We start from the raw sequence: 144,179 nt of genomic DNA on the forward strand, positions 1-144,179 counted from the left end.
GAAATTTTTTAAACCCGGATAACCCCTTTAACTTTTGCACATAACGTTTGTTGTATTGATCTTAATAGTGCAGTTTTTGAAGCCAGACCTGTTCTGATCAGGCCGCTTCATTGAACCTTATCACTTTTTGAAATTACAATTATAGATGATAGAGGATTTTTCTAAACCTTTTATAATGCTTTTATTTTAGCCTAATATTGGAAATAAAGCTAACTTTAGATTTTTTTTTGACATTCCTATATTGTTCCTACTCATTCCTGTTCCCATTGCTGGTTCTTGATGTCCAAACCAGTGGCACCTTGGGGTATGCAAAAAGATATAGAGACCAAATAATGTAATGAATGTATACGATCACAATTTTGGAGGTCAGGAAATACTTTACCGCACAAGAAATAATAAAACATATTGAATGAAAAATTTATTTAAAAATATATACAGTAATAATAAAAAAATATCTAATAATAATCAATAAAAAAATAAACTGTGACACATCATAATATTAAGTAAAATATGAATTTATTCTTTTGGCAATAACACAGAATTACATCTACGTATAACATCAGAAAACATTTAAAGGAGGTATATGTGAGTGTAGAACCTGACACCTTACTGCTGATCTACATCCATGTCACGCATAACACATAACCCGTCCTCTGTGCTTGTCTGAGCTGTCCCTCCCAATTAGTGTTACTGGAACCGTGTAAAGATGAGCAAACAGTACATTCATTAGCCTTCAATGCTATTGTCACTGTCCTATACCCTCTCCGGGCCAATCAGTCTCGTAAAAATCCCTGTAGAACATATCAGCCAAAGCTGCCGAGAGAAGAAAAATCCCTGAACATTAAATGCAACTCATGCTGATAAACAGCAGAAATTAATGACTAGACATTTAAAGAATTTACTGAGATGATTCTGCCGTGTGTATTTCATACATGACTGATTATGTTGTGCGTGATCAAATGGCTGCAATCAATACAATAATGCAAAGAGCAACATAAAGACATGCTCCCAAGCAAATTTATCTCATTCTCTTGTTGGGAACAAAAAATGGTACATAATTTAGAAGCTAGGCAGAGGTAGTATTTTCTGAACGAGGCCTAATGACGAGCTCTGGGAAGCCCGTGCGTTCATCCATCTCCCGAGTGAATTGAAGGTCACTGAGCTCTCCGATCACTATTTCCGCAGTAGTGAAGACTTCCAGATTCCCCATAGCATGACCACCGATGGTCTTCCCATCCTTGTCAGACAGAGAGATGTGGAGGTGCGCATCTTCATTTAGTGTCCCTACTAAAGACACTATTTCAAATCTCTCCTTTAAATGTATTATCTGTAAAAAAAAGGGCAACCTTATATACATGATACATATGTAGACATTGAGAAAACACACAGGAAGCCTGGACTACTAGAATTTCCTGAAGTGTGTGAGGGATACATTCAAAGGGCTTGTTTGAGATTGGGCAATGAGTAGAAAAATGGCCAAAAAGCGATGACGCAGATTTTGACTTTTTTCTCGGTTAAAGCATTCACAGTTTAGGATGATAATTTGTAAATTTTAATAGAGAATTTACTAATGGGACACAGGGATACCTAATTTCGGAATTTTCTTGTTTATTCATATGTGAATTCTAGGGAAAGGAGTTTTTTTTACTTGTTTAATATTTTCCAAAGGAATGGGGGCTGAATGCTCATATAGTGTACAGCTATACTAATGACGGGCCTAGAGACTCTGCGTAGCTTCCAGCTGACATGGCAACTGTTTGGAGCACAGCATTTAAAGGGCTTGTCCACTTTCAGCAAATAATTTATATTGTCTGTCTAATGAAGTATACAAAACTCTTCAAATATACTTCATGTTTCAATTCTAAATGGTTGTCATTCAAGAGAAAGCTTCATTGTTTACTTCCTGTGGATAAGGACCAGTCCATGATCATGTGATGTCACACAGGCGCTCTGATTACTCTCTGTGAAACTAAGGAGCGTTGCACCTGTGTGACATCACATGACCATGAACCGGTTTTTATTCACAAGAAGTAAACAATGAAGCTTCCTGTAGAATGACAGCAAGCAGAGATCTAGAAAACCACAAGGAATTGATCTATAGAAGATATATTGGAAAATTGTATATCATTTTCATTAAATTACACAAACAACATCAACTATTTGCTGAAAGTGGGCAACTCTTTTAATGGCAAGTGTAAAATGCATCAAAAACCTGCCATGCATACAGAGGGCTCAGCTCTTGTGCAGCCTCTCCGTGCATCCTTTATGACAACATGACAATTTTCTGGGTAATAAATATTCTCTATTCTCTATTGCACCCTAGGTTTTTTAGTACCAGTGAGAAGTAACACCTGTTATTTCACTAGCTGCTATTAGCTGTCCTGTCATAGCTCAAGAGGATCGAAATGATGCAACTCAGTCAGACACTGACACTGAGCATGTGTGACCATGAACACTAAACACATAAGGTGGACATTCAACACACACCAACAAGGATGGAAATGAATGAAAATTTGTGTACCGCTTAATGAAAACTCTTCATGTTAGGAGTTCCACCATCTGACAGTTCTGGCATTCAAAGAAGACCGGTGATTAAGTACAAAATGCTGAACATAATTTTATTGCCACTATTCCCATCATTCAATTTGATGGGGTTTTTTTTCCTAAATTTGTCCACCTATTCTAAAAATATGGCCCCCGGATGTTTATAGGCGATATTACCTCATACTAGCTAAGGGGGTGATAAGTTTTTATTGAGAGAAACACCCCAAGAAAAAATAATAGGTTAACACCCCCTTGGCAAATATGATATAATTCACATATAAACCTCAGAGGTCCATATACATATTTTAAAGAAATCAACACCAATTTGCTCAGGAGCAACCAATTTAGTTGTCACTTTGGACATGGTGCCCCTAAATAAATAAATGTACATTTTTGTAGGACGCCCTCATATATTCTTCCAGGGAACATGGTGGTATCTTTTTTTTTAAAATCTTCTCTGGATTATTGTTATTCCATACAACCGTCAGAGTTTAGAAGGCACATCTATGCCTAGTAATTGAGACTGTGCTAGGAGAGGTATCTCCTGTGTGACATAAGAAATATCCTACATATTTTACCATTTTAGCATTGCCAATGTGTTTAATTAAAGATTATATCAAATTAAAGATGACAAGATACCTTCAGGGGAAACGCATCTCATTCTCTGCATTACTTGAGAAAGACAGAGCGAACAGATTTCGACAACAGCTTGTAGTTTGGCACCTAAGCCTTATAATTACATAATTAGGAACAGTACACTTCTCTTGAAACACTCCACGGCCATCTTGCTATATCTATGCATGACTTAAACTGAGCCAGTACATCATTGGACCTGTCAGGTACCTCATTGGTATTCTGCGCATCTGAATTAGCCAGTCTAAGTGTTGCTTTGGTGACGCTGCCCACACAAGTAATAACAAACGGCGCTCTTAGCTTCTTCTCCTGCACAAATTTAAACAATGATGTGACTATTTCTTCTCCCGGTCCCAACCGCAGGGCGTAGACTGAGAGAGAGCTCGGTCCTTCCTAAGAGAGACGGAAAAAACAGATAATTGTTTCTGTGTTCCACAGAAGATGGGTTTAACACGGACATATCACAGCGGCTAATTAGATTTCTTTCAACGGCACAATGACATCCTGGCACAGCACTACAGGTTTTCTTATACATTTTCCGTTTTACTCCCATTTAACTATTATACTTTGGATAATATACTGCAGACTCCCTTATTTCAGAAATTCAACAGAAAATTACATATCTGAATACCCCAGCAGTTAAAGGGTGAGAGAGCCTACCTTTCGGGAGATATTTGGAACACGGCCGCCATCTTGAAAACTAACCGAAAATACTGTCTAAAATACTTTGCGCCACTCTTATTAAGGCTTTTAGACCATTTTTTGACACTTTCATGACTAGTACCAGAAAGGGGTTGGGCCTCTAAAAAGGGGACAGAGCTTTCTTAGTAAAAAAATGTAAAAATCAGTGCGCCAAAAGAAATAAGACGGAGTGCCACATTTTGGCACAGACAATAGACCGTCTAATAGATGGTGCAAAGTAGGACTCAACTGTGTTTCACTATTCTAGATTCATTAACAAAGGTTAATACATTGGACTGCATTCATCAACAAAGGTTAATAAATTGGCCCGCAATTATGAAAAGTAGTGCAGCCTGTACTAGGTGCAGTTTGCTTCACTAATGTGCAGAGTGTGACAGATTATTGAATACCGGCAAAGATCTTCATTAATCTGGCGCCTCCTGCACTGCTCAGGAAGTGTGCACCAACTTTTTTTTCGGTGCACTTTTAACATAGAGCGTGCAACACAATTCTGTTGAGTCACAGTAATAAATGTGGCGCACGGTTTAAATAAATGCGGCTCCGGAGCGCCTCTTTAGGTGCAGAATTTTGTGGAGCAGTGGACACAGAGCACACTTATTTGCATATTTCCTAGATTTATTAACAAAGTGGTAAATCTAGTGCAGCAGAAAACAAGTCTTATCAGGAACATTCGATGGGGCTCATTTACTAAGGGTTGTGATGCTGCACTTTCATGGGATTTTGCACCTTTTTTGGGGTTTGCACGGCTTGGACAGGTATTAAACAGGTGTCTGTGCTGGGATTGTGTCGCACACGATTGTTTTCTGTCGCAGATGTGCTGGCTTCCATGCGACACAAATTGGGGGGGAGGGGCGGGCTGTCGGAGGATCCGACTGATTCGGACTGAGCGCCGTATTTAATTTTCAAATGATGTCGCAAGGCATGCACCACGAAGAAGAAGGTGAACTCCGCTGGACCTGAGCGGGGATGCAATACATGCAGGATATTAGGCGCATGATTTTAGTGAATCGCGGCACAGTGCATTCTCAGCTATTTGGCGTGTTGTCCATGGTGCTGAACACAGAGCATACAGAGCATGAGAGTCATTGGGAGATATTTATCAGGACTTCTGGTGTAGGTGCCCTGAAATAATCGCAAATGCTAGCATATTGCTAACACTTGTGACTATTTTTCCCTTGCACCACACCCCCGTCGGGGGGGGGGGCATGGAGGGAAATGAGGGGGGGGGGGCGAGGCCGGCGAGAGAATAGGTGCAGTGGGGCAGTGGGCTGGTGAGGGGCGTTCCTTTACTGTGCCAATGTACTTGCTGCAGCCAGAGACTTCTAAAACCCTCTTGATATATCCTGCTGCGCTCGAGGGTCAGTGGGGCTATCATATGCCGATGCACAGCAGAAACTGCAGAAATTAATTTCTGATTAAGTTTATTTGATTTAGTTTACAGATGATGACCATGTTCTGAACAAAGCCTAAAAGATAGGCCCCTCACCCATTATTTGCTGGGGTATTTAGATATGTCATTTACCCTTTTGTTTCCAAAAGTGTGTCCTGGGACTTACCTTAGTTATACAATTTTCCAATAGACTTTCTGTATCAATTCCTCACAGTTTTCTAGATCTCTGTATGCTGTCATTGTATAGTAAGCTTCTATAGTTACTTCCACTAGATAGAAACCCGTCCATGGTCATGTGATGTTACACAGGTGCACAAGCCATTAGTATCACAGAGAGCAATCAGAGCTGTGATAATAACAGTAGGTGCACCTGCGTTACGTCACAAGACTGTGAATGGTTTTCTGTCCACTAGAAGTAACCATAGAAGCTAGAAAACATTGAGGAATTGATATAGAGAGTATACTGGAAACTATAACTTTTAAGTACACAAACAATATAAATTTTTTGCTGAAAGTGGACAACCCCTTTTAGATGTTGCCTACAATTGTCAAGTCTTAACAGATATTTAATAGAATAGCTTAAGGAAGGGGAGCTTCATCCTGCTCAGGACCCTCCTCTATAACGCAGAGGTGATAGCTGCTAACATACTCCAGTATGCTTTGGTCATCAGTGTCAGGATCTCTAACATTTCAACTGTTGGACCGAATTTTCTACATATGCTGTTTTATAGCATTTATAGCATTTTATACAATTTTGGAGATTAGGATATAAACTTTGAACTATTTTTCATGAGCTGGCTTTTGTTGGCGCTAGAATACTGGGCAACTGTTCCCAGATATATATGAAGATCAGTGAGGCTCAGACTACAAATGGTACCAGTCAGCTCAAACTTGTATGGTGGATAGTAGTATGATGAGTAGTAGTATGATGAGTAGTAGTATGATGGGTAGTGGTATGATGGGTAGTGGTATGATGGGTGGTAGCATGATGAGTAGTAGTAGCATGATGAGTAGTAGTAGCATGATGAGTAGTAGTAGCATGATGAGTAGCAGCATGATGAGTAGCAGTATGATGAGTGGTAGCATGATGAGTAGTAGCATGATGAGTAGTAGTATGATGAGTAGTAGTATGATGAGTAGTAGCATGATGAGTAGTAGCATGATGAGTAGCAGTATGATGAGTGGTAGTATAATGAGTAGAGTAGTATTATGAGTAGTAGCCTGATGAGTAGCAGTATGATGAGTAGTAGTATGATAATACCTTTTAAACAGGAGAAATGTGGTATTGCACTGTAAAAGCAGTTCACCAATATTATATGTGTAAATAGGATGTAAAGAAGCTCTGTCTGCTGGATAGACTCAGAGGATCTACCAGAATTTTCATCCAGTTTTTACAAATGACATAACTAAAGATCAAATGGTCAAGCATAGTGGCCAAATTAAAAAAAAGCTATTTATTTCTCAGCATGTAAATAAATAGTTATAAATAATAAAGACAACAATAATTCTATTTGTCACTGATACTGTTTACTTTTATAAATATAAATAATCCGTACATGAGCAGTAGCAATTTCTGTGCGCCTTTTATACATCCCGGGCTATAAGCTATTACTAATATCCAAGTTTAACATCTGGAAAAAAGCCGACCTTAGAAGCAGCAGTCTACTAATCCAACTGTAGAACACTAAAATCCATTCCGCCAGATAAAAAAAAACAAGTAAAATTATTTTTTATTTAAGAAAAAAAAAAAGAGGCTGAGCAGGCTGCATCTGCCAGATAACTATAATATCTTATAAGAAATGGCAACCAGGGGAAGGAGCTGTTTAGGATGTAATTAGATATGCGATAAGAATCAAAATAAATCTATATGAACAGTTTGAAAAAAGCTATGCAGATAAGATAAGCTTTTAGCATTAAGTTTTACTACTGTAGTGTTAACGCTGGGCTATGCTAGCAGATCCGCCAATGAGCTGCCCCCCTGGGAGACGGGGAATAAGTGTTGACTCATCTGTTCCCTACTGAGACTTTAAATTCTACCAACTTAATTTCTCTGGATGTCGCTACTTTTGTAGCCTGAAGAATCCCATTTTTTCTCTTCTGGTGCTACCCTTGGTCCTGAAAATTAAAACTTGATAGGAAAAGCTGATTCCTTAAGGAAGTATTAATAGTGTTTGAGGAAGACTTTTATGGTGACCTATTAAATGTGGGATTTTATGATAGCGACGCCATCCAAAAATGTAATATATTATACACTGTATTATTGGGTTCCATTTTTTATATGGTAGAAGTGACTTCATTATTATAATTCATTGTGGTATTAGACATGAGAGGCTGGAAGCAGCTAAAATATATGTAGATGTGGAAATAGGACTGGTCTGGATAAGGGATCTCTCAAAGCTCAGTCAGTCAGGGAATGTTTTTAATAGGTAACCAAAAATGATCCCTAATCTACATGGACTCTGATGACAGGGTTTTGCAAATGATGGTTAATGAGGTTAGGCCTACGTTTCTACCAGGGATCTGTTCCACTATGACTGCCTCCAGTCTAGAACATGAAATGTATAATGATCATTTTGTTCTCCTTAATGTACAGAGAATAATAATAATAACGAGGGGAGGGGGTAACAATAACGAGGTAAAACAAAAAAATATATATACAGTAAAATAAAACACAAACAAGTAAAATAAAACATTATGTGACACCACTGATTTTCTCATTCCTTAAGGCCAAGGCAAATCGGCCAAGGCAAGTTATCGCTTAGTCATTGGGATCCCAATTGGGTTATTTTATAGATACCTATAGGGGAGAAGAAAATTATTTGGAGAACCTTTTTGAAGGCAATTTTTGGTGAATATTTGGTTGATTATAAAACTTGAGGGTGGGCTGAAAGTTTATATTGTAGTGTGAACTTTCTTTCTAAAAATTAAACAATCTAAAAAATCACCATAAACTATTTATTTGTAAAATAAAATTAGTATAGTAGAAATAAATGCCTAATTGACTATATAGTTGAGTAGTAAAAATCATGGAAAAGTTTTTTTATACCTAGTGGCAGGAAGGCAACTGGCAAATCGTCCACAGATTTGCTGGGAATGATTTCCCACATGTAGAATAGATTGTGGTTTCTCTATAAAGATAGATAAATTATTGACCCAAGTTGCAGATTCATTATTGATGGAGCGTTAATCCATTACCTTTGGCTTTGCACTGACTTCTAAATGTAACCCGGTTAGTAGATATCCCCATGCATAGTGATTTCATTTCCATGCACCTGCCCCACAGACAGTGTCAAGTTACTTGTCTAAATCCCCAGAATGGAAATAAAATAGGGTCTATGTAACACTGTCCTTTACACCAGACTTGTTAATGCATTACTCTGTATTTCCACAAATGCTTAATATGGAGGAGAACATTTACCAAGGGATAGATATGAATATTTGAGAGACAGCTATACAGATCACTCATTCTGGCATTCACGCAAAATAAATCTCAGTGTAACCTCAGTACTGGATAAGAATATGTACATATAAAGTAGAATTTTCCATATAAATAATGCAGATTAAATAATACAACTATGATTCCCATGAATAATAGATGGTTAATGCAGTCACACAAAATGGGCAGTAAAGCAAGATTGTGCTGAAAGTGACTAATATCCAATCATACATGTGACAAAAAAAAAAGCGCCGACATCCAAGCATAAAAATTGTCAGCAGAACATTAAACAACTAATATCTGAAAAATCAGCATAGAAAGACATACGTATGGGATTTCTGTGGCTGTGAGTGCATCTATGCATTACTTGATATTAAAAAAATCTGACGTTTAGCTGGGGCTTTACAAATTACAGGTACTAAGCGTAAATCATCTCTCTTCTTCATTTACCCTGGCTGTGTGTACAAAATCAGAAAAAGACCCTCTGTATTGACTGTGTCATGTTACATATTTCATATTGCATTTAATTAAAGGAAAATATCAATATCCAGTCTTTGACAACCACTTTCAGGTATCTTTATGTTATAGGGGTTATAAATAGTTTGATGCTTAGAGGGCAACAGTGGGATCTGATTACTGGGACCCCCACTGATCATGAGAACAGATTTCCACAGATCACAAGCTGCAGGTTGAGTCTGTCCATCCACTCCATACAATACTATGGGAGCACGGGAACTGCCAAGCAGTGTCATTTATTTTCTATGAAAGAGCTGGAGAAAGTGCCAAGCGCTGTGCTCAGACCTTCCCAAAGTATTCCTCACTTGGAGAGAATGGGACCCCTGTTGAGTGGTCAGTTGGGATCTCAGAATTGGGGATAATAATAAGGTTTTACAATCCCTTCCCCATGCTTTAAACTGCAGCTCTGATGCAAAGGTGGCAGTCATACTTTACTTCTAGCTAACCTGTATGTGATGGATTAAATTAACATGGACATTGGTGGGTGCAATAGAGGCCCTTACAGTGTTTCTTGATAATAGAGATCAGTACTATAAAAATTACATTATAGTTTGGAAGTCTAACACCAACTTTGCATTGGCACTAACTTGAAGTAACACCTCTGGGAATAGTGTCAGACTAAGGGCACATTCACATGGCCGTCTGCGGGGACGTACATGCGGCCGCATGTACGTCCCCATAGACGGCAATAGCGGCACCGGGCAGATGCGGTGCCACACATGTGTGGCACCAATCCGGCCCGTACACCGCAAAAAGATAGAGCATGCTCTATCTTTTGGCGTGTGTGCGGCCGTGCGCCGCTATTCTCTATGGAGGGAGGGGGGGCCGCCTCCTCCTCCTCTCCAGCACACGGCGGGCATACCGCTGTGTGAATGTACCCTAAGGCTGCTCATACATCTGTACACTAAACTAACTTTTTAATTAAAGTTATTCCTATCTCTACCTTTGATAGTCCTTGTTTCCACCTCCCAATTTTTCTTGTCTTGGCTTCCACATGAGTGATTCCTTTTCCTGTCTAGTTTCTTTTTTGGTTTGTTTCTTCTCCTGTTTGCCTGGTGTGTAGGATGAAACTTAAAAAAAAAAGTTGCTCATCTATGCGCAAAAAAGTTGGTTGTTCTTTCAGCCAAGTTTGCCAGCTGAGACTAGACAAGGTTTTGCGCAGCGACTAAAAATGTGACTAACAAGTTCCAAAACATCTGGATAAAAAGTTAGATAAAAAGGGAGTCCTGCTTGGACTTATGCACAAGTTGAAGTGCACAAAGTTGTAAAAAAAAATGTGCAAACTTCCCATTCGTCAAAAATTTCAACCTTCTAAATCTAAGATACTCAGCAAAATATAAGATAGTCCCCCTTAACCCCTTAACGACTTGGCCTTTTTTAGTTTTTTCACTTCCATTTTTCACTCACCAACTTCAAAAATCTATAACTTTTTTATTTTTCCACATAAAGAGCTGTGTTATGGCTTATTTTCTGCGTAACAAATTGCACTTCATAGTGACGGTATTTAATATTCTATGGCGTGTACTGGGAAGCGGGAAAAAAATTCCAAATGCAGTGAAAATGGTGAAAAACCACATTTGTGACGTTTTCTTGTGGGTTTGGATTTTACAGCTTTCACTCTGCGTCCCAAATGACATGTCTACTTTATTCTTTGGGTCAGTACGATCATGTGGATACCAAATTTGTATAGGTTTTATAATGTTTTCATACATTTAAAAAAATTAAAACCTCCTGTACAAAATATTTTTTTTTTATTTTGCCATCTTCTGGGGCCAATAACTTTTTCATACTTTGGTGTACGGAGCTGTGGATAGTGTCATTTTTTTGCGAATTTTGATGGTGTTTTCATTACTATAATTTTTGGGACTGTGCGACCTTTTGATCACTTTTTATTAACTTTTTTATATTTTTCAAAATGGCAAAAAAATGCCATTTTCAACTTTGGATGCTATTTTCCGTTACGGGGTTAAACGTAGTGAAAAAACATTAACATATTTTGATAGATCGGGCATTTTCAGACGCGGCGATACCTAATGTGTTTATGATTTTTTACTGTTTATTTATTTTTATATCAGTTCTAGGGAAAGGGGGGTGATTTGAATTTTTAGGTTTTTTTATTATAATTTTTTTTTATTTTTACTTTTACTATTTTTCACACTCCCTAGGGTACTCTAACCCTAGGTAGTCTGATCGATCCTATCATATACTGCCATACTACAGTATGGCAGTATATGTGGATTTTACTCCCCATGCATTACAATGTGCAATTAGCAGCGATCCACGGCAAGATGGCGGCGCCCATGCGGCGCTATCTCTTTGAAGCCGCCGGCAGCATTGTCGGCGGCGATCGAGGTGAAAACACCCGCGATCGGTGCTAGCACCGATCGCGGGTGTTACCGGTAAGCCTTTGCTGCAATATGCAGCAAAGACTTACCGGCTATGGAGAGGGCTCGGCCCGCAAGCCCTCTCCGTGCAGCGGGACCCGGCGCGCGCCGTACTAGTACAGCGCGTCGGGAAGGGGTTAATGTCAAAGATCAATTAATTTTTATATATTGCAATCATTTTACTTATTGGCACCCATGTTATGTGACGTTCACTAACAGTGCACCATCATCACCACTGTGTCTGGTATTGCAGCTTAGCCCCATTTATTAAAGCACCAGTTAAACTGGTGATGGAAAATGGGAATCAAATTGTCCACATGGGGAGAGAAAAAGAACTGGACCGCACATCCACACATCACACAATGATCTACTGCCGCTAGGCTACATTATATAACCAACTCGAGGTTCTTAGTTACATTTTGATCAAATTGTATAAGCCCACCAACCACTTCACGGTGACATCGTTGTAGTGGCTCCCTACACTATTGTGTGTGGCGTCACATGGCATACACCGCCGCCGCAGCAATAGCGTAGCGACCCACTACAACGAGGTCGCCGTGATTAAAATGTAGCTAAGAACCTTGAGTTGGTTATATAATGTAGCCTAGCGGCAGTAGATCAATGTGTGATGTGTGGATGTGCGGTCCAGTTCTTTTTCTCTCCCCATGTTGGGAATCAAATTGTGCCTTATCTTTTTACAGGGAACCTTTAGTCATGTCCCATGAACAACACTTATCCCCTATCCACAAATAAGGCAATAATGCCTGATCAATAGGAGGTTTCATCAATCACAGGATCTAAATGGTTTTGCAGTTGGTCACTTCCACCGCTCCTCCATTCATTGTCTATGGTCTGTTGAAGATAGCTGGTGGTGCTCAGTTATGCTAGAGAACCCAAAGAAGATCAATAGAGCTACGATGGACATGGACATGCACGAATAGGAGACGCATTCAAACCCATTATCCCCATGCCACTAGCAAACGTGCTTCTCATAATACAAGTAATCTGTCCATTGTTCTGAGAACCCCAGCAGATAAGCATGCCTTGATCTTCACAGCAGTGTGCTTGGCTACTTATCAGGTCACAATGGCTATTGTTGGAGGTATGAAAATTTGTATGCCGTTTTCATAATATGCTTTTAAATAAAAATCTTCTTATGGAGTTGCTATATCCCAAAATGTGCACTGAGCTCATCCATGCTTACTTGGTGGTTGTGGCTCTAGTTTACTATTTCATTTTTCAGGGACAGCCAGGTGACTTGGTAAGCAGGGCCGGATCATAGGGGGGCGCACGGGGCGCGAGCCCCGGGGCCCCCACCACTATGCTCTTAAAGGGGCCTCCACCAAATGTGGGCGATTCGAACGGTCAAATGACCGCCCGATTCACCCACTGTGTATTTGGGTCCGGGCTTACTACCGCACTACCGGGGCATACTAACACTTAATGCTATGGCAGAGCCAGGGAACAATAAGTTCCCTGCTCTGCCATTTGACGATCCGTGTAAAATCAAGATGGCGGCGCCCTGTGTTCACGGCGGCGACGCCGTGTGTGACGTCACGGCGCCGACGCCGTGTGTGATGTCACTGCGCCGGCTGCTAGCAGGGCGCCGCCATCTTGGTACACCTCTGAAGATAACCGCGAGGGAAGAAGACGAGGACGGCGCGCATCGGGGGAACGGAGGAAGGTGATGTACAATTTTATTTATAAAATAAACTGTATATAACTGTATATAGTTATCATTGGTGGGGTATATAGTTAGTTATTATAAAAGGTGTTATGTATATAGTTATTATTGGGGGGAATATAGTTAGTTATTATAGGAGGTGTATATAGTTATTATAGGAGGAGTATATAGTTATTATAGGGTGGTGTATATAGTTATAGGAGGTGTATATAGTTATTATAGGGTGGTGTATATAGTTATAGGGGGTAGATAGTTATTATAGGAGGTGTTGTGTATATAGTTATAATAGGGGAACTGTATATTGTTAGTTATTATAGGGTGGTGTATATAGTTATTATAGGGTGGTGTATATAGTTATTATAGGGGGGTGCATATAGTTATTATAGGGTGGTGTATATAGTTATTATAGGGGGGTGCATATAGTTATTATAGGGTGGTGTATATAGGTATTATAGGGTGGTGTATATAGGTATTATAGGGTGGTGCATATAGTTATTATAGGGTGGTGCATATAGTTATTATAGGGTGGTGTATATAGGTATTATAGGGTGGTGTATATAGTTATTATAGGGGGTATATAGTTATTATAGGGAGTAAATAGTTATTATAGGAGGTGTTTTGTATATAGTTATTATAGGGGTGCATATAGTTATGGGGGTATATAGTTAGTTATTATAGGAGGTGTTGTGTATATAGTTATAATAGGGGAACTGTATATAGTTAGTTATTATAGGGTGGTGTATATAGTTATTATAGGGTGGTGTATATAGTTATTATAGGGAGTAGATAGTTATTATAGGAGGTGTGGTGTATATAGTTATAATAGGGGAACTGTATATAGTTAGTTATTATAGGGTGGTGTTTATAGTTATTATAGGGTGGTGTATATAGTTATTATAGGGTGGTGTATATAGTTATTATAGGGAGTAGATAGTTATTATAGGAGGTGTTGTGTATATAGTTATTATAGGGGTGCATATAGTTATGGGGGTATATAGTTAGTTATTATAGGAGGTGTTGTGTATATAGCTATAATAGGGGAACTGTATATAGTTAGTTATTATAGGGTGGTGTATATAGTTATTATAAGGGGTGCATATAGTTATTATAAGGGGGTGCATATAATTATTATGGGGGTATATAGTTAGTTATAGGAGGTGTTGTGTATATAGTTATAATAGGGGAACTATATATAGTTAGTTATTATAGGAGGTGTTGTGTATATAGTTATTTTAGGGGGGTGCATATAGTTATTATACGGGGTATATAGTTATTATAGGGGGTGCATATAGTTATTATGGGGTATATTGTTATATGAGGTGTTGTGTATATAGTTATAATAGGGGAACTGTATATAGTTAGTTATTATAGAGTGGTGTATATAGTTATAATAGGGGAACTGTATATAGTTAGTTATTATAGGGGGTGCATATAGTTATTATGGGGGGTATATAGTTATAATAGGGAACTGTATATAGTTAGTTATTATAGGAGGTGTTTATAGTTATTATGGGGTCTGTATATAGTTTTTATGGGGGGACTTTATATAGTTAATGCTGGGGGTGCATATAGTGATTACTAGGGGCTGTGTATAGTTATTGTTAGGGGGTTTGTATATAGTGATTGCTGGGGGAGCTGTATATAGTGATTGTTAGGGGGTTGTATATAGTGGTTGCTGAGGGAGCTGTATACAGTGATTGCCGGGAGATGTATATAGTGATTGCTGGGGAAGCTGTATATAGTGATTGCTGGGGAAGCTGTATACAGTGATTGCTGGGGAGCTGTATATAGTGATTACTGGGGGCTGTATATACTGATTGCTGGGGGAGATGTATACAGGGATTACTGGGGGCTGTATATATAGATTACTGGGAGCTGTATACAATGATTGCTGGGGTGCTTTATATAGTGATTACAGGGGGGCTGTATATAGTGGTTGCTGGGGGAGCTGTATATAGTGATTACTGGGGGAGCTGTATATAGTGGTTGCTGGGGAAGCTGTATATAGTGATTGCTGGGGAACTGTATTTAGTGATTGCTGGGGAACTGTATTTAGTGATTGCTGGGGAGCTGTATACAGTGATTGCTGGGGAGCTGTATATAGTGATTACTGGGGGAGCTGTATACAGTGATTGCTGGGGGAGCTGTATGCAGTGATTGCTGGGGGAGCTGTATATATTGATTGCTGGGGGAGCTGTATACAGTGGTTGCTGGGGGAGATGTATATAGTGATTGCTGGGGGAGCTGTATATAGTGATTACTGGAAGCTGTATACAGTGATTGCTGGGGGAGCTGTATACAGTGATTGCTGGGGGAGCTGTATATAGTGATTGCTGGGGAGCTGTATATAGTGATTACTGGGGGAGCTGTATACAGTGGTTGCTAGGGGAGATGTATATAGTGATTGCTGGGGGAGCTGTATATAGTGATTACTGGAAGCTGTATACAGTGATTGCTGGGGGAGCTGTATACAGTGATTGCTGGGGGAGCTGTATACAGTGATTGCTGGGGGAGCTGTATATAGTGATTGCTGGGGGAGCTGTATACAGTGATTGCTGGGGGAGCTGTATATAGTGATTGCTGGGGAGCTGTATATAGTGATTACTGGGGGAGCTGTATACAGTGGTTGCTAGGGGAGATGTATATAGTGATTGCTGGGGGAGCTGTATATAGTGATTACTGGAAGCTGTATACAGTGATTGCTGGGGGAGCTGTATACAGTGATTGCTGGGGGAGCTGTATATAGTGATTGCTGGGGGAGCTGTATATAGTGATTGCTGGGGGAGCTGTATATAGTGATTGCTGGGGGAGCTGTATGCAGTGATTGCTGGGGGAGCTGTATATAGTGATTGCTGGGGGAGCTGTATGCAGTGATTGCTGGGGGAGCTGTATATAGTGGTTGCTGGGGGCTGTATATAGTGATTGCTGGGGGAGCTGTATACAGTGATTGCTGGGTAAGCTGTATATAGTGATTGCTGGGGGAGCTGTATGCAGTGATTGCTGGGGGAGCTGTATATAGTGATTTCTGGGGGAGCTGTATATAGTGATTACTGGGGGAGCTGTATATAGTGGTTGCTGGGGAAGCTGTATATAGTGATTGCTGGGGGGCTGTATATAGTGATTACTGGGGGAGCTGTATACAGTGATTGCTGGGGGAGCTGTATGCAGTGATTGCTGGGGGAGCTGTATATAGTGATTGCTGGGGGAGCTGTATATAGTGATTGCTGGGGGAGCTGTATACAGTGGTTGCTAGGGGAGATGTATATAGTGATTGCTGGGGGAGCTGTATACAGTGGTTGCTAGGGGAGATGTATATAGTGATTGCTGGGGGAGCTGTATATAGTGATTACTAGAGGAGATGTATATAGTGATTACTGGGGAGCTGTATATAGTGGTTGCTGGGGAAGCTGTATATAGTGATTGCTGGGGAGCTGTATATAGTGATTGCTGGGGAGCTGTATATAGTGGTTGCTGGGGAAGCTGTATATAGTGATTGCTGGGGAGCTGTATATAGTGATTGCTGGGGAGCTGTATATAGTGATTGCTGGGGAACTGTATTTAGTGATTGCTGGGGAGCTGTATATAGTGGTTGCTGGGGAAGCTGTATATAGTGATTGCTGGGGAACTGTATTTAGTGATTGTTGGGTGGCTGTTTACAGTGATTGCTGGGGAGCTGTATATCGTGATTACTGGGGGGCTGTATATAGTGATTACTGGGAGATATATATAGTTATAGGGGGCTGTATATAGTTATTGCGGGGGGCCTTTGTATAGCGATTTCTGTTCCCTGTCTGGACTACATTTAATGGGGGGCCCCCACCAGATTTTGCGCCCAGGGGCCCCCACCAAACTTAATCCGGCCCTGTTGGTAAGTTTCGTTAGATCCCCTCTAAAAGTAAGAAAAACGCTATTTCTAGTGCCACCTGGTGGGAGCAATTATAATGTGAAGTCATTGGCCCAGATTAAGAAAAAGTAATACAAACTACCATAGTGCAGTTTGCCTAAATAATGTCCAAATACTTTATTACTGGTGCATGGTTTTCAATTTTATGGTGCAAATTGCACTGCCTTTATGGTGCACTTAGATTATACAGTGTGTGACACAATTGTGTCGAATCACAGTGGTAAATGTGTAGCAAATTATGACTAAGCACTAGCACACGACACAAAATATTCATGCTCAAACACTTTGCATGCATGCAATTAGAGAGAAAACTGGTACAAGCACATTAATATATCTGCTCCATTACAAAGTATTGCCTTTTGTTGCAGCGGTGTGTCATCAATGCACAAATGCATCTGTCACAATGCACTTTAACATGTTTTTAGTGTACACATAGACTTAAACAGGCAGATGGAGATATATCTGCTCCCCGTCGTATGATCTTACCTCTCCCTGTTTGTGTGCGTACCTATCTCCAAGGGTGCGCACCAGCTTCAGGAGATTTAAAGGGCCAGCGCACCGCTGATTGGTGTTGGTCCTCTCCCAGCATTCCCTGTTGGATCTTCGTGCTCTATGCCGTCGAGAAAGCTTACTCCTTTGCCTTGGGCCTGTGATTTGATTCCCTGTTGTAACCCCGGACCTGTTCCCGTTTACACTCCTCCACTGCCAGCCCTGACCTTCTGCTCTGCCTCTGACCCTGAACCTCGCCTTGGCTGCCATCGCGGACAAAGCGCCCCTGTGGAATTACCTGTTGGTACCACAGCAAGTCCAACCGCTTTGCAGCAGGCTCTAGTGAAGACCGGGTGCCACTTAGATTCCAGTCCCAGGTATCGGCTTGTGTCATCACCTGCGGTGGTACAGTGGGTCCACTACCCCTGGAGCCTGACACACCTGATGTCTTTTAACCGGTTAAGGACCGGGCCCTTTCCTGTTTTTTCATGTCCATTTTTCACTGCCCACCTTCAAAAATCTATAACTTTTTTATTTTTACACATAAAGAGCTGTGTGACGGCTTGTTTTCTGCGTAACAAATTGCACTTCATAATGATGGTATTAAATATTCCATGCCATGTACTCGGAAGCGGGAAAAAAATTCCAAATGCAATGAAAATGGTGAAAAAACGCATTTGCGTCATTTTCTTGTGGGCTTGGATATTACGTCTTTCACTGAGCGCCCCAAATGACATGTCTTCTTTATTCTTTGGGTCGGTACGATTAAGGGGATACCAAATTTGTATAGGTTTTATAATGTTTTCATACATTTACAAAAATTAAAACCTCCTGTACAAAAATAATTTTTTTGATTTTGCCAGCTTCTGGCGCTAATAACTTTTTTATACTTTGGTGTACGGAGCTGTGCATGGTGTCATTTTTTGCGAAATTTGATAATATTTTCAATGATATCATTTTTAGGACTGTACGACCTTTTGATCACTTTTTATAGATTTTTTTAGATTTTTCAAAATGGCAAAAAAGTGCCATTTTCGACTTTGGGCGCTATTTTCCGTTACGGGGTTAAACGCATTGAAAAACCGTTATCATATTTTGATAGATCGGGCATTTTCGGACGCGTCGATACCTGATGTGTTTATGATTTTTACTGTTTATTTATATTTATGTCAGTTCTAGGGAAAGGGGGGTGATTTGAAATTTTTTTAAGTTTTCTTATTATAATTTTTTTTTTTAACTTTTTTTTATTTTTATTTATACTATTTTTCAGACTCCCTAGGGTACTTTAACCCTAGGTTGTCTGATCGATCCTATCATATACTGCCATACTACAGTATGGCAGTATATGGGGATTTTCTTCCTCATTCATTACATCTTTGCCGGCAGCCCACGCTGTAAAAACACCCGCGATCGGTGCTAGCACCGATCGCGGATGTTACCGGTAAGCCTTTGCTGCAATATGCAGCAAAGACTTACCGGCTATGGAGAGGGCTCAGCCCGTGAGCCCTCTCCATGCAGCGCGACGCGACCGCCGCCGTGAATACACGGCGGGCGGTCGCGAACCGGTTAATAGACGTTGGGGCAGTTCCTACAGACTAGCAGAAACGGAAACCACAGTAAATCCTGGAGGGAAAATAAAAGTGGATTCTTAATGCTATATCCTATTTTTCATACTACATAACACTTGGTACACATCTACGTGTAACTCTATAATCTATACATATATAGATATATTGTCAGCACCTGTCCAGCAATCGCGCAACCACAACCAGGCTTGGCGCTAGCTGTCAGACTAGGTAGGTGATGGCAAACTGACCCTGCGACGTCCCTGCAGGCTAAGGCCCTGCCTAAAGCAGATAAACCGCCCTGGTAAGGGCAAACCCACTATCAGGAACCTAACTGATGGTCCCTGAGTGACCCTGCAAGATGACAGGGAAAACTTACTTTGTCTGGCAGCTGCTGGATGATGGAGCGGACAGGTAACCGGGATACTGGTATAGGTCAGTGTTCACACTGGTAACAGAAACCGACACTAGACAGACAGGAAGGTGGGGGTCACACTGGAGATAAACGATACTGAGGGACAAACAACAAATACAGACAAGCGAAGTCAAACAAACCGGGTCAAAACCAAGATGGCGGCAAAGGTAAAGATACGTATAGCAAATAGAATGGTCAGTAGGCAAAGCAGAAGTCAGTACACAGAATAGCCAAAAACACAATAGCAAGAGCACTAGATACACAGATAGACTGCAATACCCAGCACCAAATGAAGGGGCTGAGCAGAATATAAAGCAGTAATGGACACTGCCTCCAGCACTGACTGGCTCAGACGTCCATCACTCAAACCACAGCTGCGTGCAAAACGAGTTCAGAGGCACACCCAGCTTTCCCAGGATCAGAAATGTAGCTGTCAATCACAGGCAGATCTGGGTGTGGCTTTCCAGCAAAAAGCCTGAAACCTGATCCATTCAGTACAATTTGCGAGTCCTGACATATACACTCACCGGCCACTTTATTAGGTACACCTGTCCAACTGCTCGTTAACACTTAATTTCTAATCAGCTAATCACATGGCGGCAACTCAGTGCATTTAGGCATATAGACATGGTCAAGACAATCTCCTGCAGTTCAAACCGAGCATCAGTATGGGGAAGAAAGGTGATTTGAGTGCCTTTGAACGTGGCATAGTTGTTGGTGCCAGAAGGGCTGGTCTGAGTATTTCAGAAACTGCTGATCTACTGGGATTTTCATGCACAACCATCTCTAGGGTTTACAGAGAATGGTCCGAAAAAGAAAAAACATCCAGTGAGCGGCAGCCTGTGGGCGGAAATGCCTTGTTGATGCCAGAGGTCAGAGGAGAATGGGCAGACTTGTTCGAGCTGATAGAAAGGCAACAGTGACTCAAATCGCCACCCGTTACAACCAAGGTAAGCAAAAGAGCATCTCTGAATGCACAGTACATCGAACTTTGAGGCAGATGGGCTACAGCAGCAGAAGACCACACCGGGTGCCACTCCTTTCAGCTAAGAACAGGAAACTGAGGCTACAATTTGTACAAGCTCATCGAAATTGGACAGTAGAAGATTGGAAAAACGTTGCCTGGTCTGATGAGTCTCGATTTCTGCTGCGACATTCGGATGGTAGGGTCAGAATTTGGCGTCAACAACATGAAAGCATGGATCCATCCTGCCTTGTATCAACGGTTCAGGCTGGTGGTGGTGGTGTCATGGTGTGGGGAATATTTTCTTGGCACTCTTTGGGCCCCTTGGTACCAATTGAGCATTGTTGCAACGCCACAGCCTACCTGAGTATTGTTGCTGACCATGTCCATCCCTTTATGACCACAATGTACCCAACATCTGATGGCTACTTTCAGCAGGATAATGCGCCATGTCATAAAGCTGGAATCATCTCAGACTGGTTTCTTGAACATGACAATGAGTTCACTGTACTCAAATGGCCTCCACAGTCACCAGATCTCAATCCAATAGAGCATCTTTGGGATGTGGTGGAACGGGAGATTCGCATCATGGATGTGCAGCCGACAAATCTGCGGCAACTGTGTGATGCCATCATGTCAATATGGACCAAAATCTCTGAGGAATGCTTCCAGCACCTTGTTGAATCTATGCCATGAAGAATTGAGGCAGTTCTGAAGGCAAAAGGGGGTCCAACCCGTTACTAGCATGGTGTACCTAATAAAGTGGCCGGTGAGTGTATATTCTATATATACTTACTTTAATTTTACTTTCTTAGCTATAATGTTAATTTACATTTAAATGAAAATGTCTGCATTGATATTCCTCCTCAAACGTAGAACCTGATGAACTGTAGGCATTTGTCATTTGCTAGAAATAGTAAAAGGCAATAAACTGCCCTCATTTCCAACCTATTTAACCATTCCACGTACAAGTGCCATTAGTTTCCAAATGTTTAAACAAATAGGTTGTTGCTGTCCCCTCCATCTCTTACCCTGTCTCTCGCTGCTCCATGTCTCACCCATGCAGTTAGCAATCCATAACTAAATGAGATACACTGAATATTTTTTTAATGGGATTTGTTCTAATTGGAAGCTCAAAGTCTATATCCTTTTGTGACATTTAGTGGCATACATGTAGCCTCACGAGGGAGTCTTAATTGTTCTTGCTGACAACATGCAGGGGCAGAATGAACAGGGTTTTTTTTTTATATAACCTCTCAAGGGAGTAACCAAATAAGTCAGGATTTTGTACTAGTATTTTTAGAACACTCTAAAAACCTTATTTATTATTCATTTTGCTTTATCTATATAGAGATTTGAAAAAAATACCAAAAAAATATATACAGAAAATTATAATTGCAGTGATTGAATTTAGAGGCAAGATTTGTTGGTTTAAAGATTCGAAACCTATTTTTAGGGCGCTAAAGAAAATGTGATTCCTTTCTGCTTTGGACAAAACTTTTAAAATAGTTAATTTTTGTCATTCATTTCAGAGCTTCAGGAGGGGGGGAAAATAAAAAAAATTTGTAAAAAATTTACAAAACGAGAGGCACTCTGTGTTTTACTCCGTGGATACAGTATAGCAATTTCTAGGACACTTGTGGCAAAAACGGTTCAGACCGAATAGATTTGGACATGGATTGTTTCTTTTAAAAAATTTGACAATTAATAGTGAGCATTAAGGTTAAAATTAACATCTTAACTGTACTAGTTCCAGTGGATTTTAAGTTGACATAAAATGCAATGCAACAAAATCTATCAAAGTGTGATGTTGAATTTTTCCGGAACTGCATATTTCAAGATGTCCTTATGCACATGATAAAAGAAAAGTTGTAGATTGTGGGGGTCTACATATTAGGACCCACAAGGATCATAAGTACAGGGATCTATTGTACCCCTGTCAGAACAAGCCAGTCATCTCACCGATAATGTGGTGCCACCAACTTAAAATTTTGTAGTTCTTTATTTACATCAGTAACTACATGTGTACCCAATAGCAGTGCACTAAACACTACCAAGAGAGTGGGTACTGATGGATAATGGTGAATTAATTGCCTTAATTTTATAGATAAAAAAAAATTCTCAAAGAGTCAAATTGCCAACCAAATCTCTTAATTGGCACATGGAACATGAAAGATAATTCACAAGTTCATATTCATTGGGGGTTTGGGGAATTTATAGCATAAAGTAGCCCCATGTAGCATTATGCTTATCATATTCTCTCCCATCTACACTATTCTGCGACAGACGACCCACAGCTTCTATATAGTGCAGCAGGTATAGGCAAGAAGAGGACTGAAGCAGCTTGTGTTGAGCGGACCTGACCCACAAAGCTCAGGTTTGTTGCGGCATTTAAACAGTTAACACCCAGAATCAGTGCCAGCACCAATTTTAGGTGTTACCGATAGGAGTTTGGGTCTGGATTCAGTACCCAAACCTTAACAGATTTTTAAAATTTGAACAGGTCCGCTCATCACTAGCTAGAAGTCAGCAAGCCCAACCTAGCTAATTTTTTTAAAGTCTACCCCTTTAAACAAAACTTTTATGTTATTATATTTGTATCCATGGATTTCTGTAAAGGAAACAGATCACGTAGACAGTGAACAAAGCTGAACAAATCAATTTGGAAGTGACACGCCAAGCAATGAAAGTATTCAACTAAAACTTTTGTGCCTAGTTATGCAATCATCCTATAGAAACATATTGGAAAAGTTCTTTAGAGTTTGCGTTGTCACTCACACTGTCCTTTTGATGTGTTACATTGTTTGGAAAATTAGATATCACTTTTTCTTCTACTTAACCAGTATATTTCACTCAAATCTCGCTACCTATTATCCTCAAACACACACTGTAAAAGAAAGATATAGATATGACAGAGGGAAGTCTAATATCATCAAGTACTCAATGGCAGCAGACTTCAACCTATTTTCTTTTCAGTGTTCAGGCATCAAACTTGTGACAAGCAATTAATCTGCGAGCAGCCCTGCGACCTGCTCTGTACATCAAGGCTGCATCACATCCAAGACTTTAGACCAACGGACAATGTATGGCTCTTAGAACATGGGAGGCTGTTTATTACAACTTGTAATACACGTTCCATCTCTGTGCCATCAGTGTCTCTAATAACAATGTAAAAGTACATTAATTATATTAGTAGTATATTCGTTTCCGTATTAATAATTTCTTATATATAAAAGGAAATAAAAGTGGTGGGGGTCCATCTTGTAACTAGGGGCCACATCTACATGTAGTTATAAATCTATGGCTACTTTATTCTCAACGGCATTTAATTTCAAGCCAAGTACCTCTAGCGAAAACAAAGTCCATCCGTGTCCCCCCATAGAATCAAGAATTTCTAATTGAAACAAAGTAAGTTGTGGAACCTTTGTTGGCAATAATGACAGATTTAATGTAGGAATATCACAACATGCAAACACTATCCTTTCCCTCCAGGTGACAGGCATTTCAATGTCGTCATGTGATGGATGCTGCTTGTGATCTAAAAGAGGGTATTAAGAACTGGTGCACAAAGCCAAACTTTTAAAACCCCATCCTTATAGAGGTTGGCACATACTTAAAGTCCCAAGGGCCATTTAGTTTTTGACTAAACATTTCTCTCATGTCAATGTTTCTTCCAATGCCTTCCACAGCCCAAATGTCCCACTGAGATTAGTAGGCTTGGCAGACATTCTTTAGGCACAGGGGAAAAAAATGGTTTCCAGTGACCAGCCAAATCCTAAGAATATTTCCAGATAAAAATAACTTTTATTTCACTTTTATTAAAAACATATTCTTATTGCCATGACAAGAAAGTAAAAAAATGGACGTGTTTCGGATCTGAGCGATCGTGGGGACTACGATTAAAGATTGCTCAGATCAAAAAACTTTTCCTTATTGGGCACCCTTAGCAGAGACAGTAGTCATGCTATGCTATTACCTACAAAATCTGAACCAATTGGGTCTTCAGTGGTAAATGTTATGCTTATATTGGCCATATTATCTAGATAGCTGGTGGCCCACCATCTATGTTGCCTGATCACCATCCATATGCACTTTGGTTAAACATGCGTGTGCTCTCTACAGGAGAAAAGCAATACTTGCTGCCAGACTGTACTAAGAATTGTGTACCTCACTTGAGAACAAAAGTACTGGGCATGATGAAATCCAGTGTGTCAGTGGGTGCTATTTGACCCACATTTTGTTTTTTTTACTGAAGCTTCTCCACCAACTTATGCTTGCATGGTTTCATGTAGATGCTATTTCCTAACCATATGTTTTGAATATATATTCTACATATTGATTATAATCTTACACCTCTTGTTACACTTACAACACAAATATTGTTTTCCTTTAATTATGATGTCCGCCAATATTGTTTAAAATACTGTTTCATAGCCAGCAACAGAATATATGTTAATTTTGCTCTACTTTTCAAATTTAGTTTCAGATCGTGCTTGACAAAGGTCGATTCAGACCGAAACGGCGCCAAGGAAAATTTATGATCTGTTGTTAAAAAAAGTACCTTATTTTCATAAACCCGGTGGAGCTGTAATTATGAAATATATGATATGAAATAAATGATAATTTAAAATTCATCACAGGATGTGTGCTACGTTTCTCTCTACTATTGAACATATACTTTGTCTCCCATAAATGGAAATGTTTACTATGTTTTCATTCATGCCAGGTTACCTATAGTTCTTATTAGTGGAGCATATATTTATTACGGTACATGTTTTCCATTTACTGATAGACATCAGCATCAGGTAATACAGAATATGACTTTGGATGTGGGTCTGTGTATGGACGCAATTAACCTTTTTGTGTCCATGTGACTTATATCATGTACTGTGCTACTTTTTTAGATATTTTTTAATATTATGTGTTTTTTCCACGTATGGTATATTATTGATGAAATGAATAAAGAATAGTTTTCACCTATATGCACTTCTCTTTGCTTATCATAGTGTAATCCAATGTGTCAGATACCTCTCTTTACATTTGGCGAGATAGATGGATGGTCAGTCCTGAAAAAATGGGCAGGTTTGCCCAGCAATTATCTAATACATATGGTCACCTTAAAACAAAACACAATAGAACTATCTTAGAACCCCTTTTATGTTGCACAATGTTAGTATCCAACATTCATCATATCCTGCAGAATGTAATGGTCTCTAATAGTGACAAGCCATTAAACAGACCCTTAAAAGGAAGTTTTAATCAGAAAATGACCTATTTTAAAAAAAAATATGTTAAAGGAACACTCCAGTCAAAGCAAATTAATTGAATAATTTATGATGCAAGCCCAGAAGGGAGGAGCATGACTCATTTTCATTGTTTCCCTAGAACCTTGAGCTATTCTCTTCCCTTTAGGCCCCACACAAGGTATAAATCAATTAATCGGATGTGACTGGATTGTCTGGAGAATTTTATGATTTCTGAAAAAAAAATATCCATGTCATTATCTTAATTAAATAAAAACGTATATATATACTTCAATTTTGATTATGGCCTCTAGACTCATTCACTGACTGACCCCTGATAATTCTATTTAGGTTTTCTATGCAGCAGTCACATTTAAATCACATTTTAGACAGGATTACAATAGAAGAAATCAACTCTATAAAAACAATACCATTCTTACATCCACTAATGTCAAACAATAATGTCATTGCTTATTTGTACCATCTTTTTCACATCATGTCTGGACAGCTGTCTGTTAGAGATGACTGGACCTGAACTTAAAGTTCAGGTCCAGGATTCAGGTGCATGTGGCGCAACCCAGACATATTGCTGCATTGGTAGCCGTACAGCCAATCAGGCACAATGATTGATTGGCACCCTGGGCAGCAGTGACTAGTAGGTATGGGCTAAATGTGCCGGAATGGCTGCATGGCCATCAATCTAGCAATATGTCCGGGTCACTGAACTCCAGACCCAAACTTAAAAAGCAATGCCGCTCATCTCTACTGTCCATACACTTTAATGAGTCAGCTCCAGACTATTGCTTCTTATAGGCATGTGACTGCTGTAAAGCACATGACCAAATGCTGTTACTAGAGCTCAGGCAAGATGGCAGCCCCCATAATCATGGCAGAAAATACAAGAAAAAATGAAGTCATTTTGTTAGTTGCATTTTATGTGTGACATGTATGTTTTTTTTATAATTGAGACTTTTAGTAGATCTTTTTTGTGCCTTATTCATGATCATGTCTTCTTTCTCGTGATACATGTTTAGTTTTTCCTATCCTGGCATATGCAACTTTTGGCTTTTTTTGAGACTTTTTGTTGTAAATGTCTCAAATCCACATGGGCACAAGCCATGTGAGGGGGTATATACAGGAGTGGACACTACTGTAAATTTTGGATTTGAGGCAGTGGCCTGCATTTTTAAGCACTCTAGTCACACTCCAGGGAGATGACGACATATGAGGGTGCGGTCACACATGGCGTTTGGGGTTAGTTATTAAAAGCACAGCAGAAACGCATTTGTTTTACATTTTACCTGCATGTGTTTTACATTTTACCATGCATTTGGTTGAAAGTGTAAGCACCTGTGTGAGCAATTTCATAGCTGCTTACACCTCCAGCAATGAAGAAAAAATGCTTTCTAACCAGCCGTTTAAAAACGCATCTCAAATTTCATATCCTTAGAAGTAACCAATAAATTTCAATAAACTGAATGCAAAAATGTATAAATTAAAAAAACAGCGCAAACTCAATGGCCAGCAGTTTTTAAACATTTAAAGCAAGTGAACTAATTACAATTTACATGTTAAATAAGGTTGAAGAAAAAAAAGCCATCCTTTGAACCTGCCCTGGACCAGGTGCAGATAGAGTCGCAAAAATGGAGAAAAAAAATTATACATAAGTGAAAAGTCATACGGAACATGGTGCAGACAAAGGTGTACTTAAGAAACAACAGCAAAACTCACAGTAAAAAGTAGCAAAAAAACAAAAAGTTGCAAAAAAGAAAAACAAACAGAAATAACATACATGACCCCCAATGACCCCCTTTCAATAATTACATTTTTTTGTGATTTCTGATTTGCTCAATGGTCAATAAATCCCAGTCTATATGAGGTAAAATGATATCTAACCTAAGGAGCTTGCCTTTTCCACAAATTCCTTTAGATATAAAATGACATATATTCTATTTAAAAAAAAAATCTATGTCAATTATTATTTTTAACACAACTAATTTAATACCTCAATATTGAGTAGCAGTCCCAAATTTTATTCAAATTGAAAACTTGAAGAGGCCGAAGTAGACAAAACCACTTTGCTGCATTGTACGTGGTGAGCCTTTGTAGCTTTTCACAAACCCAGACCTGCTCTAAGAGCTCTAAATCATATTCTTCACAATTCATTGCTCCTCTCCAACTTTTCAACAAGAAGGATGATAAGCCTTCAGCCGGTGTATAAGACACAGCAGGACCCATTTGCTAACATTACATTTAGCTCTGACCATACTTGTCCATCCAGTCATCCATCTGCTTCATTGTCTGTAGGACTCCATACATGGCGCAGTTGATATCAAGGAATTAGAAATAGTAAATTCAGACTACTGAAATGTCACCCCCTGCCGGGGGGTGTGTGTGAAATAGGCAGAGAGGGAGAGTGCACGATCAATGTTATCATGGACAATTAAACCAATCCAATAGTCACAGTGTTAATCCAAATGTAGATCACACTACAAGAAATCTCATAAATTATTTATACAACTAGATATGACAAGAATATGACACATTTTATGAAATCTTTATTTGTAAAGAATCATTTTGTCAACACTTAAAGACGTTGTCCACTTTCTACAAATAATTAATATTGTTTGCACAATGAAAAGTTATACAATTTTCCAATGTACTTTCTATATCAATTCCTCAAGGTTTTCTAGATCTCTGCTTGCGGTCCTGCTATAGAAAGCTTCTATGTTTACTTCTAGAAATCTGTCCATGGTCTTGTGATGGACACGCATGTTAGTGTCACAGAGAGAAATCACAGCTGTGTGATACTAAGGCTGGATTCACACGACCGGTGCCCGCCGTACCGTAGCACGGCGGGCACACGACAGCGTGGGGGGAGAGGAGGAGGGGAGAGCGCTGCTCACCCCCGCCCCTCTCCATAGGCATATATGGTGCACGGCGCCGTATGCCCTGAAAAAATAGGACATGCCGCGCGCCCATTGCCGTTTTTGGGGGACGTATATCGGCCGTATATATGTCGGCCGTATATACGTCCCCCTTGCGGTAGTGTGAATGCAGCCTAACTGTGTGATATTCACTGAAAGTAACCATAGAAGCTTTCCATAGCAGGACAGCAAGCAGAGATATATAAAACCATGAGGAACTGATACAGAAAATATAATGGAAAATTGTATAACTTTTCCTTACGCAAACCATAAAAATTATATGATTAAATTTGACACCTCCCTTCAGGCTTCCCATAATGGTCAGCAAAACTTTATTCCAACTTATTTCCAAACTGGAAATTACCAATCTCCCAAGAACAAAAGAATCGGGTATTTCAATTCCCATATTCACCATCAGGGATGTTAATGGAGATGGGGAAACTAGATACCCCTGATACATTGATCGGCTGGCCAAACCCGGTAATTGGTGGATTTGATTTGATCAATGTGGATTTGGTGGATTTGATCACTTGCAAACACTGCAAAGTTTTCAACTCAGATCTGAAGACACAAAATCTGCAGTATAAGAGCAGCAAAGTGGAAAATAAATCTATAAATGGTCAATCTGGAACTTTTCCTGTGGTGCATATATTTAATCCTGACCATGTCTATATATGTCACATTATTCTTTGCAGATTTCACTCACTTCATTGCTTAGGGTAAAATATACAGACAATCCAAATGTATTACATTCAACTTTTTATGTTAAGACAAAAATCACAATAGATTATTTCCATTGCAATACCTATCCCATAGAACATTTTTTTAAATTTTTGTTTAGTAATTATAACAAATCCGAGTACTCGGCAATTTCCATCACCTCCATAGAGATTAATGGAGCAGAACAGTCATGTGCAGCCGTCTGCTCTGTTACTCTGACGAAACGACGGACCCCTCGTTTTCGCGATCTGTGGGATCTCATCACTGAGACCTCCACTAATTAGCAAGTTAGGCCCTATCCCGTGGATAGGGCCTAACGTTTGTTTGTGGGAAAACTCCTTTAAATGATTTTTTTATAAAATTGGAGCGTGAAAAAGAAAATAATTTGGCACTCACCAGTTAAAGTGTCAGACTTTATTTCAAACGTGCAGCATTACAATTAAGTGCCAGCAACGCACACACGACGGGCTGTTTCGAGCAAGGTAGTACTTTATCAAAGGCTCTGAGCTATTCCTATAAAAAACGGCTCTATCTAAAATTAAGAAAGTAGATTGAGACCACTAATGGAGAAGTGAATGGGGACAATGAGCATACAGTGCTACGGAATATAGTAGTGCTAACAATGTAAAGAAATGTGCACTGATTGAATCAATACACATAGATTGAGTGAACCATTTCTGAACCTTTGCTTTAAATTTCCTAGAATGCGGAGTTCGGATAAAAGCTTTCTTGTCTCGGGTTGTTTATCCTACAACTAGACGACACTTTCTTTTGAAAGAGAACATATGTAGATTTCCTTAAAACAAAGCACAACTCCATCCGTAAATCACTTTGGCAGCCAGACGCATCTAACACAGAGCACACATTAGGCCGGGAGACTTGTGCCGCTCTTGTTTACTTGTTTATTTGTGTTGGCTCGTCTGTCCAGGGTCTGTACAGGCTTCTTGGTCACGTCAATACCATGAACTTGAAACTTTTTTTTTTTTTAATCTAAGTCATCATTTGTTCAGTGGGCACCAACTTAAACATCTACTCTTATTTCACCATTGAAGTGAAAGTTCATCTAAATTCTAGAAGAAAGCATTCATATTTCTGCCTGCATGTCAAGGATTACTACTATTGAACGTGTTTTCTATTATCAGCTTGTCACTTTCTTTGCTTCATAATCTCTTTCTTTCTTGTGCTCAATGGCTTCCCATTGTGTTTTTTTCCCACTGCAAGTGTAGTCTTTTTCCCCCTTGCCATTTTTGTTATGAGACGTGCAAAGTTAAAAGGCCCAGCTCAGTCTGACCACCTGGACACAGCAATGGGGCTTTATCCCAGAACTGGCTCCCTGCCAGCGGCCAGCTGTGCCATTGTATGCATCCATCTTAGTTAATTCCATGCACTGGGATTGTACTGGTTCTGTTTACAACAACCTCCTGCCCCTCCTGTGTCCAATTCCAATTGTCCTCAACTCTCCTTGTTTAATACTGTTTTGCAAATTATTAAGCACTGGAAGTCCATTAATCACAGTTCATGTCCTGTGTAAGCCCACACAAGGTAGGGAAAGAAGGGGGAAGGGGAGGCACGTTCATATCCCTGAAAGGGCTTGGACGGTGGTCCATTCAGATCCCTAACGAGATCATTACAGCTAACTAAATACAAACCTGACCTTGTGACCCTCTGGGAAATTATGTGGGCCCACTGCAAGACATTAATATGTATCCCATCTCTTCTAGTCCCTTGATAGGATGAACACTAACCCTGCGATCAAAAGAAATCTAATCACTACTCTGATTGTAGTAAACCAAGCCTGACACAGAATTCCCTGGGACCTCAATAGCTACATCAGTGCCACCCCCACAGCATGCAACATTTGCCAGGCTCTACAGCAGCCAGTGAACTGCAAAGAGCTCCAGCCTTTCAGTTTACTTGACACAGTGTGTCTACTTTCAGGGACCACCTGGTAGGCTCATTTTAACACAGTATCAATTCAACTCTCCCACCGGCCAAATAGACAGAAATGAAAATAAACAAAAACATAAATAATTTAATTAATTAAAAAACCTGTTACAATATTAAATACAAATAATATGTTTTTCTTTTGGAAATTTATGTCAAAAATGTTTAAAAAATTACAAAACTTTCAACCCTTGATATGTGAATATTGTTACAATATTACATACAAATCACTGGATGCTTTTTTGGACATATATATAAAAAATGTTAAACAATAAAGATTCTTAAAACTTGTAACCCTCAATATGTGAATATTGTTACAATATTAAATACAGATCACTGATATTTTTGGAACTTTATATATAAAAATTAAGAAAAATGTAGAAAACTTTCAACCCTCAATATGTGAATATTGTTACAATATTACATACAAATCACTGGATGCTTTTTTGGACATATATATAAAAATTCTAAACAATAAAGATTCTAAAAACTTGCAACCCTCAATATGTGAATTTTTTTAGGATATTAAATACAAATCACTGATATTTTTGGAACGGTATATCAAAAATGAAGAAAAAGAAAAATGTAGAAAACTTTCAACACTCAATATGTGAATATTGTTACAATATTAAATACAAATTACAGATTTTTGGGGGGACATTTATATCAAAAAATGTAAAAAATAACATTTCCAAAACTTTAAACCTTAATATGTGAATATAGTCACAACATTAACTATAAAATACAGAATTTTTTGACATTTATAAAAAATGTTTTAAAAAATTCTAAACTTTTCAGTGCTTATAAGATACTGAGATGTGCTACCACTTTTTTGTTTCACAATGGAGCAGAAACTTACTTTTTAATTAAGTTAAGTATAATGAAGGCTTTAGTCATTTATTAATTTTAATTTTAATTACTATTAATTAATGATTTTTTAATAAGAATTTCTGTAGAATATTTTTTTTCTAATAGTAGTGAAAGAGTTTTTCCAGCATTCATTTTAAGTACAAATGCTATAATATGGAATTTGAACAAATTCTAAACTTGATTTTAATTTTTTAGAGACCCCAAAATTAAAATGTAAGTCAAAAGGTAAAAAAATATACTATTTACCTAACGATAAAGTTTGTTAGAAGTTTGCTGTTTTGCTGTAGGAAATTCTACATTAATATTGTATATTATATTTGCAGCCACATAATATAATAATAATAATACAATATTGAATATAAAAAAGCTCAATGATGATATTAATTTTGGCAGCTATATTTTTGACAGATGTAGACAATTCACCAATCTCCACAGAAGTACAATGTAGTTAAAGAACATTTTGTAAAGCAAATTAGAGGGATAAATTTTAATTCCGAACATGAATAGAGATTTAGAAGAGACAGATTTGCATATGCAATTGCCTATATTTTAGTCTAATAGGATTGTTCACATGCAGATCTGAGGCCTCATGAGTGAACATTTGTATGGTAAAAACTGACCAACTGCTTGAAAGGTTTGGTACCCAGGCAGATTCACTGATCTCTTGTAAGTAGAGATTAATAGAAAGTTAAGGAGCTAAAGTGCAAAAAAAGTAATATTAAGTAATAATTAACTTTTTTTTGTTTTAAATGATTGATTTTAACTCAGAAAAAATACAATGTTTCAAATCGAGTAAATTTACAACTGAGTTAAAGTAAAAAAATACATTTTGAGTTAATTTTATACTGTAAAATTGCAAATGATTTATAATTGAAAACTAGCACTAAAAGATTTATGACACAGAAGATTAATAGATTAGGATATTTTAATAATAAATAATAATAATTCCTTTATTTATATAGCGCACACAGATTTCGCAGCGCTTTGCAAAACTTGCCGGATTGGTCCCTGTCCCCAATGGGGCTCACAATCTAATCAGCTATCAGTATTTTTCTGGAGTGTGGGAGGAAACCAGAGGACCCGGAGGAAACCCACGCAAATCATTGTCCATTACTTTGTCAGAAATAACAAATCATAATTTTTGAAACAAATATTCAGATTTATCCCAAAACTGATCAGAAAATGGATTAGTTGAGAAACACTGAATAGAAGTAAATGGCTAAAGGGGTTGGATGTTTGGCTGCAAGAGAACAGGCAGGTCTTTGAAGTCAAAGTGGTGGAAGCAGGAGAAATGTGCAATTTCAAGGATTGACACTGAAAAGGAAAGTGATGGCTTCATGACTGGACAAGAGTATCTCCAAAATAGTTAATCTAGCTGTTCCCTACTTGCAGTGAGTAGTACCATTAAAACGTTAGAACAAGCATGAGCACCCCTTCGAGGTTCCATGGTGCATGTGGCAAGTAATGAACATTCTGCCTGATCCAGTCCCATAAATAATCTGTAATTGAATGAACTGGTGGAAAGATTGCCCATGTCTTCTGACACATGGATCCTACAACTATTAGCTGTTCTTCCTAATGCCACAACTTACTGTGGATGGAGAAAGAAGGAGAAGCCTTTGTTCAATACATAGACAAATATAAAAGTACATAAATGTGACTCCCATAAAGTGCTCCTGCACGCTTCTGACAAATCTTCTACCTTCTCTTAATACACTATGGAGGCTGTGTTTAAGAAGCTGGGAAATAAACTTAATCTTGGGTATATCCCCTCCCTTACATTTTTTTGTGTTGGACCTTATAAAGGGGGCAATCCGCCCCTGAAACGCGTTGTCCTGTTTACTCAACTTCACAATAAAGAAATACTTATATCCTTTCAAATTTCACTCATTGGAAGCAGTGTATCGCTAAATCCGTGTTTTTCTCAACTAGATATAGACACAATACTGGAGAATTGCTGTTGTATTCCTATGCACCTGAAGTCCAGGTGTCAGATAACCTCCAACGACATATAGATGACTTATCCTGACAATAGATCGGGACCTGAATACAAAATGCTTAAAGGGCTAGACAACCCCTTTAATTATATGCGCCTGCCTGATTCAATCCCATAGATGAGATGTTATGTAATGAACTGGTAGAAATAATGCCCATGTACACTGACCTTTCTATACAGCTAAATGTGCCTACAATTGGTGTGTGACCAGCAGAACTGAGCCATAGAGCAATGATAGGTGGTCTTGTATGACAATTTACAATTTCTTTTGTATCGTGTGGATGGCTCATTGGAAAAAAATAACTTAAGAAAAAGATGGCACTATGGGATGCCAATGGGGTCTTGTAGTTAATAAGGACTTTTGGTCCTCAGTTCTGCCATTCACATGGGTTCCAGCAGTAAGACCACCGTTGATGACATTTATTCCCTGTCCTATGAACTTAGAGGGAGCCTTTCTGCCTCCTGTTCACATATGCACTAAACATATGGCTTTACACATGAAGTGCCCTGTATCACTAGTATTTCTTTCTTAGAAAAATTTTTGGCAGGAATGCTAAGAAATCTTCCAACTTTTTTCAGGTTTATGCACCCAGCACCTCCCAAACATCTTTAAGTTAAAATGCCCTGTTCTCCCTGGGAAGATAAGTAAGAGGGTAAATCAAACTAGGTTAATAAAAAACAAATTTGCAAAGAATAATACATTTATTTGAATCAATGACAATAGTTATTTGTTCCACTTATACACACATGACATGCCTTACCTTTCCTCTGGACATGTGCAAGCATGAACGTCACAAGATGTCTATTCTATATATGTAACCATCTAGTGGCAGTGGCAGGGCCAGCTCCAAGTTTAAATATGCTTTTCGGGGGCAGAGCCTCTGTGTGCCCTTTAACTATACCCCTCAACTTTTACAGTGGAGAAAGAGAGATAGAATTTTTGTTTGCCCTAATCCCCGTCTTGTGACCCTCTCCTTACTCATCCCCTTGTATTCTCATAAAGTATAATGGCCCCTTTAGTTCCCCCATTTCCTTCTTATAATGTGCCCCCCTATATTTTCCTCACATTGTGGCCCCCTCCCACTGTGAGTCCCTCAGCTCCCCTCTATATTGTTGACCCCACACATTGGGGCACATTTACTTACTCGTCCCTGCATGTTCCCAGATCCAGATTGTCCAACAAGAATGAACTCTGCCGCGATTCACAAAGATTGTGCACCCGATTTCCAGCATGTGATGCTCCCCGCTCAGGTCCGCCGGAGTTCACCATCTTCTTCCCGATGCATGCAAGTACATGGCTTCTGACACAATTTTACTGTTAAATCCCGTGCTCTGTCCGAATCAGTCGGATTGTCCGACGGCCCTCCCCCCCATTTCTGTTGCATGAAAGCCGGCACTGATGCGCCAAAATCTGATCTACTGCGACACAATCTCCTTCTAAATCCCTGTCCAAGAGGTGCGATCCCCGAAAACTTTGGAAAACCTGATGGAAATGCGGTTACGGGACCCTTAGTAAATAAGCCCCTTGTGTTTACCCCATTTTCCCCTCACATTGTAGCCCTCTCACAGGGTGTCCCGCATCTCCCTCTGACATTCTTGCCCCTTCACAGTGTCCCCGCCAATCTTTTCCCGATATTCTTTCTCTTCATATTCTGGGACATTAACAGTGTGCCCTCCGTCCCATCCATGTGGTTCCCTCATATTGTGCTTCCAGTTCCCCCTGCTTATGTGTACCCTCTCCACCTCCTTTCCTTGCTGCTCTGTAATAAAAAAAAATATAAACATCAGTTTCTCCATTCTCCTTATTCTCTGACAGCATTCCTCTCCTCTTCTCTTTACTCTAGACGCTGAGTTTGAAGTCCTGGGACATACCTCCCCCCAGCTAAGTGGGGAGCCGAGTGGACTCCCAGCAGCTGTGACCCCAACACTTGCTAGGGAATGCAATGAGATGGCGTTGGTCTTAAGTTCTGCTGTGAACTGCAGCAACTAAAGGATTTTTTTTTTTATTTTGCAATATTATTATTGCATTTCTTCCATAGGAAAGAATCCACAGATAAGAGTGTAAACATCTTAGGCCTGGTTCACAATGTCATCTGTTCCCCTTCCTTTCTCTGTAGATATTTATGGACCTTCTGTTATCTTCCGTTAATAATAGTGGACAGAAGACAAAGGCTGCTGCGCTACTTTTCCAAATGTCTTACGGAACCCGCTGAACGCAGGTATGAACTTAGCTTTACAGGTTCAAAGACAAAGAGACAAAGAACCAGAATCAGAGCATGCTTCCGAGTAAACGAGCATAACAAATACAGTTTCATATGTAGTAACACTCAATATCCTTTTGTTATGCATTAGACATATGTTGCACTTATTTAAAGTGGAAAAGACGACTAGGAACTCTATAGAACTTTCTGCATAATAGATTTGACTAGAGTGAACTAGTCAATATGTATAATTGCTTGTCGCCTCTTATACACAAAACCTTCAGATGTGTAGAAGAGAGGACTCATCTAATGAAAAGCTGAGACATCTGTCATCATTATTTAACTTACAAGAAGAGAAACTTCCCTTCTCTTTTCTAGTGGCTTTATACAAATCAGACACCCTTATTAAGATGACAACACATTTCCTTCTACCGGCGATTAAAATTAACAATCTTTAAGACCTTCCGGTTTCCTTGGCAACCGATTAGAGTGTGACTCCTTGCCTTGGTTACCGCAACGAGCCCTTTTAAATATTCCGCAGAGTACTTATTATCTATTTGCTTGCTCTCACCTCAATCTCACCTTTCCGTTAAACACAGAATGCAACTCAATCCACTACAACTAAAGACCAGTCTGAGAGTCTGATTAAAATTATCCCTGTCTGCCCTGACCTCTTTTCTCTGCAGGTGAGAGTGTCCCCATTCACAAGCTAAATGAAGCAGAAATGATGGAGTGTTTGTTTTCCTTGACTTTCCTTCAGCCTGCCAGTAAATTTACAGCCACGAATATGAAGTGTTAATTTAATGTTCCCACTGAGCATCTCATTGCCAACAAAGACTTCAAACCTTAAGAGAGGAAAAGGTTAGTTCATGCAGAAAATGACCCTTATGGGTTGATTGTCTTCTGGCATAGACAAGCAGCAAGCAGAAAGCGGAGGGCTTTGACTTCCAGCTTAATGCATTCGATAGGGCCTAATGGAAGCCCGATACCTTACTGCCAAGAAAGGAATCACCTGTAACGCTCACTTATTTATCTTTACAGTAATCTGCACAAACACAAACAACAAACGGGGTCTCGGCTCTTCACTCCCGTGACTTATGTGACAGGAATCAAAACTTAAACCTTCCATTATCCCAAACTTAAACAAAAGGCGTCTAGTGCCCTGAAGAATACGAGAGAGAATTAATGACAGAATGAAGCATGAAATTGCTTTCTTTCACTTGGCGCTGCATCATAGTGTATAGAAGATTGGCACAGACTCAACGACTCACGTCCCGGTAATTAGTTAGAGCGGGCCGTCATGAACAGGCACAACATTTTGTTTTTATCTGAACTCCCATCATTCTATTGTGGGCTATTAACTACACATTTGAACTTGGTTGTAAATTTGGTTGTAGGTTGATTGCCAACTTTCTGCTATCATTTCAGTTTTTCCCCCCAATTTTGCTGTGGTTGGTAGTAAGGAATTTTGCAACTAATAAACTAAATAACTAAACAATTAAGTTAAAGCAACAATGTGTAGTTAGGCAACCATTGCTACAAAAACTTCTTCTTGTACAGAATATTATCACTGCAGAACAAGACAATATAGATGCCGATTTACCAGATGAGTATGATTTTGGTATTTAAAATATTTTTCTTTTCAATTATTTTTTTAATTCATTAGAAAAAAATCATTTAAAAGCAAAGATAAGAAGCTGACAGAAACTTTTTTCGTAAACTTGGACAATATTTTGCATGAGTAATTTGAAACCAAAATGAAAAGTGGATGTTAAAAAAAGGAGATATACAAATCTTTTCATTATACTTATTTGTCCTCTATGATTAATTCCCATTTTTGGCTAATAAATACTGATGAAAAACAATGACTAGAATGTATGAACTAACATGAGTTTTGTAAAGAGCTATTTTTATTTTACTGAAAATGTTGGATTTCTTTAAAAGAGATCTGTACTGGGTCAAACTAAGTTCAGTATTAATTTATGGCATTTTACCTTTATCTTTTTATGATATTGAAGGAACATCTTCTCTCTTACTTTATGCTACTGAAATTGCTATCTCATAAAAAAACTAATGATAAGATTGAAGATAATTATCTTGTATTGTATACTTCATTTAATAAATCCTCAGCATGTATTTAAATTATTTCTATATGTTTTATAATCATTTTTATAATGAAGATTAACATACTGTATTTATTATGTCAAAAATCAACTATATATTCCATAAGAAAAACTAATTTATGAAAGCAGTATAAGTTTACACAAACCTTATAACATATTCATAAAAATCTCTCTTTTTTACTTTTAATTTGACTTCTTAAAAAGAGAATTGTGTTAAGTAAAATGTAGGTTCTGATTTTTTTTTTTAATTCTTAAAAACATGTATCAAAAATATAGCATAAAATATATCTAAAAATCTCTCAAATTATACATTAAAGATCTAACATTGGCTCTGTAAACCATTACTAAAATAGGAGTCTGACACAAACAGCTAAGATCAATGGTATTCGGTATTGTTTTTTTACAAAATATATACCATTTGTACCGGCTCAAAAATCACTCTGATCCTTTTTTTTTTTCAAAAATGTTGGGAGGTCCACAAACTTAGCAACCTCAAGACTCCGGTGGATCCCAATCTAGCTAGGATTCCTTTTTTAACAGAATTATTATTAATAATAATAAAATATTAAATTATTTATATATTAAAGGTAAATTTAGCTTTTGATCAACATTTTATAGAAAAATTCCTCACAGCAGGGACAGCGTAGAGCATCAAGAAGGATCTAGATGCCTTTTTACACCTAAATAACATTGATGGTTATGTTATATAGAATTGTTTCCCATAAAAATCCCTTCCTCATCTTATCCCTTCCTTTCCTTGGTTGAACTTGATGGACAAGTGTCTTTTTTCAACCGTATAAACTATGACTAACAAGTTGATTATCTTTGTATTTTTTTTTCTAATTTATTGGTTCATTCTGGAGCTCAATGCTCAGCTCATGTCTCAGCTGTGGGTTGCGTGGTGCAGGGCTTAGACAGTCACCTACTTGGGAAGTGTCCAGGTACTGAGAAAATAGCTTGTTCACAGTTTACTCATGGCTGGTTATACTTTCTTCTGTGACTTGCAGTTTTTCTGTTTTTTGCTGGACCTGAACGTGTATCTGAGCCTTTATCTAGCCTGAGCCAGTATCCTGAACCCACAGCCTGTTCTATAACCCTGAACCTGTACCGAATCTTTTAACCTGAGCAAGGGGGCTAACCAGTGGGGGAGGAGAAGCTTTACAATAACTAATATGCCTGCTCTCATGCCACCACTCCACAACACCAGCATGTAACTGGCCTTGCCATCACTGAAACAAGACAAAGCTATCCTAGATCAATTTACATTGGACAACATGAATTTAACGATATACCTCTTTTTATGATACAGACAAGAAAACTATGCTTTGAAATATGGTTTGAGATTTTTTAATCAATGGAAAAAATAAAAATATAAACAAAAAAATATATAGTCAATTCACAGCATACACTTTTATTGTTACTTTTACCTTTTTATGATAGCACTCAAGGGATATCTGCTTTTGTACTTTAGATTTTATGGGGCTGAAAAATTGCTGCCTAATAAAAACTAATGATATGGAAGTGGATGCCTTATCTTGTGTACAGGCCCTGCAATTATTAAGTCCGAAGGATGTGTAAAATCTATATGTGTTTTATGGATTTTGGAAAGATCGATCAGAAAGGAAATTATTTTAGTATGTCCAAAAGTCAACAGTTCTATCTTTGTACTGACATAATGGGTGACATCAGACATTATTATTTCCTTTTATTAGTTACATTTTGTAACTCATCACCAATTTGATGCCCCACAGTTGACACATTAGGATGATCTTTGTGTTCCCATTGTTGCCAAAAAAAGAATTTGCTGGTATGGATTTATTAGTTAAAGCAGTTGTTCCAAGTATTTAAGTAATTCCCTATCTATAGCTTGTCACTGAGGGTCCGACTGCTGGGTCCCCCAGGATCACGAGAACAGGACCCTCAGCTCTGAAGAGAATGGGAATCCCATTCTCACTGATGTTGCTCCATTCAATTCTCTGGGATTGCTGGAAATAGCCAGGCACAAATCACACAACTCTCTCTGTCCATTCCCTTGCACAGTGAATGGAGCAGCAGGGTACATACTCATTCTACTGCTTCACCCATTAGTAAGTGTGCACAGTTTTTTATCTTCCAATAAGCTTGATAAAGAGGTTGTGTTTCTGACCTAAAAAATCATAGCTTTAAGAATTTTTGAAAACTTTTTACAATTTGCTTTTATAGTAAAACATTTTAAATGTAAAATAAAATTTAGTTGGACCAAATTGTGAGAGAATTGTCTCTATGGTCTGAAAAATTGGAAGCATGGCTACACATGGAGCGCCCCGTTTTCTCCAGGATATCCATTTTCTGTGGAGCTAAGGGTCCTTTACTCATCTTGCCAGCCAGTTACCCTAAATCCTGTGAATAGGAGATAACTAAATACTTTGGACAACCCCATTATTACTCAGTGTCATACATTAAACAGTTTATCCTGGAATATTGTTAGGTCTACAGCACCTTAATTAGTTATCCATATTTCAGAATTAAAGGCATATTAAATGAGTTGTCCAGGTGTGTTAAAAAAAATCTACAGGTGGCCTGGGGGGGTGGGGGTCTGTAAAAAAAACATGTTTTTACCTTCTTTGGTGACCTTGTCTTCCCATGCCGCCGTGACCCTGTTTGTTTACAGAGGCAGGCACTCTCTGCGATGATAGCTTCTACCTGCCTGGCATGTCCACCCATCCTCTGTCAATGTGCCTGATACACATTGAAATAAATTAATGTGAGCGGAAGTTGTCGGAATGGAGCATGCCAGTCTCTGTAAACAAACAGGGGAATGGCAGCAGAGGAAAATGGGAGCAAAGGAGAAGGCAAGTACAGTTTTTTTTTTCAGGCACCTCCAGGCCACCTGTAGATTTTTTAGCACACTTGGACAACCCTTGTAATTCCTCTATTACCTGGCTAATCGAAGTCAATCTCCACTCCTTGTCTATCTTGGTTTACAAAAGGGAATTCCCTTTACCTCAGTAAGAGATGTTCATATTAGTAGGTTTCCTAGCTATGACTTTGTTAATATGTCAAAGTATTTTTAATTTTATGCTGTACAGAGATTGACATGGAAAATTCAACATACAAGATGCAAATTTCATGCAGATGCCAAACATGGAACCATTACACGATCCATAAGGAAATGAGGACCAAAGCTAATATTTCATTACAATGTCATCAGAAAGCATACAATGGGGCTTATTTACTTACCTGGCCCATGCACGATCCGCGAGGTGCGTTGTCAGACAAGGATGAAGTCTGCTGCGATTCAACAAGATTGTGCGCCCGAGATCCTGCATGTGTCGCTTCCCCGCTGAGGTCCGCCGGAGTTCACCTTCTTCTTCCTGGTGCATGTAAGTGCATGTCTTGCGACACAATTTGATTTGTTAAATCCTGTGCGTAGTCCGAATCTGTCGGATCGTCTGATGGCCCGCCCCCCGATCCCCAAAAACTTCGGAAAACCTGACAGAAATGCGGCCACGGAACCTTAGTAAATAAGCCCCAATGTATCTGGATGTTTCTCTTTCCTTAGCACCACTTATTCCATTACCCAAGTTTAAGTAATATTTTACTATAATGTGAAGGTCATCGATGATTAGTTAAATATATAGTGAAGATAAAGTTATGATCCCAGAGCGAATTTACCTTACATTACACCAATGAAATTGCTATTTAATTCTTGTGCGACTGAAAGCATTTTTACACTTGCTAACTGACTTTCCTTTAGCAGATGATTTACCCTACAATTTACATGATAAGAAAATTGCAACCTTGACACACTAAGTAACAAAATATTATTACAATTAAATAGAGCCAAATCCATCATTGTGCCTAGACGCTGCCTCGTGATGATTAAACCTACGAATAACAAATTTAGAAAGTAATAGTTAGGGTGACTACAGTTGGAGAAATGAGGAAATTGTTCCTGCTGTCAGGGTTTTTTTTCATTTGTTGCCTGGAGAGTGTCTTCCAAATTGATATCAGTAATAAAATGTATTTAGGGAAAGTCATATGTGATAGGAGGTAGTTGAATACTATAGAAATACATGGATCCAAGACTACAGCTCTATACATCTCTGGATGGATAGATATTCCTTTTAATCCTCACATACACCTGCACACTTAGCTAAACATGTATGTGTTAAAGGGGTTGTCCAAAACTTCTTAAAAAACAAAAGGTAGCCGGGAGGGGGCTGCTAAAAAAAAAAGGGACACTCAGAGGGCGCCGAAAGGTAAGTACATCTTTATTTTTTGAAGCAGCCCCCTCAAAGCCACTTTTGTTTTTTTTTAAGAAGTCTCGGACAACCCCTTTAAGTCTATGTCTATGTCTCGCTAAATTAACACTAGTAGGTTGAGGAAACACTAACTGTGATTCACTCGTCCAGCAGTGTGAACTAAGCTCTAGTGGCAGGCTATTGTATTCATCACACACATCTCTCTGCAGTCAGACTTAGACCTGAAAGAGTTAACACTAGGTGACTGTGAGTGCCTGCACCTACCACCTAGGGCAGAGTTCCTCCTCACTATAGGTATCTGGCTCCCACTTCACCCTTTGCTGTTCAAATTAATTTGCTAGCTCTTAAACTGTTCTGCTATTGTTAGTTTCTCTTGGTTTCTGACCTCTGGATTTGTTTTATTGACTATTCCTCTGTTTTGGTGATTTGGCTCTTAAATGCTCTCTCTGTTGGTAGTCTGGACCATCTACTACCTCTTATAGTGTTTTTCCGTTTGTGTGTCTTGTTTTGTGTCTGCCTAGTGACCTAGAGAGTGAACAGCGCCCAGTTACTGACCACCGGTTAGGGTGGACCCAGTAAGTAGACAGGTGATAGTTTGGAGGGCTCCGTTTTAGAGCACACGGTCCTGTCTATTATCCCTGTGTCCAGAATTCCTATTACAGCATGAGTTCTGAATGCAAAGAGGGAAGTGAGCTGCTGCTAATACTCTAGAAAGAACTGGTCAAAATCCTAAGAACAGGTTAAAACTCAACATACCAAGTTGTTACAAAGCAGCTGCAGCAGGTCTCAGTCTCACCCTCCCCCTGCACTTCCTGTAATTTCAGCAGCAGTGAACACACAGTGAGAGGGGAGAGTGCCCCTTAACAGTGTGTAGACAGCACAGCCTGTGTAGGTACAAAACGGAGTTTTAGGGTAATTAGCATCATTTTAAAAGTTTATTTGAGAAGGAAGGCAGCCATGATCGCCAAATATAAGAAGATTATCACAGTCACAATGTCTGAATCTATTAGTAAGTGACCCTGGTTTATCATAGTTGATTTTGATGGTAGATTTTCATTAAAATTAAATTAGTTTTATTGTACTGCCAGAGTGTCATAATATTAAATAATAATTCCTTTTTTTATAAAGCACACACAGATTACGCAGCGCTTTACAGAGTTTACCAAAACAGTCCCTATCCTGAATGGGACAGGGGCTCACAATCTAATCAACCTACCAGTATGTTTAGCAATATGGGAGGAAACCCACACAAACATGGAAAGATCATACAAACTCTTTGACCTGGATGGGACTTGAACCCAGGACCCCAGCGCTGCAAGACTGTACTGCTAACCACTGAGCCACTGTGCTGCCCAGTGTGTCTGTTGAGATTGTGGATCCAGCGGTCAGACCTCCATTCTACAACCTTTTCCTAACCCTCTGGACACCAGATACGATTGAGCAATTAGCAAATCCTTTCAAGTATCATAATAATTATCTTCATTTAATGCATTAAAAGCTTTAAATATTGGATGCCGGGATAGGGAAAAAAGACGGAGGAGATAATATGTGGTAATGGGGATAGCACCCCTTACTCAGAAAAGGACATGGATGTAGTTGGCATCAAGTTCCTGTATTGGTTGGAAAATAAAATTAGAACAGCAATTCTCTTTGACTTACAATAGGACAGTGATGGTGGACCTATGTCACAGGTGGCAGATGTGGCACTTAGACTACCTCCTACAGTTCAACGCAAGTCATTTGCTGATCTCAGTGCTATTTTTACCCTTTAAACACCATATTCAGATGTACTCAAAGGGTGGCACCTTAGTGGTCAAAGATGTATGAGATACGTTCCAAATCCTAGGAGCCATGACTTTGGATCTCTTTGGAGGCACCACATACAGCCGAACCCTGAATAGAAGCTAAAATGATAGTCTAAATTTGCCCTCCTGCTTTCAACTGTATTGATGTCTTCAGGAGGCCAATATAAATGAAAGATGTGGCAGAAGACTTATTGATAAATTACTACTTATATTACACTTTGCGATAAATTGCTGGTTTTTGGTTGTAGTTTGGGCATTCAGTCACGAAAGGGTTCGCCATCACTGCAATAGGTGGTTTGGCCACAGTTGCGGCTTCTGCCAGATACACGAACATGGAGCCAACATCTTTCGGCTCCATGATCCTGTGTTTATAGGGCATTGAATAGGCAATTGGTATGGGGACCCAGTCTCGGCATGCCAATTATGTATCAAGGGTCTATCTGGAGGTCATCAATACTAAATACATTAATGATTACCAGATCTCTAGTTCTCTTTCGTTAGGAGAATGTGGGCTACTCTTAATTATTGTTTGGAGTGATATACAAATTAACCCTTTACCTATTGCTGATCACTGAATCTATTATTATTATTATTATTATTATTATACTTTATTATCCCAAACGGGAACTTAAAGTGTCACCTCCGCAGTACATCAAATTGACAAGACATCACATATATACTCACATAACAACATAATCACATAGGAACACATATACCATATAACAGAATAAAAACACCAATACAATAAATATGAATAAAATTTCACCCATATTCGATAGATAGTTACTCGAATAGATGATAAAGTAATAAAATGGTACCCATTTTCCAATGATCTCACTTTTTAAAACATCCCTATTTCTCCCCTAAGTAGGATATTCGATAGCTCGAGAGCGGCCGGTATAAATGTCTTTTTAAATCTCTCCGACCTGCAACGCAAAAGAATAAAACGAGAGCTAAAACCACTAATCTGCGCTTGCACTACACCATGCATTGGGTGGTCACTATTATTTCTAATTTTTTCCAGTTTCTTTATCATCCCACACTGTACAAGTTCCTCCCATCTATCAAATTGCAGGCCTACTATCGAGGAGGCTTTCTTAATTATTTTATCCATCTTTTGACAATCCCTACTAGAGATACAATTGCCCCAAGCCACTAGGGCAAATGCAAATGCACTGACCATAACCGTATTATAAAAACTGACCATCATAGTCCTTGGGATGTCAAATGCCCTTAGTCTGCGTAAAAAAAATAGATTACTATTTGCACGTCTGGATACCTTTTCTATGTGCTCATGCCAGCTTAATTTATTGTCAATTATTACGCCCAAATATTTATAGCTACCAACCTGCTCTACTTCTGTCCCAGCTATACTAAGAGGTTTGGGCATAACGCCCTTTTTCCTTGAGAAGTCAATAACCAATTCTTTTGTTTTATTTACGTTTAGTACGAGACCGTTTGAGCTGCACCATTCAGTAAATGTTTTCACTGATTCTCGATATTCACTGTCGTCCCCCTCTGTGATACAGCCCACCATTACCGAGTCGTCCGAGTACTTCTGAAGGAAACAGGACGAATCATTTTTCCTAAAATCCGAGGTATATAAAATAAACAAAAAAGGAGCTAGCACAGTACCCTGGGGGGCCCCCGTACTGCACACCACCTCATCAGACCATGTGTCACCCAACCTGACCCTCTGTGGTCTACAGCGCAGATAAGCCATCAACCATTTGATCATGGTTGGTTCTATCTGCATAACCTGCAGCTTAGACTCTAGCAATGCTGGGATGATCGTATTAAATGCGCTGCTAAAGTCGAAAAAAGTCAAGCGTACTTCTGTTTTGGGGGATTCAAGATGGGCACATACTCTATGTAACAGATTAATTAATGCATCATCTACTCCCAGCCCACGCCTATATGCAAATTGTAGTGGGTCTACGAAATCCTTCACTACACTGGATAAATGTCGCATAACAAGTCTTTCTAGAATTTTCATGATCACCGGGGTCAGCGCTATTGGTCTGTAATCGTTCAATGTTTTCGGTCGAGGGATTTTATTTACAGGAACTATAACCGAAGTTTTCCATAAAGTTGGCACTACTCCACATTGTAGGCTCATGTTAAATAAATATGTAAAAACCTCCCCCAGCTCCCTACAGCACATTTTCAAGACCCTATTATCTAACATATCTGGGCCTCCAGCTTTACTAGATTTTATCCGTCCTAATTCTAGTACCACATCCACAACTTTAATTGGTGACATCATCTCCCGTTTTCCTCCTTCGTGATATTCCTCTACCACATCTAGATTTACACCATCCCTTACATTAATTCCCGCCACTATGGAATTACTCATGTCATCAAACCGATTAAAGAAGTTATTTAGTACAATTTCTACTATATATATTGTTGTGTCTTTGTTTTCGCTGGTTCAACTACATTATAATCTGTATAAGGCCAGTAACTACATACCTTCCTTGCTAACAGAAACAATTATTGGTCTATAGCATTTGTTTGCCACTAGCATAATTGGATGTTATGTACCAATAACATGTTGTCCCAAAGGAAAGTCTAATAGCCAAATGTTTTCCCTGGGAATACTTGATTGACAAGACACACGCTAAATACGTAGGGCGCTTTTCCAGTCAATATGGAAATCACACCCCATCCTCTCCCTTTAATTGCTGTGCATCTTCCCTTCTCTGTGTATACTAATAATGAACACATGCCCACAACTAAATTCTGCATAATTATGTCATTAATTGGGTTGTTAGGTCATCTCACCAAGCAATGCTAAGGATACAGAGGTCTTCACCTTCAGGTCAAAGGGCACAATAGAACAAAAGTCATTAACACTTAAAGCCAGGATGTGACCTGTGACTACTGAATTTAATGTAGACGGTCACAGACATTTGTAATCACACACGCCATTATCACAGGGGATAATTACTAAATTATCTGTAACCGCTGAACTGGGACAAGGGCTAGGCTGGACAGGCAGCTGCATGGGGTCTGGGCCGTGCACTGAATTCTTCATTTGTTAGTTGACTACAAAGGAAAGATGTCAAGTCTTTGGTTATCTGCATGGTCAGCAAGCCATGGCCAGCCAAGTGAAATATGCATAAAGTAGATACTCCACAAAAGCCAAAGGGGCACCCACCAGAGGATCTGTATATTCAACTTGATTTACACAAATCATTGCCTTTGTTGTGGAGGGTGGGCAGGGTTTACCATAAAGGGGTTGTCCAGATAACTAAATAAAATAAATGCTTACAATGATTAAATATCATTAAAGAAGTAGAACTTAAATTTCTGGTTGTCCAATACTACAATTCCAACAACTACGGTCTGAAAGGAATATCTACCCAAGGGATGTTCTCAAGGGCATACAAAGTGAGTCATTTCCAATGCACAATACTTGCTGTAAAGGTGAAGTGTAATGATAAGCAGTAAAGATAGAAGAACGGGACACTAGCATGTGTGGACGCTCCAAGGGATTAAAGCGGTTGTCAGAAAATACAAAGATTTTTATATACAACTGCTTATACTTATCAACCACTTATACTCAACTCTCCCCACAATCCCGAAAGTGACGTTGAACCACTTCAGGAACATACCCCGCCTGTTTAATCGTACACAGGCCACAAGCAAAGGCCGGAGCATGTTCACGCTGTGGTTGTGTTACCTTTGGGCCATGGACTGTATGAATATTATAGCCCCTTCATGTCTGGAATTGACTTCCTACATATGGTACTGGAATCTACTATATAGACCAGCCTATATTATAATCCACTACTGTGCAGAGCGTGGTGATGGGCGAGTTATTTTTACGGATACCCCAGCCAGAAATAAAACATTTTTATGGCCAGACAACACCTTTACTTTGCAAAAAGATCCAACAGATTAGTATAAGCTCACACTGCCATCAGGATTTCATTTCATTACCTCTGTTACAAAAAGATAACGGATGGTAAATAAATGGTAATACAACTGAACATAACGGATGACAGTGTCCATTAACAGTACATACACTTTACTTTCAAGACATCAGTCTATAGCTTCTATATCTGTATATCTATCTATCCATCTCTCAAATCTATCATTCCCTTAAATAAATCTATCTGTCTATCTATCTCAATTTCAAAACATTGATCTATATCTAGCTTCTATATCTGTATATCCCTATATTTATTCATTCATCCGTCAAGTCTATTTATATGTCTATTTATCCCTCATAGAGGTCACATCTATATATATCCCTATATTTATTCATTCATCCGTCAAGTCTATTTATATGTCTATTTATCCCTCATAGAGGTCACATCTATATATATATATATATATAGATGTGATAATTTAATAATAATTCCTTTATTTATACCAACCTATCGATCTCGCTTTTCTATCTATCTACCTATTGGTCCCTCTCTATATCTCATATTTATTTATAATCTATCCATCATCTATTTTCTATCTATATATTAGCTATTTTTGTCTAATGATATCTGTCTATTTCTTCATCTAAAAAAACTTACTATCCCTCCCCATTGACTTCAATGTAAAAGAGAACTTCATGTCATCCGTTATGGTGAGTTAGACATCATCCATTAGAAATATTTTTTTTTTACGGTAAAAAAGTACTTAAAATTCATTTTTCATCCAAAAAACGGATGCCTGTCTAACAGAAGAAATAAAAATTGCATTAAAGAAAGGATTTATGCTGCACACTATAAAGATTGAGTTGCACGGGTGCTCTGAAGAGGGTCACACTGTTGTTGTTGCAAATTCGGGTTTTTATTTCGTACAAAAATCCGAAGTTGTGACGTTTCGATCAGACAATTGACCTTCATCAGACTCAGTTTGTATGGAGGTACAGGAGAAAAGGGTTTGCGTATAGCAATATGGCGCTGGGGTAATGAGAATGTATTGCTTGTGGAGTAAAGCGCTATACTCCTCAACCGGTACATACCGCCATTGCATTGACTTCAATGGGATTTATAAAGGATCTCAATTTCAGTTTCTTACCTTTTTAAGCAGAAGCTAGAAACGGAAATCTGAACAGTAAAGTGAACTGAGCCTTACTGGGAAAAAGGAATAATTTTTTACTGGAAGAGCTTGTAGAGTGGCATGTGTTATGATTTAGAAACTTGTAAACTCTCGTAAACGCATTTTCCCATCCTAAGTCATTTCCCATTAATACTCCTTTTTTTCCTGACTCCTCGTGGCCTTTCTAAAGGCTCCTTATGGGCATTTTGCCAGTTTGTCTCTCTATAGTATGTTGTAGTGGAAATGTCCAAAATATAAAGTAGGGGGTCACCATATGTTATGGAATTTCTGCACATCTCTGCAACAAGCAAAAAAACATCACTAGGTTATCAATAAAAAAATACATAAAAACTTCATAAAAATGTCAGCTCAATGTTAAATTGTGTTGATAGCTGAATCCATAAAAGCCAACATCAGTGGGATCCCCTGTGAATATAATCACGTCACTAAACACATTTTACTCTGAGACATCCTACCAGGGGGTTCATGCTCATTTTACAAGATCTATTGTGCTTTACATTTCATGTGCTTTTTTTTAATGGAAATGTGTATTTGAAGAATCAATTTATTTTAGCTAGGCATGCTGGACACACAGCGTGTAATAATTGCTCCGCTCCAAGCTGTAACTAAAATTCACAGATGTAGAGAAATCAGGATAACAGCAAAAATCTGTTAATGATCAAAAGTACTGCAACTGAAGGTTCAGTGACTCAGTCCACATGTATACTAACACTATACAAAAAAGTGATTATTCAGCTATTCACAGGAACAGAACTATTGATTCAAATAACAAAGAAAGCTATATAAATCTCTCGGGCTGGGAAAATTGATTTTCCTTCTTCCATTTTTTTGCCTTGAAGTTCCTTTAGGCATTTAATCTTTGTTCAATTCAACTTTCCAGTTCTCCCCATGAATGCAAAAATAATTATAAGTTCTTCAGAAAACCATGCAAAATAAATCATTTTGAATGCCTTAAAAACACTTCCATGTCTATAATTGATCTCCAGGTAGTGACGTGTGAAGTTTGGGATAAACATGTCAGAATATTGCGCTTAGAAATGCAGAAATGTTGATGGATTCATATCACATTCCCATAACGGAGGCAGCTGGGAAATCATGATATCATTTCATCTTGCCATCGACACACTGCAGTCGATGGCATGGAACTAGATTTTTTGCACTATTTGTAAAATTCAAATAAATTTCCACTTTCTAAATTTGTTTTCATTTTTAAGTCCTACATTTTGTGCTAATTAATATCTGACTATATCTCATCATAGGACTGAAGGAATGAGAAACATCTGTATATGTGCAGAGGGCAGCATGGAGAGAACAGGGAAAGGCTGAAGCTCTCAATGGAGGCAAAGATACAGGCACATATATATGCAGAGAGATGTCTAATGGAACAGATTTATTGAAAACAGGACAACAACTTTAAGCCCCTTACTGCCCCTTACAATTGGATAAATTTGGAAACTTAAAGCCCCAAAAACATAAAATCTTCAGATATTGGCATGTTTGATCGACCATGTATGTAATGTAAACAGGGCATCCAACTATAGATGAGGCAAGTTGACATTTTAACATCCTGATCTCTTTTTTTTCTCAGGAGATAAATTAATGGCATCCATGTGGATGAACCCTATGCTATCTGCCCACAGGGGGGCGGGGAGATGTCTTTGGCACGCCTCGAACTTCTGATATGAGAGTGATTATCATGGAGTGGGAGTGGAAACAGTACTGTCTGCACGGCTCCCTCCATCTTCTGTAAGCCAGCAGGATACAGGACGTCACAGTAAGTCCTGCTGGGAGAGGGTCATGTGGGGGTCTTGTGGTGAACACTTTATTAGGGCAAGCATAATATGGGTCAACCCTTTTCGGGTATAAACTTTCCCTAGTAAAGTTTTCCTTAAGTGACCAACCCCTTTAATGTTTTTCGTGGCTGATTTACTTTAATCAGGACTCTGTTTTTTCACTGATCCTCATAAATTATAGTCTGATAGAGTGATTCATTAAAAACATTTGACTGGGTCATGCTCTTCTTTACAAAGGAATGGGGGCATGGCTCATTAAAATAATGACTTTGGGCACTAATTCACTAAAAGTATGAAGACATTTTGTGCGTCTTACTCATGTCTGAGCTGGACAGACTCAAAGAAAAAAAATAAATAGAAATACCCACTTCCACTTCTCTTGATGTTGTTCCTGGCGCTGTCCTCTGCTAATCTTGATATGGTGGGATTACGGTTCCGATGCCGTGCATGATTAGCAGCCCGGAGTACTGGACATCTTGCCCCCATGCTTAGGGGTTTTTAATTATAAGTTTCTTTTTTAGGTGATCCCGGTGTGTCAAGACTAGCAACGGTCAGCGTTAGGATAAACAAGAGAAGAAGAATAAATAGAAAGGTATTTCTATTTATTTTTTTCTAATGGTTGATTTCCTTGAAGGAAAACATTCTGCAATACAGCATATAAAACCATATAGCATATAAAAGTTATTGATGGGTTCAAGTCACTAAAGACAAGAAAGACCAGGACGGCCACTGTCAAGACATCTATGAAATCTAATATAAGCAATATAAACAATGTCTCTGAAGCTGCTTCTCCTTCTGTGCATATTTATCAATAATTAAAACCTACCTGGATATAAGCAAAGGTGCCAGAAGCAAGTAGTAATAGACTGAGGCAAAGTATTGGATTCTGTTATGACAAAATGAAAAAAATCAAAACAATAATTAGATAGATGAAAGTAAGAGAGAAAAATAATAGCTAGATGGATAGATATTAAATTATAATAATAATTTTCCCATAGTATTCCCTTTGGTTGATAAATAGATAACATAAAGAAATCTCTACCTGTATAGCACCATCATATTCCACAGCCCTTTCCAGACAGATAGACAGATAGGTGAATGCCAGAAAGACTTGACTGACATCATTTATAGATAAATAAAAAAATAGCCAGCTGCACCAGTACAGGTAGTCCCATACTTACGAACACCCAACTTACAGACGATCCCTAGTTACGGCTACAATAAACAGCTATAACAGTTATCACAGGTGTCTGTAATGAAGCATTATTGTTAATCCTGGTTCTTATGACAACTCAACATTTTTAAAATCCAATTGTCTCAGAGACCAAAAAAAATGTTGCTGGGGTTACAATAATAAAATTTACAGTTCCAACTTACATACAAATTCAACTCAAGAGCAAACCTACAGAACCTCTATTGTACGTAACCTTGGGACTGCCTGTAATAGAATACAGGCGGGGATGGATTCAAAAAATGTCGGCACCCCAAAAACTTATCAAAAATAAGGTTTACTTTTTTTCCCATTGTGCAACATTTCATCATACACCTTTCTCAAACTCTTGATAGATAGATAGATAGATAGATAGATAGATAGATAGATAGATAGATAGATAGATAGATAGATATGAGATAGATAGATGTGAGATAGATAGATCGATAGATAGATATGAGATAGATAGATAGATAGATAGATAGATAGATGTGAGATAGATCGATAGATAGATAGATGTGAGATAGATAGATAGATAGATAGATATGAGATAGATAGATAGATAGATAAGATGAGGAAAAGGCAGCACTCCGTAAATGGTGTCAAAATAAAGTGGGTGTCTTTATTCCATTAGCGACGTTTCAGCTCCTTGCGAGCCTTTATCAAGCATGGTGAATGTGGCCAGCACACAAACATATATAGGCCAACAATACATTTCATTGGTTGATACAGATTGTGAGTAAATGACAGATAGTTAATAATTATACACGTGTCAATTCATAATATATATACAAGTGCAATAGGAAGGCTAGGAAGCTATACAAATGATAAAAATACAAAGTGAAAAGTGCAAACAATGCATGTGTATTTCATAACTAAAAACAATAGTCCACCAATCAGCTTACGGATCCTCCCACGTCTCGGCACTTTCATTCATAAAATTCGATGTGTTGATGTCTTTGTAGAGGGAACATATAATTCCAGACCACATTCGATGCTATTGACACGTACAAGGACATCTGGGATGCCACGGAAACCATGGCAACAGAGGTAAGTAGCGTATCGCCTCTCCAGGATCCAGGTGTGCCGGTGGACTTGAGTGGTAATTTCACCGCTCTGGTCTCCGTGCGCAGACTCGCAAGCTCCGTGTAGGCGCTATCCATAGGACTGTCACCCACTTCGCTCGGTGTCCTCCCGGTCCATCCGGAGAAATGGCTTAGCCAAATTAGACCTCCGCCCGTCCTGTGTCTAAGCTATCATGTGTGGTGCCAAACAGAAAGTAGTTGTTGTGTAAAACTAACTCTAAGAGTTCAAGTATGACGGGCAGTCTTGAACAATTGACTGACTTCTACACATATCTTAATACTGTAGACAGTGACATCAAATTCACCATGGTACACTCACAGAATTCTTTACAATTTCTTGATGTACTGGTTGAAAATACACCAAATGGAATTTCCACTGATGTTTTCATTAAAGCTACTGACAGAAATACCATACTTCACTTTAACAGTAATCACCCACGCCCAATGATAAACTCGCTACCATTGAGTCAATTATACAGGGTTAAACGTATATCGAGTGACCACAGTAAATTAGAGAAAAACACGAACCAGATGTTGACAAAATTCAAACAAAGGGGTTATCCACACAGAGTCCTTGTGAACAACAAACAAATTCTGGATACAAAAAATAGGGAGGAACTATTAGTACCCAAGCCTCGGTTTAATCAGCAACAGAGAATCCCATTCATCTCCACTTATTGCGACACGAGCAACAAAATCTCCAAGATAATTAAAAAACATTGGCACATACTTTCGAGTGACCCCGCAGGGGTACCTGAATTTAGTAATCCCCCTATTTTTTCTTACAGGAGGGCCAGAAACATTAGAGATCGGTTGGTCAAGACCGACATAGGCCCATCTAAAACATTTATACAGAGGGGCATCTGTGGACCGACACGCAAAGGTTGTTATCCCTGCCGATCCTGTATTAACTGCTCCTATGTCATTAAAGGCGATACCTTTACCCACAATGGGAAACAGCATAAAATTCGACATTACCTAGACTGCAATAGTGACTTTGTCATCTACTTACTCACATGTCCATGTGACCTCAAATACGTTGGAGAAACAACGTTAGATTTTAGAACTAGATTCACACAACACAGGTATACCATTCGCAAAAGAAGGAATGACCGACCAGTGAGTAGGCACTTCACCGAGGCAGGACATAAGGAAAAAGATTTGAAATTTAGAATTATCGACCACATCCCTCCCCTCAGAAGAGGAGGCAATAGGGAAGTTATTTTACGCAAAAGAGAATTGCGATGGATACAGACACTAGGGACACTACAACCCAAGGGTTTAAATATTGAATATAACCTTGGAAGCATCTTATAGGTTTGGAATATGTGTTCAAACATTGGTTAAATTCTGTACTTTGCTGCATAACCCTCCTATAAATCCTAACAATAGAGTGATGCTGGTAAGGAGATAATACTCCTGTGGCAAGTTATTACAATGTGATCTAATTTAAAAGTTCACTAAATTTCCTTGTTCTTCTCTTCTCTTTAGATCTATTAAGGATGTGTAAACCCCATCGGCCTAGGATCCGAATTCCCACAAGTCTCGTGCACAGCATGAATATACAGTTCTCACAACCTCGTTGCTGCACTACATGTATGTCCTTTTTTCACCTGTCTACCTGCATACACGTCTATTTCACAGCACCACACATGATAGCTTAGACACAGGACGGGCGGAGGTCTAATTTGGCTAAGCCATTTCTCCGGATGGACCGGGAGGACACCGAGCGAAGTGGGTGACAGTCCTATGGATAGCGCCTACACGGAGCTTGCGAGTCTGCGCACGGAGACCAGAGCGGTGAAATTACCACTCAAGTCCACCGGCACACCTGGATCCTGGAGAGGCGATACGCTACTTACCTCTGTTGCCATGGTTTCCGTGGCATCCCAGATGTCCTTGTACGTGTCAATAGCATCGAATGTGGTCTGGAATTATATGTTCCCTCTACAAAGATGGCCGCCGGCTTATACAGCCCTTGGGCGCATGCGCCAAAATGCAGATGACGGCATTACCACAGCACACAGGAGACTTCCGTGCAGCCCGGAGCAACAAGTGTAGAACACCACGAGTTTCCTGCAGTGAGCGACTAACTTCGCGCCTGAACACAGCAGGAGACATCAACACATCGAATTTTATGAATGAAAGTGCCGAATGAAAGAGGATCCGTAAGCTGATTGGTGGACTATTGTTTTTAGTTATGAAATACACATGCATTGTTTGCACTTTTCACTTTGTATTTTTATCATTTGTATAGCTTCCTAGCCTTCCTATTGCACTTGTATATATATTATGAATTGACACGTGTATAATTATTAACTATCTGTCATTTACTCACAATCTGTATCAACCAATGAAATGTATTGTTGACCTATATATGTTTGTGTGCTGGCCACATTCACCATGCTTGATAAAGGCTTGCAAGGAGCTGAAACGTCGCTAATGGAATAAAGACACCCACTTTATTTTGACACCATTTACGGAGTGCTGCCTTTTCCTCATCTTATATTTCAGTCCCTTGGCCTGGGGACTTACGGTTCGTGCACCCACCGAAGTTGCTGTGCTGCTCTGAACTTTCCCTTATCTTAGATAGATAGATAGATATGAGATAGATAGATAGATAGATGTGAGATAGATAGATCGATAGATAGATGTGAGATAGATAGATAGATAGATAGATAGATAGATAGATAGATAGATAGATAGATAGATAGATATGAGATAGATAGATAGATAGATAGATATGAGATAGATAGATAGATAGATAGATAGATAGATAGATAGATAGATAGATATGAGATAGATAGATCTTACAGTTACTTTTATAGTACTGCGTGTATTTTTCTTTTTGTAAATATATATATATATTGATAGATAACAACAGGTATATCAATATAAAACACAAAAGAACAAACTACATGAGATAAATAGTTATAAAAAAAGATGGATAGAGAGAAAATAGATCCTAATGAAATAACTCTTTATCTAAATAGTGCCATGATATTCCACAGTACTTTCTAGAGAGATAAATATGTGATTGACAGAAAGAAATTAGATGATAGATTTAGATAAATAAATCATAATTGAATATGTAGAGGGGATTTATTAGGGATTGTATGCCTGAATACAGGGGGTGGGAATTGTGACTACTCCACCCTCTTCAAAAGAGGGGCGGGGAGGCCTCGCACCTGATCACTAGATATAGCCTGTGCCAGGTTTGGGCTATAGCGCGGTTCTATACCAGGCCGGAAGTGTGCCTGACGCACAATGCACCCAGTAATGGCATCCACAACGTCGAAGCTAAGTGATACAGGCAGTGCTAGGGGACGAGTTTCGGTGATATACCAGCGTATGATACATCACACTCCTAACAGAAAGATTAGATAGATATATATGTCTAATCTATTTCTTTACATATCTTTTATCTATTACTACTATCTACTTCTATCTTTCAGATGGAAAGATATGATATAGATATATAAATAAAGCATAAATAAACATACTTTGGTAAGTGTTCTAATGTAATAAATGGAAATAAAGTACTAAAATGTGGACCATAACGGAAGAATACAGACTATCTGTAAAAAAATAAATAAATAAATAAATAATGGATGTTCATTGCTCATTTGGAAGAATATTTTCTAAAATGTGAAAATGCGAGAACAGTAAAAATTGCTACCAATACTTTAAATAAAAATTGAGCCGGGGCGGGAATGATGGATGAGATAATGCATTATGCATCTCCACTGCAATCAGCTCTAATCTCTTACACACATTGGCCAGAAATATTGGAGCAGTTGGTCACTTCAGAACTGAATATCTTACAAAGCCGCTGATAGATTTGTAACTGCAGCCCATCAAGATTATATCCAGTCACAGGGAAAAAAGCGCTCATGAATTGGTGAATAGATAAAGTCTCATTTTTAAACGTAGCCAACCTCCAGGACATTATTAGTCCACAGATTGAACCAAAATCCACGCCACAGATGTAGCAGAGCTGTGAATGTTTCTGTAGGATTGGACAGTGATATGTCTCTCAAATAAAATAATTTGATAGATTTTACTTGTAGCACTATGTACACAACACATTGCAATATCTTGGTGTGTTGTGTCAAATCACAAACTCAGCACTTGATTTAGTTTATTCATATACACAATGGGAAGGTTTGTAGCCTTGCCTTGGTCAATCAGAGAATATATAAAGCTAAAAGAAGATGATATATTCATGAGAATGTCGGCGGAATCTGTTAATCATTCAGATCATATTAAACAAAACTTTCCTTTTCCAAATTATAAGATTAATTCCACTTAGAGGAGACGGACAACAGTTAAACTCACCATGACTAAAGGGCAGGAGCAGTGTTTGCTTTAGGGTGACACACACTTTTGGCTGAGCTGTTGTCTTTTAAAAGACTATTAGTCGTGGTCCAAAGGTCATATGTGACGCTGTATACTCGGGTGATAGGCTGAATTTACGTAAAGATTCCATGCGCCATCTGCTGGAATATGTGGGATTGTTATGGAGGATGAGGAGATACATTTACCACTACTTTCTGGCTAATTCAAATAGCAATGAGTTTATTTCCATAGATCAGCAATATACTATAATAAATGCCATATGAAATATTGGCGGTGCACATGCCCACACTATGAGTCTCCACTTTTTTATGTAGTTTGAAAATGATTATTAGCGAGGATTTTTTTTTATAATTGAAAATGAGTGTTCTTTTTCTATAAAACGCACCACTTTTGTCCATTGGTTGCATCTGGTTCTGTGTTTCACTAAAATTTAATAAAATGAGTCTGGGCTGCCATACCAGATACCCCCAGGGGCAAACAAAGCAGTGTAACTGGAAATATCAAGCTCTATAGTGTCATTATTTAAAAGTATCATAACTCTATATATTGGGGACAAATTACAATCACCCAAGATTTTTTGTTTCATTGCTTTGTTTTATCATAAAACTGAGAAGACAAAGTAATAATAATAATAATATATAATAATAATAATAATAATAATATCAAGACTAGGCGCATTGGGAGGTGCATGAAGCACTGGATATACTAAGAGGTTCAAGGCTCAACAAACAAATTTCTGGTGGAGGTTATAGTAAATTCAGCGTATACTGGCGTAGGGGGAAAAGTTGCAACTCCTGTGACTTTTTCAATACTTGTAAAGATAAATATGACACTTGTAGATGTATGTAAAAATTTTAGTTAGCTAATTAGTCTTTATTCCTCAATGTTAAAACCCAAAAAAACAATCTACAACAGTCTTGTATGCCACAAAATAAGGCTCCATGATAATACAGATGACAGACTAATGGAAATCACCCTTGAAGAAATGGACAATTTCATCCATTATTCCAGCCAATTTTTGTGTTGTTCGTGTGCAGGTTGTGTTCACATATGTCTATCCAGCTGGGGTGGGTGAGAAATGCTGGAGCGAAACTGATCCTAGAATGGATTCCATAGTTTTTTTATGCCATCATTTTCTCATTTGAGAAAATTATTAATATAGTGGGGGGGAGGCTGTTGTGAACATTTTTATAATTGACTTCATTAAGAAATTCTGCTTAGTTTGTAAAGAAAGAAGCTGAAAAGTGCCCCCTAGATACAATGTTACTTCTCTGTTGTCAAGGGAGATCTGTCTACCAGTCTGAAGACAGGACTTTCTCTCATCATCATCATCTCTCTTTGTTTACACAGCACTGAGTAGTTAACCCTTTCTGCTGTCTCCCTGTTTGTTGTATACTATGAGCATTATTTTCAAACATCAAGTAAAGGGGTTAATCCTCAATACTGAGAGCTGTGTAAGCAAACACAAGGAGATTAGATGTAAGTTCAAAGACAGCTTCCACAGAGACACAATATACAGGGTGGAATGTAGATTTCACAGGAAGGAGCTTTGCAGTCTGTTAACTAAGCAGAATTTCAGAAAGATGTGTTTGCGTGGGTTTCCTCCGGGTCCTCTGGTTTCCTCCCACACTCCAAAACATACTGGTAGGTTGATTAGATTGGGAGCCCGATAGGGGACAAGGACGATCACTCTGTAAACTGTGTGCACTATATAAATAAAGGAATTATTATTATTATAAAGATGTATATGAGAAAAAGTTTCACAGCACAACACTTAAAAGGCACCTACCACCAGGTTGAAGGACTGTATGCAAATTAACCTGAGGAGCTCTATAGGTGTTAATGGACCCTGGAGCCCCTCAGGCTCATTTGCATACAGGTGCTAGATGTCCTTTAAGTCTGCATAAGAGCTTGCACTCTATGGGGAAGCTGGTTCACTACATGCTTATGCTTATGTCACATTATAAGGTCATCAATTGTGCCAGCACCAACATCAAACTGACACAACTAATACATATGAATGCATCCAAACTGATGTAAGTATAATTGGGTTTGCCAGTGTTGAGCTTATTTCAAGATTCCTGACTAGGATCCTGCTTTCAACAGCAGTTTGTTATATTCTTGCATTAATTTTTATTTTAATTAGTACTTCACATAAGAAACAATGTTACTTTTCCTTATTGCTTTTTTTTGAGCTGCTAATTACTTTGAAGTGGGTTGTAGCTGCTGTAATATTTTTTATTGAGTGTTCACATCACATACCAAAGATGAATTTACATAAATGATGAGTTTCCTGTTCTTAGTAGATCTGAGTATTCTTTCAAAACCCCAAAATAGTTATTAACTGTCATTTTTTATTGACTTTATTGTGTATTATTCTAATATTTTACATGTATCATTTGGAAGAAAAAGCATCTTCACCAGGATAGGAACACATTAAATAGTTACATGGTTTGTCACACAAAAATATACGTCCGTTCAGTCTTTCATACTGTGATGTTGATCCAAAGGAATCAAAAGAACAAAAAAAAATAAGATTTTTTTTTACATTGTTATAATCTTCAGGAATAAATTCTTCCCAACTCCAATATAAATATTGGGACACATTTATCACATGCTGGCACCAGTGTATAATGCAACCTGGCATAGAATTCAGGAGCAGGCTATGGGTGCTGACCCACTTAGGCAGCGGCCAACACCTCTCTTCATACCCTCTATGCCCATTTGGTGTGAATGTGGCATAAGGGTGCAATTCCTGGTCATATAAGGGAAATTGCACCTATTTCAGGCCAGAGAACATGGGCGCAAAAGCCAGGATAAGATGTGCCCCATTATTTTATGATATCATAATTCATCAATAATCCATGAATTCTGTCTCCTGCTTCTGATTTGCAACCAAAAGACCATATGGAACCAGACGCAAGATACTTAGCAAAGACTGAACTAAAGGGATCCTTTTTGCAAATATAGATTCCCTCCTACTACCAAAAGCCAATCATCATGTTTATCAGACCTGTATCGACTCATGTACCAGCCAGGCTGCAAGACAAAACACATATAACCTGCCACAAAGTAAATGGGCAGCCACGTAAACTTGGTCATGTCAAGACCTATTGAGCCAGAGAAAGAAGATTCACCAGTACCTTATGTAGGTTCATAGGCAAAACTGGGTTAGTTTACTAATAAGAGAGAGTTAAGTGGCAAATCTTACTTAGTTGGATTCTTTTGCGCGCTATAGGTACATTTTCCAGACTTATAAATGTCCATTAATAAATTAAAATTTCATGATGACATATAACAAAATTTAGCTATTTATAAGATTTATGCATGACAGATAGATAACATATGGATACAGGAAGCATAAAAGGATAGAACCATGTTAAATGTGAAGAAAATAATAGTATTACCTGCTCACCCTCGTGGTCAATCCGCAATCCTCCCGATGCACGGAAAGGTTCCGCGTGCAAGCCTGCCACGCACTATTCCAGCAAACATCCAAGAGAAAATCCAGCACAGATTACGGGGGATGCGTTTAAAAGTCCAGTTTCTTTATTTCCACTTTGTTAAAAGTTTACATGGCAAATATATACATCAGCGCACGGACACTGTAGCACAGACCTACGCGTTTCGTCTACTCGACTTAGTCATCGGGACTAAGTCTACCATGACTAAGTCGAGTAGACGAAACGCGTAGGTCTGTGCTACAGTGTCCGTGCGCTGATGTATATATTTGCCATGTAAACTTTTAACGATGTGGAAATAAAGAAACTGGACTTTTAAACGCATCCCTCGTAATCTGTGCTGTATTTTCTCTTGCATGTTAAATGTCGGTGCACGCAAACAGGAAAGAGGAGAAACTCCGTCATAGAGAAAAAAATAGCAGCACTCCAGGCAATTGAATTAAAAATAAGAATATCAAACATGGTGCTAATTGCACCATGGTATGATGCTGCCATCACCCGCCCCGGTGCTCGCCATATTTATCAGGAGGTTTTCTTGTCTTGTGCCAAATTTATCTTTGAATTGTGCCTGTTGGCAGATGTTGGTGCATGATTTATCAATGATTTATGCCTAGAAAGTCGGGGTAAAAAACCCCAAATACACTCCAGTCACCACCAGGTGTAGGAAATAGTTTGGTATAAAAATTTGTCCAAAAAAAGAGCAGGATCTGTCTAAAAGAAAACTACCCATAGATAAATCAAAGAGCAGACCTCCTCCACATGAAAAAAAACCAAAACCTACAGGATTGAGATACATCTGCCACAAAGACCACAGGTTTTCTTTTTTTTTTATTTATTCGTCTGGAGTGCTGCCATTTTTTTCTTTTTATCTAGATATCTAGATAGATAGATAGAAAGAAAGGTATATGGATAAATGGATGAATAGATAAAGATGTAAAAGGAAAGATAAAGCGATTGCAAATCCAACATAAATGCAATAAATGGTAGCACTCCAGATAGATAGACAGACAGATAATCAGAGATATGGATACATAGATAGATAGAAAGATAGATGCCTAAAGGAGGACCAAGTGGCACAACAAGTTGGAAAAGTTAGTATGTGGGTCATGGGGGTCATTTTTCTTTTCCTTCCGTTGGTGTTTTTGCTGCGTAATGGCTGTTTGGTGCCTATTTTGCCTTTATATGTTTGATGTTCTGCTTTTTTCTACATTTAGATAGATGGCTACATAGGGCCACATTTATCAGGACTTGTACACCTGAAATCTGGCAATTCTGTCCTTTTCTTTACATCTGACAGACAGACAGATAGATAGATATGGATATCATACCAGATAATAAAATATTATATAGAATTAACAATATTGTGTAGATGAACTACTACATACAATTTAGCGGACGTCAAATTTAATTAATACTACAAAGTCACAAGGTATCCATCCAGTTTGGGATATCTAACTCTCCGGAACTTCTATGTGGTTGGTAATGACAGAATTGTGTTAAGCCCATTAACCTGTAAACTGGAGCTATTAGCACCCGGCACTGCTCTTTCCCTCCTGCTCCATGTTACCTTTCTACTACTAATTATAGTTTAACGCATAACCAACGTCTCCAGGGATTTGTAGCACATTGTCCTGTCCCGGTTATCCATTAATAAATAGATATAGGGATAGTCCATAGAGAACCTTCTAATTACCAACCTAGAATTGCCCTGATTCTGGATTTCTTTCACCCCTCGGTTATTACCGTCCCCAGGTCTTCTGGGAATCCATTCATATAACGTTCTATAGAAAATCACATCTTGCTTTCCCTTCCTCTACCTCTGCGCAGTATTGGAGATGATTATAACACAAATCCTGTTCAGTGACGGAATCTTTACCTCCGCGTAGAAACACTCAGTAATACACAATGATGGTCTTATATACAATTAACTTCTATGTGACAAATTAAAGCTTCAGCCATAAGTAGAGCACTCCTTGTGTTCAGCAGCTCCATCAAAGTACTTATGTGCAAGCGTAAAGTATAATAACACATGCAACATACTCCTAAGTGCCTGGTCACTATGGAGTTACAAGTGCGGGGCTTTGCTTTTATTAATATATTAGGTAAAGAAGTAAAGTGTGATATACTGTACAAGTAAGTTCAAATATCATTTTTTTTCCTTGAAATGTTATAATACATATGTTAATCTTAGTACTCGACCCTTTTGCCTTCTTGCTTGTAACATTTTCGGAATGGTTTGTAAATTAACTTGCACATGACAAAATCTCTACTTGGTGTTTGAGGCAAATAAAAAATGTTCATGATAAGTATAGAAACAAAGCGAAAAAAATAGTTCAGATCCCTCTAAACTAGAAGGACATCCACAACGCAGTTGGAGTTTGGCTACTATAACCACATTTAGGGATTAACTACTGTACCAATTGTGGACGTGACCATCAACTGAGGACCTGGTCAAAATCAAGAGTAATAGATAATTTTGCTTTGGATAGTTTTGGAATTAAAATATTTAAATTAGAGAACATCCACAAATAGAATAGAATCATCCAATATTCAATTCATAGAAGCTATGTTGAATTTTTCAAAAGATTCAGTTAGGGTTCAAAATGAATGGGTCAGAACCGGTGTTGCTCCAATTTTCCTGGTAATTTCCTAGAAATTGGTATATAATCCTTCTTAGTCCACAAAAAAAAAAAATATTTTTCTTAAAATTTTTCTATAAATAACCTATATGGTTAACATTTTATGATTTTTACATTTTCCCTAGCCTACCCCTTTCCATAAAATTTGGGATGAATTACATTGTCATTTTAAAATATTCAGCAAAAGCGGACCAGAAAATATTCGGATTCAATTTAGTGCATCATAAATGTCCATACCAAATCTACAAACCAGATAATGGATTTGTTCATCTCATAAAAGTAAATTTAAAAAAAAAAATTTCATTTAAATTAGGCTGTAAAATGTATTTAAATGTATAAAATTGGTTAAAATTTATACAAAATATTAATATATTATTATTAATTATTATTAAAGTCAGAATGGGAAATGTGCTAGTCAAGGCAAGATGGGTGATATTTTATTTCACATTTCTTTGGATCAATCCTGATAAACTAAGGCTCTACTTGTATATGTACATGGAAATGAGTATTTTGTATCTAAACAAACAATTATACACATCATACAAGTTATAAACAGTACAGTACAAGAAACTCATGATCTCATGATCTTTATGATCTTATGTTATCATCACATTGAACAAAATCTTGTAAATGGTGAATTTGGAGAATTATGTAAAAGAAATTTGTGGTAAAGTTAAAAAAAAAAAAAGTCTATTTCTCATCCCCTCCCCTTATATATATAAGGGGAGGGGATGAGAAATAGACTTTTTTTTTTTTACTATATTTAGATAAAATCTTCAAAGCTTTGAATACATTGTCCATAGTAACAATATACAGACCAAATTAGTGGTAATAATAATCCACAAACTGCTTTTTTTGTATGAAATTTAGCAAACTAAGACAGAAAGGGGTTAAACTCCACATTTCTTAATAGCAGCATAAAATCTATGTTGCTGTTTTTTTCTTCTTTTTTTTTTTTACTTCCCTTTGCTCCTCTCCTGGCCTTTCCCAGCATGTGGTCATTCATTACAACATGCCATAAAATAAATATCTGTAGTTCTTTGAGGGCTGACTTCTTAGATTGAGGGTTCAACTCTTAGATCTTATAACTAGGATAAACAACAATAACATTTATAGTATACAAAATTACAGATGTGATTATATATCGATTTAATTGAGCTAATAAAGTAGTATTATATTATACAATATATAAATTATACACTTTTGCAATAGGTTCCAAAAATCTCCATTTTTTTTTTCTTCTGTTTTGCCGTTCTCTTGTGCTGCACTATTGGCCCTCCCCAGTATGTGGTCATTCATTATAGGATGCCATAAAATAAATAAATAAATGTACACTTTAGTTCTCAGATAGCGCGCAGCAATCATGGTGTTTCGCCAGTCAGTGATTTCGAAAATGGCTGTGAAGTTGTTGAAAGTGATGGATGTTCTACACGGATATCATTATGGCATAAATAATGTCCTAAAATTCCCCACATCAAACAGCTAAAGGAGCTCAGCGAGAAGACTAAGACAATGTACACGAGATAATAGGAAGCGGTTATGATTCTTCATATACACTACTGGCTACTAGATGCGCATGGACAGGACAATTTAGCTTTACACTTAGTTTTAGTGCATATTAAACACTCGCTTCTCTTTTTCGAAAGCCATAGAGAAGATTTTGTATGAAATTACAGGCCGGCAGTTATTACATTCTGTTTACGGCTGTGACTTTTTTAGATGTGACAAAGCCTCTTTTAACAGAAAGGACCGTAACGTGGCTCACAGCTCTCCTCCATTACAGCGTTTTTAGTGGAAAATGTAAAGCAATAAATATAGAAACAGAATAATGATGTTGAGAGGTTCATAGAAATGCTATTCCTATTACTGTTAGGTATAGTTTGCACAAGTTTCCTTTGCCATTGCCACATATATTCAGAGGTCATTTTCTAAATTTGAAAATTTGCAATAAACTTGAAAAACTATACAGCAATTTCAATGTCAAGTTAACATTTGCTAAATCTGTATAACATAGTTAGAGCAGAACGATAGATAGATAGATAGATAGATAGATAGATAGATAGATAGATAGATAGATAGATAGATAGATAGATAGATAGATAGATAGATATATTGAATAACAGATAGATAGATAGATAGATAGATAGATAGATAGATATATTGAATAACAGATAGATAGATGACTGATAGCAACAAGAATAAGGATTTATATCTAAACATAGATAGACTAGTAGATAAGGCAGATTAACAGCCAAAAGGTCATTGTCTGGGGTGGAATAAACTAGGAGGGGGATTTATCAGAGTTCATGCACCAGAATCCTGGTGTACAAGCTCTGAAATAGGCAAAGCCCTTGGCAAACAGTCAGAAACTGCACTGATTTCTCCTACAACACCACCTCCATGGCAAGTGGCACAGGCTTAGATTGTGCAAGTCTGGTCAGATTTATCAGGAAGCTGGAGCCTTCTGATAACTCCAGCGGGTTCTGGAGGGCAGGGATTGTATCATTTGCTAGTGTATCGTGCACCAGTGCATGATAAATCCTCCCTACCTTTCCTCACTATCTAGGAGTGCTACCTATTTTTGGAACTACATTTGCAACATCCCATTTGGGAGAGAATTTAGGATTGCACCCTCACAGGCTGCATTATTATTTGGACTGTGCTGCTGTCTAGATAGTCAGGGATACCTGGATAGATAGCTACAAATGGATACATAGAAAGTTACATGATGAATAGATAAATAGAGTGAGCTGTGGAATATGTTAGATGAGAGATAGATACATAGATTCATATATACATACATTTTAGATAGATTGATGGTTTCAGTAGGCCCCTGGGCGACAGAGCCTCAGTGGGCCCCTTTGCAGTTAATTCACGTAGCAGCATTACAAATTCAGAAACTAAAACACTCCCCTTTGTTGGGCACCAATGTACAATCTGTATCAGATTTCCAACTATGATCTATCATTTATACTGAGGACAAGACACATTATGGCCCACTAAGTAAGGTCCACATGGTTATATTTTATACAGCTCCAAATTATTACATTATACATAGCCTGATATGGTTATATTATATACAGCTCCACATGGTTATATGGATTAATTATACATAGCTGCCCTCACACACCACATTATATGCAACCCCCTCACCCTCCATGTATTAATTAAATGCAGCCCCGCTCCCCCTATTTATATACCACCCCACTAATCCCCTCCATGGATTCATTATTGTCAGTACCGCTCACCACCATGGATTAATTATACACAGCCCCCTAACCCCCTATGGATTAATTATATGCATCCCCCCTCCCCTGTGGATTAATTATATACAGCCCCACTCACCCCACCAGGGATTCATTATATGCAGCCCCACTCCCCTCCCTGGATTCATTACATACAGCCCCCCTCACCCCCTATGGATTCATTATATACAGCCCCTTCACCCTACATGGATTAATTATATGCAGCTACCCTCACCCTCCTGCATTAATTATATGCATCCCGGGTCCCCCTCACCCCCCCCTGGACTAAATGTGGTCAGTAAAAAAGAAAAAAAAAGCAGTAATACTCACCACAATCCTCGGGTCCGGCTAGGGCTCCCGCTCACCTGTCTTCATCCGAATCTTCTGTCAGCAGCCACACGTTGCGACCAGTGCATAAAAGCAGACCGGCGTCTTGTACAGCGCCAGTACTCAGGCTCTGCCAAGTTGCTGGAAACTGAGATGGCCCACCCAGCAGCTTTGGGCCCTGGCACCTGCTGGCATCGGCCCTGCATATGGGCCCATAGCAGAATAGAATCTATAAGGCTTCTGTCTGAGACTCTTAACACCGTCATTGCAGTGGCCATCAGATTTGTCAGCAATGATTTTGTTTCTATGTCCAAGCCATTTAACCCAGTACATCCAGGAATAAAAGAAACCTCAGTCATGAAGAAAATAAGGGTGCAAATTCGCAGTGTCTGTAATACTTGTATTTTTCATGAAATAACTATTCTATAACTATGACATAACTATAAGTTGACAAATGGTTGTTACCGATTAGGAGGGGGTGACCAACTAAAGCTCAGCTCACACCTGTGTTTCCATTATACTCTCCATTTTTGGAGAATGTACCTGAATCTAAGAACAGCAGGTGATAGGAAAGTCTACTTTCACCTTCTGTTCTCCATTGACTTCAATGAGAGGTTTCAATTCCATTATAATAGCAGAAAAAAAAAAGATGCAGATTTTTTCCCTATTTCATCATGGAAGGGGGAACAGTATTTGATGAACCCAGGTGTGAACTGAGCCTAACACTGTCCAATCAGTCCTGATAGTATTAGACTATAGTGGAGCACACCCCATTTAAAATTAGGTTAAACCTAATTAGTACAAATAATAGAATCAGAAGTTTTAAGATATTTTTCTTTTTTCTGCTCCATAGAACCCCTCCCATGTTTGTGTTCTCCCTTCAAGAATTTGAGAACCATCAATTATCATTACTTCTGCCCTTTCATAAGCTGTATGTAAAGTCCTAGTACCCGCGCAGATCCCCCTCCCCATATTAGTAAGTGTATTTACATGCTCCATTTCCAGTAATTTCCTCTTCTACTTGCAGGTGCATGAATAGTAACTGATTAGGGATCTATATTATCCTTTGATGAAGTGTATGATTTGAGTCATACAAGTGGAAGGCATAGCCATATGCGAGGGCAGAAAGACAGGCAGCTACAATATCATTGTCCTTGCTAGCGCCTCGCTGTCAGAACCATCAACCTCTATGTATCACTTAATATTTGCATTGTGCAGGGGAATAAGTAGCTTTAGAAATAGCAGCGGATGGATTTCATGGGGCTCATTGTTGAGGCCATGCACGTAATAGGCCGTTTAATGTGTCTACCACATGTGCCGGTCTATCTCCATAATGTGGTCTACACCGCCATCATTGGGCTGCTGCAGGGAAGTACAAGATGATAGGCTTGTGTGGTGTCAATATTGACTCGGAGACAATTAGACACAGATATACAAGGTTCCGCATTTGCGGCAGAGTCGTCATTTACCTGATGTAAACAAAAAGTGATTCGATATAATTACAGCTCGTTAACGAATGCTACAGTCAGAATCAGGAGCAAGACGATCTACAATCACTACATTCAACTATGGCAGCGGCCACTGCAAGCCACATTAAAAAAAATTAACAAATTTGGCAAGCAATTAAGATAATTAGTGGATGAAATGATGAGATGATGATTACTGTGTAATTACTGCTATAGTCGTCAATAGTGGTTGATTTTTTTTCCCCTGTACTGTATATGAATTTTAGCAAACACAGATTTCACAGCTGGTACATAATTATCATTACTTACATACAGGCTACAGGCAATAATTATATGTATGTAGATATGTAGAGATGAAGAGTAGATGGATAATTGTACAGAATATATAGATAAGTATAACATGATAGATAGATAGTATTAATAGACATAGGGCCACATTTATCACTTTTGTGCGCCTAAGTGTAGTAGTTGCGCCTAAATTCTGGCGCACTGTTTTGCCAGAATTATCACCAACTGTGATAAGGTAATTTCCTGCCTCTTATTAATCACTTTACTTTAACACAGTTTAGGCGCAAATTTGGCGCAGTTTCGGTGCAATGTTAGATTCAGGCACTTACATGTGATCCTGCTACAAGCTCCTCTCTGCTTCTCCCAGAGCCCAGAATGAAGATAACACTCACAGCAGCACCCAGGTGTGTGACACCCTGCACCCAATGATCTCCTCAGCAGGGGCTTCTTCTGGAGGGGATCCCCCAGTGCTGGTCTCCTGCTGCACCCCTCAGACACTCTTCTGCATAGTATCCCCCTCAGACACACTGGTGATACTGTGCAGAATTACATGGGGGACACTTGTCTGTAGTTTCTGCAACATTCTGCAAAGTTTTCTTCTCTCTTGCTGTGAGCTCAGGATTCTGCAGAATGTTTTGTAAATAGAAGGTGATGAACTGTAAATAGAGTCTGCAGCTCCTGTCTGCAGTGTATGTAGTGTGTCTATTATCTGTTCCAGTGTCTGGCTGAGCTTTGCTGCTAGAAATGAGCTGTTCTGCAAAGGGGCTCAGTGCTTTCTTCTCAGATAACGCCACCTTCGGGCTTGAGTGTTTTTGTGCCCGTTTTTGCGCCTAAATGAAAAAGTTGCAAGTGATGAATATCATTAGGCCACCATAGGGCCACATGCATCACTCATTTTTTTCTGTTGTTTTTGCGCCTTTTCATAAGGCCGCACCGTTTTGCGCCATTTTTGCAATTAAACGCCAAACTAGCTGCGCAGCAAAAATAACCATGTTTCCTTCATCTATCTTACCAATCCAGATGTTTTGTTGCGCCAAATGATATTCATCACTTGCGACTTTTCATTTGGGCGCAAAAACACTCCAGCCCGAAGGTGCCGTTAAGTGAGAAGTAACACTGAGCCCCTTTGCAGAGCAACTCATCCCCAGCAGCAGATCTCAGCCAAATACTAGTACAGATAATACAGACATTAGATACTCTGCAGACAGGAGCTGCAGACTCTATTTACAGTTCATCACCTTCTATTTACAAAACATTCTGCAAAATCGTCAGTTCAGAGCAAGAGAGGAGAGAACTTTGCAGAATTTTGCAGATACTATAGACAAGTCCACAAAAATAGAGAAAAATATTTTCACTATGACCGGAGCTCCAAGGATTCTTCTTCTCCCTCTTATTTTATCTTAAAACTTCGATGAACAGCACCAATCTTCAATTTCTCCTGCTGAAAGTATGTCACCATTCAGACTAGCACCATCACACTCTCATTCTCCTCTTTTAATTATATTGTAACTGGAAGAAAATATGCAGGCAGATGGTGTGGTACGTTCCAACAAGGTTAAAATTTATTCCAATTCATCATACTCACAAAAATCTATTAAAAATGCGCATATCACAAATTCACATAACGGGACGCTAGCTTTCTATCCGCCCGACCCAGGGTTTCGCCGGCAAGGCTTCTTCCGGGGCGTTGCAACACCCCGGAAGAAGGCTGCCTGGAAAGGCAACCGTTAATGTTGTTATTTGTATTGTCCAATTAGGTACCTGTAAAGCAAGCTGGAAGCTGATTGGAGGAGTGCTACCACCTGACCAGTGGAGTATAAAAACCTCTGCTGGGTGGAAGCACAAGGTCTTGGAATCCACTATTATTAAGGCTTGAGAAATATTCCCTGTATGAAACGTTGCTTTCTCTTATGTATTAAACCACCTTATTTGATGTAAATGGTGTGCTGCCTTTTCTTGAAAAAGTTATATAACTATAGTTACAGATATATAAATAGATTGATCAACTTAAGATACATAAGACAGAGATAGATAGATAGATAGATAGATAGATAGATAGATAGATAGATAGATAGATAGATAGATAGATCAATAAGCATCCAGCAGCACCAATATAGCAAAGTGGGTGCAAATCTGAGACTCAAAAAATACTCCTGGTATAAATACTCAAATAATTGCAGCACACCAACAAAACAAAGTGAAAAGTATGGTTATTCCCAGGGTGTTACGTTTCAGCTGCTATTCAGAAGCCTTTGTTAAGAAAAATAGCGGTAAATTTGAATATGAGAATATGAATTGTTGTTTATGAGGTCACTTTCCCTAAATAATAATTTTACGTAAATTGATAGATTGTATATTTTAGTCTAATTCATTGTGAATAGATACAAAAAAAATAAACCAAAAGTTAATTTTGATGTTAAGTAAGCTGAATCCCTATATTCCCTATTCCCTCCATTAATCTTTACTGAGGAGTTTTCATGGATGTCTCCATATTCTTTTTACATCTCTATACAGTGAATAGGTGATAATTGTCATTTACCAGGAAAATTTCGAATTATGGTTTCACTTGCTGACTATTCCATCCTGCAACAAATACCATATTATACATTTTTTAGCCGTTCATTTGACTCCATTCACGTGAGCCAATCACTGTGACCCATAATGAGCCAACAGTCGTTAGACATGCACAGTCATAATGGGTTCCTAGGTAGATGACCCCCCTCTGTCCATATGTCCTAACAGAGCATTTAGGAATGTGTTGTCTCATGGAGAAAACCCTTGAATTTCCCTGCTTTTAGATACACTACAGAACTCTGATCCCTTCATCTCCAGCTCATCATAGCAATACACCTTGTCTCTGTGTTCTGAGAGAGCGGCAATTTCATCCAGACTTGATACATAGTTATTTTCTGAGATGAGGCCATGTTTGTTTTGTAGAAAGGAAAAAAGGAAATACAGTGATTTTCATCTCCTGCAAGAAGAAAATTGTATAATTTTCTGAAATCTCAAATATTGTCACACCAGGATCATGTCAGGGTCACAATTTACCTGTTTCCCATTGACTTCAATGTATAGAGTGTTATAAATTACTGTCAGCACAGAGACCATCACATTGTTACTTTACAGTGAAGCGTCTCATATCTTAAGTCTGGTCAAGGGCATGCAGAATTGATCCACTTATTCCCACGATCGCTTTCTAGTACTGTGGAAATGGTCTCTTATCCATTAGGAATTTAGAAATGTTTTATAAAGTATCTTTAAAGGGAAATTCTGGTAACAATAAGTTATCTCCTATCCACACAACCTGCTGATCTATAGGGTCCTCAGGGATGACATGACATGTGCTGTCTATGGTACTAGCAGACAGTCGAGCACAATGTGGGGGTGCAATGTACCCAGTATTGGATTATAATATAGGTGTTTGGGTGGTGGCCTGGGGCCCAAGCCTCCTCGGGGGCCCATGGTTGCCCAAACCACCCACCAAATTTTATACTGAGAAATATCTTCACCCTTTAAATCCTTGTACATCTGTTCCTGCTCTCAATACACATGTACACAAGAGCCATTGTAGGAGCTTTGAAGTACCTCCAAAGGTCCTGAAACCAGAGACTGAAAGCAGGCAGATGTAATGTTACCTACATTACCCAAGAAACTTGTTCTAGTACCATGTGTAGGAAGTGAATATCGAGTTTGTAAGGGTAATAATATTCATAAAACCCAGGTCCCATTGCTGTCTTAATCTGACCCTGAAAGTACCTTAGTTCTTGTAGTCCAAATGCTGGGACCCCCACCAATAATTAAGTTATCCCTTAGGCTGTGGATAACTTGGTGTTACCAAATTACCCCTTTAAAGGAAATCTCCCATCAAAATTAAGCAAGATAAACCAGGGACACTTACTCATAGATTCAGGTACTGTGACTTTGGTAATCTTCTTATATTTGTTATTCATGGTCTCCTCCCTTCTAAAACCAACTTTTAAATTATGCTAATGAGCAAGAAGGACTGGGGAGGCATTACCAGAGCCACACCGTGCTGCAGAGTCACAGGCTGGACACAGGTGAAGGAGCACTTTCCCCCTCCCTCTGTGTGCTGCAGTGAGATTTCAGCAGGCAGAAGGAGAGGGGGAGTGCAGCAGGAGCAGGGGAAGAGGGAAGCATACTTCTGCACAGTCTAACAGCCTGTGAAGTAAGAGGGGGTAATACCCCACAGAGCCCTTCCCTTCATTAGTATTATTCTCAAACCTGATTTTAGAGGAGGCCATGGATAACAAATATAAAAAGATTACCACAGTCACAGTGTTTGGATCTATGAATGTGTCCCTGGTTTATCATACTAGATTTATATGGCAGATTTCCTTTAGTATATTTGCATAATGAAAAAATATATATTTTTATCAATTGCTTGCAAGTATTAAGATCTCTGCTTGCTGTAATTCAGGGAGAAAACTAATGGCTCTCTAATGATGGATACAAACCGTGATCCTCATGTAAAATCTATACCAGTTCCCTAACTATAATGTATGTATAGCACTGGTCTGTACTAATGGGAAGATACCTCATAGGATCCTAAGCCCTTGTCACTAGTTCATGACAGCAAGCTGAAGAAAAATTAAGCACTTAAACTATTTTTGGAAATTATATATATATATATATATATATATATATATATATATATATATATATATATATGTTCCATATTACAGGATTGATTACATGGAAACCCTTATAAGGCTATAACACTAGGCACTCATAGACTTTTGTGAGGACTTACTGTACATAGACTTTTGTGGGAACCTTCTGCACTCCTGTATGCATATAGATATGTATATAGAGCATTAATTTAAAAAAAAAATGCTGCATCAAGCTAAGCAACATTCAATGGTCCACAGAATGTCCTCTTGCAGGTTACTTTGGGTATGCTGCCCCCAAGTGGTGGCTGTTTCTAGAACAGGCAGTTCCCAAAATTAATGGAAAAACAGAAAAGCAGGGACTGAGCAAATCTTATATATACGCTCAACACCTGTCTAGGGCAGAAATTTAAAGTACCTTGATTTATAATATTATATTATTCTATGCTGACTCTTGAGCAGTTGTAATAATATTAATATACATGTTAGTGCACTATTTGTAACTATTATGTGCATACAGGGCTATATACAATACATAAAATAAAATAAATAAGTTACAGGCAGTCCCCAAGAGAGGTTCTTTAGATTTGTTCTTAAGTTGGATTTGTATGTAAGTTGGAACTGTATATTTTATAATTGTAACCCCAGCAACATTTTTTTTTGGTCTCGGAGACAATTGGATTTAAAAAATGTTGGATTGTCATAAGAACCAAGATTAACAATAAAACTTAATTACAGACACCTGTGATAACTGTTATGGCTGTTTATTGTAGCCTAAGACAAAAGTACAGTAAATTTCCAACATTCAGAGGGCCGTTTGTAACTAGGGGTCGTCTGTAAGTCAAGTGTTCTTAAGTAGGGAACCGCCTGTATCTAAAATAACAGAATATCCTTGTGATTGTAGTAAAGCTGTAATGTATGAGTTATTTTATTATAGGGGAGTACTTATATTATATTATAATACTTACATGTCCATGGTATTGATATTATTGCTCCTTTTTGCCACCTGGTGGTTGAAAATAGAATGCAACAACATGTTAAAATACTTTCTCTTCTGGTTTCTTTCATTTGTGGTTATCTTACAAGGCCAAAATATTGGAATAAAGCATTCATGAAGAATTCAGAGGGGGCATCAGAATGGTGCCACAGACTGATGGTGATTTATAAACCATAAGCGACATAGTATATAGAATTGAAATGGTTTACAGTATATAAGAGGAAGAAGACTGTGCTTAATACTTGAGGTCATTGGGTTTTAAAATGTATAGGAATGGGGCCATGGGGGTTATAGTATATTGTTGTGGGGTGCACAATGGTCATAGTATATAGAAGAGGAAGCACACATAAAATCTGGCATACAGTCCTTCAAATGGGAAGGGGGCACCATGATAAATGTGCCCCTATATCTTCTGACCTGAGGCACCTAGGGATAACAGAAACAGAGATATACATTGATAACGTTGCTTTTAAAATAGTGATTTTCCTATAACCCATATATACCATTCCCATCTGTCATTATCGCAGTAAATATCTCCAGTTCTGTGATGCTTAGAAACACGATCCTTATGTAAAATTACAGGGCGAGATTCTCTGTAACTGGGGAAGAGTGACGGTTGCGACATACATATTTCTATGATATTTTGATAAAGATTTATTCCATTTTGCTACTGTTATTTTACATTTTTTGTCATTTGTCTTCTACTTTTATAAAGAAAAAACATGTAATTAATAAAACTATCCTATCGAGTTAAAGTCTCAGATGTCATGAACAAGCCAAGTAAAAATTGTTCTGAAATGTAAAGGTGTTCCAAAGTTATCATTTCAAGAACAGCAGAACAGAGCTGCAAAAATAATTGACTTGGAGATTCTGATACCAATCACCTTTGCACATGAAAGGGTTAATTATGCAGGCTGAGTTCAGCTTTAGCTGTGAATATGGCTCTGCTTACGAGAAGGCTAAATGCTAGCTGAATATGTAACAATATAACGTGGTCAGGAGGGTCCAAAGCTAATTAGCATAAGATTATATTATAACAGCATTTTAAGCGAAGATATTATATAACGAAAATATTATAGTATCATAGTTTATACAGTTGAAAAAAAGACACTTGTCCATCAACTTCAACCGCGGAAGGTAAGGGATTGGATGAGGAAGGGATATAGGGGGAACAATTCTATATAACGTAACCATCAATGTTATTTAGGTGTAAAAAGGCATCTAGACCCTTCTTGAAGCTCTCTGCTGTCCCTGCTGTGACCAGCGCCTGAGGCAGGCTATTCCTCTGGTGATTAAACCTTGTTTTTTCCAGACGCAGACAGTGCCCCTCGTCTTTTGATTTGATTTAATCTGGACAATTTACCACCATATTTTTTGTATGGACCATTCATATATTTATATAAATTAATCCTGTCCCCTCGTAGTCATCTCTTTACCAGACTAAATAAATCTAGTTGTTTTAATCTTTCCTCATAACTGAGACCCACCATGCCCCTTATCATTTTTGTGGCTCTTCTTGAATCCTCTCCAGCTCCAGGGCATCCTTTTTATAGACCGGAGCCCAGAACTGCATGGCACATTCCAGGTGAGGCCAAACCGCACACCGTACAGTGGTAAAATTACAGATATACTTCAATGTAAAACATTGAATATTTACAGCCCAATCATGTGATGCATCGAGCCATGTCTCCGCTACACCAACAACATCTAACTGTTCCTCTAATAACAGAGCCTCAAGCTCGCCCATTTTGCCTGTGATAATTTTCCACAGTTATTTATTTGATTTGTAGTAATTCTACTGGCACATATATCCGCACTATTGTTTTGGAACTTGTGGATCTCCTTATGCACTGCCTTACTCCCACATTCAGTGCCCATTTCAACATAGGCTGCCCCCTCACTGACCTGTCTAGCCCTTTAGTTCCTCCCCCAATCCTAGTTTACTCCGCCACCCCTGCTATGATCTTCTCCCCCAGCAAAGCAGCCCCTCTTCCATTTAGAGCCCAGTGCTCTAGGAACCCAAATCCCTTGCTCTACACCAGGATCTGAGCCAAGCATTTAACTCCCTGAGCTCCCGCAGTCTGCTCTGTGTAGCGCATGGCACAGGTAGAATTCCGGAGAATACTACCTTGGAGGTCCTTTCCTTAAGCTTTGAACATAATTCTTTTAAATAATTCTTCAGGCTCCTCCACCTACCATCTATTCTGTTATTGGTTCCAACATGGACCACAACAGCTAGGTCATCCCTAGCCCCTCCCAATAATTTATCCACCCTTTCCACCACATGCCGAACCCTGGCACCAGGGAGACGGCAAATCATTCGGTTGAGGCGGTCTTGGCGACAAATTATTCTATCCGTCTTCCTGATGATAGAGTCCCCTACAGCCACTAACTGCAGGTCTACCCTTTGAGTGCAGGAGATAACTATATTTATATTCTATTGTAACAGGTAGGAACCAAGGAGAATGGCAATTAAAGTGAAAGCCTGGAGGGGGGATTGTATAACATAATGGGGGGAGGCGGTTGGACATAATGATGGAGGACAGACCATCTGCTGGAGGGAGAAAGGCCAAGGTAAATATAACTTTAGGGACCACAAAGTAAAGCATAGCTCCCAACCATTCCGGATTTGGAGGGACAGTCACTTTTGGGTGCTGTCCCACCGTCCCGGGCAGTTGGCAGAATATCAGAGGGATCATGGAGGACAGGAGGCTAAAATATGACAAGGATCATGTAGAGGAGGCAAAATATGAGAGGGATCGTGGAGGACAGGAGGCCAAAATATGAGAGGGATCATGGAGGACAGGAGGCCAAAATATGAGAAGGATCATGGAGGACAGGAGGCCAAAATATGAGAGGGATCATGGAGGAGAGGAGGCTACAATATAAAAAATAAAATAATTCTATTATACTTTTTACAAACTGTAAGCCTTGGTTAATCTGTAAACCATGCAAGAAATACTCTATTACTCTATCAGCAGCGATTTAAGGTGACAAGTGTTATATTACATGGTTCTAAATTTAGTCTAAAATTAACACAAAAGTGTGAGGAATTTTGCTTCAAGTCAATGTATGTAAGTAATTTTTCTATACATTTCATTAGGAACTACATGGAATTGAGTATTTTTGGTGAACACCAGCAGAGGGCACTAAAACTATTCTTATTCACCGGCTTCATATTTTGCTTGTGTTGCTGATGTTAACAGTTGCATAAACAATGTCCTTATTCTGCTCATATTTGAGATTCTTAACCGAAATCCCACAAGCACAATAATATGGTCAGCAGGATCTTTTGGGCTCCACTGGGGTCCATAATGTATTACATCCTTTGTCCACGTTCATTTCATTTTCTGTTACTATGATGTAAACCGTGAGGATAAGTTATGACTATTTTAAGCTTTTTGAATGTTTGGCTGGTTTCCTTATTTGTATCTCATTTTCAGTGAAATTTGAGACTATTTTGAACCAGAAAACCCCATATCCTGATTTTTTTTTCCACAAAAGGTTTCAGAAAAAACTGCAGAATCTACCTCAAAATGCTTTAAGCCATCCATCAATGAACAAAAGCTATTTTTATTGCAACATCTGAAGTGCAAAAACTGTGATTTCAGTGTCAAATTCACATAACAGGCTGCAGAAAGCCAACAGTGACAAAACACCTGCAAAAATAACATCAGAAAACCAGCAGCAACAAAAAAAAAAACAATTAGAAAACTAGCCAAAAACAAACCAAACACCTGAGTCTTCCATCTGTTGGTAAAACTTTACAATTATCAAAACATGCAACATATTTAACAGAGAGCAGTACACACTGGGGACCCTTGAAACAAGAACCTAACCTAAGAGTTGTTTTACAACACATTGATTTTCAGCAACGTTCTGAGAAAAGGACTTTTATTATCAAAAATATAAGTATGTCTAGTTATAATTGTCCTGACTGTTACAAAAGTATTGGCAGCACGGTGGCTTAGTGGTTATCACTACAGCCTTGTAGCGCTGGGGACCTGGGTTCACGTCGCAGGGTCAACATCTGCAAAGAGTTTGTATGTTCTCTCCCTGTTTGTGTGGGTTTCCTCCGGGTCCTCTGGTTCAAAACATACTGGAAGGCTGATTAGATTGTGAGCCCAATTGAGGACAGGGACTGATCTGGCAAGCTCTGAGCAGCGCTGTGTAATCTGTGTGCGCTAAATAATTAAAGGAATTATTATTATTATTACTACAGGGAGTCCCCTACTTAAGAACACCCGACTTACAGATGACCCCTAGTTACAAACGGACCTCTGGATATTGGTAATTTATTGTACTTTATAGGCTACAATAAACAGCTATAATAGTTATCAAAGGTGTCTGTAATTAAGCCTTCTTGTTAATCCTGGTTCTAATAACAACCCAACATTTTAAAAATGCAATTGTCACAGAGACCAAAAGAAATTTGTCTGGAGTCACAATTATAAAATATACAGTTCCGACTTACATACAAATTCAACATAAGAACAAACCTACAGACCCTACCCAGTAAGTAACCCGGGGACTGCCTGTATTATAATGGGAATCTTAAAACCCTGAACTCCATGACAAGGAAACAATGAAAATTTCTGGGCCACAAGAATACACTTGTGGTTTCATGTGCAATTGGACCAGTTGGTTCCTGAACGGAGATAACCTTCTATACAGGCTCGAAAGTACTATAGAAATGAAAGTTCTCACTTGCTTCTTTGCTCACTGAGCTGTGATATATTATACAGCTTTTGTACTTATTACCTCCATACACAAAGTTTTTATAACCTTTTTGGACCTTGTAGGGCACTGTTGTATTGTATATCTTATTATGATATGATGGTATTATGATATGTTTATGCAGAAGGTTTGCAGTTGAAGTTACAGTCGCCGCCTCATTATTCTCCTCAAGGTTCGTTCCAAAAATGCCTCTTTATTCCACTGGGTTCAATTACATGGGGCTCCTAAGTGTGATTTTATATTTTGACATATAGATAAATGTATTGGAATCCCCCCCCCCCCAAAAAAAAAAACTTTTCCCCCAAAGCCCCTATTTTCAAGATTAACAGAGGAAATAATCATCTCTTTGTATTCAGTTATATCACAGTTGAACAAAATTATCATTCATGATCCCATGCCTACCTCTTCTCAGTTATAAATCTCAAAATCTGTAGCAGCCCCTCCATTTACCATATACAATTAAAAATAATGGTGCCTTCATCTGATTGAAGGATTTTGGGGTTCCCCTGGTTTCAGCTCCACTGTTGCCGGCTTCTTCCAATAGCTACACCCTAGTTTTATAAAGGTTGTGATTAGAGATGAGTGAATCAAATTGGACAAATGAAAAATTTGCACAAATCAGAATCTCCTAAAATGTTGTTGTACCGGGCATGTACTGGCACTAGGAACATAAATACAATGGTAGCATCCATGGAAGCTGCTATGGGGTGTTGAGTGTGTGTATGTTGAATGTGGTATGTATATACTAGTTGTGAGTGTATATGCTGTATGCCTGTATACGGTACTGGATGTATGTGTGTATTTGATGTATGTGTGTATATGTGATCTGTATATACTGCATGGGTGTATATAGCACTGTATGTGTTTGTGTATATATGTGCATATGGTTCGTATATACTGTATGGATGTGTATGATGTATATATATAGTTGTGTATATATGAGTGTATAAATGTGTGTGAAAGTACAAATATTTATAATTTTTAAGGGGTAAGAGGGGTGCCTTTCATTAGTCTGCTATGGGGCCCTGCCTCTCCTGGTTAGACCACTGACTGGCGCTCCAGGATGGTGGCTCGGAAAAACTGGACCACCCTCCAGCAGCTTTGATTTGGTCTGGGGGAGCAGGTTCCCTCAGTCCGAATCATCACAAATCATTTTCATGAAGTTCGCTCATCTCCAGTTGCGATACTTGATACTCCATGAAGATAAAATAGCGATTTATACAACGCATAATATACTAACGCGGTATCTAGGAATTGTATCTTTATCCGCAGGTTTTAGATTAAAAAAAATACAAAAAGCAAATTAACAAAGACAAAATTGTCAGTGATTTTCCTTCCAAATTTCTAAAAAACCCTCTTCTTTGGCAGTTTGCATGGAAAGTTACAGTAGCTTCCTTGCGACTGTAATCCCCTGCATGCATATCAGATCATCTTATGATGAAGTGAGGCTTACAATCCTATGAAAAGGGGACATCAGAGGATAAAACTGTATTATACTATGCTGTATCAATTCAAATAAAGAAACAAGTTTCCAAACATGTGCTTCTGGGATATCTCTCTGTAATGTAGGTTCACAAGGTGGCTGCCAGCTAGAAAGTAGGATTTGTATTCAGCAGCCGACTTTCTTCATGGAATACATTAATAGGCTTTAATGTACTTATGTTTTTGTCTGAAGAGTATTACTTGTAGTATTAATTCTCCTCTCTTGAAGATGTGATGTACTGTTTTTCAATTCTTCACTATAACAATGAGCGAGATGTATAAATATCTTTTCCAGTACGTTTTACTTCATTTGTGTTAATTGGAAAAAGTCAGGAACTCTGTTCTTGTGGATTAATAGACTTCAACATCTGGTCCCTCTAGTCCTCTAAACCTAGTTCTTCTTGAAAGCCGGTCTCAGTAGTCCTCTACAAGACGGAAGAGGCTGCAGATGATCAAGTAGGCAAAGTATTTGCTTTTTTTGTTCATTGACAACGGTGTTCATACTAGACTATGTATTCAATACTTCAGTAAATTTAAATTTCCTGATAAATTGCCCAAGTTTTCCCCTTAACACATAGTAGGGGATTACAAAGTGATTGGTGTGGATCTAACTGCTGAGACCCCCCCAAAGATCATGAATATTGTACCCACATGATCTGAAGAATGGGGATCCTGTTCTCGCAAATAGGTGGAGCAGCATGGCGCATTCTGTGAAATGCCGGAGATAGCAGAGCACCGTTACTCCTCTTTCTTTGGCACCCACATCTATCCTTGGCACTCGCTATCAATCACTGTTTCATTAATTAGCGCACATTGCACTGGATATACTAAGAGGTTACATAAATTGTTCTATAGCATGCACTGTGAACTAGCCCATTTTGAAGTTAATGGGGCTTATTTACTAAGGGTCCCGTGGTCGCATTTTCATCGGGTTTGCCAACTTATCGGCGATCGCGCTGGGGATTGTGTCACACGTGATCAGATTTTGTCACATCGCGCCGGCTTTCATCCAATGCACTTACATACACCAGGAGGAAGAAGGTGAACTCAGACAGACCTGATCAGGGAAGCGACACAAGCAGGAAATCGGCCGCACAATCTTCTTAAATCGCGGCAGATGTGCATTCCGGCGGACATTCCAGGTCGGGGATCGCGCAGGACCAGGTAAGTAAATGTGCCCCAATGTATGGTTGTGGGGCGTCCTCAACCCTGCATGCCCAACTCTGCGCCCCTCATGCTTGGTAAGAAGGAAAAAGGCAGTACAAGCCATGATAAATGCCCCCTATGAATTTGCCCCATATGCATTTGGTCCAGCTGCCTAGAGAGGATCATAGCAACCCCTTTCTCAAGATAAGTGCGAGTCGCAGAGCAGGACCGACATTATTAGATTGTGGAGGTTTCAAAGATATACAAGATGGGAAAACCCCTTTACTATTCAGCATCATTCTCATACAGAGCGACATAGCACATCACAAAACTAAGTGCCATGTCTCGGGTCGCTGGTATACCTGTGCCTCCCTCCCATCCGCGGCCCCCATCTCCCCCCCCCCTTCCCCCGTACTGCATTACCTCTCCATGCTCCTGCTCAGGATTCGGCAGCACAGGTGCGGCAGCGCTCGAAGATTTAAAGGGCCAGCACCGCTAATTGGTGCTGGCCATTTCCAGGAATTTTATAAAAGCCGGCCACTTCCTGCATTCCCGCCGGATCTTTGAGCTTCATACCTCTGAGGAAGCTTGTTTCGTTCCCTTGTGCCTGTCTGCTGATTTCCTGTTGTGACCCCAGTTCCGATCCCGACTTTGACTCCGTGCTGCCTGCCTTGACCTCCTGCTTTGTTCCTGACATTGATCCTGTGCTGCCTGTCTCGACCTCTTGCCTGTCCCCGACCACGATTCTGCCTCACTACTTTGTACCACGCCTTGGCCACCACCGCGGGCAAAGTGGCGTGCGTGGAGCGACCTGGTGGTACCATGCCCCAGCAAGTCCATCAAAGAGAAATTTGATATACACTTAAAGAAATGGAAGTGACCAGAAATACAAATTTGAATAAAGTTACACCTCCCTGAACATGAAGACACACAAGAAAATGACCTATTTTCATAATAAGGTGTTCATGTTATGTAAAATGCTTAAAACATGTAGACCCATTTAATTTGAATAATATGTTATTCGGGTTCATGTTAAATGGAACAAAGCTTAAAAATGTGTAAAAAAAAAAAAAAAGTTAATAAAAAAATACCATGTTAGAAGAAATAAACTTGTCTATCAAACAACAAGCCCTTAAATCCACCAAATTTTTATTTTTAGTATGTGATTTTATATACCACACCGGGGCTACAGGCACAGAGCATAGAGACAGAAATCCAAGATGGCAGTCCAACCCTAAAGTCAGAAGTTACATGGTCATGTCTAGGAGAAACCGAAATTTCATACAAAAGGACTGCTAGAGACAGGTTGGAATTATATCTGTGAAATGCTGTATTCTTGTTAATAAGAGTGAATTAGAGAATGTGTTATTTTGTTATCCTGAGTACATATAAGAAACTTGTCTTCATGGGAATACCCCTTTAAGGATTTTAAGTGAACACAGAGATTTCCCGTGGATGGAGAAGTCAGTAAAGCCATTACAGTTAGCACTTTTAATAATCTTTTCCATATCAGTGACTGGAGGGGTGTGTCAAAGACATCTTTATAACCCTCTCATCCACTGTCAATCACTCACAATGATTGACAGCTTTCTCTATTAAAGCATTCACATTACATTTTGTTTTGGCAATGGTTCACTATATAGTGCAGTATGAGTGTACTGCATATTCATATATAACAATTAAAAAAAAATATATAGCTACAAAAAAAGAGACTAATTTATCCTTTATTGGGTGGATGGGGGTCTACAGGGGTCAGTCACTGTAACCAGCTGAAGATTTCATAATACAAACAGTATCCCAAATGTAACAAATACTATAAGGCAATGGCCCACATGTATCAAAAGCATGCTTGTGGAGTGTGCCGCGTGCGCCAGATTCACAGATTGTGGCGCATGTTCTTTTAGGAGTCTGGTGCTCCCTACACTGCTCCAACAGAGTGCACCACCTTTTTTTAATGCACCTTTAACATAGGACACAATTGTGTCAGACACTGCATGATAAATGTCTTGCACTGACCGACTGAGCACCGCAACGCCCCTTTCAATGCAGAATTTTGTGTATGATTAGCACGACAAAAAAGTTCAACCTTAATAGTTTAGTTCTTGTCTTGGGGCACCAAGCCTGGTGATAGGTTGTCCAGCTCTCCGAAAGTCTTTCAAAAGTAAACTGGAAGATGCAACTACTCGATAGGGATGAACACCACACATGCATGAGACTTCCAGAGAGCCGGATGAGGTCACCGGCTCTCTCGTGGAGAGGGGGGGGGGGGGCGTGGCTGTAAATGGAAAGCACGGAGGAGTGGATAATTAGGAGGTAAAGAAGCGCTGGTTACTTGCACAGCAGCGCCCAATGCTAATTAGCATATTTTAAACATTTTTATTCTCCAGGTTTCCTGCATTAAAGCCTAATGAAAACTTGCTCCTTTTTAGGGAAATAAAGCCCAAGCTGTGACTATTTACAGTTAAAATCATGACTACCCAAGTGGTAATTTTCCTATAACTAGAATATTAAGAACCTGAATAAATGGCTTTTGATGCGCCAACATCCAGACCTCAATTCCCTTCTACAAATTCAGTTATTTAAGGAAATGCAGATTTGTTGTGGATGGTTTAATTAAGGGGAGTGTAAAGCTGTGATATTGTTATTTACAAGTTCATCAACACAGGGTTTTAACAAACCATTCCATAACATTTTTTTTCATTCATTTTTAATTAGGATAGCAATTAGTGAGGGATTCTCATCAGGCTTTATTAAAATTCCAGCAACAATTCCCTGTCCATGGCAAAAAGAGGCAATGTTTTCCTTGTCCCACCCTGGAAATCGTATTTTAATATTTCCCAGAATACCCTAGTGGAGCATCAATGGCTATAAGTTAACTTAATTTAAAATTATTTATTTAATTTGTTTTTAAAAACTTAATGTTTTAAAACTTTTTTTTTTTACAGTTTGGCTTGAACAAGCAATCCTATGATCGCTTATTCAAGCTTGTATACAAACATATATACTGGGGGAGAAGGGGACTGGCTGGCTATATATTGGCAGGGGGCTGTGACCAATGCATTTCACACCCTAGGCTAATACTCAAGTCAATAGGTTTTAAAATTAGATAGCTTGGCTTATACTTGAGTATATGCGGTAATCCAATATATGCTCAGTAGATTACAGTTGCTTCCAGAGGACCACTTGCCAGACCCAGACCCCAGCCCTTTACCCCTGAGGAATTCTCCAAGAGGAGACTTATACGTGGGGAGCCCTCCACCTTCTCTCTACCTACCTCCTACCCCCTATGACCTGTTGCACGGACTGTGATGTGTCATTCCGCCATCATACTGACCTGAATCAGTCATGTATTATGGAGCCTCCATACTTACATAAGCCTTAGAGACCATTGGATAGATTGTTCTTGTTACTTATATGCATGACCTTACCTTTTACCAATATTAGTATGGTTTGAACTCCTATCTTGGATGGCTGATGTTGAGTTTGATACATATTTACATGCTCTTTCCCAGGAGGGGTAGTTGCATAAACAATTTAGTTATTGAGAAGCTTTGTTGTTGATTGGCCCTACCCGGCCAATCCAACTAGTTGGATGAAATATGTACCGCTGTTCATTTTTTAAGTGATTTTATACGTCCATGTATTTTGTGTCAGGTTAATTGAAGTGTTGTTTTTCTCTAATAAAGTTAATTTTTTTGTTTATTGCCCCATTGACACACATTCATTTCTTGTATTATATAAGGACCCCGGGCCTGTCATCGGTGGATCAGACCCCCTGGTAAACTGTGGGGGGGAGGTTCCGATCCCCATCAGAAGTACCTTCCCTCCATGACTACTACAACACGTGTCGGGAATGGGTTAAACTCTGTCAACAGATTTTACCCTAGCTTACTAAGGAAGGGTATTAAATGTCCTCTGTTGAATTTATTCTTTTATGTGAAGTCTCACCCTTTAACCAATTAAAAATCTCCTTCAAAGTCATATGAAAATGAGCAGAGAAGGGTCATATTTGCCTGAGTTGAGTCAAGTTTAGAGTTTAGACACTCCTATCTTCATTTCTAAATAGAAATGTGCATCTGGTGCTCTTCTTCTGTGGACCATACTCCAGGACACAAAACCCAGAGCAGGTCCATTTGCTGCATACTAGTTACTGGGATCACTCCTAGTACCTGGCATACTTCCATCCATCCTTTTATTGTTGTGTGAATTGTAGTAAGGGCCTGTGGGGATACCTGAGGCTATGCTAGGTTTCAGGAGTACTGTTCCGTCCATCTTTTATGTATTTCAGTTATTAATAGAATATATATTTTTACACCACATAATAAAAAACTGAAGACCCAGATGAATTCTTTTATTGTGTAGATAGGACCATTAGTCAACCCCTCATCAACCAAGCAACCATGAAAAGACTCCTATTTTGAGCAGAAATACGTAAGCTTGCAACCCACGTCAAGGGTCCTCATTCTATAGCGAGTCCCTGCACTAACTTAAGGATACTGAACAAACTAGACTAATCTAACAAACTTAGAAGACAACAGTTCAGAACTAAATAAAAGGGACTGTCCGAGACTGTAAAAGAAAACCTTGGTGGCCGGGAGGGGGCTACTAAATAAACATTTAATTACCTCCCAGTGCCCTCCCTTGTCCCTTGCTGCCATCTCTCCGGTCCGTGCCCCATGTGAACAAACAGGAGCACAGAAGCCGCACTGCGCTCAGCATCTGGGCGGCCGAGATGAGCCAACCTTGGCTGCCAGAAAGCAGAACGCATTGCGGCTTCCATGGCCCTGTATGTTTACATGGGACACAGACCGGAGAGAATTGGCAGCACAGGACGCCAAGAGGGCACCAGGAGGTAAGTAAACTTTTATTTACCACCAAGGTTTTTTTTTACAGTCTTGGACAACTACTTTAACTATTGCAATAAAGTACAGATATAAATAGATATATACAAAAGGAAAATCTTCAACAGCACAAATAGATACAAGAAAATGGTAGGTGCACGCTATTCCAGGCCAGGCGACAGGTCCTCCAAATGTAAGAAAAAGAAAAAAATAGCAGCACTGCAAGGATGTAAAGTGATCAACTGGATTTATTTAATGTAAGCAGCAAATTTTCGGGTCTAGTGTTGAGCCTTTCTCAAGCTAAGTTACAGTGGTCACACACACACATATATATATATATATATATATATATGCATTGTGCATATAGCACTAGTGAAATTAAACGTCAGGGGGACTCTATATAAGTATATATAACATTCAAACACTTGTCGCTGGACATCTGTATAAGAGTAAAGAAATCATTACATATGAGCGGAAAGATGGTGAGAAAAAAAGACTTCCATGCGGAGAAATGTCCTCCATTAAATAATTGGTTTCAGAATGTTCACGGATACTGGGACAGTCACTTCTGTGCAAGCGCCACTTTTTTGACGCACACGCGGTGTGATTTTGATGCGGATATCGAACCATAGGTGAAGTCAACATTTCCACCCTGGGTGATCTCTCCCACAAGTATACTGGGTAATTTTAACCCTTTTGTGTACACTCAGTAACACAATACTTGCACTTTGTTCTAATTATGATGCACTTTATTATTGTATATATAACAAATGGGGATGTTTATATACATATGTATTACTTATGCACTTTATTGTATATGAATTTTATGATGAAATAACAATGTATGTTCACGATCTCAGCTGCACTTGCATTGTATACCATGTTTCCTTTATATACCCTGAGTGGTTCACTTGTCAAATTGCATTGCCACTTGCCTCAATAAAGATCACCAACTTTTGAATTCTACTTGAGATGAGCGAACATACTCGTCCGAGCTTGATGCTCGTTCGAGCATTAGCGTACTCGAAACTGCTCGTTGCTCGGACGAATACTTTGCCCGCTCGAGAAAATGGCAGCTCCCGCCGTTTTGCTTTTTGGCGGCCAGAAACAGAGCCAATCACAAGCCAGGAGACTCTGCACTCCACCCAGCATGACGTGGTACCCTTACACGTCGATAGCAGTGGTTGGCTGGCCAGATCAGGTGACCCTGGGATAGACTAGCCGCTGCCCGCGCTGCTCGGATCATTCTGTGTCTGGATGCCGCTAGGGAGAGAGCTGCTGCTGGTCAGGGAAAGCATTAGGGTGTTCTATTAGAATAGTGTTAGGCAGGAGTGATTCAACAAGAACCCAACAGCCCTTCTTAGGGCTACAATAACGTTATACTTTTTTTTTTTTGTTTGCTTGTGGCTGGGCTTGCTGGCACTAGTAGTGCAGCTAGTACCATATTGTGAGGAATTTGCAGGGGGACTTGCTACCGTTGTGTTTAGCTCTTAGTGACACACATATCCACCTCAAACACCAAAGTGGGAAAATTTATTAGGGGTTTGATTTCAATTAGGCACAGTCTGCCATTTACTTTTTATTTTACGTTTATTTTTTCATAACTCAGCGTCATCTCATCAGTGTGCTTTCATACTTGGCTAGAAAATAGCCAAAGGAGAATCCAAACGGCTTACTTACGCCTACAGTAGCGTTATATATATTTGATTTCTGGTTGATCTGCTGGTGGCTGTACTTGCTGCAGTGCATCTACTAGCAAATTGTGAGCAATTTGTAGTGAGACTTGCGACCGCTGTGTTTTGCGCTTAGTGACGCACATATCCATCGCAAAGACCGAAGTGGGAAAATTTATTAGGGGTTGGATTTCAATTAGGCACAGTCTGCCATTTCCTTTTTTATTTTACGTTTATTTTTTTAATAACTCAGCGTCATCTCATCTGGCATAGCAGTGTGCTTTCATACTTGGCTAGAAAATAGCCATAGGAGAATCCAAACGGCTTACTTACGCCTACAGTAGCGTTATATATATTTGATTTCTGGTTGATCTGCTGGTGGCTGTACTTGCTGCAGTGCATCTACTAGCAAATTGTGAGCAATTTGTAGTGAGACTTGCGACCGCTGTGTTTTGCGCTTAGTGACGCACATATCCATCGCAAAGACCGAAGTGGGAAAATTTATTAGGGGTTGGATATCAATTAGGCACAGTCTGCCATTTCCTTTTTTATTTTACGTTTATTTTTTTAATAACTCAGCGTCATCTCATCTGGCATAGCAGTGTGCTTTCATACTTGGCTAGAAAATAGCCATAGGAGAATCCAAACGGCTTACTTACGCCTACAGTAGCGTAATATATATTTGATTTCTGGTTGATCTGCTGGTGGCTGTACTTGCTGCAGTGCATCTACTAGCAAATTGTGAGCAATTTGTAGTAAGACTTGCGACCGCTGTGTTTTGCGCTTAGTGACGCACATATCCATTGCAAAGACCGAAGTGGGAAAATTTATTAGGGGTTGGATTTCAATTAGGCACAGTCTGCCATTTCCTTTTTTATTTTACGTTTATTTTTTTAATAACTCAGCGTCATCTCATCTGGCATAGCAGTGTGCTTTCATACTTGGCTAGAAAATAGCCATAGGAGAATCCAAACGGCTTACTTACGCCTACAGTAGCGTTATATATATTTGATTTCTGGTTGATCTGCTGGTGGCTGTCCTTGCTGCAGTGCATCTACTAGCAAATTGTGAGCAATTTGTAGTGAGACTTGCGACCGCTGTGTTTTGCGCTTAGTGACGCACATATCCATCGCAAAGACCGAAGTGGGAAAATTTATTAGGGGTTGGATTTCAATTAGGCACAGTCTGCCATTTCCTTTTTTATTTTACGTTTATTTTTTTAATAACTCAGCGTCATCTCTTCTGGCATAGCAGTGTGCTTTCATACTTGGCTAGAAAATAGCCATAGGAGAATCCAAACGGCTTACTTACGCCTACAGTAGCGTTATATATATTTGATTTCTGGTTGATCTGCTGGTGGCTGTACTTGCTGCAGTGCATCTACTTGCAAATTGTGAGCAATTTGTAGTGAGACTTGCGACCGCTGTGTTTTGCGCTTAGTGACGCACATATCCATCGCAAAGACCGAAGTGGGAAAATTTATTAGGGGTTGGATTTCAATTAGGCACAGTCTGCCATTTCCTTTTTTATTTTACGTTTATTTTTTTAATAACTCAGCGTCATCTCATCTGGCATAGCAGTGTGCTTTCATACTTGGCTAGAAAATAGCCATAGGAGAATCCAAACGGCTTACTTACGCCTACAGTAGCGTAATATATATTTGATTTCTGGTTGATCTGCTGGTGGCTGTACTTGCTGCAGTGCATCTACTAGCAAATTGTGAGCAATTTGTAGTGAGACTTGCGACCGCTGTGTTTTGCGCTTAGTGACGCACATATCCATCGCAAAGACCGAAGTGGGAAAATTTATTAGGGGTTGGATTTCAATTAGGCACAGTCTGCCATTTCCTTTTTTATTTTACGTTTATTTTTTTAATAACTCAGCGTCATCTCTTCTGGCATAGCAGTGTGCTTTCATACTTGGCTAGAAAATAGCCATAGGAGAATCCAAACGGCTTACTTACGCCTACAGTAGCGTTATATATATTTGATTTCTGGTTGATCTGCTGGTGGCTGTCCTTGCTGCAGTGCATCTACTAGCAAATTGTGAGCAATTTGTAGTGAGACTTGCGACCGCTGTGTTTTGCGCTTAGTGACGCACATATCCATCGCAAAGACCGAAGTGGGAAAATTTATTAGGGGTTGGATTTCAATTAGGCACAGTCTGCCATTTCCTTTTTTATTTTACGTTTATTTTTTTAATAACTCAGCGTCATCTCATCTGGCATAGCAGTGTGCTTTCATACTTGGCTAGAAAATAGCCATAGCAATAGGATAGCATCGTTTGGTTTTAAAAACTAAAAAACACAAAAAAAAAACAAAAAACACAAAAAAAAGTTTAAAAAAAATTAAAGTTATAACTCTCATTTTCAAAATGTTTAACCCGAGGGCTAGGGGTAGAGGACGAGGGCGGGGACGTGGGCGTCCAACTACTGCAGGGGTCAGAGGCCGTGGTCCTGGGCGGGGTGAGACACCACCTGCTTATGAGGGAGCAGGGGAACGCCGCAGAGCTACACTCCCTAGGTTCATGTCTGAAGTTACTGGGACTCGTGGTAGAGCACTGTTGAGGCCAGAACAGTGCGAACAGGTGATGTCGTGGATTGCCGACAATGCTTCGAGCAATTTGTCCACCAGTCAGTCTTCCACGCAGTCCACCCATGTCACCGAAATCGGCACTCCTCCAGCTCCTGCACCTCAGCCTCTTCCCCCCCAGTCTGCCCCCTCCCAGGAAAAGTTGGCATTTGAACCGGCATACCCTGAGGAACTGTTTTCTGGACCCTTCCCACAGTCACAAACCACTTGTCCGGTTGCTGCTGAGCAATTTTCCGATGCCCAGGTTTTCCACCAGTCGCAGTCTGTGGGTGATGATGACCTTCTTGACGTCGTGGAAGAAGTGTGTAAAGAGGTGTCCGACGATGAGGAGACACGGTTGTCAGACAGTGGGGAAGTTGTTGTCAGGGCAGGAAGTCCGAGGGGGGAGCAGACTGAGGGATCGGAGGATGATGAGGTGACAGACCCAAGCTGGGTTGATAGGCCGGGTGAACACAGTGCTTCTGAGACGGAGGAGAGTCCTCGACCAGAACAGGTTGGAAGAGGCAGTGGTGGGGCCAGACGGAGAGGCAGGGCCAGAGCTGGTGCATCAGCGCCAAATGTGTCAACTAGTGAAGCTCCCGTGGCGAGGGCTCCTGCGGCGAGGGCTAGATTTTCAGAAGTCTGGAGGTTCTTTAAGGAAACACCGGATGACCGACGGACTGTGGTCTGCAACATTTGCCAAACCAGGATCAGCAGGGGTTCCACCACTAATAGCTTAACTACCACCAGTATGCGCAGGCATATGAATGCTAAACACCCCACTCAGTGGCAACAAGCCCGTTCACCTCCGGCCGTGCACACCACTGCTCCTTCCCCTGTGTCAGCTGATAGTCAGCCCCCTGCCCAGGACCCTGCCACAAAAACCCCATCGTCGCCTCCACGATCCTCCACAGCATCCACCAGCGTTCAGCTCTCCATACCCCAGACGCTGAAGCGGAAACGCAAATATAGTGCAACCCACCCGCACGCCCAAGCCCTTAATGTCCACATCTCCAGATTGCTTAGCCTGGAGATGCTGCCCTATAGGCTAGTAGAGACCGAGGCCTTTCGCAACCTCATGGCGGCGGCCGCCCCTCGGTATTCGGTCCCCAGCCGCCACTACTTTTCCCGATGTGCCGTCCCAGCCCTGCACCAGCACGTGTCAGACAACATCATCCGTGCCCTGACCAACGCCGTTTCTGACAAGGTCCACCTGACCACGGACACGTGGACGAGTGCTGCCGGGCAGGGCCACTATATATCGCTGACGGCACATTGGGTTAACTTGGTGGAGGCTGGGACCGAGTCTGACCCTGCGGCTGGTCATATACTGCCGACGCCGAGGATTGCGGGGCCTACCTCGGTCCAGGTGTTTCAGGCCTACTATGCCTCCTCCTCCTCCCACCCCTCCTCCACCTCCTCCTCCGAACTACCATCCGTGGGCATGGCGCCATCAGTCGGTAGCTCTAGGCACAGCAGCAGTGCCGTCGCTAAGCGACAGCAGGCGGTGCTCAAACTGCTGAGCCTAGGCGATAAAAGGCACACCGCCCAAGAACTATTACAGGGCATCACGGCGCAGACTGATCTGTGGCTGGCACCGCTGAACCTGAAGCCAGGCATGGTTGTGTGTGACAACGGCCGTAACCTGGTGGCGGCTCTGCAACTCGGCAGACTGACACATGTGCCATGCCTGGCCCATGTGTTAAATCTGATAGTTCAGCGTTTCCTCAAGACATACCCCAATCTGTCTGATTTGCTCACGAAGGTGCGCTGCATCTGTGCGCATTTCAGGAAGTCCAGCACAGATGCTGCCACTCTCAGGGCAGCGCAGCGCCGCCTCCAACTGCCCGCTCACCGACTGTTGTGCGACGTGCCCACGAGGTGGAATTCAACACTGACCATGTTATCCAGAGTTTACCAGCAGCGCCGAGCGATTGTAGACTGCCAGATGTCAACTTCCACCAGAACTGGTAGTCAGGTCAGTCAGCTTCCTCAAGTCTACAATGAGGAGTGGACGTGGATGTCTGATATCTGTCAGGTGCTGAGTAACTTTGAGGAGTCAACACAGATGGTCAGTGGCGATGCCGCCATCATCAGCCTCACCATCCCGCTGCTTGGCCTGTTGAAAAACTCTCTGATCAGCATGAAGTCGGAAGCTTTGCGCTCGTCACAAGAGACGGGGGAAGAAGATTCCCTTGTTGATAGCCAAAGCACCCTTAGGTCTGTTTCTCAGCGCATATCTGAGGAGGTGGAGGTGGAGGAGGATGAGGAGGAAGAGGAGGAGAATGTTGGCGAGACACAAGAGGGGACCATTGTTGAGTCCTTCACTGTTCAGCGTGTATGGGCAGAAGAAGAGGAGTTGGAGGAGTTGGAGGAGGAGGAAATGGACAGTCAGGCCAGTGAGGGGAGTGAATTCTTACGCGTTGGTACTCTGGCGCATATGGCAGATTTCATGCTAGGCTGCCTATCCCGTGACCCTCGCGTTCAAAGAATTTATTCCAGCACCGATTACTGGGTGTTCACTCTCCTGGACCCACGGTACAAGCAAAATCTTTCCACTCTCATCCCTGGAGAGGAAAGGAGTGTGAGAATGCATGAATACCAGCAGGCCCTGGTGCACAAGCTGAAACAGTATTTCCCTTCTGACAGCGCTAGCGGCAGAGTGCGTAGTTCTGCGGGACAAGTAGCGAGGGAGAGTAGGCGAGCAGGCAGCTTGTCCAGCACTGGCAAGGGTACGCTTTACAAGGCTTTTGCCAGCTTTATGTCACCCCAGCAAGACACTGTCACCTGTCCCCAGTCTCGGCAGAGTAGGGCTGATCTTTACAGAAAGATGGTGAGGGAGTATGTAGCTGACCATACCATCGTCCTAAATGATCACACAGCTCCCTACAACTACTGGGTTTCAAAGCTGGACATGTGGCACGAACTTGCGCTGTACGCCTTGGAGGTTCTTGCCTGCCCTGCCGCTAGCGTCTTGTCCGAGCGGGTTTTCAGTGCAGCTGGTGGCATCATCACCGATAAGCGTACACGCCTGTTGACTGACAGCGCTGACAGGCTGACGCTTATTAAGATGAATAAAGCCTGGATTTCTCATAATTTCCAATCTCCACCAGGTGAAGGAAGCTCAACCTGAATAATTTATCCACTCCTCCTCCTCCTCATTTTCCTCCTTCTCCTCCTCTTTGTACAGTAAAGCAGAGGAAACTGGCTATTTTTTGACAGGGCCCACTGGCTCTAGCTATAGTACTTTATGCATTTAATTTTTCTGGAGGGCCACCGACCCGGTCCTCTGTTTTAAACAATTTTTGGGAGTGCCACATACAGGCACTCAATCTATAAAATTTTTCTGGAGGGCCACCTACCTGCTCCTCTGGTTTGAAAACTTTTTTGAACTGCCACATACAGGCACTCAATCTATTTCATTTTTCTGGAGGGCCACCTACCTGCTCCTCTGGTTTGAAAACTTTTTTGGACTGCCACATACAGGCACTCAATCTATTCCATTTTTCTGGAGGGCCACCTACCTGCTCCTCTGGTTTGAAAAGTTTTTTGGACTGCCACATACAGGCACTCAATCTATTCCATTTTTCTGGAGGGCCACCTACCTGCTCCTCTGGTTTGCAAACTTTTTTGGACTGCCACATACAGGCACTCAATCTATTCCATTTTTCTGCAGGGCCACCTACCTGCTCCTCTGGTTTGAAAACTTTTTTGGACTGCCACATACAGGCACTCAATCTATTCCATTTTTCTGGAGGGCCACCTACCTGCTCCTCTGGTTTGAAAACTTTTTTGGACTGCCACATACAGGCACTCAATCTATTCCATTTTTCTGGAGGGCCACCTACCTGCTCCTCTGGTTTGAAAACTTTTTTGGACTGCCACATACAGGCACTCAATCTATTCCATTTTTCTGGAGGGCCACCTACCTGCTCCTCTGGTTTGAAAACTTTTTTGGACTGCCACATACAGGCACTATCCAAATTAAATTGTCTCCATAGCAGCCTCCACACGTTGTCTCCATTGCTACCTCCAAAAGTCGTCCATATAGCTGCCTCCATACATCGTCCCTTTATCAAACGAGGTGTGTCAGGCAGAAATTTGGGTTGTTTTCATGGATTCCACATCAAAGTTGTTAACTTTGTCGCCACCCAGCTGTGTTATCCACAAAATATACTGGCAAACTTTTATCATTTACCAATATTATTTCAGCGCTTCTTGCGCTTCTGTTTACATTCCCCTCAACCGCCATATCCTAAACTTATAAGAACGCTACTACACTTGATCTTATACAAAAGGTTCTTAGAAGTGCTGTTTGGGGAGTAGCATAGAGACACGGGCTTGGATTGGCGAAAGCTCGCCTGGCAGCGGAGCGCCAGCTCCATGCCAAGATCCAACTAACATAGTTTTAACTGCAGCACCTTTAATCTACTACTAGTTCACTGCCTCCATACATGGTCCCCTTATCAAACGAGCTTTGTCAGGCAGAATTTTGGGTTGTTTTCATGGCTTCCACAACAAACTTGTTAACTTTGCCGCCACCCTGCTGTGTAATCCACAAAATATACTGGCAAACTTTTATCATTTACCAATATTATTTCAGCGCTTCTTGCGCATCTGTTTCCATTCCCCTCACCCGCCATATCCTAAACTTATAAGAACGCTATTACACTTGATCTTATACAAAAGGTTCTTAGAAGTGCTGTTTGGGGAGTAGCCTAGAGACAGGGGCTTGGATTGGCGAAAGCTCGCCTGGCAGCGGAGCGCCAGCTCCATGCCAAGATCCAACTAACATAGTTTTAACTGCAGCACCTTTAATCTACTACTAGTTCACTGCCTCCATACATGGTCCCCTTATCAAACGAGCTGTGTCAGGTAGAATTTTGGGTTGTTTTCATGGCTTCCATGTTAACTTTGTCGCCACCCTGCTGTGTAATCCACAAAATATACTGGCAAACTTTTATCATGTACCGATATTATTTGAGCGCTTCTTGCTCACCTCCTTTGGTTCCTCTCTGCCACCCATTGGTTTGAAGCCTGAGTCCATTTAGGGTATGTCGCCATGCCACTCTCTAGCCTGCCGCTGCTGCCGCTGCCTCTGCATGAAGTCCCCTATAGTGTCAGGGTCAATTATTGGATGTTTTAGATGCTATCTAGCTTCATTCTGTCACTCTGTCATGGCCATGCTGTTGCCCATAATTTTGGCATAATGGTGCGATTAAGCAGCCTCAGAGGCATCCATGCATGCTGCCCCTGCTGTTTCCTGTCCATTTCCGTGGTGTTTCCATCCTTTTCTGAGGTTCCCAGGTGTTTGGCCAAGCTTCCCTGTGCAGAGCCTTGGTCCCCTTGAAAAATGCTCGAGTCTCCCATTGACTTCAATGGGGCTCGTTATTCGAGACGAGCACTCGAGCATCGGGAAAAGTTCGTCTCGAATAACGAGTACCCGAGCATTTTAGTGCTCGCTCATCTCTAAATTCTACCTTTGGAGTGCTGCTCACTTTTTCCAATTTGTATTTATGTAAGGACCAAACCAGGACCTTGGTGGGCTCTGCACCCCCCCCCCCCCCCTCCTTAGGGGTTCCATAAAGCTGTGCGGACTGGAACTCTTTTTTTTGTAGATAGATATAATATAAGTAGATAGAGCTACATGATAGCTAGATATGTGTGTACCTTTTATAGGCAGTAGGCCCAGACTCACAGCCTTATGGTGGTGCTGACATGAAGGAAGCATTTAGCAGCTGCACACTGTGCTCAGCTCTTCTGTTCCTGCTGCTTTTATGTTCCCCTCCCCTCAGCCAGATCCCCACAGGCCAGTGTAAGCTATCTCTGCTTTCCCTCTCTCACAGCAGAGCAGAACTGCTGGATGCAGGTCACACACCCCCGGTCTGCTCAGCCTTAGAGCAGGATGATCCCTGCTGTCTGCTGCTCCACCACAGGGGGCGGGGCTCTTCTCCCCCTACCATCCTGCCGGCCCAATGTGTGTGATTCGGCCCCAGAGGGGATGGGCCCACCAGGAACTTTCCTGGCAGATTGTATGGCCAGTCCGCCCCTGGACCACGGTCACGTGCTGCACTTGTGCAGAGTTTTCTAGCACGGCGCTAGCGCAGGGAGCCTACCTCAGCCCAATCTGAATAGTGTTTCCAATGAAACGCATGCAACTGCGTTTCACTGCAAAAGCAAATGCGTTCGCCCCTATTGCTCTGGTAACGCAGTGCTAGCAGTACCCTAACCTAATGGAAAATCCTACGTGTCCTCATTATTACCTATACGAAAGCCTTCACACTCTTTCCTGTACCTTCCCATTCCAGTCACATTATACCTACATTAGCAAATGCATTTATATACATTGAATATTAATTATCTCATAAAACATGTTTCATAGAGGCCTTTTTTATAAAAATCTTCACACAGTAAAACAGTCTATGTTGCCCATAGCAACCAATCACTGCTCAGCTATTATATTTCCAAAGCAGGTTACAAAATGATAGCTAAACTGTGTTTGGCTCCTAAGGGCCCTGAGTTTATGATCCTGTGTATAGGGCAGCAATGAAATTTAAAGGGGTTGAACCAACTATTCAGATTATCCCCTGTCAACAGGATAGTGTATAACAAGGTGATCAGCTGAATTCTGGGACCCATCTTGAGAAGGAGACCCCAGCAATTCACAAAAAGAGGTCCCAATCTCACTTACACATGGAGCATCAGGTTAAACATGTGTTCTGCTGCTTTATTCCATAGTATGGGAGGTCAGAAATTGCTGAACACAGCCCTAAGGTATCTCCAGCACTCCCATTTACTTGATCAGAGTGCCACAAATACATGTAAGTTTTATAACTTCATGTGATTACGCTAAAGATTTGGCAATTTACTAAGAAGCTTTTGGAGTATTTACACTTACATGGATTGCATTTTATGATCTGCAAGCTATATTATCATGCACTTTATCATGGAATGATATGTGAAGAAATTGTATGTGGAAAGCTGAGAAGTAAAATGAAAATTTTGAAAATAGGTCTCCTAGTTTTGTTTGGACATTGTTCAGTTATGCAGTATTTTTATCTTTTTTTAATCATATTGTTATTACCTCCATTTATTATCATCTTTTTGTGTGGAGAGTGCCATAAATACCAGAGCGCTATGCTCAACAGTTTCCACTGTGCGTTTATACGGTGCGCTCATGGTCCGTTCCTGGTTTGTTTTTAAACGCACAGTTTCATACCTCCCAACTTTTGTGGAGGAGAAAGAGGGACAAAATGGCGGCGCGCGAAGCGCGCTGCGGCAATTTTTTTAGCCACGGAAGCCACACCATAGCCACGCCCCCTAACCACACCCCCTGGCCACGCCACTGCTCATACCTTCAACGCATCCACTGGCACCAATGTATATTTATGTATATAATTGGGGGGCATATTCCACTCACCCCAGACAACGAGCATGTCCCCCCCCCAGACAACGAGCATGCCCTCCTAGACAACGAGCATGTCCTCCCCTAGACAACGAGCATGCCCCCCCCAGACAACGAGCATGCCCTCCTAGACAATGAGCATGTCCTCCCCTAGACAACGAGCATGCCCCCCCCAGACAACGGGTATGTCCGCCCCCAGACAACGAGCATGCCCCCCCCTAGACAACGAGCATGTCCTCCCCAAACAATGAGCATGTCCCCCCCAGACAACGGGCATGTCCGCCCCCAGACAACGAGCATGCCCCCCCCCCTAGACAACGAGCATGTCCCCCCCAGACAACAAGCATGCCCCCCCTAGACAACGAGCATGCCCCCCCTAGACAACGAGCATGTCCCCTCCTAGACAACGAGCATGCCCCCACCTAGACAACGAGCATGCCCCCCCTAGACAACGAGCATGTACCCCCACCTAGACAACGAGAATGTACCCCCACCTAGACAACGAGCATGTCCCCCCCTAGACAACGAGCATGCCCCCCCCCTAGACAACGAGCATGTCCCCCCCCTAGACAACGAGCATGTCCTCCCCTGTGGCTGCGTGCCCTTTTTTGTGTGTTTGTGTTATTTTTGTCTTCCAGGACCGTGTCTGCTGTGGACTGCTTCGGATTCGAAGGATTACGTCGATGACCGACATTTCTAACAAATAAAATGGTCAACGAGGGTGTGTCTGCGTTTTTTGTTCAATAAAATTTTCTGAAAACGGTGTGATTATTTATTTTTTTGCGACACTCTTCATAGTTCGCCGTAGTAGTGGTGCCGGCTAGGTGACGGTGCTCATTACTAAGGGTTGGCCTTAGTGTTTGCCTTAATTTTTTTGGCAAATTCACACTAACGCCCATACCATTACCCCGGTACCCACCGCCACCAGGGGTGCCGGGAAGAGCTGGGTACAAACCAGTACCTGACCGTCTATAGATGGTCAGGTAGTGGGGCGGCTGCAGGCTGTTATTGTTGCGCTGGAATAGCCCCCTAACAGTGGCCTATCCCAGCTCAGTAATGGCAGGCTGCTGCTGCTTTTTTGTATCAGGCTGATTTGAAAAATAGGGGGAGCCCCATGCCGTTTTTTCTTCAAATTTTTGACAAAAATATGCGTGAGGTTCCCCCTTTAAAGGGGGCTCCCAGGCTGTTTCCCCCATTTTTACAAAAAAATGGGGGGAAAAACGGCATGGGGTGCCCCCTATTGTTCAAATCAGCCTGATACAAAAAAGCAGCAGCAGCCTGCCATTACTGAGCTGGGATAGGCCACTGTTAGGGGGCTATTCCAGCACAACAATAACAGCCTGCAGCCGCCCCACTACCTGACCATCTATAGACGGTCAGGTACTGGTTTGTACCCGGCTCTTCCCGGCACCCCTGGTGGCGGTGGGTACCGGGGTAATGGTATGGGCGTTAGTGTGAATTTGCCAAAAAAATTAAGGCAAACACTAAGGCCAGCCCTTAGTAATGAGCACCGTCACCTAGCCGGCACCACTACTACGGCAAACTATGAAGAGTGTCGCAAAAAAATAAATAATCACACCGTTTTCAGAAAATTTTATTGGACAAAAAACGCAGACACACCCTCGTTGACCATTTTATTTGTTAGAAATGTCGGTCATCGACGTAATCCTTCGAATCCGAAGCAGTCCACAGCAGGCACGGTCCTGGAAGACAAAAATCAAAAAAACCTACACACAAAAAAGGGCACGCAGCCACAGGGGAGGACATGCTCGTTGTCTAGGGGTCAGGGGTAGACATGCTCGTTGTCTAGGGGGGGGGGGAAATGCTCGTTGTCTAGGGGGGGGACATGCTCGTTGTCTAGGAGTCGGGGGGAGACATGCTCGTTGTCTAGGGGGGGGGAATGCTCGTTGTCTGGGGGGGGGACATGCTCGTTGTCTAGGGGGGGGCATGCTCGTTGTCTTGGGGGGGACATGCTCGTTGTCTAGGGGTCAGGGGTAGACATGCTCGTTGTCTAGCAGGGGGAAATGCTCGTTGTCTAGGGGGGGGGTCCTATGGAGCGCAGTAAAGCGGAGGGGTCCTATGGAGCGCGCAGTGAAAGCCATAAAAACCACATTTGATATTTTCCTTCCCGCTTCCCAGTACAGGGCCTGGAATATTTAATACTGTCACTAGGAAGTATAATTTGTTACGCAGAAACAGGCCGCACACAGCTCTGTACGTGGAAAAATAAAAAAGTTATTGATTTTTGAAAGTGGGGAGTGAAATATGGAAACGCAAAAATCGTTCCGTCAGAGTAATGGAGCAGACGGCCGTGTATGACCATTCTGCTCCATTACTGTCATAGAGCGATGACATGGACCTTATGTGGACCCCAACACACCCCTCGTTTTCATGATCTATGGGGGTCACATCACTGAAACCCCCACACATCAGCAGGTTAAGCCCTGTCCTATGGATAGGGCCTAACTTGTATTTGTGGGAAAACCCTTTTAACCCCTTAACGCTCTGCGCCATAGCTCTACGACGCAGAGAGTATAAGGAGTGTATGAAGAGGGCTCACGGGCTGAGTCCTCTTCATACAAGGTGGGGGGTTTTGCATGTTGCAGAAAACCCCCACCGCTAATAACCGCAGTCGGTCATTGTCGCCGGCAAAGTCTTTTTTAGAATCGCTGTGCCCCCGAACGTCATCGGGGGGCGGCGATCGTTTGCCGTGGTAGCCTCGGGTCTTCTTTTGACACGAGGCTACATGGCTTCTGCAGATTCGTTACAATGAGCCAGAAGTATTGCAGTATATGGTAGGAGCGATCTGACCATCTAGGGTTAATGTACCCTAGATGGTCTAAGAAATAGTGGAAAAAAAAGAAAAAACAGGTTTCGACAGTCAAAGTCGAAAAAACTGAGCCAACAAGAACGTGACACGTGCGGTTTTTTTAAAAAAAAATTCCACATTTGGAATTTTTTGCAGCTTCGCAGTACACGGCATGTTAAAATAAATAACATTACGGGAAAGTAAAATTTGTTACGCACAAAATAAGCCCTCACACAGGTCTGTACACGGAAACATGAAAATGGATTTTTGAAGTTGGACAGCGATAAATTAGAGGAAAAACCCTGCGTCCTTTAGGGGTTAAGTATATGGTACAATAAAAGCAGAATAGAAGGGCACTGGGGGGGTTAGGGATGGGGGCAGGGGGTCTATGGAGGAAAGTGTTTAACCCTTTAGCTGCTGCCTGCAGTCACTGTAGAGTACCTGTTATCACACTGCAGCAGCTGCACACACTCGGCTCTGCTTCATCAGACGAACTTCAGTGAGGAGCAGGAGGAGGAGGTGGGGGCAGGGAGCTATTGATGTAGCAGTGCTGGAGAGCTCCTGCCTGCACGGAGGCTGATCCCCTGGGGCTGCTGTGCAGGGGCAGTGCAGAGAATATGACACTCTGCACTGCTCCATCCATCCATCCATCCATCCATCCATGTGCCTGCAAGTGGCAGCCTGAGGACAGGGAGGGCTCTGCCTCCCAGGGGAGGGGATGGGGGAGGTGCCGGCTCTGCAGCAGACAGCCCTGGAGCTGGAGAGGAGGAGGACGCTGCACCCCGCCCCCTGGCTTCTCTGTATCCTGAGCAGGACGGGGGCGGGACTCGGGGGCGGGACTCGGGGGCGGGACAAAACGGAAAAATCAGTGAAAACGCAAAAAAAAACGGGACTTTCACTTAACGGTCCGTGCAGGCGGGACAAGGGTTAAAAAACGGGACTGTCCCGCCCGAAACGGGACGGTTGGGAGGTATGCAGTTTGAATGCGTTATTCTTCTTTTTTGGAAGTGTAAGCATTTATTAAGATGTTAATACAGCTGCTTACACTTCCAGAAATGAAGAAAAACGGATTCAAACCAGCCTAAAGCATGGTAAACATGCAAAAATGCATGGATTTTCAGTGAATTTAGAAACACAAATGAACGGACTAAGAATGCACTGTGTGACTGCACCCTTACAATTAAATAAGGTAGCAGGAAGATCTCGATTGCTGTGGGTCCCTTTCACGTGATCGATACCCTATAAAAGGATATGTGTCATCACCAAAACACACGTGTTTCTCCCATTGTGCTTGCAATGTGTTATTTATTACGCAACCAGAACACAACAAATAAGCAGCAGAATACAGGGCCTGAGGTTGCATTCACATGTGGCATTTTTGGCATGTGTTTAGATGCATTAGTCAGAATGCATCATTGCTGGATATGTCATCAGCTGTGTTAACACTTGCACAGCTGCTTACATTTCCAGCAAGAAAACGCTTTCATAGAAGGAAAATGCATGGTAACATGTAAAACACATGCCCAAATTGTCATGTGTGAATGCACCTTTAGGGTGGATTCCTATGGGGCTTTTTTTTGCATGCATTTTATTGGGAACGCATTTTTGTTTTGGCCAAACCCTCTCCCATTTGCGCTTTGGATGTATTTAAAAATGTGACAAAATAGCAATATGGGAATCCACATTTGGGGTATGTTCCCGCATTCTGGTTTTCAGATGCAGTTTTTGATGTTCAAACTAGGAATATATATATATATATATATATATATATATATATATATATATATATATATATATATGTATAAGATTATTACTATAGCACACTTGTGAAATATTACAAACACATGTACCTTTGCTTCTAGCTGGTCTTCATGATGGGCGTGAGTGTGGATGATGGGGTCTTGAAGTTGTAGATATAAAAGGAGGTAGTTGTAGTTGTAGACATTCAAACATCCAGGGGTGGGAAGTTTGCATGTGAAAAACTACAAGCCTCTGTTTTGCTTTTGGCTCTGTCCTGAGCATCATTTACACTGCAAAGCTGCATACATGCTACTTCCCCTGCCCTGCTAAGGTGCTTCAGAATGGGAGGGGGATAAAGCTTCAGGCAGAGTAATGGGACAAGGGAAAGCTTCTGCACATACCCGACCAATGCAGTGGCAACAGAAGGACAGGCAGAACAACCAGAAGGGGGAGCTGTAATCTATTCAAAAGTAACAAAGCTAAGTAAAGCAGCATCATTTTTAAGAAATATAAGAGGGTGAATTGACTATTTACATGCATTAAACTTATCTAAATGCGTTTAAACATGGTGGCATAACCCCTTTAATAACCGGCCATCTCACACCTCATTGTCCAAAAGCTCAGGACAATCTAGTCATGAACATGAGAAAATACAATTAACAGTAAAAAAATATTAGACACCTATTATGATTGTGATTAAAAATGTGGGCATCATAAACTTCATTTCCCCATTGCACAGGACTATCCCGTCATGGACATGAGGAAATAAAGTGACTTGTTAAAAAGATTAATAATCATCTAAAATATGTCATTAACCTGAAAAAAAAATCCAGCCTCCTTCCACCCCTTAATAGCCGGCCATCTCACACCTCATTTTCCCATAGCTCAGGACAATCCAGTCATGAACACGAAAAAGTAAAGATAGACACTTCTTACAATGTAATTAATTAAAAAATTGATAACAATCCAGCCTCTTTCCACCTCTCAATAACCGGCATTATGCACTTTAATTCTCCATAGCACAGGACATTGCAGTCATGGACATGATGAAATAAAATGACCTGAAGAAGATTAATACACATCTAAAAGACGTCATTAATCTAAAAAAAAAAAAAAAATCCGGCCTCCTTCCACCCCTTAATAGCCGGCCATCTCACACCTTTTTCCCCAAACCTATGACAGCATTGTCATGGCCTTGAGGAAATCACCGGTATATTTTCATGTACTATAGACAGAGTAACAATCTATCTATAGTACCATAAAGATGTTACTATTATAGACATGTGCTGGCGTTAAAAAAAAAAATCCGGCCTCCTCTTCTCCCCTTCATAGCCGGCCAGCTCGCACCTATTTATTTCTCACTCACCCATAACAGCACTAGGAGCTGGGGCTCTCATGGGTGCGAGGAAATGTAGTTACCGGTGTAAAAATATAAAGAGTCTCACACATGTCTATAATAAGATTTAGCGCTTAGGTCTTACGCGCTGCCACTTACCATCCGTGGGGGATGTGCCGTCCTCATGGAGTCTTCCCATGTCTTCTAGACGCAGCAGGTCTTGATGAATACTGAAGACTTCTTGTTTGCAGCAGGAGATCCTCTCGTCAGGCTCTTCATTTGCCCTTCTCTTCTGCCAGGGGCTCAGGAGGGCAGCTCGCTCTGATGACTGTAGAGCAGTGGTGTCTCACCCAAAGGTCTTCGAGTTGACAAACGAAAAACCTTTAACCCCTTAACGCTGAAGCCACTTTTCACCTTCCTGACACGGCCCATTTTTTAAAATCTGACATGTGTCTATTTAAGTGGTTATAACTTTGGAACACTTTAACATATCCAGTTGATTTTGAGATTTTTTCGTGACACATTGTACTTCATGTTGGTCGAGAAATTTAATCAATATGTTTGGTATTGTCACGGGTGGTCCCGCGATCCCCGTCACGGATCGCGGGCTCACCCGTGCCGTCGGTCCCCCGCCAGCGCACCGCAAGCGCTACTCACGGGTCCCGGCTCCTGCCCCTCCGGCGTCGGCTCCGTCTGCAGCTTCCTCGTCCCCTTCGGCTGTGCGCGCGCGTCCCCGACAGCTAGGGCGCGCGCGCGGCAAGTTCTGTAAATTTAAAGGGCCAGCGCGCCACTAATTGGCGCTGCCCTTTTCCCTTTTATTATTTAACCCTGCCTCTTCCTGTTACCCTTGCCGGATCTTTGTGCCTTGCGCCCTAGAGAAAGCTGTATTTTGATGCCTTGTGCTGTTCTTGAGATTTCCTGTTGTGACCCCAGTTCCGTTTCTGACTACGCTCCTTTGCCGCCTGTCCTGACCTGTTGCTACGACTCTGACTACGAACCTGTGCTGCCCGTCCTGACCTCCTGCCTGACCCCGACTACGAGATTGCCTGCCGATTCTGTACCTCGACCTTGGCTGCCACTGCGGACAAGTCATGCCTGTGGAACGACCTGGTGGTACCACGCCGCAGCAAGTCCAACCCGCTTTGCGGCGGGCTCTGGTGAAAACCGGGTGCCACTTAGACTCCGGTCCCAGGTAGTGGCTTGTGCCATCGTCCGCAGTGGTTCAGAGGATCCACAACCTCTAAGCTTGACAGGTATTTATTTATGAAATAAATGGAAATTTGCCAAAAATTTTGAAAAAAACAATGTTTTCAAAATTCAAAATTTTCTACTTTTTGGAAAGTTAGTCATATCACTAAAATAACTTGATAACTAACATTTTCCATATGTCTGCTTTAACTTGGCATCATTTTTCAAACATCTTTTCCTTTTTTTTAGGATGTTAGGAGGCTTATAACTTTAGGTGCAATTTTTTTGATTTTCACGAAAATCATCAAAACCTACTTTTGGAGGGTCAGTTTAGTTAGAAGTGACTTTATAAGGCCTACATGATGGAAAACCCCCACAAATGACACCATTTTAGAAACTACACCCCTCAAAATATTCAAAACAACCTTTGGGAATTTTGTTAACCCTTTGAGCGTTTCATGAGGGTGAAAGATAAATGAAAGTGAAATTACAGAAATGTAATTTTATCTTACAATAGATTCATTGAACACTAAAATTTGCACCTTCACAATGGGTTAAAAAGGAAAATGCATTTTACCATGTTTAAGGCAATTCCTCCTGAGTATGCCAATGCCCATTTTGTCACTGTACCCTGCTGTACGGGCACAGGGGGGCACTTGGAATGGAAAGAGCGTTGTTTCGTTTTTGCAGGGCAAATATGGCTGAAAAAGTTTTTATGTGTCAGGATGCATTTGGAGAGCCATAATGGTACCAAAACAGAGGAAAGCCCCAACAAGAGACACCATTCTGGAAAGTACACCCCTTGGAGAGTTTAGCAAGGTGTAATTTGTGTATTTGCCCAAACAGGTGTTTGATTCAATTAGGCCCCAAAAGGGAAAAAAGGTGAAAATGTTCTCAAAAAAGTCACTTTTACCCCAAATTTTTGTAAGCCACAAGGGATAAAAGATGAAACAACTCCCATAAATGTGTAAAACTATTTCTCCTAAGCACAGAACTGCACCACTTTTGCATATAAAGTGTTGTATGGGTACACAGTAGGGCTCAGAAGGGAAGGAGGAGCTTTGGCCTTTTAGAAGCCAGATTTGACAATCATCCGTTACATGTGTCAGGATGCATTTGGAGAGCCCTAGTGGTACCAAAACAGAGGGGAACCCCAACAAGTGTCACCATTTTGGAAAGTGCACCCTTTGGAGAATTTAGCAAGGTGTAATATGTGTATTTTCCCCCACAGGTGTTTGCTTTAATTAGGTCCCTAAAAGGAAAAAGATGGACATTTTCCCAAAAAAGTCACTTTTACGGCTAATTTTTGTATCCCATAAGGCATTAAAGATGAAACAACCCCAAAAAATGTGTACTAGCATTTCTCCCGAGTATAAAATTGCCCCACACATGCAAATAAAATGTTGTATGGGTACGCAGTGAAGCTCAGAAGGGAAAGAGGGGCGTTGGCCTTTTAGAAGCCAAATTTGACAAACATCCTTTACATGTGTCAGGATGCATTTAGAGAGCCGTAGTGGTACCAAAACAGAGCGGAACCCCAACAAGTGACACCATTTTGGAAAGCACACCCCTTAGAGAATTTAGTAAGGTGTAATATGAGTATTTGTCCATAAAGGTGTTTGATTTAATTAGGGCTTAAATAGGACAAAGGTGAACATTTTCTTATAAAGGTCATTTTACTCCCACAAGGGATAAAAAAAATGTAATAACCCCCCAAAATGTGTAAACCTATTTCTCTTGAGTGTAGAAGTACCCCACATGTGTATATAAAATGTTGTATGGGCGCACAGTAAAAGGAAAGGGGGAGGTTTGTCTTTTAGAAGCCAAATTTGACAGAAATGTTTGACATGCATTTGGAGAGCCCTAGTGGTATAAAACAGATAAGAATCCAAAAAGTGACCCTAATTTTTGAACACACACCCCTTAGAGAATTTTGCAATGTGTAATATATGTATTTGCCCCTACAGGTGAATGATCCAATTAGGCCCTAAACATTAAAAAGGTGAAAATTTTCCTATAAATGTCACTTTACCCCTAATTTATGTAAGCCACAAGGGATAATATATTAAATAACCCCGAAAAAGGTGTAAAACTATTTCTCCCGAGTGTAGAAGTACCCCACATGTGCATATAAAATGCTTTATGGGCGCACAGTAGAGGAAAAGAGGGGTGTTTGTCTTTTAGAGGCCAAATTTGCAAGAAATCCTTCACATGTGTCAGGATACATTTGGAGAGCCGTAGTGGTACCAAAGCGGAGGAAAACCCGAAAAGTGACCCTAATTGTTGAATGTACACCCCTTGGGGAATTTAGCAAGGTGTAATATGTGGTGTAGTGTAATACACGTGGTGAAATGAGCATTTGAACATACAGGTGGTTTCCAAATACGATGTGCGATGGAGTCCAAGATGGAAATTGCAATTATTTCTGGAACGTTCAGTGCCCGTTATGTGGCGCCCCTTATGAAATAATGTGGAGGGGTATAGGGAGCAACGTGACCTACCAGTTGTTACAATTATTCATTTTACTGAATTCACAACAGGTTGGGTGTGAATTTTGAATGTGTTGCGTATAAGGAGGTAGAATAGAACAGGGGACCATCTAAACTTTTGTCACACTTAGAGTTGTCGCTGGTCTCTTAGTAGTATATAGTGTCCATCCTTAGTATATAGTGTCCATCCTTAGTATATAGTGTCCATCCTAACTCCTCTTTTGGAACAGACTCTTTATTGAGTCCTACCTTTAGAAGCAGCAGAATTTACCGTGAAAATGCTGCCCTGACAAAATACAGGAACATCTAAACCAGAGGTACTGGGGCCCCGTCCTTCTTGTCCCAATATTAGTTTCCTAATATCTTCCTCTTGAAAACGGAGAAATGATACGGCAGGACCTGCACATTGGAACAGCACGTAAGAGTTGTACACCATAATCTGTACAATGTACACGGCCAGCGCTTTTGTACCATATCTTCGTTTTAGAAGGGAAATTATCGCCAAGTGTTGCTCTTATTCACCCTAGCGATGCCCATTGTGACGAATATTGCTGCTTTTAGCTGGACCAAATCGACCAGCCAATAGCGGCAAACATGGACAGAGGGGGGCAACAAAACCCCTCTGAACCACAAGGCACAATTGGTGGCTGTCAGGAACAGCCGCCATCCTGCCCCGATCACCGTGTCTATAGACATGGTGACCGGTATTACTGACGTCATAAGTAAATTCGCTGCTATTGGCTCGTCTAAATTGATGAGCCAATAGCAGCGATAATAAACTGGGGGTGTGTGGGGGGGACGTAACCCTTCTGGTCCATGGGGCAGGATGGATGGCTGTTAGGATCAGCTGCCATCTTGCCCCGATCACTGTGTCTGAACCGTGTTGGCAAGTCACTACCCGCCGCACCGTTCTATTACTACGCGCGTTGGGAATAGGCTATACAATCTTTATTTTTTAAGCAATTTAGACAAATAAGGGCTTATTTTTTGCGAGACGCGATGCACTGTAAAAAAAACTTTATTTTAGAGGGTGTTTAGCTTATTGAAGCAATTTTATTAACTTTTTTCGTGTGGAGGAAAATAAAATCATCAATTCTTGTTTTGGATTTTTAGCATTTTTGAGGGGGGGGGGGTCGCTGTAGCATAACAATAATATATTATCTTTATTCTACGGATCACTACGATTACGGTGATACCTCATTTATATAGTTTTATTTATATTTGTCCAATTTTATTAAAGGAAAACTAGAATAGAAAAAATTTAATTTGTTTTAGTATTGCCATCTTTATAGCAGCATAACTATAGTATTTTTTGGTTGACGGAGCTGGTTGTGAGCTTATTTTTTGCGTGATAAGTTGTTCTTTTCAGTGGTATCATTTTGGCGCTTGTAACTTTTTCGGATCACTTTTTAGAACATTTTTTGTAAAGCAATTTGATAAAAAGTTTTAATTTTTGGCAAGTTTTTGGTTTTTTTTTTTACCACGTTCACCGAGCGGGTCCAATTATGATTAGGATTTATTGTACAGATTGTTATGGACGCGGCGATACCAAATAAGTGGGGTTTTTTTGTGATTTAGTGTATTTTATACTTTATTACTTGTGTAAAGGGAAATGTGGTGTTTGGGGGGACTTTCACTTTCTTTTATTATTTATTTTTATTTTTAAAAACCTTTATTTATTGTTTTAACTTTTTTTTACAGGTAATGACATCTAAGCTTGAACAAGTGATCTTCTGATCACTTGTTCAAGCTATTTTACAGGTTACACAGTGCAATACAGAAGTATTGCACTGTGTAATGTAAGACACTGAGCATGCTGCGCATGCCCAGTGTCTTACAGCCGGGTCCTGCCAGAAGGCAGGACCCGGCTTCCGGATGAAGATCTCGCAGCCCCGGGCACCGGCAGTCCCGGGGCTGCGATCGGAGCAGCGGACCCCCCGGTAAGCGCCGCGGGGGGGTCCGATTCCCTTCAAATTGCATTTAAATGCCTCTGACACGCCGCGGTCAGCGCGACCGCGACGTGTTAGGGGTTAACACCCGCGATCGGAGAAATCTCCGATCGCGGGTGTTAGAGGCAGGTGTCGGCTATAATATATAGCCGACACCCGCAGCTTCTGGCGCCGGCTCCGTTCAGGAGCCGGCGCCAGAAGCATGACGTAATAATACTGCATTTTGCGGGAACGCACCTCCCGCCATGCAGTATTATTACGTCAAATGTCGGGAAGGGGTTAAATAGGGCCTGGTCCTCACGGGACAAACGGGGCTTCCAGGCCTCTGCTGCTTCCATGGTGTCAAGGAAGAATGGTGTTAGCTGGCGACAAGGCTTAGGTGGCTAAAAGACAAAAAAAAAATGATTGTGTTATTAAAATCCTAATTTTAACCCCTTATCACCGACACTAGTTTTCAGCTCAATGACCAGACTCGATTTTTCAAATCTGACATGTCTCACGATAACTCTTTATAACTTCGGAACGCTTTAACATATCCAGGTGATTTTGAGAATGTTTTCTCGTGACACATTGTACTTCATGTTAGTTATAAAATTTAAGTGATAAGTTTTGCGATACGTTCTGAAAAAAAGTGAAAATTTGGCAAAAGTTTGTAAAAATTCTTCATTTTCCAAGTTTGAAATGTTCTGCTTTCCAGACAGGAAGTAAAACTACCCAAAAAGTTTGATAATTAACATTTATGGAATGTCTGCTTTATGTTGAGATGACATTTTATGCATCCTCTCACTTTTCTAGGATGTTATGAGGCGCAGAACTTTAGGTGCGATTTTTCTCATTTTCATGAAAATTGCCAAAACTCACATTTTGAGGGACAACTCATCTTCCAAGTGACTTTGAAAGGCCTAAATAATAGTAAAACCTCATAAATTACCCCACTATAGAAACTTCACCCCTCAACGTATGTAAAACAACTTCTATTAAGTCCATTAACCCTTTAAGTGTTTCACATGAGTTAAAACAATATGGACCTGCGATTTAGAAACTGTGGAATTTTTTTGGAAAATACATTCATTTAGGCCAAACTGACAGTTTCAGAATAAATTAAATGATGAAACGCACTGCAACGTTTGATGCCCAATTCCTCCCGAGTGTACTGATACCCCATGTGTGGTGGTAAACTGCTTAGGGGCGCACGGCCGAGCATAGGATCAAAGCAGCCCTATTCACAGCAGATTTGTATTGTCACATTGTACAACCTATAAATGTTAATTTTTTTTGGTAATGCAAACATATGAGGGCTTATTTTTTACGGGATGAGATACAATGTATTGATAATTCATTTTGGGGGTCTATAGCTTATTCATGAGATTTTATTAACTATTTCAAGGGGGACACAAACAAAATCATCAATTTTTATTTTGGATTTTTAGCATATTCCCCCCCCCCCCCGCTCCCGTAACATAAAAATAATATTTTATCTTTATTCTCTGGTTCACTAAGATTGTGGTGATACCTCATTTATATAGTTTTTCTTATCTTTGCTCAATTTTCCTGAGCAAAACCAATATTGGAGAATATTGCATTGTTTTTACTGTTGACAAATTTTTAGGGCCATAACTTCTGTATTTTTCTGTTGTCAGACCTCGTTGAGGGCTTAATTTTTGCGAAAAGAGTTGTTCTTTTCAGTCGTATCATATTAGGGAATGTAACTTTTTTTTATCACTTTTTAGAACATTTTTTGTGATGGTGTTTGATGAAAAATTGTATATTACGGGAAGTTTTTCGAGTTTTTTTTTTACGTTGTTCACCAAGCGGGTTCAAGATTGATTTAGATTTATTGTACAGATTGATACGGACGCGGTGATATTTTGTGTTTTATATACTTTATTTGCATTTTATGTGTAACTGGGGAGATTATGGGACTTTTATTTTATTTATTTATTTAATTATATAATAAAATGATTTCATCTTTTTTTTTTACTCTTTTACATTTTCTACTTTTTGGCTTGAAGCCTTTCAAGCCTTTACACTGCAATACACTTGTATTGCAGTGTATAGTGAAAGTAACTGAGCATGCTACGCATGCTACGGGTAGAGGAGCTGGAAGCCCCGGGTCACTCGTCGGAACCCGGGGCTGCGGCAGGAGGGATCAGATCCCCCGGTAAGCACACCGGGGGGGGTCTGATCCACGGGGGACACACTTGCACGCCACGGTCATGCTTGACCGCGGCGTGTAAGGGGTTAAACACCCGGGAGTGTTAGTGCCGGGTCTGGGCTGTAAGATCACAGCCCGACACCGGCACCAGCGAGACCCGGTGTCTCGAAATCTTCTTCTGACGCGCCGCCGTAGAAAGGCGTACGTGTCAGAAGAAGTACACTTAATGACCGCCGTAAAAAGCAGATAGGGTGGTCATTAAGGGGTTAAGTACAATAAAAGTAATGAGATAAGAGTAGATAATTATAAAGAAATAATAGGCCTTCATCTATAAACTTTCAGTGATTAAGAGAAAGATTTATTTAGTCCTATAGATCTCTTTCTATGTTCTATATATATTTCCCAAAGCTTCCTAATAAAACAAAACAGATCCAATTACCAAAACGCTTTATGTGCCTATGTGCTGGGAAGCATAAAAACAAATAAGATTTATACAATTTGTATAGATTTACTTACTACAGGGATGTGTGGAGGAGGCATCCTAAGGGCTTCCACCGAGACCCATTGAATACACTGGAAAAACGGGTGTTTTGTGATGTTACCATTGACTCCAAGGCGTTTGGCTGGATCTTTCAGGAGGAGCTAAAGAGAGAGATAGATGGATTATTAAGGGAGTATGTTATAACTAAAGCTCTATCAGTAATGTAGTCTTATTATGTAGCCAAAATAGCAATCACAGGACCATTCCCACACATTCATGTACACATAGACATACGCTGTGTAGGTGATGTAGCTTCAGGTAGGTGTCTGATACTGACCTGTAAAATGATGTCCCGGGCGCCGGAGTTGCTCTCATCAAAGAGAGATGGATGGTATCTAAATGAACTGGTAACCATTTCATTGATGATGACTCCCAATGAATACCAGTCAGCTCCGGCGCTATACTCCTCCTCAGCCACTACCTGCAGAAAGGAGAAGAAAAAGTTTTACATCTTTTAAGCAAAAACAATATTTGATCAATTTCATTATAATTGAACAGTCAGTAGAGTGCGGGATGTGATGTATGTTCTGTCCATTCCTCTCACCTCAGGAGCCATATATCCCGCAGTCCCAGCGTATTCGGTGGCTGTGCGGTCTCCGTGCATGTTGACAAGTGCAAGACCGAAATCTGAGATCTTTATATGGCCCGTTTCAGCCACCAAGATGTTCTCGGGCTTGAGGTCTCGGTGAATGATGCCCTTTGAATGGAGATATTGGATGCCACACACGAGCTCCGCGGCATAGAATCTGTAAGGAAGAAGATAAGAAATAAGTGCAACATCCTAATGATCATTGAAGATTTTATTCAATGTAATTCAGCCAATAACATATGTTGTAGATGTTGTATTTCAGCTACATGGTTTCTTTACCCTTTCAGAATAATAATGGTGGTTAATTGTATCGTATAGAATAAAACAAGTACAAAGTTTACAAGAACAATTACAATAATAACTAGTTGGATCATAACTTCCATCATCCTAGATCTTCTATTTCTTCATTACATATGAATTCAGATTTGTTCCCATCCTAAATCCTCACCTTGCACTGGAGATGGTAAGACGCCCCTTCGACTGCAAGAATTGGTCAAAGTCCCCGCAGCCTATGTATTCCATCCCAAGTAGTAAAAGGTCCTGTAATATAAAAGAGATTTATAGGAAGTTTGTTAAAGGTAACAAAATGATATATATTGTACAAGATGGTCAACATCTGCAAAGTGTTTGTATGTTCTCTCCGTGTTTGCATGGGTTTCCTCCGGTTTCCTCCCACACTCCAAAAACATACTGTTAGGTTGTTTAGATTGTGAGCCCCATGGGGACAGGGACCAATTTGGCAAACTCTGTGCAGCGCTGCGTAATCTGTGTGCGCTATATAAATAAAGAATTATTAAGATGGAGTTAGGAGACATGTAATGACAAGTATACCTTGGTCTGAAATGCAAAGTCTGCGTGGACAAGGAAGGGGCTTCCAGATGCCAGCTGTAAGACTCGGCGCTCCACCATCACTTCAGCCTCATCGCATTCATCCAGCAGGGCTCTTTTGCTGATGATCTTAACAGCAAATAGTCGGTGGCTCAAGGTGTTTTCTGCCAGCACGACTTTCCCGTAACTTCCCTGGCCGAGCACATGATGGAATTGTAATCTCTGCCTGATGGATTTAGAGATTTTAGTGCGTCTAGAGCCGGGAGCCCGAACACCGCTGGACCCTCCTAATGGTGAAAAAATAAGAGAGGTTGATTTAGATATTACTATATTGGTATTTCTATTTATACTTCTTTTTATCACTGGACTTATTAAGCTTTTTCTGTTGGTTTTTCTTTAACAATATGGGACTTATGATAATTAATCTATTCACTCCCCTCCAAAATATCTACTTTGGGGAAGATACTATAAAATGAAAGTAATGTTGTATAAACTTGTACAACAATTCCCAATAAAATATAATAGACCAAGAGGTGTTTTATTTCTGGCCGATAACCAAGTAGGTTCTGGGGGCCCCTTTTTTAGATAGGCAGATGCTAGCAGTGATTGGTCACAATGGCCCAGATTTATTATTAATGAGGTAAACTGCACAATGTGCAGAGTGCGCCATATTATAAAATACAGGCACACGGTCTTCAATAATCTGGCGCACCCTGTGCACCAAACATGCTTAAACAGAGTGCAACAGTTTTTTTTTAGGCTGTGAGCCTCAATTATGCTGGGACATAAATGTGGCAGCTGGTGCAAATCCGCACCGGAATGCCCCTTTAGGTGTACCATTTTGTGTTGCGCCTCTCACTAAGGTCTATGGATGTGTTTTCTAGGCATAATCTGAGTAGTGGAGTAGATAAGCTCTGACATCATCTAATATCAGTATTGGATGTAAAGAAGGGTCACTAATGTTCTCTATAAAAATGTTTTCTTCCAATGTAAAGGCTTATGCACGTAACAGTTTCCCCCCTCCCATACCCTATCATACTGACCCTTCTTAGACAGCCCATTATATGTAATGTTTGTGTTTGCATCAATATTTCTTTAATTTCATATGACATCTATTGATTGATTTTCTTCACCAAAAAAAAAACCTGACAGTTTACATTAACTAGGCTAAATTCACATTACCTTTCCTTACCTCTGCTCCTTACCTCCAAACTCCAAGGAAGGAAGCAGCACGCCAAGGTCTTTACCTCCATTTAAAAATAGAAGAATAGAGGTTTGACGTATCAGTTAAAAATCCCATTGACATAAATGTAAATTTTATGTCATCTGTTATGGTCTGTTTTACAGGTATCCGTTATCCATGTGTTTTGTTTGTTTTTCAAAAGGAGGAAAAGTACTGCAGCCAACGTCAATTTTTCTGCCTAAAAAAGCTAACGGTACTTGCTTAAATGGAACATAATGGATAACATAAAATTGGCAATAAAACCAAACAAAATTGCCATGTGTCAGTCTACTATGAGAATCTGTGGTCAGAGTGAAACCAGTTGCTCTGTTCATCTCGGGGTACAAGAGGGGTATATCATGATCCGTGGGGGTCCCATCACTGAGATCCTGTGGATAAGACCTAGCTTGTTGTCACTGGAGTACCCCTTTAAAACTATATTTAATATTATTACTTGGTATAAAAGGTTATTTACTTCCTTGGAGAACATAGAAAAAATTATGCAGGCATTATAATTCAAAAGGTAAATTTTACTTAAATCATTGAAGGGGTTTTCCCACAAAACAAGTTAGGCACTATTCACAAAATAATTGGTGGGGGTCTAAGTGATGGGACCCCCACAGATCACAAGAATGGTGCTCGGACCCCTCGTCGCTCCTCGAGATGACTAGAGCAGCCGGTCATGCATAGTCGTACTAACCCATTTATGTCTATGGAGCTGATGGAGATTGCAGAGTACCATGTCCCCCGTTCTCGTGATCTGTGGGGGTCCCATCACTGAGAACCCCATCGATCAGCAAGTTACGCCATATCCAGTGGATAGGGCCTTACATTTTTTGTGTTGTACTTCAAGTGTACTAAATGTATGTTAAAAACTATGATTTGTGATTTAGTTCCTCCAAGTTGTCAGAAATTGATTTTTTACACATATGTATATGTAGTATATGACATTTATAAGAGGCTTTTGTAACTTTGTTGCACTTCATTATGTCAGTTTATCACATGGTGTAAATATTCTGTTTCCTTATGTCACAATATTGGGGAAAAAAAAAATTTAAGGGGTATCCCCAGCAAACAAGTTAGGCACAATCCACAGGATAGGGCATCGATGGTGAGCCTTTAGAGACCAGGTGCCCAAACTACCACCAAAACCCACTCATTTATCACAAAGTGCCAAACGTGACGTATTGCTCCCAGCTCTGTCACAGCTTTCCATCGTATTAGCATCCTGAGGACACCAATACAGTAGCTTGAGAAGAATCATCGCAGGGGTTGGAAAAGAAGCTGTAGTGATAGTCAACACCTTCTTCCTCCTCTTGTATTCCCAGGCAGCTGAGGATGAGCCACCTTAACTGGATTTCCTTGATTTTGTCTGGCAAATTCTGTGCTGGGGGGGTCGCAGCCTAAGTGCCCAAAGAGAAGACTAAGAGTGCCACCTCAGGCACCCGTGCCATAGGTTCGCCATCACTGGGATAGGGCCTAAAATGCTGATCGGTGGAGACCCCCCCCCAGATCACAAGAACAGTGGTCCGATGGGGTCCTAGAGTACCTCTGTTGGACCACTCGTCGCTCTCCAAGCTGAATGGAGCAGATGTCGGCAAATGTCCCTTCCGCTCCATTCATCTCCATGGGAGCTGGCAGAGATTTCTGAAAACCGAGCTTGAATTAGTAAAATTTTTTTATGAGGCCTCCCCTGAAAATAAAACTTAGGCCCCTTCCACACTTGCGTTGCTGATCACATCAGAGTCTGATCAGGGTGCGATCAGGGTTTGGTCAGTGAAAAACTGACATTTTCCATCAGAGTTCAATCAGTTTTCAGTCAGAGTTTGTTCATTGTTCAAAAACGCATTGCACTTGCAAGTGTCTCAGAGTGCGTCTCCATAGACTTGTATGGTGCGTTTTTCACGCGGTGACTTGCGAAAGTAGAGCATGCCGAGATTTAAACATGCGTTAAAAAACACACGCGTGTGCGCGTGAAGAAAGATGCAAGTCTGAAAAAGCCCATTGATTACAATGGGTCAGAGTGCAATGCAAGTTCTGCACGTCAAAAGCACGTGCAGAAAACATGCATGAAAAACGCAAGTGTGGAAGGGGCCTTAGCAACAGTAATTGCAACAACTCCCCTACGCCATACATTAATATTAGTAGGTGAAGAATTAATGGGTTAAAATCACTGACTGTTGCATTGCAAGTACTATATGAGAAGGCTGCCTGAACAATAAGAAATTAGTGATTTTTTGTTCAACAATAAATGTGAATTCTTGTTCATGGAAAAATAAAACACCCACTGAAAAGACCATATAAGGTCATTTATGTTTCCTTCCGTTGGTGTTTGTGCACCTTTTTGCTGCGTAATTGATGGTTTGCCCATATTTGGCGCTTTTTTTTAGAATGTTATACCTTAATTTGCTGTGTGTTTTTGCGCACTATTTGTCATTACATTGCGCCTCTTTCCAGATGTCTGCGCCCGATTTATTATACTATTGTGCTTATATGGGCAGATAATTGCACAATAACACGCCAGTCCTGACCATGCTTAGGAAAGGCAATGGTATGATTTGCGCAACAAATTGCGCCTAATAAGGCACAAAAAACCCTGCATTTGACAAAGAGCCAAAATGACAAAGACAAATGAGGTGCAAAAAATAGACTCACAATAGGCGCAAAAAGAGGGCAGAGAAGGGGGAAATAAGATAAATGACCCCCCTAGTTCCTCTTTAGGAGCAAAGATTAATATAAGACACTGGGGCAGATGTATTATCGTATATATGCGCCAAAAAAGTGTTGGGATCTCATTTTTTTTTTTTAGGAGCAAAAGTGTTGCGGATCATTTATAATGCGTTTGCGCCAAAAAGAACAGATAGTACAAACTGCACTACTTTTTATAAATATTGCCCATTTTGGGGAAATATGGTATAACCCCATGTATCTACTCCCATATACAATAAACCTATGCATTTAGTGTTATATACTATAAACCCCATGTATCTACTCCTATATGCTATAGCCCTATGCATCTACTCCTATATACTATAACCTTATGCATCTACTACTATATACTGTAAACCCCATGTATCTACTCTTATATACAGGCAGTCCCCGCGTTACGTACAGCATAGGTTCTTTAGGTTTGTACTTAAGTTTAATTTGTATGTAAGTCGGATCAAGTATATTTATAATTGTAGCTCCAGACAGAATTTTAGTTGGATTTTCAAAGTTTTGTGCCCTCATGGGAACAAGGATTATCAATAAAACAGATACCAGATAATAGACATCTTACAGCTGATCAATGCAGCCTTGGACTAAAGAAAAGCATCCAGAGAGTCACAGTGGGCAGAGAGTAATAACAGTCATATGAAACAAATAGGAGTGAGGGCCCTGATCAGAAGAGCTTACAGTCTATGAGGATGAGGGGGTAACACAAGAGCTTACAGTCTATGAGGATGAGGGGGTGACACAAGAGCTTACAGCCTATGAGGATGAAGGGGTGACATAATAGGTATAGCTTTTGCATCCACTCGTATAACTAATTTGACCAGGTTCATACCTCTGCCTGCCTCCTACCTGCCCCACACCTCTAAAACCTGACAGGGATGGGTCTAAATTCATGCCCGAAAACTGGTGGCACAGAAGCCACCTATAGTCAGTATGTGGAAGATGGAAATTTAGAACAAAAAAAAAAAAATCAGTTAACCTGAGGACGAGGCTGAACATAGACCCCTGTACAAATTTGGGGTTTTTTACTATGCCTTCCCATGCAGTTATTTGGTCATGTAATAAGCCCAATCTCTGCCCATTTTAAAGGTTTTTCTGCTCCGTAAGGCCACTGTAGGTGCGATGGGGTTGAGAGTGGGACAAGTGGGAGTGTGAATGCCTTGGTCTGCAGAGTTTCTGTAATTTTTTGCCAGAAAACTGAAAGAGATTTTAGCTAAAATCTCTGCCCAGTCATACCTGGTCTTAACAGGTCCCACTTTGTGGAGATCTCTTCTGAATCTACAACAAGGTCATAGCCTCCTAGTAGATCTAGCACCTGTGTTCTTGAGGGGACTATTAAGACTGATGTGCAGAATAATCTACTGGGGGTTACAATGTTTAAAGTTAAAGAGGGATCCTAAATTCTATGTAGTGACTCATTTTATTAGAAAATAAGATATCAAACATATTTCCATTTTACATTAACCATACAAGAAATAAATGGACCAAATTTGGTCTCTGGCATTCAATTACCTGTCCCCATCTCTCCTGTTTTTCATGATAACATTTTTTACAGTTAACTATATTTGCAACACAACATCATCACCAAAAAAGGAAGCAATTTACATACACTCACAGTGAAGTAGTTATAACAAACTTCTGTTACCCCCACTATCATTTGGTTGTCCGATGCATGTACCGTACAAACACATTTTTGTAACCCAGTTTGGTAGTTAGTAGGGACACATAATGTATCATATAACATACACCTTGTGAATTCCTGTTCTCTCATCTGCAGTTGACCCCTATCTGTATAGTAGAATGGTATAACCTGGTCATCAGTTCTATATAACGCATTCATGGGCTGTACCATTGTACAATGCATATAGGGGTCAACTGCACTAATATAATAAATGTAGCAGAATATTGATTATATGTATATAAAAGATTGCTTCATTTTATGTTCTATAAACAAATATATTTAATAGTAACAAGCAGTTGCAAAACATGTTGAGTATGTGTGAACCTTTAGTACCACATCTCCCATGTGTATAAATATAGATGGATCTACCTGAGCCTCCCTGGTCTTCTTCTTTGTCTTCTTTCTTCTGGATCTTGGCTGGTGTTTTTTCTTCTACTGCAGAATCCAAGTGTCTCTTCTTGGCTTGCATCTTCTTCATAGGTTTTTCCATGGGTTGTGGAGAGGTGGACTTCACTGAGCTCGATGTAATTCTTCTCCTCTTCCTCCCTTTGCTCTTGATTGAAGTCTTCTTCTCATCAGCCGATGAGTCTAGGATATGAAGAATCCTTCCTTTCTCCACATGTGGCACATACTTCGGATCATTCAGTGGTTTGGTGGACTCTGCTGAGCTGGATGTTCTTCTCCTCTTCCTCCCGTGGCTCTTGCTAGAAGTCCTCTCATCATCCGATGAGTCCGAAATGACAATAATGTCGTCTTTCTCCATTGTAGCGCTCTGCTCTGGTCCAGCAGACAATGTCTCCTTCTCCATCGCCAGTCTCCAACAGTCAACTGCCAACTTGCCGCATGCACAGTACTGGTCATGTGCCCAGTAACTGACCAATGATATGTCAGTATATGTGCTACAGGTTCATCTATTAGAACCAATATGATGGCAGCGCAGTTTACAGTTCTGCTTGTTTCTCCGCAGATACAACCACATCTCTATGTAATGTGTTTTTAAAATACAAAAATGTATTCACTAGCCTGACAAACACTACTACACTTCGTATTACATAAGTTATACTGTATATGAATATAATGACTCTAGGTTTAAAATAAATTAAAATCATCAAATCTGATTAGAATAGTAAAATAAATTTAGTTTTTCAGCCAAGGAGCAGCCATGTGTTTTTATCAATACAGTTCTGTAAAATGCTGCCTTGAACTGCTTTTATAGAAATGACAAGTATCTATTATTATATACAGTTTTTTTTATATTCTTTCGAGTACAATTATATATTATATGAAACACTGGGTATTTGTGGACAGAAATTTTAGTTTCAGTAACCTGGGAATAAATGAATGGGATGTATCAAGTGAGGCAAAGATTCTCCTGCTGGGGAGATAATTTTACCCTTTTACAAATCACTAGTCAGACCATAAAGAAGGTCATTGTGTAGAGTTTTGGGCAGTGGTATATTCCTAAATTAGCACAGATAAATCAATAATCTACCAATGATTCTTCCATTCCCAAAGTCACCATTATCGCCAATATCTTACCCGCACTACGTCCAGTTACTATAGACACCGCTGCCAGTAGTACATGTTTTTTCCTGATTACTTGGCATAAGTGTTTAGAGACAGTGGGACACATGTATCATATTTGGCTTTGTCTGTCTGTTTTTTGGGACTTTTCTTGGCTTTTCTGCTGGTCATATGTATCTTAGCAATTGTTCCTTATTGATACATGTGGCATTTGGTCTTTAGTGAATTTGCAACTATTTAAAACAAAAGTCAAAAAGGGTTGAAAAAAGTTGCAGTTTTAAGCTAATTTCTACACCCTGCTCAGGGGCAGCCATAGATTTGCGCCAAAAATTGCTACTTTATTGCGACTTAAAAAAAAAAAAAGTAAGTGGGCCTCTTTGCAGTGAAGTCACGTGGCTGCATTAAAAATTAATTAACAGTCTCTTGTTCTCTAAAATATTCCCTAGTTTATCATCCCAAACAGCCCCCTCAATGTTATTTTATATAAAGCCTCCCTCACCCCATATGGATTCACTAGATACAGCCCCCATCACGCCTTAGTTTTCTTATGTACAGCCTTATGTGGGCCCCCCAGCAGCCCTGGGCCCGACACTTGCCCAGGTATACCCTGGTATAAACCTTTTAGGGGGCCACTGTAGTAAAGGGGGCTCTGGGCAAAAGCCTAGTTTGCCTCACCCCTAATGCTGACCTGATCCTGCTCCTGACTACGATTATGCAGTTAATGAACTTGCGAATATTGTTCAATAATAGCAGTAATTGGTATACTTTTATCACTTTACTTTAGGAACTCGATCTGTACATAAACTTCTACATACTCTAAAACTGGCAGACACCTATCTAGAGGTTGAGAGCTGTTATATGGGTGAGTATATGAGACCTTATATGGATTAAACACCACAATTCTGAATATAAGGGACCTTTGGTGGTCCTTTAAAGCTCCTAGAAGGGCTCTTAAATAGATGTGTTTTGGAAGCTGTCGCACATGTGTGAGGATTTTTGGGCTGTCGTTTGGACTCTGTATCTAACTTGATTGGTTATTTGGGAGGCCATGGGTCACATTCAATCTTTGGACTCTAGGTCCCTATCTGTATTAAAGTCATCTATTGTATAAAATAATGCTGTATGAAAGAGGCCTATGTCTGTGAACAGTATTGTTACAGGAAAACCAGAAGTTTTCATAGTAAAACTATTTTTTTTTCATTCTAGGATCCACTTCTGGTTTTGGGTTTCGAATACTGATGTAATTGTATCGTTTCCTTTTCCGAGATAAATATTTATTAATAATAATAATTCCAAAATATCAGTCTGAGTTATGAGGAATATGTTGCTCTTTGGAAAAGCCATCTCAAAAAAATATGTAAATAATTTAGCAACCTAAAAATTAGTGAGATAAAATAGTGAAGATTTACGGTTCTACCTCTAACTACAGCATGCTGTACAAATGCAGTGATCCTTGAATCCACCTGATGTATGTAGGTTAACCCCCCCCCCCTCTGTCATGTGTGATTTATTGTTAATTATAATGCGACAAACCCATTATTCCCAATACACCAAAGTTTTGATTTGGGGAATTTATCAGATGTTCATGCATTTTTATATGGTCATGTGATCTGGCATATAGGGGGGTTTGATCACTTGCCCCACTGATACCGAAGTACAGTCAGGAATGCAATGCAAATTGTCAGGGACACACATAGTAATGCAGTAGTTGTGTGAGGCATAGGTATAGGTATATTACATTGCTTATTGGGTTTTATAACAAAAATTGCTCTTCCCACATCCTGGGGGGGCTTATGCCAATGAGTAGTAGGCACCGTTTTGTTAGAAACTAGGTCATCAGTGAGTGTGACACAGTCGAATAAAGTGTCTGTGAGGTGCGGTGCGCTGGCATGTAACTTGCAAAGAGTCTGGAAGCTGACAAGTGCAAGTGAGAAATAGGAAACATATTGGAATAATTTACCTCTTTTTTAAAATAATTTCTCACATATGTTATCATCTACAGATAATCCTCAACATTCAAGTTCTCAGACATAAAGGGAGGAGTAACCAGGTAAATGTGTATCTACAATTCTTTTTACATTCCTAATTTTTTTATTCAGTTTTCAGCAATTCCAGCTAGTGTGAACATGAAGACAACAAAGTTATACAGAGAGTTATAATCAAAAGCCCTGAATTAACTGGAGTTGTATGAGGGTTGAAAAACATGGCTTCCATGGGTAGTATGTAGTTTTGCAACTATATTTCATTAAATTCTATACATCTGAGCTGCAATTCCGGCACCAACCATGTTTAGAACCATAGTGCAAAATATTTTATTAAAAGGCCATAAGCCACTGTAATAAATCTGGTGGACAGCAGCCTAACTATAATATGCGCCCGATGACTATTGAAAGTGGTTCCAGCCAAGTATTTACACATTGAGATAAACATATCTGGAACATATCTGTTATTGAAGCGATATATGTTCCATGTCCCTAGGATCAGGTGGGTGGAAGGATGACTTTCAGGACTCTTGCTGATCATCCGTTTCTGGCAGTGTCTTTTCACTGTAATTTTAACTAGCGATGATCAAACCTGTTAGAATTGATCAAACCTCTTAGCATTGGGGTTTGGTCGAACACCATCCAATAACACCTGCGGTTAGTGCTTACACAGATTGCGGGTGTTAACTATTTACATGACATCAAACCGGGCTGCAGACACTTGATTGCCCCGGGCGACTTTGCCAACAGTTTAAAGAGTTAATGCCCATGATTGGTGCCAGCAATGCATGGGGGGTTGAGTCAAACCCCGACCTTGAGCTGAACTTATAATGATGTTTGGAGTCAGGTACGAAACCGAACTTTGCGTGTTAGGTCCGCTCAACACTAGCGGCGCGTTCTCTGCGCTGGATTCGGGTCTTCCGGCGATTCACTAAGGCAGCTCCTCCAACGTCCACCAGATGTCGCTGCTGTGCTAAAGTCCATCGAGGTCCGCCGGGGTTCACAATCCATTGCTGAGTGCAGGTAAGCGCGTGTCCAGCGACACTTTTTTATTATTTTTTAATTCGGTTTCTCCGAATCTGTCGGGTTTTCGTTCGGCCACGCCCCCCGATTTCCGCCGCGTGCTTGCCGGCGACGATGCGCCACAATCCAATCGCGTGCGCCAAAACCCCTGGGCAATTCAGGGAAAATCGGCGCAAATCGGAAATATTCGGGTAACCCGCCGTAAAAACGTGATTCGAGCCCTTAGTAAATGACCCCCATTGTGTGTATTTATATTTACATTTGTGGCATGAGCTGCAGTTCTTTAACTTCCAGGATGTGTTGGACCCCCAATGATTGGATATTGGTATAGGTTATTGATAGTTTGCTAGTGCTAATGGATTACTTGTAAACACATTATAAACACAACTGTTTGAACCTAGCCTATGAGTCTTTGGCTTCGCCCCTGCTCTAGATATTTTGTATTCTATCATAAAAGGTTTTTTTTATATGTTTAGATTGATTAAGGTTTTTCTTTATATTTTGAGCAATCCTCTGGTTTCCCCTTCTTTATTTTAAGCAGTATTCTTACATTATGGGTGTGGGCTCCAGAGTTGGGATCGGCCCATTTCAAGAACAAACTCGGGAGTAAGAAGTCAAAGAGAGAACGGCAAATAAACTAGCAAGCCTTAGCTATCTTCAGAGTTTCAATAGATCCCAATGCAGGGCCACCTGCTTTCACAGCAATGTCTATATTTGACAGAAGCCAAATCCAATAGGGGGAATTTATTATTGCTGCCCTTTTAAACGCCAGTCTTAAAATTCGCCCATGACATCCCATATCTACTAAGAGGCTCTGGGGAAGGCATAATTAATCTCCCCCATAGTGTTTAGTAGACTATGTAGAAATTTGGAATGAACATCTGCTAAAAAAAATAATAAAATGGTCAAACCAAACCAAGTAACTAGCTTGTAGAAAGTTCACCTGAAACTGTTTTATTAGCATTTCAAAACAAAGGGACCTAAAGGTACCTACACACCTACAAGATCTACAGTACTGCTGCCAGGTTTAGGGAGCCTACAGAAATAGTCTTAGTGTTGTCCTGTTTTGCAATAGTATGAATGAAGCAAAGCTGGAACTAGCTACAAATACCGCACTGCAACATATAGGTTACATGCAGAGGGGAATTGATATAATTTGCCTCAGTTCACACCTACATTTCCCTGCTCAGACTCTTTTTAAAGTGTCTTTATTAAACAGTCTTTTTAATATAAATCAGCAGTGGGAACATGGCTAACATCAGGGGTACTGAGTGGAAAGAGAGGGGAAAGAGGAGGGAAGGAATGAGGCATATGGCATAGCAATGGGTAGGCACAAAACTCATGGTGTGTGGCCATGTAGATTTGCGTCCTTTGAACTAAGTCCATGGGCCTTGGACCTATAAAGTAGGGATAAAAGTGAAGGGCATAGAGGGGAAAAAAGAGCAAGGACATTTGAGGACACACACAGAAAACTTAGTGTGTAGGGAAAGTGTAGTTGAAGTCAACTCAGAAACTGTTCCAGATGCGCGCAAAGTACCGATTGAAGCAGTACCCTACTCGTGCAACTATTACCAAAGTGGAGCGACGTGTAGAAATATTTAACAAACTTCTAGACTTTTGAACTCCCTATGAAGTAAACTCTCGACCTAATCCATTTGAAGCAAAAAAAAAAAAAACTGTTCTCCAACTGTTCTGGTGGGATGGGAAAGGCTGGTAGTAGTAGTAGTCTTATGTTCTGCTATAAACAACCAACAGAAAAGAAAGAGTGAGCATGCGTTACTAAAAAAATATATATAAAGTTTATTGATATGCATTAAAAATAGAACATCGCATAATTCTGGGTAGTTACAAGGCAGAGGCCAACAAGGTGCTGGGCAGCATCAATATTCAATGGACATTAGGCATAATAGTATATAACATCATAAAGTGCACAGTGCAAAGCTCAGAATACAATCCATTTTAAGTGAAATGGTAAAAGAGGGGTGGTTAAAGCGCTAGGAGACACATCACAGATAATACCTGGAGGTTAAAACGTAGTAGGCGCATGGAGAGAGGAGGTGCTGGGCATTAAATAATGTTTCCCAGTAAGGCTACATTCACACTGCAGTATGGAGGACGTATATACGGCCAATGTACGTCCCCCATAGACGGAAATGGGCCCACGGCGCTCTACGGGAGTGGTACAGTGCAGCATACGTGCGGCACAGTAGCGCTCCGTACCCAGGGAAAAGATATGTCCTATCTTTTCACGGCATACGGTGCCGTGCGCCATATATTCCTATGGAGAGGGGCGTGGGTGAGTGTACTGTACTACGGTGCAGCGGGCAACGGCAGTGTGAATCCAGCCTAAGAGACAGCTAATGTATACTGAGTGAAGAGATGGGGGCATAGAAAGTAAAATTTAGTACAGGCTTGATAGAAAGACATGGGTCTTTTCAACTATCGTTTATCACAGTTTAGCCAAGCGGAGAACTACAGAGTAGGCTCACCCCCTTGGAAGGCTGGGTTACCCACTGATTATAATCTTAATAATCAGAGATGTCCTAACAACCCCTTCTACTGCCACATGCCAGTCATCTACTCATCGCCCTAGATCAGTGATGGCAAACCTTTTAGACACCGAGTGCCCAAACTACAACCAAAACCCATATATTTTTTGCAAAGTGCCAATGCGACAATTTAAGCAGTAACTTATTACTCCCTGCTCTTTCACTGGTTTAAATTGTATAGGCACCTGAGGACACCAATAAAGTAGAAAGAAGGAGAAGTTTGGATTATCACTGTAGCTTCCTGGTAGTGTCCTGGGCTGCCTGGGACTGCAAGAGGCCTTAAAGGGGTATTCTCATCTGGGCATTCACATTCAGTTTGATAAATCTGCCATATATAAACATTTCTTCAATTAGATGTTATTAAAAAAAATGTTCCTGTGTGAAGATAATTTCTCATAAATGTAGTAATTTTGTCCCTTAGAAACTAGAAATCTTCCTCGGATACGGCCACCTCTGCCTGAGAGATTGCACAAATAAACAAAAAGGTTTTGTATATGAAATGTCCAGGATTTACTACATATCTCACAGCCGTCCTGTGGTAATGATCGCTGAATCCAGGGGGTCCGGCAGGACTCTATAGCCAAAGTCTGGCCACCGCTGCCAGAGTGTGACGTGGTCATATCTGAGGAAGATTTCTCGTTTCTAAGGGACAGAATGACTACATTTATGAGAAATTATCTTCACACAGGAACATTTTTATTAATAACATCCAATTGAAGAAATGTTTATATATGGAAGATTAGTGAAACTGAATGTGAGTGTCCAGATGAGAATACCCCTTTAAGTCCTGTCTGGCAAACTCTACCCTGGGGTGATGGCAAGGGTGCCTATATAGAGGGTTCTGAGTGCCACCTCTGGCACCCGTGCCATAGGTTCGCCACCACTGCCCTAGATCATTACTAGCAGTGTCTTTATTGATCCACTTGTCATCCAGGAGCAAGACCACACTTGATGATCCAGCATTCAATACGCCTCTTGTTGGCCAGAGTAAAGTAAGCAGGTTCACCTTGGTTACGGTGGTAGAGGGGTTCCCATACGACAGGACCCTTGGTTTCCTATGTTGACTTCAGACATAGCACTTTTCATAACCGTTTTCTGTCATGAACAGTGCTTCGTTAAATCGTTGTAATGATCAAAAACATTTTTGTAGGATTCCAATGCATAGGTGGTAATCTACAATCACTACATTTGTTAACCCTTTGGGCTCAATTAATTTGTGCAACTATCCCTCCGGTCCCAATCTCTTGTTTTTGCTTTTACTTGCAGCCGGCCATGTGATCCTGACAACTATCACATATTAGCAGTAAGAGAGGAAACCCTTTCTAGAAAGTCACATCACATCTGGCCGATTAGATAATGGGCTTGGCCCCAAACATCCATTGGTTTCTAAGGCCAGACATCCTTCCTCTATACAGAAAGGAAATGAATGCAAACATCATTTCACAAGTAGTTTACTCTGCTCACTCTGCCTGGATTACTGAACCCTCATACAAACTGAGAGCTATGGAAAATGAACAAAAATGGGTCCAGATTAGAAAAAGATCATCAACAGCTCACCAGGAAATGCCACCTTCTGAGCTCAGCATCAGGCAGAATAATAGGATGTGACCTGATATAGCGACTTCCCTAATGAGCTTACTAGTTACACTTGACCTTTCCATTTACCATGTTAAAGCTTCTCATGTGAACTATTACATGAGATACAATTTATATAATAATCAGACATAATACATTAAAGGGATGTGCAACTCTGTGTCAGTAAAGAAAATAGGCACCTTTAACATTAGCTTTATAGTAATATGCAATTTTTATTGTTCACTTTTAAGTTACTTACAGTAAGTTAATTTTGTCTCAATCGGACTGGAAATACCTCTGCTTGAGATGGTTGCATTAGGGAGAAGCAGAGGACCACAGCCTGCTATGGGTGCTTCTGTATATTACTGCTTCATGCAATACATAGTGTACATGCTGATGTAATTGGACATAAAGATGTAAGGAATGTAACTGGAGGTCACAGAAGTCTAAGGATACATGGAAGCTAATAAAAGTGGATCCGGTCTCATTGTACAAGTTGAACAGACAATTGGATGGAAGCTGCAGTGCTATTTTTTATGAGGTGATGCAGTTGAACACTAATGGAAGCCATTGAAAGTCCATTGAATCTGTTAAACGTACACATTTCTCCTCCTTTCACACTAGTTTTCAGACCTCTGTTATTAGTTTCACTTATCCAAGAATAACAGAGGTCCAAACACAGGTGTGAATTGTACCTAAGGAGTGAGTTGTGGAGGAGAAGGGGGATGTGTTCATTATTGTCATGAAACTGCTGACAATGCAGAAGTGATGATGAAAAGAAACAAGAGACTAAGCTGTTGACCTAAAGAGTGAGCTATTGGTATTTTTGGGAAAGTGACTGTCCCAGCCTAAGGTGATGTAGAAGAAACCATTGCCAGGCACATTTTACAAGCATCAGCCATTGGTCACAAGATCTGATACTGGAATTTCTGGGATACTGTTCTCATCTTGGACTCACGAACTACCAAGCATGTCTTCTTCTCCTGAGTTAGACTAGTTTCAGGTGGTATTTCCCTAAATGAATTATGTGCAGGGACCTGTACTCCCAGGGTCATTGTCTTCCACCCCCCCTGATTATTATACAGTTTTGAAAACATAATTAGAGTATGATGCCTGGAGTCCAAAACCTTGCTCAGTACTGGGTCCTATCAGCATAAATCATGTGGACCACACCAAATTCCATGGACCAATGTGTGCCTAAAATGAGCCTCATGGTCCTCAGTTCCCTAAATACCTCTGAGTCTACCGATTACCAGTCCTGGGTAGGTCAATCTGTAAGATATACTATGTGTGTATAAAGTGCAGTTACTAATCTGAAATAGACATGTCTATAATATATAGAGCTGCAGTATATGTGAAATGTGTACAGTGCAGAGCAGTATACTGTAACATGCAGGTGCACAGCTGATGGTGTACAGTATAGAGCAGCATATACAGAGCAGTACAGAGTAACATGCAGTGCGGAGCAGTATAACATACAGGTTATTAAAGCATAAGGTAAAATGTAGAAGCAGAGTAATATATACAGTGCAGAACAATATACTGTGCAGAACTATGTGCTGTGTGGAGCAGTATATTATGCAGCGTTCTGTGGAGCAGTATATTATGAGGACATGTGTTGTGTGGAGCAGTATACTATGCAGGGCTGTGTATTGTGTGGAGCAGTATATTATGAGGACATGTGTTGTGTGGAGCAGTATACTATGCAGGGCTCTGTGTTGTGTGGAGCTGTATATTATGATGACATGTGTTGTGTGGAGCAGTATACTATGCAGGGCTGTGTATTGTGTGGAGTAGTATACAGCGTGGGGCTGTGTGTTGTGTGGAGCAGTTTACTATGCAGGGCTGTGTGTTGTGTGTAGCAGTATACTATGCAGGGCTGTGTGTTGTGTGGAGCAGTATACTATGCAGGGCTGTGTGTTGTATGGAGCAGTATATTGTGCGGGGCTGTGTGTTGTGTGGAGCAATATACTGTGCGGGGCTGTGTGTTGTGTGGAGCAGTATACTGTGTGGGGCTGTGTATTGTGTGGAGTAGTATACAGTGCGGGCCGTGTGTTGTGTGGAGCAGTATACTATGGAGGGCTGTGTGTTGTGTGGAGCAGTATACTATGCAGGGCTGTGTGTTGTGTGGAGCAGTATACTATGCAGGGCTGTGTGTTGTGTGGAGCAGTATACTATGCAGGGCTCTGTATTGTGTGGAGCAGTATACTATGCAGGGCTCTGTATTGTGTGGAGCACTATACTATGCATGGCTGTGTAGAGCAGGATACTGTGCAGGGCTGTATGTTGTGTGGAGTAGTATACTATGCAGGGCTGTGTGTTGTGTGGAGCAGCATACTATGCAAGGCTGTGTGTTGTGTGGAGCAGTATACTATGCAGGGCAATGGGTTGTGTGAAGCAGTATACTGTGCGGGGCTGTGTATTGTGTGGAGTAGTATACAGTGCAGGGCTGTGTATTGTGTGGAGCAGTATACTATGCGGGGCTGTGTATTGTGTGGAGCAGTATACTATGCAGGGCTCTGTATTGTGTGGAGCAGTATACTATGCAGGGTTGTATGTTGTGTGGAGCAGTATACTATGCAGGGCTGTGTGTTGTGTGGAGAAGTATACTGTACGAAGCTGTGTGTTGTGTGGAGCAGTATACTATGCAGGGCTGTGTGTTGTGTGGAGCACTATACTATGCAGGGCTGTGTGTTGTGTGGAGCAGTATACTGTGCGGGGCTGTGTGTTGTGTGGAGCAGTATACTGTACGAGGCTGTGTGTTGTGTGGAGCAGTATACTATGCAGGGCTGTGTGTTGTTTGGAGCAGTATACTATGCAGGGCTGTGTGTGGTGTGGAGCAGTATACTGTGCGGGGCTGTGTGTGGAGCAGTATACTGTACGAGGCTGTGTGTTGTGTGGAGCAGTATACTATGCAGGGCTGTGCAGAGCAGTATACTGTGCGGGGCTGTGTATTGTGTGGAGCAGTATACTATGCAGGGCTGTGTGTTGTGTGGAGCAGTATACTATGCAGGGCTGTGCGGAGCAGTATACTATGCGGGGCTGTGTGTTGTGTGGAGCAGTATACTATGCAGGGCTCTGTAATGTGTGGAGCAGTATACTATGCAGGGTTGTGTGTTGTGTGGAGCAGGATACTGTGCAGGGCTGTGTGTTGTGTGGAGCAGTATACTGTGCCGGGCAGTGTATTGTGTGGAGCAGTATACTATGCGGGGCTGTGTATTATGTGGAGCAGTATACTATGCAGGGCTCTGTATTGTGTGGAGCAGTATACTATGCATGGTTGTGTGTTGTGTGTAGCAGGATGCTGTGCAGGGCTGTATGTTGTGTGGAGCAGTATACTATGCAGGGCTGTGTGTTGTGTGTAGCAGTAAACTGTGCGGGGCTTTGTGTTGTGTGGAGCAGTATACTGTACGAGGTTGTGTGTTGTGTAGAGCAGTATACTATGCAGGGCCGTGTGTTGTGTGGAGCAGTATACTATGCAGGGCTGTGTGTTGTGTGGAGCAGTATACTATGCAGGGCTGTGTGTTGTGTGTAGCAGTATACTATGCAGGGCTCTGTGTTGTGTGTAGCAGTATACTGTGCGGGGCTGTGTGTTGTGTGGAGCAGTATACTGTACAAAGCTATGTGTTGTGTGGAGCAGTATACTATGCAGGGCTGTGCGGAGCAGTATACTGTGCGGGGCTGTGCGGAGCAGTATACTGTGCGGGGCTGTGTATTGTGTGGAGCAGTATACTATGCAGGGCTGTGTGTTGTGGCGAGCAGTATACTATGTAGGGCTGTGCGGAGCAGTATACTATGCGGGGCTGTGTAATGTGTGGAGCAGTATACTATGCAGGGCTCTGTATTGTGTGGAGCAGTATACTATGCAGGGTTATGTGTTGTGTGGAGCAGGATACTGTGCAGGGCTGTATGTTGTGTGGAGCAGTATACTGTGCGGGGCTGTGTATTGTGTGGAGCAGTATACTATGCAGGGCTGTGTGTTGTGTGGAGCAGTATACTGTGCGGGGCTGTGTGTTATGTGTAGCAGTATACTGTACAAGGCTGTGTGTTGTGTGGAGCAGTATAATGTGCAGGGCTGTGTGTTGTGTGGAGCAGTATACTATGCAGGGCTGTGTGTTGTGTGTAGCAGTATAATGTGCGGGGCTGTGTGTTGTGTGGAGCAGTATACTGTACGAGGCTGTGTGTTGTGTGGAGCAGTATACTATGCAGGGCTGTGTGTTGTGTGGAGCAGTATAGTGTGCGGGGCTGTGTGTTGTGTGTAGCACTATACTACGCAGGGCTGTGTGTTGTGTGGAGCAGTATACTATGCAGGGCTGTGTGTCGTGTGGAGCAGTATACTATGCAGGACTGTGTGTTGTGTGTAGCAGTGTACTGCGCGGGGCTGTGTGTTGTGTGGAGCAGTATACTGTACGAGGCTGTGTGTTGTGTGGAGCAGTATACTATGCAGGGCTGTGTGTTGTTTGGAGCAGTATACTATGCAGGGCTGTGTGTGGTGTGGAGCAGTATACTGTGCGGGGCTGTGTGTGGAGCAGTATACTGTACGAGGCTGTGTGTTGTGTGGAGCAGTATACTATGCAGGGCTGTGCGGAGCAGTATACTGTGCGGGTTGGTGTATTGTGTGGAGCAGTATACTATGCAGGGCTGTGTGTTGTGTGGAGCAGTATACTATGTAGGGCTGTGCGGAGCAGTATACTATGTAGGACTGTGCGGAGCAGTATACTATGCAGGGCTGTGTATTGTGTGGAGCAGTATACTATGCAGGGCTCTGTATTGTGTGGCTCAGTATACTATGCAGGGATATGTATTGTGTGGAGCAGGATACTGTGCAGGGCTGTATGTTGTGTGGAGCAGTATACTGCGCGGGGCTGTGTATTGTGTGGAGCAGTATACTATGCAGGGCTGTGTGTTGTGTTGAGCAGTATACTATGCAGGGCTGTGTGTGTGTGGAGCAGTATACTATGCAGGGCTGTGTGTTGTATAGCACTGGTGTACTGTATATATCTATCTCTCTGTCCCCGGCTGCAGCAGCAGAGGCCGCTTCTGGCTCCTCCCGCACACGTGACCGGTCACATGACATGACATCACCGCAGGTCCTTGAGCCTGTAGTCCTGGCTTGCGCCCTCCTCCTCTGGGCTGACGTTGTTGCTGGTCAGTTCCGTGTTTATACTCCCCAGGAAGGAAGACAGGAGAGAGGGCAGAGAGCCGGGAGCGGGCAGAGGCTGGGCACAACCACTCCCATCATCCTGCATCCAGCAGTCTGGGACATGCAGCCTCGGCAGCCGCTGCTGTAGTGTCCGCACAGAGCAGAAGCCTGAGCCATATATCCAGTGCATCACCTCATCCTCCACAGAGCCTCTGCCCCCAGCGGCATGTTCTCCCGCAAAAGTCATGGAGACCTCAAGAAATCTACACAGAAAGTTCTGGACCCAAAGAAGGACGTACCGACCCGACTGAAGCACCTGCGGGCTGTGCTGGGTGAGTGGTGATGGGCATGAGGCACAGGGCGACCCTCATACACCCGCAGCCCAGAGAGAGAGGGTCCTTATATCATTGTCACACAGCATTGTCTTCTGCTGACTGTCATGTACAGGAGGGGATGCTGTATGTATGGGGGGTGGGGGGATACTACAAGTACCAGGGGTTATACTGTATGTACAGGAGGGGATGCTGTATGTATGGGGGGTGGGAGGATACTACAAGTACCAGGTGTTATACTGTATGTACAAGAGGGGATTCTGTATGTATGGGGGGGGGGATACTGTATGTACAGGAGGGGATTCTGTATGTATGGGGGGTGGGGGGATACTACAAGTACCAGGGGTTATATTGTATGTACAGGAGGGGATGCTGTTTGTATGGGGGGGGGGGGGGGATACTACATGTACCAGGGGTTATACTGTATGTACAGGAGGGGATTCTGTATGTATGGGGGGGGGGGGGGGATACTACATGTACCAGGCGTTATACTGAATGTACGTACAGGAGGGGATGCTGTATGTATGGGGGGGGGGGGGGGTACTGTATGTACCAGGCATTATACTGTATGTACAGGAGGGAAAGCTGTATGTATGGGGGGGGGGGGAGTACTGCATGTACCAGGGGTTATACTGTATGTATGGGGGGGGGGGTTACTCTGCATGTGTGTGTGAGGGGGTGATACTGTATGTAAGGGGGGTTACACTGCATGTGTGAGGTGTGATACTGTATGTACAGGGGGTTACACTGTATGTACGAGGGGTTACAATGCATGTGTGGGGGGCTGATACTGTATGTACAAGGGGTTACACTGCATATGTTTGTGGGGGGTGATACTGTATGTACGAGGGGGGCTACACTGCATGTTTGGGGGATGATACTGTATGTACAAGGGGTTATACTGCATGTGTGGGGGGGTGATGCTGTATGTATGAGCGGTTACACTCTGTGTGGGGGGTTAAGCTGTAGATGTGTGGGGTTGTACGGTATGCATGGGGATAGGTTATGCTGTGTATATGGGGGCAATGACTATAATTAATATCAAATAGAATATAAACCTTTATTGAATCATTATTAAAGGGGTTATTGTTAAAATGGAAATCTAGTTCTGCCCATAAGACAACTTCATCATACACAGAATGTCAAAATAGTCAAATACAAACACGAAATTTATATGTGTATATATAGCAGCAATGTAACTCCCAGAACTGATGGTCAATGTATCCAAGTTTGCACATACCAAAATAAACACAGGAAATGCAATATACAGGTGAATACAGACCTGGGCAGACTCGCCCCAGGGGGCCTGTATGTACATGATGTTTTACTGTATGTGCCGGTGCTTACATTTTATGTACTAGCAGAAACGCTGTATATAGAGGCTTCTAGTTACATTGTGTGTACTAGAGGTTACATTGTAAGTACTTCTTTGTATGATTTGGTGGTTACTTTGTAAGTATAAGAGTATATACTGTATGTTATGAAGATTAAAATACATTTACTGTTAAATAATACGGTTAAAATGAAAATTCTAAAGGTTGTAGTGGATGTACAGCCAGTTACAATGTAAGTACTGGTGGTTACACACTTTGTACAGTCGGTTACATTGTAAATACTAGAGGTTTTACTGCATGTATGGGTGTAAGGACTAGAGAATACACTGTGTGTGCAGGTGGTTACAGTGTGAGGACTAGAGGCTATGGATGTACAGGCAGCTAGACTGTAAGTGGAGACGATTAGAGTGTAAGCACTATTGGTATTCAGGGGAGGTAAGTAATAGAGGTTACACTGTGTGTACAGGCTGAACAAGCTGTTACATGGTAGGTAGCAGGGGAAATACTGTTCATATAGGGAGCTACATAGCTACCTAGTAGCTTGCTTACTTACATACTTACTTACATACAAGTTGTCATGTTGTATATACTGACAGTCTATGACCAGCTGTAACTTTGTCATGGTTTTATTGTATGTACAAGTGGTTACACTGTATGTGTCATTGGTTACCTAGGATAAGGAAATGGTTACATTGGCAGGACACAAGTTCTGAGTTCTCATTGGCTGATCAGTTGTTGTGTGACATAATTAACATACTGTATTATTTATCTAATGGTATCCAATATCTATGCAGTAATTTTTCCAGGGCCGTTTTGTAAGCGGACACATAGATGACATGATTCATTGTATTTGTTTAGGCAAATGTAACATGTCAGATCATTAGATGTATAACTACTGGTAGTAGATGGCAGCTGCGGTTTACCTACCCATTATAGCAGTGATGGCTAACCTATGGCACTGGTGCAGAGGTGGCACTCGGAGCCCTTTCTGTGGGCACTCAGAGATTAATCCAGGTATCTTCCTGTAGTCCCAGACAGTATAAATCACAAATGAAATTTCTGTGTTGGCACTTTGCGATAAATAAGCGGGTCTTTGTTGTAGTTTGGGCACTCGGCCTCTAAAAGGTTCGCCATCACTGCATTATAGCATTCACTGGATTCATATTTACATATTATATAGGGGACAAGCATCCATAGGGCCGCTTGGCCGTACTCTACCATCACAACTTTAAGCAGAAAGCTCAGAATTGGAAAAGCAATTATTTTGCGATTTGTTTTGCAAATGAGTGAAACAAGCTGTGATGTCATAATGTAGATAACAGATAACGTTAATACTGATGTCTCAGTTTATGTATAATGCCCATACTGATGGCACTGGGCAGGCGCCATTCCCCAACTGATGGCACTAGAGAAGTGGCATGTGCTGCTGTGCGAGGAATAATGCAAGCAGGAAAGAGTGATATCACATGGGGGTTAGGATGTCCTACTACAAGAAAGATGGAGTAATGTCGCTAAGCAGTTGTTAAAACTCTTACAAATGTGGTTGGTCCATGAAGTGGGATCCGAATGTTGGCTACACTTATAGTGGCCTTAGAACTCTGCTTCGGGGACGGTAGTCAAAGCTCTTACACAGTTCCTTTACTTGTTGTGGTTGCACGTGACTATCGATGTTGATTTGTTTCATGGTTTCCGTTGCACAAGATAAAAAATTCTCTCTGAAATTTCTTAGGACCCTATGTAGTGACCAGAAAGTGAACTGCAGACTCCTTGCTAATCTTCTGATTCCCGCTACAAAGTTGCTGTTTCCTTCACAATGTGTAACCCATCACCTTGTATCCCAGCTCTTTGCCTGTGTGACATGGACAGAGAAATTGTCTTCCTCCATTATCTTTGAGTCTGTAATATTTCTAGTCCATGCCCTCTTCATGTCCCGCTTGGATTACTGCAACCTTCTTCTCCATGAACTCCCAGCTACCTCCTAACTCCCCTCCATCATTGCTGTCCAAGATTAATGAAGCAGTATGGCCTTCTGCTCCATTAATCTCGGAGTCTGACGAAGGTACGTGGGTCCCCATCAGACCCCTCGTCATGATCTGTGGGGGTCTCATTACTGGTATGCTGTAGATCAGGCCTAACTTCACACGACTGTGCAGGGGACATTAGTAAGGCGGTAAGCTTGTTGGCATAACTACTACTACTAACTAGATGGCAATAGGCGCACGGAGCGATAGAATGCGGCAACTTAGCGCTCCATACACGGGGAAAACATAGAACTTATCCTATCTTTCCATTCACGGTGCTCCTCTATGGAGAGCGGAGGGGTCACCACTCCTATCTGGCGCGCCCGATGTATGCCCAGCTACAGCCTTGTGGGCCTACGTCCATGTGAATGTAGCTTAACTCTGCCAGTCTCTCCACAGTCCCGTCCTCAACCTGTCCCCTCATCTCTGACTTAATCATACAATACCATCCCACGTGTAATCTCTGATCTTCACCAGACCTTATTCACTCTCTTCTCACAACCATCTCCAGGATTTCCCATACTCTAGAACTTTCTACCAAAATTTGTCAGACTGTCCCTCACCTTCCAAACCTTCAAACGTAGCCTGAAAACCCACCTGTTCAGGATCATCTACAACACGCAATAACTACGCTGTTCTTCTCTTTCACCTGGTGTCTCCATCTACCCTCTCCTATGGATTGTGAGCCCTCAGGGTCCTCCTTCCATTTTTTTTTTAGTTTAGTAAAGTTCATCTTTGTATTTCCATTAGTTTTTTCTTAATGTAATGTATGTGTACCCCTTATGTAATGGAGAGCACATTGGAATTAGCGGTGCTTTAGAAATAAATGATACTAATAAGAACCATTACAAATGGACCTATTTTTTATTAGATCAGAGTCAAGAAGCAGCTGCTTTCCGTTGTAGCATCTTTTGGGGGCCCCTTCTTGATTTACATTTGTGATGGTTTATCCATTGACACTTAAATCACCTTTAAAGAGGACCTGACAGATCTATTTGAGACCCTAAACCAATTTACGGATGTGTGGTTTAGAGTGGGCAAAAATTAAGGCAACAAACCTTTTTTTTTTTTTTCCATTTACCTAGATCAGGCACATCGGACTCAAATCTGCAGTTTCGTTGCCTCCTCTTGTGATGCGGCAAGTGAAGCCGCCATAATAACCCGGCTCCATTGCGTATGTGCTGTGCACTTGCGCAGTGAAGCCAGAGTCAACTATCCTTATTGGCTGTTCCAAGCGATCACCAAATCTATTTGTAATCTAATGTATTGAATCTATTGAGTTAAATGACCAAAGTGAAAATATCTCTAACTTACTTAAATACAACATGAAGTCTTTACTTTCCATTTATGCGATATTGGAGTTGGTACAATGGAAACCTGTGTTTGGTTCCTGGGCATCTGTTATATGCGATGGTGTTGGAGGAGCAGTGTTCATGCTCGGTTACATTTATTTCTCTAAGTCTTCTTGACTTATTTTTAACAAATGATGGCAGGTTATTCAAGGTTAATCAATAAAGTCTTGAAACGTTCCCTGCCTCTCCACATGGCCGGTTACAGAACACATCATGTTCTCAGTAATGCACAGGTCCATTGTCTGATCCTACCACGCTCATGAATAAGTAATGAGATAATGTCTGTTCAGATAAAACGTCTCCTGCACGTCTCAAGGCTTTGTGTTCCCTGGGATTGTACTTGTGTATCACCACATGTAGGTATCGCTACCATATCCTAGCTTTAAAATATTGAAAGATATTCTAGTTTCAGAAGAATGGGTCACCATATGGGTAGGTATACCTTGTCATGCCACCAATTTGCTATAAGGGTTTGTCACTCAGCCATAAATGTGCAAAAGCAGCAATATTGAAGACCAATACATTATGTTGCGACTAGTTGCATAGAGTTAACATAAAGATTAAAGGAATATGTGTCCAATAATGCCAATCTCACATTTATCTCTAGAAAAGAAGGGTACAGATACCATCACACAACTAATCTCTGATCTTCTCAAGAACCTCTGCTTTGTCCTCCTACTATCCGCTCTTCACACATCCATTTCCAGGACTTCTCCCATGCATCCCCCATACTCCCGAACTCTCTACAATAAATGTTTGACTGTCCCCCACATTCCAAACTTTCAAATAACTGAAAACCCATCAATATAGAATTGCCTACAACATGCAGTAACCGCACTGCTATGCCCTCATAGTATTATAGTATATAAGGCTGGAAAAAAACACAAGTCCAACTTTTAAGTACAAATGTTTTGGACCTTCTGTATGAGATGGGTATGCCCCTTGCTTGACCCGTTCACCTCCATAATAGTCACATAAACAGTCAGAAGTGACTGATAAAATGCACCCACTAGAGATGAGCGGAGGCAGACGTAGGGGGACTATGGACTTTGACATAGATGTGGGTCCCACCTCTTATCTGTACCTTTCCTATATGACATATTGATAAATGATCTGAATTACAAATCATTTGTTTTTGCTACTTCCACTCTCCAAACACTAGGATCATGTAAAAGCTTGCCGTTGGGTGACCATATCTGTGTAAAAGATCATAGGAAGGATTTTTGGCTTTGTGTGGAATTCTGCTGCAGAATCTCTTCATGTGATGGAAGAATATTATTTACAGACGTTGTTTCCTGTTACATCCATGTTGTAGACATTGGGATTTAGAGTGTACAAGTGTCACACCTTGTTATCTGTATTCATGAAAGGAGAAAACTGAAACCGGAGCTGGTCCTCGCCCAGCAATTGTTCCAGTCGCTCATGATGTAAGGACGTTTGTCTCCGTTGTCCTCAGTCTGGAGATTGCAGCGTCATTCTTCCTTATTGCAGCGAGAAGCTGAGATGTAGGAAGTGAGGAGCACGAGGTGTAAGAGCTGTGATAAGGAGAATCACACAGCAGCAGCCATGGGCAGGAGCTTTCAAGTTCTAGGAACGTGTATACTTGTCATCATATTCACACTGAACCATGGGCCCCATAGAGGTCTATGGCACCCGGTCACGGTAATGGTCATGGTCACAGTGTCTCACCAGACTATGACCTAGCCTGCAGCTCGGCTTCTTATGGGGAGAGGTGAGGACCGCTCACTCCCCTCCCTTCTCCAGCCGCAGTGTGCTACGTCCGCAATCCAGTCCCAGTGAGGACATGGCCTTCTGCCTAAGGCCTATATTGGTGATGACACAGAATGGATACTTTTTCCTTTAAAAGAAATCAACCAGTCAGAAAAAAGTAAAAAAAAAAAACACTGAAATTACTCACCTACGCTCTTTTTGATCCTGGCGCTGGTTGTTCGCTAATCTTGACGTGCAAGGATCGCCTAAAAAAGAGACTTATAAAAAGCAGACCGGCTCCAGGCTGCTAATTATTCACATCTGTGTGACGTCACCTCTGTGATTGGTTGCAATGGGCAACAAAGAAATGTTTTTTTTTTATATTGTACGTTAATGAATGGAGCAGTACCGCTTATGGGTCCCCACCGCTGATGCGATGGAGCTTGGAGGAGGGGGGGTCACTACTACTGTACTGGTGATTTTTGGAATGTCCCACATTCAGATCTTTATAATTTATGTTAAAGAAAGTTCAGTGATTTAAGAAATACCCCTTTTGCCTGTATTCATTTTTGATGCCCCCGCTTTAGAGATGTCACAGGTGCCTGTGTGCTGTGCCAAAAGTCACGCTAAAAGATACTGAAATATTAAAGATGGGAGTAACAGTATAAGGATCACAGTCAATTTACTACACAATTGTTTGTAATTCATCGCCTTGTGTTATATTTCACTTAAAGGGTTGGAAGTCCTATAGGAAATCCTTAGCTGCAGTGATCAAGCAGATTTCCTTCCTAATATTGCTCGAGCGGGCTGCTTGTTTTGTTTTAGCTTACTATTATTGTTGAGTATGTACTATTACATTGTTGCCAAAAATAATCTAGTTATGGCTCTGGTGAGGATTGTTTATTCTGTGCTGGGAGCAAGTTGACTGTATATGTTACAGCGAAGTGAGTATAATATTGTAGGACCAGTAAGTATCTAAGGCCTCGTGCACACAGCTGAGTCTTGTTGTCTGTCCACAGAATAAAGGATAATAAGCTCATCGGTGAGGGCTGACTATTGGGACCGTAACGAGAATGAGGCACTCCAATAGACAGTGAATGGAAGTGCTAGAGGTGCCCAAACGCTGTGCTCTGAAATTTCCATCGAACAAGTCCATGGACAGGTTATATCCACTGGAAGTAAACAATGAAACTTTCTATAGTAGGACAGCAAGCAGAGATCTAGAAAACCATGAGGAATTGATACAGAAAGTATATTATAAAATTGTATAAACTTTACGTCACTAGGCTGTTAAGACTGAATAAAGAGGGCTCTTGGGTTAAGTTCTCTTCATCTGGTCCGGGTATTTGCTTAATTTTTTCCATATACTTCAATACTGTATTATTGCAGTATATGCTAGATGTGATCAAACCCCTAGGGAGTCTAAAAATGAAAAAAAAAAAAACAAAACCTAAAATTAAAATCCCAAACTTGCAGCGCTGGGGACCTGGGTTCAAGTCCCAGGGTCAACATCTGCAAAGAGTTTGTGTGTTCTCTCCGTGTTTGTGTAGTTTTCCTCCATGTCCTCTGGTTTCCTCCAACACTCCGAAACATCCTGGTAGGTTGATTAGATTGTGAGCCTCATTGGAGACGCTGCGTTATCTGTGTGCGCTATATAAATAAAGGATTATTATTATTATTAACACGATGAGTATCTCCGCATCCCGGTCTATCAATTCGGGATCCCCTGTACGGCTCCGTGAACCCCTGTACCAGAAAATAGCACCCAAATGCCTCAATCTCCACACTGCCATTTTGGAAGACATACGAAATTTAATAAAAAGTGATTGAAAGGTCTTGCAGTCCCAAAATGATAGCAATGAAAATGTCTCCACGTTCCACAAGAAATGACCCCTTACAGAGGTCTGTACGACAAAATGTGAAATTGTTATTGGTGTCAGACTATGTCAAAAAGATTAAAATCAAAACACAATAAAACTTATATATGGGTACATTCAGACAGCCATATGTCCGCCTGGCAGTTGATACACCCCCATTAAGTAAAATATTTTCTAGGTATATAGGTAGTTGAACTTTGGCCTTGTGTCTTATCTATGCACCATGGGCATTTTTCCAACTCCAAAGAAAACAGACTCCTCCTCAATAGTCAAGTTTATTTCGTTTACCCATGTATTGGGTACTTGCAGCTGTATTCTTGAGGGCTACATGGAATAACCCTTTAAATTATAGATGACATAAAGAGAATCCATATCTACTGTATGTACCATGAGATATTTTGTGTTGGTGAGAAGGTGTCGCTTTTGGCTCATTAACAAGTTTTCTTGTAAATTACTTGTACAAATAGGCGTCTCAGACCCATACAAATCTCTTAGTAAATGTGCGCCCTGTATTTGTATAGGAGGCTCTGCTCTGTCTGTGATATTATTACATGTGCAATAAGGGGACCGCGGGCAAAACATCTATTCCTCCTGACCTTCTGTACATGTTCACACCCGGCCAACCGAGCATGCATGTGTTATTAACAAGTACAAGTAGCACCCTCTGTTATTAGGCAGGAGCTGACTATACTCTCCGTGTATCGTGTAAGTGATGCACAGGTTACACTGCCATTATGGGTGATTTCTTGTCCTTGGCTTGTTGATTGTAAGATCCTTATACATTCAGATAGGGAGAAATGTCCATAAATGGAGAGATTTGTGCAGTGATATCTAGACAGATACTGTTTTTCATCCCATTGTTTAGCACAAAGGGTCTTTATTAACTTTCCCCCCTGGTTGCCAATGCAATAGTAAAGGTCAACTTTGTAAAAATAACCCGAACGCCTTTCAGTGGGGAAGAAAATAGATGTGATTTACAGCATCTCTTCTCTGCGAGGCTGTACCCGCTGGGCTAAATGTCCTGGTGTGGGCACTGTCTAATGGTGCCCAGTGGGAGATGGAGGACTCTGTGAATTACAGTGGTTAGTGCAGCAATTACCTGGAAGACTTTACTGTGCAGAGAAATTGTTCTGTGTAGATAATATTAACTCAAGTGACACAAAGAGAAAATCTAATAGCTAGTGCCTGCAGGGTGTACAGATCCTCAGAATGCAGGTAGTCGCACGTGGCCTTGTGTATCTGCTGCTTGTTGTGGATGGAGGATCCTCCTATGTCTACAGCACCATGTAAATGACTTTATTGTGGAACATAATTATCAACATTTAAAAAGCAACATAGACTTAAGTGTCCCCATCCAGGCAAATATTTTGAGACCTAAGGATCTCACCTCTAGCCTC

At 40.7% G+C, this 144,179-nt stretch overlaps 2 protein-coding genes across 7 annotated transcripts in view; one reads left to right on the plus strand and one right to left on the minus strand.

Moving 5' to 3' along the window:
* Positions 1-494: 494 nt before the first annotated feature.
* On the minus strand, positions 495-121,181 carry LOC140121260 (protein kinase C delta type-like). The gene is made up of 10 exons (XM_072140619.1): positions 120,730-121,181; positions 114,746-115,029; positions 114,363-114,454; positions 113,870-114,071; positions 113,603-113,746; positions 113,301-113,426; positions 75,236-75,273; positions 52,386-52,445; positions 3,388-3,570; positions 495-1,327 (listed from the first exon to the last, which is right to left on the minus strand). Exons 1-9 carry the CDS (start codon positions 121,166-121,168, stop codon positions 3,513-3,515), a joined length of 1,443 nt encoding a protein of 480 aa, XP_071996720.1. The 5' UTR covers positions 121,169-121,181; the 3' UTR covers positions 495-1,327; positions 3,388-3,512.
* A 12,921-nt stretch (positions 121,182-134,102) lies between these two features.
* RALGAPA2 (Ral GTPase activating protein catalytic subunit alpha 2) overlaps positions 134,103-144,179 on the plus strand; it is a 188,562-nt gene continuing 178,485 nt past the window's right edge. For all 6 annotated transcript variants that reach the window (XM_072140620.1, XM_072140621.1, XM_072140622.1 and 3 more), the window contains exon 1: positions 134,103-134,488. In XM_072140620.1, the coding sequence (XP_071996721.1) occupies positions 134,383-134,488 (106 nt within the window). In that variant the 5' untranslated portion in view covers positions 134,103-134,382. The remainder of the gene's footprint in view (positions 134,489-144,179) is intronic.

Source organism: Engystomops pustulosus, chromosome 3, assembly GCF_040894005.1.
Source record: "Engystomops pustulosus chromosome 3, aEngPut4.maternal, whole genome shotgun sequence".
Taxonomy (NCBI): Eukaryota; Metazoa; Chordata; class Amphibia; order Anura; family Leptodactylidae; genus Engystomops; species Engystomops pustulosus.

Excerpts from the sequence above, each read along its gene's own strand:
- LOC140121260 (XM_072140619.1), bottom strand. The coding sequence starts at position 121,168 with ATGGAGAAGGAGACATTGTCTGCTGGACCAGAGCAGAGCGCTACAATG. Across the intron at positions 114,455-114,745 it reads ACTTTGCATTTCAGACCAAG|GACCTTTTACTACTTGGGAT; the intron begins GTATACTTGTCA and ends TTTATATTACAG. Across the intron at positions 52,446-75,235 it reads AATATCAATACCATGGACAT|AATCCAATACTTTGCCTCAG; the intron begins GTAAGTATTATA and ends TTGTCATAACAG.